At 38.9% G+C, this 144,179-nt stretch overlaps 3 protein-coding genes across 6 annotated transcripts; all 3 read right to left on the bottom strand.

Annotated features, from left to right (window-relative positions):
* Window positions 1-23,180: 23,180 nt before the first annotated feature.
* Window positions 23,181-27,017, bottom strand: FBXO5 (F-box protein 5). Its single transcript, XM_058021166.1, has 4 exons — window positions 26,302-27,017; window positions 25,910-26,000; window positions 24,595-24,756; window positions 23,181-23,432 (listed from the first exon to the last, which is right to left on the bottom strand). Exons 1-4 carry the CDS (start codon window positions 27,015-27,017, stop codon window positions 23,181-23,183), a joined length of 1,221 nt encoding a protein of 406 aa, XP_057877149.1.
* Window positions 27,018-30,604: 3,587 nt separating this feature from the next.
* On the bottom strand, window positions 30,605-41,889 carry MTRF1L (mitochondrial translation release factor 1 like). Its single transcript, XM_058020485.1, has 7 exons — window positions 41,457-41,889; window positions 40,002-40,081; window positions 38,647-38,830; window positions 35,023-35,186; window positions 33,987-34,104; window positions 32,064-32,200; window positions 30,605-31,481 (listed from the first exon to the last, which is right to left on the bottom strand). Exons 1-7 carry the CDS (start codon window positions 41,737-41,739, stop codon window positions 31,266-31,268), a joined length of 1,182 nt encoding a protein of 393 aa, XP_057876468.1. The 5' UTR covers window positions 41,740-41,889; the 3' UTR covers window positions 30,605-31,265.
* A 4,078-nt stretch (window positions 41,890-45,967) lies between these two features.
* Window positions 45,968-115,748, bottom strand: RGS17 (regulator of G protein signaling 17). 4 transcript variants are annotated; one of them, XM_058019840.1, is made up of 5 exons: window positions 115,609-115,748; window positions 75,057-75,200; window positions 53,534-53,623; window positions 51,508-51,742; window positions 45,968-48,458 (listed from the first exon to the last, which is right to left on the bottom strand). In XM_058019840.1, exons 2-5 carry the CDS (start codon window positions 75,173-75,175, stop codon window positions 48,270-48,272), a joined length of 633 nt encoding a protein of 210 aa, XP_057875823.1. In that variant the 5' UTR covers window positions 75,176-75,200; window positions 115,609-115,748; the 3' UTR covers window positions 45,968-48,269. The 4 variants fall into 4 exon arrangements, with proteins under 4 accessions (XP_057875823.1, XP_057875824.1, XP_057875822.1 ...); XM_058019841.1 differs by having other exon boundaries at window positions 115,605-115,675; XM_058019839.1 differs by lacking the exon at window positions 115,609-115,748 and adding an exon at window positions 114,879-114,983 and having other exon boundaries at window positions 53,534-53,611.
* Between the last annotated feature and the right edge of the window lie 28,431 nt (window positions 115,749-144,179).

Genomic DNA, 144,179 nt, shown 5'->3' with positions numbered 1-144,179 from the left:
ATGGCATTTCTGCCATTTGAAGTTTTAGAACAAATGTCCATCAGGAGGAATTTACGTGCAGGTGTGTCTGCTTAGGGGACATGGAAATAAACCGGGTGAATTTCTGTCGCTGTTAATTTTTAATTCCACGCTGCGTAAAGTCATTGTCAAAAATCCTCTAGATTCTCAGAAACAAAATTAGTTAATGGCAATCCTAAGTTAAGGCAGAGGTATAATCAATGTGAATAGGCACTTTTTCCTCCATTAAAGAACAGTTTGCGTTAACGAGTAGGTTTTATTTGTCTGCACGTGCCATGAGGCAGGATCCAGCTGTTCAGACTTGGTAATTGAGTGTCTTTTCAGCTACTCAGCAATACTTCACTTGCTTCCTGACCGCTGCTGCAGAATGATATGTTGTCCTGGGGCGACGATTTCCCATGGATCCGTCAGCTCCATGCACACCTGGCATATCGATGATGTCTTAGAGAGAGCAGCCTGCAGGGAATAGGCTGAGAGCCAGCTCAGCACACGCAGTGACCCCAGAGAGGCAGGTCGTACCACTGGGCATGGCCTTGTACATCCTCACAGCCCTCCAGCTGCTGCAAGAGAAGCACTTGGGTCTCCTCAAGGCCCTGGGTGAGATATCCTACAATCTCATGAGTGGAAATAACACTCGGGTCCATGCAAATGAATGGAGCTCCTAGTGTTTATAGAGCTATAAAATGCTGCCTGATTCCTCTTGCCATATGTATAACATATGTTGAAATCATGCTATTGCAACCTCCTCTGAAACCATGTAACATGTTATGCTTCAAACAGTGACCAGCTCTGTTTAACAACAATTTGGATATGATTTTCCCAACTTCTATGGCACTTCCAGCATAGGTTTTAGTGCTTATAATTTCCTTTCTGACATATTTTTGTGGCACAATAGACCATTAGAAAATACATGGTCGTTGAACATATTTTAAAATTATAAAATCAATGCTAATTTGTAAGGTTTAATAGGAATATGCTAAAGAAACCATATAATATGTACAGAAAATAAGAAAAAAAAGTTGAAAAAATTTTGTAGGCAAGCATTTACCTTATGAACTGCTATACCTATCAGTATTCAGAATCCTATTCTGTCTCCTAGTTGGGGGAGAGATGAGGTAAAATGAAAGAGAGAAGACAAATAACAAAAAGATTTCTTTACTTTTTGTTATAATAACATTTGAACTTATAGGTCACTCCCTACTAAGGTTAGCACAAATTTAACCCACTAACATTAAATATTAATGTTTTATCTTTCTCTTGCATTTTAAATCAAAAATTAAAAATCTGGTTTTTCCCAGAAGCTAGCCACAGAGACTACAAACCATTTTTCTTTTCATAAAGCCATTTTTATTAACAGGAATATCTTGATCACAATAGCTTTTGGATTTCTGTAACTTCCAGAATAAGAGCAGAAGCAGTTCTTACTTAGCTCCTTAGCTTTTGGAAGTGTTAATAATTATACTTCTGATTAACAACAGGACTATGACTATGACTAAAAAAACTGTCTGGGTGTTGGGTTTTATCCATAATCACCTCATCCTGCTTGGAAAAACCCACATGAAACAAATGAAAAGTTAAATATTCCACAAACAAACAAGTGTGAAGGTTTGTATCCCTAGATACTCATGTTTTTTATCAGTCAGAAGAATAAATTTCTAAATCTGAAGTTATAGTTTTGAAAACATTAAGTCAAAAAAGAAATTGCAACTCCTAGGATCAATTTTTTGTATCTCCCCTTTCAAATGTTTTCCAATATTTTCTGCAAGTTTTGAAAGACTCTTGAGGACTTCAGGAATTTAAAATTTAACAATGAGCTGATCTAGAGATTTCATAATCCAAATTATTCCTGTACTATAGAAAAGATTTATTATATCTCTTGAAGCTGAAAATACAATTATATATCCTACAACAAGGATGTGCAGACTAGTCACATAATTGTTTAGATTAGAAGAGAGCTCAAATTCTCCAATTTCTTACTTAAAGAAGGCCAGTGAAAGCATGTTTAATCCAACACATCTGTGTAAAAGGCAGCTGTTTGAAAACTTTCAAGCCTTGCAGTCATTCTACAAAAACATACCTCATTAAAATAAGATGTTTATGAATAGAAAAGCAAGAACATATTTTAAATAGAAAGTAAAAAGTCATTTATCTTCTTCAAGAGATTAATTTCATACTGGAACGATCCAATGTACTCTGCAGAAGAAACGTGAAGGCAACAAGCACAGGAAGTAATAACTGGAGATCAAAGCTTTTGTTGTCTTGGACAAGTTAGAATGCATTTGTGTGGGTTCCAGTAATATAATTATAATTGCACAGCACAAAGGTGTGAGATCTGAAGTGTCATTATATAGTACTCATGGCTTGAGATGATGGGCAACAGGCAGATAGCTTGTTTTAGCATCCTGTTTGAAGATTAAAGCTTGGATGATAGGAAATAACTTGTTTTCTCCCTATCAAACACTGGTGAGACACAATAAAACTTTAGCAATCAAACAAATGTTCAAATCATGGTGATGAGCATGGTACAAAGAGATTAAGAAACTAGACAATTCAGTAAATTTCAACTTCCAAATCTCAGCAGAGCTGTAGACACAAAGGGACAAAGAGGGATTTTCTGGCAGAAGTTCATGTTATCACAACATATCTGTTAGTCTGAGAATAATTCCAAGGTGCTATTAAGTAAACCATGCATCCATCCCAGAACTGAATTTACACATCAATAGAGCATTGTAGGCCTGCCTAGCAATTTGGAGTCATAGAGTAGTAGAAACATGGAATCATAGAATGGTTTGGTCTGAAGGGATCTTAAAGACCATCAAGTTCCAACAGCCCTGCCATGGTCTGGGACACCCTCCATTAGACCAGGGCTCTCAAAACCCCATCCAGCTTGGCCTTGACACATCCAGAGCTGGGGCACCCACAACTCATCTGAGCAACCTGTTCCAGTGTCTTCCAGTGCCTTACCACCTTCAGAGTAAAGAATTCCTTCCTAACATCTAATCTAAGCCTACTGCTTTTCAGTTTAAGCCATTCCCCATTGTCCTATCGCTACAGTTCCTGATGAAGTGTCCTTCTCCACCTTCCTTGAAGGCCCCCTTCAGATAATGGGTGGCTGCTGTGGGGTCTTCAGGTAACATTCTCTTCTCCTACAGAGTCCATGATGACTCCTACAACAGAAGGAAAGATGCTCGTGTGGGTTTGTCCAGGGTTTTTTTGTAAGATCTGATTTCTTGGATGTGATTGCAGACAATCCTCAGATTTGGAGTGAGCATAATCCAGCGTAGTAGTCTGTTACCCAGGAAGTATTAGCATAATGTTTTTAAATAAATCACAGAACAAAAAACTTATCTCACTTGAGAACTGTACTGTGCAAGTCCCTTCCCACTCAGCATATTATATGATTCTATGTTTCTAAGATTAATTTTTGTCTTTGAATATATTGACTGGCCCATAGATATTGTTCTGAGAAAGATAACAGAAAGAGAAAGATTTGCTCTACTAATTGGGAGATACATGCCCAGCTCCCTGAAGGTGCTCTTCTTTTTCTCTAAACACTGTGATAGGCTTTTGCTCCTTATAGAATATTTCTACCCAGACTCTGCATTTACAGTGAGGATATCTTTCTAAATTGTGCAGGTGTGTTTTATAAACACCCTGGAATTAAGCACAAGCTAAAGATAGAGACAACAGGACAAATGCAAGGTCCTTCACCTGGGAAGGAAGAACTCCTTGCAGTTACGCCAGTTGGGCTTGACTGAGGAGAGCAGCACTGCTGGCAAGATGTAAGGTGTGTTGGCAGACACAGAGTGAGCAGGAGCCAGCAGTGTGCCTTGGCAGCAAAGAGGAACAACAATATTCTCCGCTGTGTGGCTAGAAGAGATGGAGCAAAGTAATCATCTCCCTTTACACAGCATTCCTTGTACTGTTTCTACAGTACTGCATTCAATTTTGTGCTCCCCAGCACAGGAAAGACATAAATAAACTAGGGTGGATTTAGTGAAGGGCCACCAAGATGGTCAGGGATTAGAGCACTCACCCTGTGAGGACGAACTGAGAAAGCAAGGCTGGTTCAGCCTGCAGCAGAGGTGGTTCCTTTCCTTTTTGGGGTTCTTTCCTGTAGCTCCCCTGCACCTCTGGGAAAATAAGTGAGAAGATGGAGTAAGGCTCTTTGCATCAGGAGGGTGAGACATAATGGGCAGAGATAAGACTGAGCAACCTGGTGAGCACAAACAGCTGACCCTGCCTTGAGCAGGAGGTTGGGCTGAACACCCATTTCTCAATGTCCCTTCCTGATGAACTTATCTTGTGATTCTATCCATTCTCAGAAAAGAAGCTGAAGAGTAGAAAAGATAACAGCTAACATGAGTTACCAATATTTTGCTGTTACCAAAGCAGAGAAATCATCCTGGCATCGATAAAGTGGAGCAGACTTGTGAAACCCTTGCAAAAAGGTAGGGAATATTCTGCCCTTTGCTTCAATCATGAGAAGGAAGAACATTAAATTGAAGCAACAGACTCCATTGCCATGTGTTCTTCCTTTCAAATGATATTTCTTAACCATTCACTCTTCTGAAATATATATGAAGCCTCATTTATAGATTTCTGTCTCTATTTGCATTATTTTTCTAGTATTTTCTGTCCTGCTTGCTCCTCTATGTACTTGAGATAAATAATAATCATAATAATCAGAACAATAATAAAGCACCTGCTTCTTATTTTACTCTAAAACATTGGGGATGTGATAAAGGGTAGTAAAGAAAAAAAGGGAGTCTGAAAGACAGAATTCAAGCTTTGGTTTTAATTGGTAAGAAAAATTGTACCTTGGTACTGAGAGAATATGCTTTAAATAATTCAAAATTGCCTATAAAATTAGTTACATCAAGATAGACATTTTGGTTATATTTAACATAATAACAAAAAAATGAGGAGGAAGAAAATTAGCTGTGGATCATCAGAAGAACTGTTCTTTCTTGCAAAATCAAGCATTGCATGTCCTAGGTTCAGGATCACTCACTGAATAAAGTCATGCACTTCAAGAGGTTTAATCTCAAAAATGTAGATTTTAACACTTATGTCTGATATGAAGTCAATCTACACTGGATTCTGCCAGACCAGAGACATTTAATAGGTGCAATTACTATTCTAGTCAACTTTTAAGATCATTCTTAGGACATATTTGGATTTCTAGAAAACAGAAGAACTAGACTATAGAGCTGGTAGGGAAAAAACTACTCTGGCTAAATGAGCATTTTATGGAAATCATGAAGATTTGTACTTATTAACTAATCTTATTATCCTTTACTTCACATAAAAATTTGATGAAAACCACTGTTAGACATACTTTTGCTTGACAAAGCTCTTAAAGGATTTATCAAATTCTTTGCAGCATTTGGTTACAATTGGAAGGTGCATAAATCTCAAAATTGTAATTGGTCAATATCTTTTTTCAGTCATCTAAAAGAAAAAAAGTGAAGAGTTAAGTGTTCTTCCAGTAAAATAATTTTCTTGAAGACATACCAGGAAGTATCTCCATGGAGATCTCCACAAACCAAGGAGCAATATTTCTTATAACCTCCCTCAACATCAATGGGGTGCAACATAGATCATCTGATGAATTTCTGATTTTTTAAGCTTAGACTCCAGAAAGGTTCAGGTCTACATTCAGCAAAAATAGACATTGAACCTCAAGGCATCTAACACAGTGTGCAGAACTAATGCAATCTGAAGTATATACAGCTTTGCAGAAATAAAGAAAACAAAAACCAAAACCAAAACCAAACTAACAAAAAACCAAACCCAACACCTCCACCCCCCAAAGAAACAAACAAACAAGAAAATCAAATTAAAACCAACAAAAAACCCCTCTGGGAATATTTATACAGTTGCATATGAAACCATTCTTTGGAGATTTTTCTTTCTCCATTCCCACCACACTGCCTGCACCAGGAAGGAGATATGGCTGCTCAGGATTGAAGAAAACTGGTCCCAGTCCCTTCCTGACTCCTTCAAATTTCCCGAGGTTTACCAGTCAATACCACATCCCACTACAACCATTTTCCTGAAAGCCATCTGCTCTCCTAATGAAAATGTGAAGGCACATCTGGTGGGCAGAAGAAAAATGTCTCTGAGGTCCCAGGTAGATGTACGACAGGTAAGTCAGAACTAGAAAAAGAAACAATTGTTCCACCTTGTTTCTCCTTTTCTGGAGAAAAGGAGCTTTCTCCTGCAGAGAGGCAGATGCCATGTTGCAGTGGAAGTTCTCCCTCTTCATTGTTCTGTATTTTCTAGCACATATTCAAGCAACAGGCAATCATCATCTGGCAAATGCTCACACAGGCAGTCTAAACAGTTAATTTCTCTGCATTTCTGACTTTTAGAACTTGCTTTGCAATCACCTCTGCATGAAAAATTACATTGTTTGTATATTTGCTGCTGGCAGCACGAAGAAAGCAAAGATGATTGCAGCTTTATGCATAGTACCACAGATTAGTCTGAAACTATAATAAAGGCTGGTTTTTGCTCCTTGACACTGGCCTTTTGTTGAGTTTCTGTCTAATATTCCACCAGATAAACAAATCATGCATAATTTAAAAGGGCTAAAGAAGAATGTCACCTTATATACCACAAATTTTTATTTAAAAAAAAAAAGTTATTATGAAAACAAAAAAAAACCCCACCATGACCATGTTTTATCATACAAGTCCTGAATTCCCATTCACTCCTTCATAAGGAACGAGAGAAAAACAGGATTTCTGATTTTTTTCCTAATTGCCTTAAGTTGTGGTATATAAAAATTGCACAACAGCATCTCAATGTCTTCTTTAATTGTAATTTGTAATGAAACCCTTTATGCTTCCTACATTGTCCTCTGTCTCAACAACATTAAATTCCAATTTGTTGACATCTGGTCCAGTCCAAATCAAATCAAAGACATTTGACATTGCAGAGCTGTATTCAGCAAGCTTTCAGACAAACAGCAGAGGTTGCAGAGAATTTGTTACACACTACAACAGATCTCCTTCATCCTCAATATACACTGAAAAACAGTGTGAGAATCAAGTGCTAGAAAAGAAAGAATGAAGAATTAAAAAGGGATGTCTTTTTCTTTCCAATTTTAGGTAACCATAAACTAGAGTAATTCCACTGAAGTCTGCAGAATACTACTGTGAAAAAAAAAAATAGAGAAATTACATTTTCTCACCTTGAACAAAAGCTGTTTGATTTTAAATAACTGGATGACTTTTCTGTCTTCACAAATGCAGCATTCTAGTTCCCTTGTAATAAAGATATAAACAAGCTTTCTCTAACCTTCATCTCCCTCCACAAAAACTGTTTACTTGAACTTTTGGTGTATGTAATGAATAAAACTTTTCTTAGGAAACCTGAAGCAGAGGTCAGTAAAGCAAGTGAAAGAAATGTAAGAAAGATAATTGTAATGCAAGGCCTGGGAAGTGAAGTATCTGGGTAGCATTAATGATTTCATTCCTTCCAGTGCAGAGCTCATCAGGTAAAATATCTGTTGTGATTTCAGTAATGTAATGTGTCCTCTTGACCCTACCGCTTTTAGGCTATCCATGTCCACATCAACCAGAGTACCATTTGGAGCCATGCTGATCCATCCTGGTCCCTTGCTGCACCCCTTGGATTAGGCCTTGAAAAGGAACCAAGCACCCTAAGCTTTCCCAAGACAATTAGAGAAGTTTAATAGGTAGCATCCAAGGGTAAAAGTGAGAGGTGTTTTCTCTGAAAATCACTATACAGTTCACATGTATTTTAAGTCTATAATTTGTCATGATGCCCTAGCTAGTGACTGCAACACTTCCCTCTGAAAGATCGTTTTTGGTCTATGAGGTTACATTAGACCACAATACAGAAAAAGTTTGCTTTGGGATTGTTTTGGACTTTATTCATTGAAGATCCTTATGTTAAATTATTAGCTTAGTAAATGTAAAAACTTCCCTGAGATGATGATAATGAAAACTTCAGCCTAGAGCTAAGTATTGTCAACAGAAAAACTTCCTTCCTAAGTGTGTCCTTCCAAAGGCCAAAAACTACTTATCAAAATGTTGTAACAAAATATGAGCGCAACACCCTCAATCAATGTGGCTTGGCGATTGACCTCAGCCATCTCTCCTTTCAACAATGCATCAGTTTTACCATCAAAAATGACTTACAGCAGGGTGTTAATGTTCTCCCCAGCTCCTGCAGCAGCAACTGCAGCAAAGCGTGGGATCAGGTTGGGGTGGGATGATGAAGACAGAAATGAGCTGGTATGTACCTCCAACAGCCACTTAGCAAAGTTATGTTTAATGTTGTGTTGGTTTGTAATTATTTCTACAAAAATTAAATATGAAAGATAGAAAATTTCCAAATCAAATGACCCAAACAGAAAAGAGACTCTGCAACACTGAGGTTCCATGTGCCAAAGTTGTGAAACAGCCCTGCATACCTCAGGCCTATTAAAGTGCAATTTCTCTTCTCTCGCCTCAATTCCTAAACCTGAAATAAGCAAAAAAACATAAGACAGACATACCTAGCAAGAAGCGCTTCATGAGAGGCTCCTAATGGCAGTAAGTCACCCTAGATGGTTTCATGGGCTCTGAACATCCATAGGCACCTGCTGGCTGAAGGCCTGTGTCAGTAGCAGAGCCTCTCCTCAGTCTATTTTTCAATACAAAAGAGCATGGATATGATTCAGTGTCATGCACCTCCCTCTCTCTAGTTGAAGAAAGAAGCTCATCCTGTACTCCTCCACCTTCCTCTCCACCTCCAGCTGTTTTGAAAGAGCTGCCTGTCATGTTTAAAGCAGACCCCACCTTACAGTGAATAACAGCATCTAATAAAATTCTGGGGCACCAAATCTTTCTGCTTTCCCTGAATCCCTGAGGCTACTTAGAGCTCCTCAGCATGCCTGTGGTAGAAGGTTGAGTGACCCAGCCAAATCACCAGCTGTTGAGTCACAAGTAAAGGAAAGGATAGCAACTTCTTGCAGGTGCTCCAGGTGAGACCCATATGCCAGAGCAGACCTCCTGTAGAAATGTCTCAGCTGTGTTTGTTCCTCCAGTCACTGGAGGGAGTTACTGCCATGAGAGTAAAAGGGGAATACAAAAAGAAGGCAGCCATGACAACCTACCAGGTTTTTCTCCCCAGCCTCCAGGCTTCTATCTTGGGCAGAATGGGCAAAGCCACTGCTTCTCCACCAGCACAGTTCCCCATAGCAGCAGGGAAGAAGGTGGCTGGAAGCAGGGCAGCTGCTGCAGCCTTCTGGAGTCAGCTCTGAGTCACCACACAATCACAGCGCATCATTATCGCCACTTAGCATGCATGATGACCAACACTTTCCACAAATGGCTAATAAATGTCTATCACTTCTATTTTAGCCTTCTCCTCTTATTTTATTGGGTCCATTTTCTCATGCCAGCACTTCACAAGCATCTTGGAAAGCAGCATTCAAAGTGTCTTCTTCCAGACTTTCAGTTATACATATCAGAGATAATTACATTTCAGGCAGTAGCCTGGAATCTGTCAGCACTGGGGCTGTATTCCAGATGAGGGATGTGTCTCTGGGCTGGCTTGCTCCAGAAGCAAATCTAAATGTAGGGCACATGCAGGTGCAGGACAATACCTGCTCCCCTTTCCACCTGCTCTCCCACAGCGACAGAGTGTTGCCCTCTTGCCTTGCTGTGCTTGGAGATTTTTGGATGTGTCTCTAGGACTACCCGCATTACTTGAAGAGCCATCCCTTTGAGGAGAGGTTGAAGAGCCAGGCAGAAGTATCCTGGAGTCTAAATCAATTTTAGATGAATTTAGCTGTAAATATTCAGCTGGACTGTGCCACTCTAGAAATTTTTTCTCCTTGTACAGAGAGAAAGAGTAGCTGTTAGCAGTACAATGGCTCCAAAAGATACTCCACAGGGGACCAACTCTTACACTGTTATTAAGGAAACATCTCACAAAAATCTTTCACAGATCTGACAACTCCTTGCTGAATTGTTCAAAACTATAACCTCTCAGCACATTTTCAAGAGTATTGCATAGTTTTCTTGCTTTGCTTTTCTGCTTGGAAAAAGCTTGTTTGTCTCAATATTCTCGGTATTTTAGCAGCATCAATTGAATTGAATAATCAGTGACTTTTTCTCTGGAAGAGTACTAAAAAGAAAGAATTGACTAAATTTATTGTGATTTAGCCACAAATTTATAGTGTATTTAACATGATGATGTGCTCAATTTAACACATTTATCAATGGAGTTAAATATACGCCTGCTGGGGTTTAAACTTGACAATGACAACACAACATGATCTGTCATTTATATATTTGCAACACACATTTTGGAGCTAATTCACTTCTCATTCAATGAAGAAATACTTTTACATTCACTGCAGTTATTCCAAAATTATGCTCACAGTATTTGCAAGAAAAACCAGCCCCATAATCCTTACATTATAACAGAAATTATCTATACACAATTTGGACTAGAGCCTCATATGCTGTGAATCATGTAGGTGTTTTGATTTAGAACAGCTGAAAGATCTGTCTCACCAAACATAAATTACAGGCTTCATCTGAGAGGTAAATCCCTGGGAATCTTTGGCTGACATGGAATCTATGTGCTGTTTTCACATGCAGAGTCTGGGTATTACCAGCTAAAATCTTAACTTGCAGTTGAATACTGCAAGTGATACTCAGGCATAGCTAGGGCAAGAAGATCAGGAAGTTAAGTCATACTTTCAGCTCTTAGCCACCTCTTCTTCCTAACTTGCAGCAGGAATTTCAGAAAAAATATACTTTCTTTCCATTTGCTTGACATTGCTCAGATTGGAAGTCTTTTCTCCCTGCCCTTCTGTCATCATACACAACCCTCTTTATCTCTGTTTAGACCTTCCAGGACAGGACAAAACACATCCTTTCTATGTGCCCAGGGTGAAACAGAACAGAATCCCTTCAATTCAGCTCAGTTGTCTGAGGATGTGTATCATTCTTGCCCTTTTCTTCCATGGCACTGTCAGACATCGGCATCTTTTCTAAGAGGGGATCAGATCTATACAAGCATGGTCATTTATTCACTAAAATTAGTTTTTAAGTTCCTACAGTCCATCTATATCTGTCTATCTATCTATCTATCTATCTATCTATCTATCTATCTATCTATCTATCTATCTATCTATCTCTATCTATCTATCTGTCTATCTATCTATCTATCTATCTATCTATCTATCTGGTGTGCTATCCTTTGGGAAACAACAGAAACTGCACATATTTCTTACAGCATCAGTGCATTTTTACTTGTCTCTTAAAACAGGATTCAGTCACTGGAAACAGGAATAAGATGAGGCAGTGTGACACAGACTGCCAGGAGATGTCTGAACACTCCAACCTGGTATTTTCTCCATTGACCAGCTTAGGTTCCAGAGATTTCCCTAAACTTTACCCCTTTGGTTTGAAATGTGGATGTGAACTGATTGTTACCCAACAAATTATCTCACTGCCAGAAATATAATTAAGAATTTGAGGCAAATTCCAATCACTTTTAAAATTACATAGTTTCAGCAAAGATCATTCTGCATTCTAAAACCTCAGCTGATTATGTTACAGCAGCTTAGCTGGTCCACCGGGGCTGTCTTGATGCAAGAAAATTACAAGTTACCTGAGGAGCTACCTGGGCATAGGAATACTGTCTTCTCATGCTAGAGTTGTGCTATTAGCATGCACCAACTAACTTTTTCCCAAATAATTCCTGGGTACTTTTCAAAAGTTAACACTGAATGGACATTGCCACAAAGAGATCACATGCACATAGTCAACCTCTTTTGGAGGCACTGGGGATTCACTAGCACAGGCATGGGCTGTTCTGTACTAGTTAGCCTCAGTTACTCTAAACATTTCTGAACACTTTTATTTTGCCAGCTTGTAGCTGTAGGTATGCTCTAAAGTCACTCATATTGCAAAGCAGAAAAAATTATCCTGAGCACCACTAGATAGCCTTTAAACTAAAATGCATCTTGAAAACCAGGACTGAGTCCTGGAACTGTTATTACACTCAGCACTGGTTCTTAAACTTCTGTAACATACTCATCATCCATTTGATGCCTGGAAATCAGCTATGTTATGAATGCCTTGTGCTGTAGTATATATTGCTCTTATGGTGACTGGCATTCCACAGCAAATTAAGAACATACTCTAGTTAGAAAACCTAAACTGGGATAATTAGATGCCGAGCATGGCTCTGTTACATAAAGATTGCAAAGTATCTCTTCTTGAAGTGAGGGATAAGTATGCCCATGAAGTCTGTGACTGCAATTAATAATATAGCAGTGCTGTCATGGACAACAGGATCAATAGATTAAACCACCCCCAACCTCATTATAATTCAACAGTGTAGGAGGAGAAGGTCATGGCCGTACTCAGGGGTTAAAATTAAGTGGAAGATTCATTAACTTTGAATCCACCTCATCATGCCTGCAAGTCTGTATACAGAGAGATGGCTTTACATTCTTAATAAGATAGGAAGCACTAGGAGCTGAAAGAATTAGAAATAACTTCAGTGAGGTAGAATTTAAAACCAAACAGGATTGACTATAAAACAAGGTAGTAATTTGAGAAATATGTGTGCTCTAAACAACACTCATAAATGCATCAATAAACAGATAAATTCAATTATATTATTTTATGTTGAACTCTGATATTTTTCTGACATTACTTTTGGAAATTAATGATAATCAAAAATGTAGGAATGCTGTGCTTTAATTCATGGCAAAATAGGACTCAAAAATATTATGAATGACAAATATCTAATGAAAGAAAGAAATCTTCGGTACACATTTTATTTTGCCTTTTGCACTTTTCTTTGCCTTCCTCCTTTTTTGCAGAGGACTTACTTTGGAGGAATGTGTGGGTACTGGTATGGTTGTTGGCATCAGAGAAAGATTAACATGATAGCAAACTTGAAATCATGGCCAAGTTTAGTACCAAGGATGTAGAGTGGCACTGATGGCATGAGCTCCTACACTTTTTATAGCCAACCTTGCAACAGGAAAGAAAAGTATCGCTGCATTAATTAATGATTTCTGTAAGTTTGTATCTTTGCCCTGGCAAAGATCAAAAATTACATGTGTGTGTGCTTTCACCTGCTGGTTTTACATCCACTCCGAAAGCAGGTAAGAAGATGTTTCTGTCTTCTCTGTTCTGATGTTAAAGCACAGACTGTTTTGGGTTTTTTGGACCAAGTATTTTCAAACTAAAAAGTGTAGTCTCCAGCTGCTTCAGAAGATGGGGTGGACACCATGACACCAATGGTGTGAAGGTGGGTGGTTGCACTTCCTATGCTGCTAAGGAGGAAGTGGTCCAAGCAGTGAAACACTGCTGTGGGAATGTTTATACAGTGCTGGAAAACAGCACCACTCCCTGCCAGCCTGCTCCCACCTGCCTCTGGCTAACCAGAAATGGGGGAGTACAAAAGTACTTAAAATTTTCTTTAAAAACTCATCCTTTGCTTGCTCAGAACATGATTCTGTCCAAGAGAAGAACCAAGACTTCTACAACCCTGTCTTTGGTTAAAATAACATTACATGATTTTCAGTGTTCCTGCTGTGAGCCTTGAATGGTAGAGTGCTGGAAGCTGAGAGCGGGAGTTGGGTGTGCAGCGTGTGCAGCACCTGCATGCGTGAATGATGGACACAAGAGAAATGGAGCGCATGTGATGCCCATGTCCATGTCACACCAGTGTAAAGAGCAAAGCTGGGGGGCAATCCTGGACTCCCTAGGCTGCATTCAGGATGGTGCTAACTCAGCTGCATGTCCAGTTTTGAATAGAACTTGTCATGCTACCTTGCTTGCTAAGAGCATAGGCAGAGAATTCACAAGTCTGGAAAAATAAAAAGAGAAAGGCTTTGCAGGCACACCCTCATTACATACTCATACTGAAGGCATAACAGATATCTGAGGACAAGTTTTATATGCAAAAAGAATCTCTTGGATGATCACTTACTAACTAAGGGCAGACCCAGCTTCAACTCAGGCTCCCTTCAAGTCATATCATGTTCTATGCTCACAATGTGGACATTACACTGGTGGACTCCAACTAACAAATACCAAACTTCAAGATGGCAACTTTTGCTCCATTTCTGAATTCTCTGGGATTCAGAAAGTTTTACTGAATTTTTTTTCATGCTATTGGAAATAAGTGTTTTTCTTTTGGAGTTTTTCCCCAGTGGTCATTGTGTAAGATGATCTTGTGAAAGTTTGAGTCTGTTGACTCAGAAAGTCTTAGCTTGAAAGGTAGCAAAATATTCTGAAAAGTATTGAAATTTGTCATCAGCATTGCAAGAATAAGCTGATGAAAATCAAGAAATATTAAGCAGACAACTATTTTAAAATTGCACAACCTTTTAAATCAATAAATTTTAAATTACACAACACATATAAAGAAGACAATAAAGTTTTTTTATAGAGATGTCCTGTACTCTCTGGACTAAATTCTATGATCTCTCAGGTCTCCTTAATTATATATTCTTGATGCTTTTCATGGTATTTAAATTTTAATATAAATAAAGAAAACCTACATGCTACTAATTACTCTGAATTTAAGTCATGCTAACTGAGGTTTAATACAAAAATTATCATGATGTTTTTTCAACCTCCTCAGAGTTAACATTTATTACCTACAAAACACTCCAAGGCTAGAATGGCATTGAAAATACATACAGTAGGGGTTTTTGTCGCAATTTTGTAGCAGCTTCTAATATAATATAGCAGCGTCTCTAAACTGAGCTTTTACAGAGAATATATCGTGCCTATGAATGTTCTGAGTTCACCAGCAGAAGAAATCCATTTTTCAGTAACACAAATACTGGCTTAATTTACAAAGATTTATGGATCAATTTCTTGCCCATAGGCTGTGTATCACAATCCTGTATTGAGCTCCTTTCATGCCCTTAAGGGCAAGCTTAAGGAAAAACCTTTTGGATCATGTTTCCCTCCATGTTAATTTTTAAAATGATGTGCCTTCTTGCTGGCTTTAAACAAGCCTTGGAGATGGTAGCCAAAATATTTGCTGACTTCTTTTAATTTCTAATCCTTCAAACTTTTTCTACCAGGTGTACAGCCCACTACCAGCAAACTGTGATACTTGTGGTGGGCTGAAAGGGAACATTCTCACCTATACATCAGTTTAATATCTGAATTCTTTAAGCCAATACCTCTTATCACGCTGCATTAAATATTTCCCCAACAATTCTAAGCTGTGTAGTAAATAAAAAACATGTATTTTCCCTGTAACCCTAGGAAGCTGGATTACAAACTGAAAGCCAAATCACATTATTTCTAGTTTGCTATTCAGTAGAAACAAAGACATGGCATACATATTTTATTTTTCATACTTTCATGATTTCCTGTTCACAAGTTTATACAACTGATGTCTTTTTAGCACAGTTACCACGGAAATTTCTGCTAAATACTAATAAAAGTGAAAGACAGATTGAACAGAGCTGGCATAATGTTTTTCTTTCCCTTTCTTTGAAAGAATCTGAGGTAATGAAGAAGCAAAAAAAGGGGCTAAAACCCCATTCAAAAATTCAGCTTATCAGATAAAAATATATACCTGCAGTTATACTTCATGTTCTTTTTATATTTTAATAAGCTTATAAATTTAAAAAAAAAACTTTAATAAAACACACTTTACATCATGAAAATGAGTCAAAAATATAAGTTTAAAATTCTGCAAATTAAAACTAAACTCAGCACTTAAAAAATACATAGTATAATGTCCCTACTTGCAACTAAGCCCTAGCACAATAGTTTACAGACTTTCTAATTTCTATGTGTAACGTATTTTGTTTTGAAATTGAGTAGATTTTCTGTGAACTGGCATTAAGTATACAGATAACTCTGGAATAGGAGAACCATATTCCCTGAATAAAAATTTAGTTGGTTCATAAGAAATAATTTCTGTTCATATGCAATGAAAACATTCAGAAATATTTTTGAACTTTACAATTATATTTAATGATTTATCTGAATGAGAACCTACTAATTTAAGATCAAAGGAACAGAAATAAATAGTAATTTAGCTCATGGCTTTTCTTTTTTAGCTTATAGTCCTTGTAAGCCTATATTAAATCATATACTTAATTTATTCAGGAAAGATAGCAAAGGAAAAGCAATATTTACCCTCTACCATCCTCTCCATAATTAACATCTGTTAAATTTTGGAAGCCTAATCCACTGGTCAAGTTACATGTGTTTTCACTTGGAATGGCAACTATTTCATCAGTGATAAATATTTATCCTGGTTCTATACAGGAGAATAAATTTCTGATTTTATCAGCTGCATAAGTAGTAGATTTAAGTGCTGTAGATTTAGGAGGGCTGTGCAAGTGAACATCACTTTTCTGCATTAAGAAGTTGCTTCAAAAGGTGAATTTCATAAGAGAAAGAAAAATAAAGATATTTGCTACCTCTGGTCTTCACTTGGCCTTAAATGAGCTGAGCCTGATTTTTTATCATTTCATTCACTCTCTTTTGCATATCTATAGCTGTATATATATATATATTATTTCATCAATAAAGTAACCAAATTTCAAAACTTAATTAATTAAGCCAGTAATCTTTCTTTTGTAGACAACCCCTCATATTCCCCGAAGTTTCATTACTTGTTTGAGCACCAGGTAACACAAAAATAAATTTTACTAAGACATGCACAACCAGTACCTTTGGTTTTGGTGACCAGAATTTAAGAAATTCATATGCAGTAAAGTAAGTAAAAAGAAGGAATTTAATTTACTTCAGTGTCAGTGTGTATAGACAGGAAATCTGAGAGAATTTTAATCATATTTGAGACTGGCATGTAAACATAATGCAATATACTGAATTACCATCTACATGAGAAACTTTGTGAAAACATTGGTACAGTGAGGATAAAGGGTTCTGTATGAACAGAGAAAATCTTTCTCTTGATTGTAACTACAAGTAAAGAATATGTCTTCTGTTCTGATATGTTAAGCAGTAAAAGAGTTGTCTTAATCTTTTTAAGAAAGTCAGCCTTCAGGATATAAGCTATTTACAAGAGTGTTGAGAAGAGTGAAGATTATCAGTACAGATAAGAGAATAATTCCATGAGTTGAGTTGAGGTTACAAATAGAAATACTAAAAAGCGTACTTGTTATCTACTGCATGGTTAATTCATGGCAGAGTGGTGGGGCTGTGGTAGTGGTGTAAGGCATTGAGATGTCTTATTCTATATATTTTCCATTTGCATATCAAGCACAAATACTAAGACTATAACTGCTATTTAACAGAGATGAGGAGATCAGAAGAAATGTGAACTGCTTATTTTGCCAAAAAACATTGCTAAAGTGTATACAGATTGGAAATCTTGTGGTATTCCTACTGATTTACTTAAACATATGACAGCTAACATGATTTTCAACCTGCTTCAGAGGGTTCTTACTACTACAGTCTAGCATCACAATTTTTTACACAACGATGATGTGCCACAAAGAAAGAAAGGGACATGAAACAATTCAAACTTTCTGGATTTCTTACTGGCACACAGAATTTTTATTGTTGTTACATAAGTAAATTTGTTGCAGAGAGTAAATGCTATGCTCCCTGTTGCAAGTATTTTTAAGGCAACACAGAGCTTTTTAATTTAAAAACATCATATGCATTTTTACAAGCAGCTGGTGTTTAAAGTATGTTTGTAAGCAAATTGCAGTTGATGTTTTCTCTGCTAATTTGGTACCGAGGGACAATCTTGAAAATTAGATCTACATATGACTAACAAAAATCTGTGGTACAATGTGATTAACTGAGCCAAGGTAGACCCTCAGAAAATGACACTAAACACAAGAGGTAAGTCTCAGGGCTCTTGTGTCATCATGTTTGCACAATGATTCATGCATCAGCCGGCTCCGGGGGAGCCTCTGGAAGCACTTCCATCCCTGCTGAGCAGGGGCACTGCGCTCTCTGCTGGGCACAGAGCAGGCACGGGCAGGAGGCAGAGGGCAGTTTTGGGAGCTGGTGGCCACCGCAGCTGTGCCCACCCCAAGTCCCTCGTGTGGAGCTGCAGCTGCCATGCGTCAGCCCTGGAGGAGCTGGACCTCCTCCTGAATCACACGGGAGTGTCTCCCGAGCCCAGTCCCTCTGCACAGCAGCCGAGGGCTGCCCGACCTTTGGGTGCCCACAGCAAGTACTTCAGGTTACAGACACCCTGAGCCTTTCAGTGTGAGTCTGACTTGAGGGCCTGATGAGGGCAGAGAGGCTTTTAAACCCCAAACCAGCACAAATCATTACTGCCTTGGTCTGGCTACCAGGAAACATCAAATGCCCAGAGGCCTTGGCTTTCCAGCCCTGGCCTGGCACATTTACACCAACCAAAGGCAACAGCACTACTGGCACATCCCAAAAGCTATCCCAGCACTTGTGAGGTGGGAAATAGGGCAGTGGAGGGGCAGGGTTCCCTCCCTCTTCCCAGTCATGCATTGCATGGCCAGTGACATGCTCAGGGCTGTTCTCAGGCCATGGCCCCAATGCTGCAGCTGCCTGAGGGCTGCAGAGGGCTGGTTTGAGTGCTGGACTGAGGTACTGTGAGGGCAGCTCTGAATGCAAACAGCAGAACAATATGAAACCTTAAGAGACAAAACCTCAGCTGCTGCTGAACCATCTCAATGGCCACTGCAACAATGTCTGTTCCATCATTTAAGTCCTGCAACTATTTCTGCCTGTGCCAGCAGGCTCACAGAGCCTAGCTGCGTTTATTTTATGCTGGGAACATCAGCACTATGTTTTGACCTTTATCCTTAAGTTCCCATGGACTACTTCAGAGGAGAAAACCATTCTGACAAGGTTATACTAAAAGTGAGCGGCCCTGACAATTTGTACATCCTTTGGTGAAGACTCAAAATCCAGGAGTTGTCCATCTCTCTAACTCCTCATCTCCTACTCCATATTTCAAATTTATTAGAATGGGGGTCTTTTTATCATGGCAAGTGTCTTCAAAAATCAAGTACCTATCACAGTAATGGCCTGGTCCATCCTTGTGTTCAGGTAACGGCATGTCAGCTCCAGATGCCAGTCCCTCCTAAGCACAGTGGAGGCACCCTACAAGAAGTGACATAAGCATGCTGTGACTGTCAGATAATTTGCAAGTCGGCAGCATTAGCTCCTGCCAGAAGACAAGTCAAGGTGACGGCACAGCTGTTGGGCTGTTGAGGTGTTCACCAAACCTCCATAGGCAGGAACACTACATCCAATCCCAGGCAAAGCTCGGTTTGCTGTTTCCTCCACACCTGCACTGATGGCTTCATAGGACAGCTTGCACCCACTGCTTGGGAGTGGTGACTTTGCTTTCCAGTTGTCACTATGAGGGCACAAGGTGGGCAAAGGAAACGTCGTGTTTAGGGCAGTTAATCAGTCCTTGAAGAAGGCATCTGCATTTTTGCAGCACAACAAAGCTTTCATGAAAGGCTCCTGTGTATTTTTAAGTTTAGCAAATGTGTTCATGTCCTATACAAATACGTTTGAAACAAATGTTAGAATCAGTAATGGAATTCAAGGTTTGGGTTCTGTTGTTCTGGTTGCAGATTTAATTTGATTCCCCATGACTGTAGTAACTAGATCTACAGCAACAGTTACTAGAGGAGAGGGGAATACACTCTCTGTGAACACAGCAAAAGGAATTCAGTGAATCCAGCTTCAGGCAGTGAGTGAGTCAAGAGCACCATCTCGTGGTTTTCGCTTTCCAGAACAGATTTCATTTTGAAAAATCTCTATGCTACGGCATAATTTCCTCAAAAGGAAAGTCCTTGGCTTAGGGAGGTGGGAAAAGAATTCTTATTTAGAATCTTAATCTAGATTCCTTCTTTTTAAAGTTTCTAAGGCGGGGGAGACTTTATATTTTAGGGCTAAATATACAGCATTTTTTGCTTACTTGCAGTGAAAGCTTTAGCTAGGGAGAACATATCTGGCACATGTTGCAGTTTTGCCACACATTAGAAATCAGGCTCCAAGGTGACCACCTGGGCTAAGGTGCCAATAGTTGCAGAGTTGAGAGTTGTTTTTTCTCTTGTTTTGATTCTTACATGTCCCACAGTCCTCAGAGAACAAAAGCTTCTGCTGGAGGATACATTAAACTGATATGTGCATCCAAACTTGTCCCTGTTTATCCAGGTAACTCTATCATCACTATCAGGCACTTCTCTTCAGCTTTTCTCCTTGCTGTGATGTGAGCTGAAATTGCCTTTAATGACAAGCAGCTCCTTGGGTTTTCCAGGACAGCATCATAAGTGCAAGACAGAAGAGCTTAAAAATGCAGATATTAAATACTGATTTCAGAAAGTCCTAAATGTCTACCTTTGTATGTCTCCCAGCTAGCATTAGTATAAGGAATACTCTGTCTTCACAGCTGTTCAAGCTGGGGGAAACAGCTGCTAGACACAGCAATTTACACAGCAGAGGAACGTCCCACCCTTCCTCACCATGCAGAGCCATTGCCAGAGATAAGTGAGGAACTGGAAGAAATCTGTACTTGCACCAGGAGGCTCTGGCAGCCTGCAGGTATTTATCACCCTCTGTAGATCTGAAAGGCGCATGCAGCGTGGGTAAGCAGCTTATCGCATTCCTGCAAAGTCACCGGGGCTGCCAACCGCTGAGTTTGAAAGCGCTTTTGGACAGCAGCTGCAGTACCTGAGGAGCGCCGATCTCCATATGGCAATGGCCGCGCTCCGGCCCGGGGATGACTCACAGCGATTGCATATCAAAGGCAGGTCCGAGATAGCTCAGCAGGCATCCACAACAATCTGCATCTACGACTTTCACACCTTCGGCACACAAATCACTCTCCTCAGTACTCCTTGGGGCACCTACTAGTAGTGACACCCATCATCCTCACCCTCTGAGGATCTGTTTTCTCCCTCATGCAGATGCCAGCATGCCTGGGTGGGGACTGATTGTCCACCTTCTTTTTCTGCAGCTCACCATTCACTGAAACTATTTACGAGGAGACCAAACATCCTGCGACTTCCAGGAAGATGCATGGTTTTATTCAGGCTCCATGCTCAGTGTTATTGGGCAAGGTTTGAAACGCTGGGCAGGATTATGATAAAGAAATAGCTGTGCCACCCTAACAGATCCTATGCTTAAGAAAATTGTAAGTGTTGATTACAGATCAAGGTTCTGAAGATGTCACTCGCCTGTTGAAGGCTGCAATCTTGAATGTCTATTCTGATCAAAACTAAAGCTGGTAAGTAAGGATCTGAAGATCACATAAATCATAAAGTGCTGGGCAAGTGAAACAGCCACAATGGTTTGCAGCAGATGCATTACATTTTGGCCAAAGTTTCATTAAGTAAAATAATTTGACCTTTCCATCCAACAAGGTTTCAGGTATAAGGTAGTTGCTCCTTATCACTTAGAAGTTAGTGAAAAACATTCATTTCTTATCTGGAGATAACAAGGAATTTTTCTCAAAATTCTTCATGAACAGATAAATTTCTACAGCTAAAAATGAAAAAATAAAAGGAAGAAAAAGAGCAGCTCTTCTTTACTCAGTGTACAAATTGTTAGGCCTACTAGAAAGTGCATTTTTCCTTTAGAAAGCTCAAAAATATGAAAAGGTAAACTTGATTTACCACATTCAGTTTGAAAACACACAATTTTAATTCAAGATGTATCCTACAGTGCAACACCAGTCTAAGAGTGAATGCCTGTGCCATATTTCTTGAAACTACCATAGGAAAAAAATTCTGTTCACATCACATTATCTGCATTCTTCAGGACACAGGAATTTCAGTGGACACAGATGTAAATTTTAACAAATTTTGCTTGTAAGATTTCTTATATGTGTGTGTTCAGCCTAAGACTTGCTGTGGTATCAAGATTGTATCATATGTATGTATCAAGATGGTAAGGTCTAAATACCAGAATAAAGGATAATAGGATTACAGACTCATAAAATGGTGGAGGTTGGAAGGGACCTTAAAGATCATCTAGCTTCAACTCCCCTGCTGCAGACAGGGACACCTTTCATTAGACCAGGTTGTTCAGAGCTCCATAAACACTTCCAAAGTTGGGCATCCAGTTTCTCTAGGAAACCTGTTTCAGTGTCTCACCACTCTCGCAGTAAAGAATTTTTCCCTAATATCTAATCTAATCTAAACCTACTTTCTCCTAACTTTGAAGCCATTCCCACTTGTCCTGTCACTACACATAATAAAGTTCAAGAAGGAACTACAGTGCAGTGCTCCCAGTCTGTTATTTACTCACTTAAGAGGGAAAAAAACCATCCCAGATAATTCTACAAAATTATTAGTCTTATTTCTTGAAAGCTTGCCTTTCTTTACTCTAGGATCAGGAATATTTTGCTGACAGTGAGTTAGTTTGGCAACAGCAGCATAAATCCAGCCAAAAGAAAAATTTCCATTGAAATGAAAAGGAAGTGCTGGCACTATTGACACTATAAACAATTGCTGATAAGAGCCTTTAGGGAAGATGCAGGAATACAGCATGACAATGGATTCAGTACACTGCTTTACACAAATCCAGGAGGACTTGCTCCTTGTTAAATCAACAATTTAAAGAAGCACATACTAGAAAACCCGCAAAAAGAGCATGAGAACCACTTAGGATGATAAATAGGAAGGCCAGATTTACCAACCAAGTTGTTGAGAATAATCATTTATTTTTACAAGACAAATATGAATAATATTTACAAATATATACAAATATTAAAATTAGCTTGTGAATTCAAAAAAAAGTAAAAGTATTTTTTAGCAGTATAGCCAACATACAGTACTTTTTTTTTGAACTTAGACAAGGTTCAAGAAATGAAAGAAGAAATAAAGAGAAATTTCAGATTCACAGAAGAGTATGCATCAGAGAATATAGTATCATGAATGTCCACATTTTAAAATCAAAGGCAGAGCTTTGAAAAACCATAAAATCCAGTCTCCCTCATATTTTCACATTAAAAGGGGCTTCACTCACCTCACTCAACAGCACGAGAAATGCTTTTAAAACCTTTCTGAGCAGGATGATTTAATAATACAGAGGAATAACAGAATTAACCATTTTTATCCATATGGAATAGCAGAAAGCATTCCCTTATGGATGACTAAAAAAAGCTTCTATGGGACGTTTGCCAATTTGTTCTGGGGCGGGGGGGATGGATCACAATCTCTTTAGATTCTGTTTGCTTTTCCTAGTCCCAGGAAGCGGCCCTGGTGTGGAGCTGTGTTTCACTGGTTTGCTGCTGACACAGTCAATGGAGCTGTGGTAGCTGCACATGCACTTGGTGCAGAAGTCAAAGCCACAGCTCTCACGATTGCACGTTGCTCGTTGGAGGTAGGAGTCATACTTGGCAGGTGAGCCACAGCGATGGCAGGCTTTAAAGCTTTCTGTGTTCTTCAAGTTCCTGGCAGCCTGTTGGAAAAAGCACACACAGAAAATCATGAGTAGTGAGTAAATACACTAGCCAAACACTTCATGATATTGTCTTAGTGCCACAAAACGTATTATAACGCATCCTAATGTAAGGAGACAAACTAAAAACTTAGCCTAATTCTTGTTGCATCAAATTCTGATGGAGTTCAGAACAGGAATAATCAGGATGCAGGTATTTTGAACTGGAATAGAGGTAGCCAGTTTAAAATTCCTAAAATGTAAAAGTTAAAGGACAGGCTAAATCAAGAGCAGTAAGGATAGTGGCCTTCCTGAATCTTCCAAACCTCATTCAAGGATGGTGATGTAGTTGTGTATAGATGCGTATATTAGGAATTGAATTTTAAGACTGCTATTGAACAGTTGTTCTTTTACATTCCTAACGCTACAAAGTCTTGTATAGTAGCATTATAGCATCTTGATTAAACTTTCTAGTGACCTTTCATCTTTTGTTATTGCATAAATTTGCAGAATAAGACTGGAGCATAAAACCTTTTTCTAGTTAGAAAAGTATTTCGTTTAGAAAGAAGCAATAACTTTCAATAAGCATTTTAAAGTCTTATAAGATACAGGTGCAGGTCTACATTGCAAGTATGTGGGGAAAAAAAAACCCAGCATAAGAAAGGTGAAGGGGAAACAGGCTATTGGCAGTTATTGACAAATATGTGACACATTATAAGTAATTAATTAAAGTAATTTTAATTACAGGTTCACAAAATACCCCACAGAATGATTAAAAGAAATATGCAGTGCTAATTTTTCTAAAAATTAAAACTAAGAACTATTAAGTCTTTTGGTGTTTTTCTTTTTTTTTTTTCCTAATAGTCCATCAGTTTTGAAGCAAAGTTGACAGTTTTTGTGATATTGCTTATCTGGAAAATATGTGATTCATTATAAAACCATGGAAAATGACAGGAAATTACTAAATTTCTTCATATCTGAGAAGACAAACTTTAAGCAAAAAAAATCACTAAGTGAAATTCTTAAGGAAAAAAAAAAGATGTAGGGCATCCCAGGCAGCCATATTAATAAGAATTACAAAGACTTGAAACTGGAGATGCTACTTTCAAAAATACGCTTTACAAAGTGATTGTTTGCCAGACAGCATGAGAGAAATTAAAGATCAGTGGAAATCACCACTTACCTCAGAAAACTCTGTGAGCCTGCTGTGATTCCTAGATGCTTTGGATTTGGTGCTTTTTTTGTTCAAGTGTTTTGGTGGGGTTGCTTTCTGAATGGAAGCTAAGCACACTCTGTAGAGAACGTACTCTCTCGTTGCATCACGCTCTGGTGCCTTAGTGACATTCTAATGAAAAGAACAACAAAGACTTAAATTTGGGAAGAGAACTTACACAATACAGAGTTTTTTGTTTAATAGAAGTCATTAAGTAATTTTAGATTCTTCCTCCTGGTTTCCAATAATAAAGCATCACACCAAGGAATGCTACTGATTTTACCATAACTTTCAGTTACTTCTGTTATAAATGCGTAGAACAGCTCCCTAGTTCCTAGTCAATACCCAGCCATCTTCTCTTATGTAATCCTATTTTCAAAGTAACACAGTTAATTAGGCAGAGGATGTGACCTATTCATCATATTTTTTAAAGCAAAAATCAGTACTTGCAATTCTTTATGGTGAACAGGAATGCTTGAGGCTTTCTTTGTGAGAAATAAACTCCGCCCACCAGTTTTCCAAGTTTCCAGTTAAACAAAAAAGCATACAACAGCATGGAAGAAATCAAACTTTATGGGATGAATATTCAGTACAAATGTTTCACCCCGACAGCACTGTAAAATACTACATAAAATTTAAATTGTTCAACAGCCTTATCCTGTGGCAGATCCTAAACCTTTGTTTGTTCTGTCTCTCCATCTCTCAAGAAGGAAAAAAAATGTTAATTTTAAGAGTCCTGACTTGATAAAGCACTAGCCTTGTGTGGATGGATCAAGTATTTTTATTTCACAGGACAGAGGCATTAGGAATAGTGCAAAAAGATTTTCAATTTTCCGTAGCAGGCATGGTGGACTTCAGAAACTCCTGCTATAAACAGAGACCCTGATTCACAGAGCCACCTGAGAGATTTATCTCAGTATTCCTGCCTTCTGGATCAGTGGTGATGCTGAAGTAAGCAAGTCCCTGCCGGGAGACTCTAGGGCTTGCCCAGTGGGCTGTGCTGGCAATGACTCTCTCCTTCCTGCCTTTCTCTGTAACACAGGACTTGTGGAAGCTCTTAAAAACCTCTGCATCTCTCCTTGGGTCACCTTCTCAGTCAACCTTCCTTGGGTAACTAGCAATGCTTGAGGAAAGGCATCCTAACAGGACAAAAAAAACCCCAAAAAACAACAAAAAACCACTCCAGGGACAGTTTTCAATCTAAGAAACTTATCTGTGATCTCTTATGCTTAGGAGGAGACCTCAAATAGCAGAAAAACACTGATGGTTCAGTGCAGGAACTTACAGAAAGGTTTTTCACAGCTCTGCTATGGATTTGGAAAATCCCTTTTTCTTCTTGTAGAATCTTCTGCCATGTTGTGCTGACTTTGGCAAAACTGCAACAACAATACAAACACATCAGTTGCCTCCTAGGAAAGGGATTTATTAAATAGCAAGAACAACCTTTTTCTTTTACGTAAGCATAGAATATGTTCACAGTTATAGTCTTTAATTTGCCTTTTAGGGAAAAGACATTCTCCATATGTATCACAGCTTACATTGTCACTTCATATTTTAATATATTAACACACAATACTAAACATTGAGTAAATGTCACATGCCCCATATCTAAAACTTCAAGGCATGCGATTAGGTTGTTTCCTTTCTAGTGAAATGCAATGACATGAACATACTTACTTTACTAAATCCATCTTGCTGAGATGCCTTAAAATGTTTGCTAATATATGCCTCAGGTTCTTTTGGAAGAGTTCAGCAAGAATGTCTATTCTATCCAGCCCCATTTTCTTTCCAATTAAGTTACAAAGTTCAAATTTTCCCATAGAAACAATTCTATCTACAGCAGCCCAAGACTTGAGATTTCTTTTACCACTTTTTTTCAAAGTTGAGCAAACCACTTCTTCATAATGGACTACTGGCAACAGTGTCTTCTTTGAAAACTGTTCTTGTTTTTGGTTCTTCATGAGACAATGCTTTGGTGTACCACAGAGGTTCCCAGCCAAAGGTAAACTATCCTCAGGTTCTATTGCATCAGCATAGTGAGTGCTTAACATAGAGGAATAACCACTGTCCTCATTAAGTTTACTGCTTTCCATTGCCTCCATTTCACAGATACCTTCATCAAGTCTCTGGGTTACTTGGTTGTTTTCTTTGTTATGTATGGGTCTTTCTCCATCTTCAATATCTAGATTTCTGGTGGCTGCATGGTATGAGTCACTAAGGAGTATTTTCTGATGTTCTTCTGCACAGCTTTTACAAAAGCCTTCCTCATAATTCAAGGGGCAGGATTTTTCCAGTTTTGTTTTCTCCACAGCACATTTCAATGGTGCAAACCCAGCATGAAGAGAATCAAAATCACGTTTCATTTTGCAAGAGCGGTTAAGGTTCGATTTCATTTTGTTGTTTGTATTCTGCAAGATACAACAAGGGCAGAATGAAAACACAGCATAAACTAGATCACAAATTCTTTCTCTTATGAAGACTACCATGCTTCCCTTCTGACTCACCCTTTTTATGACTCACTCTTTAGTATCTAAAATACAACTAATGGAACTAAGAATTTGAACAGCCACTGATTATACCTATGCAAGATCTTCCCAAAAATCAGTTTTATGCTGCATGTAACTAAAGAAAGAAAACCAACTGAGTGATTTACTTGGCCACCATTTCACCAACATAGATGAGACACACATCAGTGCTTCCACTTCCTACCATAAGGGCAGCAACACAGTCAAGACACTTGAGGTCCCTGCAAGGGACACGAGTGGCAGAGGGTCCCTGAGTGACTGCAGGCCTGTGCAGGCAAGAGAAGCCTGAAGTTTGCATTCAAGACCAGAAGCAATGTTGCTGCTGCAGCCAGATATCTGGCATTTTTGAGAAGGGAGGAGGCTGGGGGGCACAGGAAAGGCTTGAGTGCTCACATGTGTGAGTAAAATACAAAGGAAGCAGCCATACCTAAACAATGGTCAGTGAAATAAAGGTTTGAGCATGACTTAAGGAGGATGGGAGGTCGATAAGATATCATAGGATAATTGATACGCCCTTTTCTTGCCCTGTTCCATTCCCCTCCCCCACGAAATGTGGTGCTATCTATATTAACAATTGCGGGGGGATGGGCGGGAGCTGAAGGGGAGAAGGAGGTCATCGCTCCCCAGTTAAATTTAAAGGGAAAATAAATTTTAACATGCTTTGCAATCTATAGGAAATAGAAGATCCTCTATTTGAGTAAGCATTTTAAAGGATTTAAGCACTTCCAGCAGTTTTGTAAAGAAAACGAGAAAAATGAGTTTCGTGAACGACTTAGAGAGTAAGTTCCCTCTTTGTACCTAGGTTTGGTGTGAGAAAGGTGCAAACAGACTTATAGCTTTGTATCGTGTGAGTTGGGGAAGAAATGCAAGCCCTTCCTAAGCCTCCCCCTCCTCCCCTTCCCTTCCCGCCGTCCATGCGAGAGGCCAGAGAGGCTTTTGGGCTGAAATCCTGATGATTTGGAAAATGTTCCAAAATCACATTTCGGTGCACAGGGCCTGCCCCGACCCCCGTAGGAGCGGGCTCAGCCGCGGGGCCCCGCGGCACTGTCAGGCTTCTCCCGCCAGCGCTCAAGACCGGGTCCCGGCTCCGCCGTGCCCTACGGCCCCACGAACTTCACCCCGCTCCTTCGGGGGCCTCCTGCAATGGAGGATTCCCCCCTAACACGGTGGTGGCGGGGCGGGCAGGACCGCGCCGGGGGGATGCTCTTCCGACGGCGTGGCCGGCGGGCGGGAGCCAGAGCGGCGCTTCCCCGCCCGCCGCTGCCCGCCGGCGGGAGCCGGGCTGCGATCCGCATCCCGGCCGTTCCCGGCCCCGCCAGCGCGGGGAGCAGCCGGGACCACCCCACACGCGGCTCCTTGGCGGGATCGGGGCGCTCCCTGGCCGCCAAGGCGCCACCGTCCCGTCCCATCCCGTCCCGCCGGCGCGATAGCTGCGGGGCTCGGCTAGGAGAGCAGTGAGACCGGGCGGCGGCCAGGAATCCCCATCCCCAGTCCAATCCCCGCCGCAGCGCCGCTAGCATCCGCACGGTCCCGCCAGCACGTACGCCAGCAGCTCCCGCCACCCCATCCCAAGAGCCCTGACCGCGGAGCCCCGCCGCCCCCGAGCCGCCCCGAGAGCGGCGCCCCGGCCGTGGAGCCCCGAAGCGGCTCCTGGCGGAGCTCGGATGGCGGCGGAGCTCGGCTCGCCCCCCGCGCTCACCTGCAGGGCTGCGCCGGCGCCGCCGCGGGCAGGGAGTGAGTCCCGCTCGCGCCGGCCGCTTTTTAAAAACTTTAAATTTGGTGTCCAAAACCGCGGCAGCCAATGGCGAGGCGCCGAGGCGCCGGCCGCGGCCAATGGGCGGCGGGCAGAGGGCGGGGGCCAATGGGCGACGCGGCGGGCGGGGCCGGGCCCGCCCCTCCTTTCCCTCCGCGGCCGCCTGGGAGGGACGCGAGTGGCGCGGCCGCGGCTCCCGCGCTGGCCGCTCCCGCCCTCCCCTTCCTCCCGCGCTCGGCCCCGCACCGCTCCCGGTGCCGGAGCAGCCCGCGGCTGCCGCGTCCCGCCTCCGACACGGGCCCGAGCGCAGCCTGGCGCCCAGCTACGTCTGCGTCTGCTTGTTTAAATGGACGCGCCCGGGATCTCCACGTCGCCCCGGCGCGCTCCGAACGCGCAAAGCTCCTCTGCCGGCAAAGGATTCTCTCCCGCATTGGAGCTTTTCAAGAACTGGCCGGATGCAATCCTGTGCCATGTGCTCTAGGATGACCAGGCTTAAGGAGGGATGTTGGACTGCATGACCCACTGTGGTCCCTTCCAACGTGACTCGTTCTGTGATTCAAGTCTGGCAGAGGATCTGGGCCACCCCCCAGAAAAGAATTGATTTTATACGACCAACGCTACCAGTGGTTGCAGAGTGAGCAGGAGCACTGCTGGGAGCTACGCTGACTGGACACCAGTCCAGGAATCCCCACCACTGCTGGAAAAGCAATCTGCTCACAGCTCAAGGAGATTGCATTTGCAGACACAACATCTCTTGCATTAAAATTAATACAGAGCAAGCGAGGGACTTCAAGTCTTTACATAGTACAGCTTGACATGACAGGCCAAGGACAGTGAAATCCCCCTATGTACACCAGGTTTGGAATGCCTCTGTCAGCCTCCTGCCAGAGCTATGTGATGTCTGTTTCTTCTCACACCGATCAGAGCCTTGGCACTTGCAAGGCAGCAATATAGTCAGTGTTTGTTCAAGAGCTGGATGAGAATACAGAGGCGGGATCTGGCCAGACAGGTTACAGGCCGGAAGATCAGGGAAGGTCTAGGGTGACAAAGATCTAAACTATTACCTAAGTCTCATGCAGAAGTCCAGTGTGCAGACATGGTCAATGGCCCTTATTTGTTGGGAAGAATACAAAACTGAACAGCAAACTCCATCTATCACTAGGCATAAGAAGGCCTGGCTTCAAGTCACATCCATAGGACTGCCACAAGTACTCTCCAGTGATCCATTTACACTACTGATCTGGTTAGAATGAAGACTTCAGTCCCAGTTTCTGCTCCAATAGGCAACTAATTATTTTACACAAAAACTGAGTCAGTGTTTCTTTTTATTTTTTTTATGTGCCAGTTTGGAGTTATAAAACTGCTAGTAAATACAGACTTAGTACTCATGCTTATCAGAAGAAAATATGTATGCCTCATCTTATGCACACATTCCTTCATCTGAAGTTAATGAATGCATCTTAATTTAAAAGACTTGGGACTTAATCATAGTTACCATGCAGTGTTTGCTAGAAAAAAAGAAGATAATCAAATCAAATCAAATGCATCAAATGTTGTAAAATGCTGTTAAATACAGACAAAACCAGTAAGTGCTGGTCATAGCACATAACTTTCAGAAGATCAATAACTTGGACATTCCATTAAAACCATAAAGGAGACACTGAAGTCAACTGGATACTAAAATATCAGTCAAACAATATTGTAACAATTACTTTTATTTTTGAATTCAGAACAGAAACATTTGTTCCAAAACCAATTCATATGATTCCTCACTTGGCTTCCATGGCTTTTTTTTCCTCCAACAAGGGATATTCCTAAACTTGTTTTGTATTTATAAATAAGGGCCAGAAGGACTTGAAAACATGACAGAGATACACTTTGACTCCCTTTCCCATGATACATGTAAATGATTAATAAATATGTGGATAGATAGAGTGGGATAATTTATTTATCACTTTTTTCCAATCACTCAAACAAAATAGGAATTTTTTTTGTTCTCCCAAGTAAGCTATTTCACACTGCTGTGTGATGGTTAAGCCATAGTTTAAATGAAAACAGGAACTAGAAATAATTCCTTTTTTAATGCATGCATACCTTTTGAATCAGTTCTCAGTAGAAGTTAAAAACTGCTGTTATTTTTGGTGCAGTCAAATAAACTTTTCACAAGGACTACTACACCAATAATGTCTCATATGAAGATAATAAAGTCTTCTATCCAGCAAGTAAGAAAAATGTTTAATATTCATGAGGACACAAGTTTTTCATGATCTGAAAACAAGTTCCATTTTCTGGGTGGTGCTCTGAGAAGCTTCTTTGCAGACCAAGGTCTACATCTGTTGTAATGGCCTGAGAAAGAACCACGTTCAGGAAGAATTATTTTTATCATTTTCTGAAATAATTTCCATTAGAGATTCATAATCAGCATATTCTCTCAGAGTTTGTAACATTTCATCTAGCATTTCTTCCCCTAGCATGAAAGACTCAACATGATGCACCGATCTGCTTATTCTGTGGTCTGTAATCCGGTCCTGTGGAAAGTTGTATGTTCTGATCTTCTCTGACCTTCCTTTAGTCCCAATCTGTTAAACAAGAAGAATCAGTTTATCATCATCTTAAAAAATGGTGAAATACTGACAAAGCAGAAGGTTTCTCTTCCTCACATGACTATACAAAATTTGTTATAGTTACATAGTACTCAGATCACTTCTATAGCTGCAGTAATTGTTCTCAAACATGTAAAAGAACAATTTTACTGCATCATTTTCTAATACTATTCTGGTTCCTCATGCTGCAATCCAGTTCATTTCACTGGATCTCTAGGATTTACCTACTACTGAAATTTTAAGTCTGGCTAATATATGGCCTTTACTGCTGCAGTAAAAGGCAATGCTATTGTTCAGAGAGCTTGGGGACTCCACAAATTTTTTTCTCCAGAGAGGCCAAGTGGAAGGCATCTCTTCCCATGGTAGGAAGGCTGGAGCTAGACTGCTTTTAAGGTCCCTGCCAATCCAAACCATTCTGTGATTCTTTGACTTTTTTTTGCCTCATGTAAGTCCTTCCTGGGATCCTGCTGCTCTGTATTTCCATTTACTACTTGCTGTTCAACAAAGCCCAAAGACACATGCTTGTACAGAATTAGATCACAACTAAATGAAACTTACTTGAATCTTTCGAGCATAGTTTCTCTTTTTGGTTTCTTCTTCTAGTTTGGCATTGTAGAGTTTAGCACATAGCATTTGCATAGCCTTCTCTTTGTTTCTAATTTGGGATCTTTCTTGCTGACATTCAGCCACAATCCCTGTCAAAAATATCGTGACATTTAGCATTTAAGATTAACACATACTAAAAGAGCTCTGCAATTTCTGGAAGATTTTTTATATGTTATATTGGGCTGTTACATTTGGACTGGGAATGCAGAAGTCCAGGTTTATTAATGAGTAATGATACATTTTGGGAGACACATGTAGGCTGAGTTGTACAGGTGCTTTAAGCCATAAGACAAGAAATTTAATTCAGTGGAAATCTGTTTCACTTGGACAATAGATGGATAATGAAATAAAAGATACGTGATGTGATCTGACTTATAAAAGACACCTTCATTACTTGTAAATTTTGGCCACAGTTCCAGGAAATGTAGAATTTAAGGAACATTAAAATACATAAGATAGCGCTTAGCATATGATCAGAAGATAAAAAGTGGGCACTATTTTATTAAAAAAATTAGAAGGGTGTGCTTTCTTATCTCAAGACACACAATCAAAGGTAAGAAATGAAAAGCCCAAAAAAAGAGCAGGAAGAAGAAATACAGTACAAGCTAAGTTGTTATTTGGACTTATTAAGTAGCTCTGGTAATATTAGAGGATGATTTTATAAGATCACATAGTATTACTTTCTGAAAGACTTATTTATAAACAACATTTTGGATCACAGTGGAGGTTTATAAAAAGATTTAGGAAGAGACAACTAGAAGAAGCAACAGGACAATTTTAAGGGAAGAGAGATCAGAGAAATGAAAAAGGGAAAGATGGAAGAGGAAAAACTCTGGAGCTAGTGTGAGGTATAAACCCCCCCGTTAACTGTGTGTAAGTGCAAAAAAATTGCAATACGCTTTAAGATTTCTATAACACACCCTAATAACTGCCATCAGCAAAAACAAAGATCTGGTTTTTAGTTTGCTGTGTTTTTATCCAAACAGGCACTGCAAAACATTTTTAATCTGGGGAATCTTTTTGTCACCATTATAGTGAACAGAATTTTAACCTCCCACTGCTTGCCTTCTGCTTTACTAGAGTGATGCAGTAAGTGCAGAATGGATCGATGTTTTCAACAGATACAACAAAATGGGTGGCAAAAATCTGGACACATGAAGATAAAGAGGGCTTGGGATTACCCTGAAACAGTGTAAAGCCTGATGAATGTTTGTGGTAGAGAAGAGGAAAAGTTAAAATGCAATGAAAGTCAAGAAGGCTGTTGTGAATTGCTCAAATGAAAGTAAAAGGCTTAGGAATGGCAATAAAAAGCCCCCATGCAACAGCTAAAATCAGGTAGTATTTGAGGGTGTATCTTATCCCTGCTATGTTTCCTAACCTGAGCCAGAGGGATGGGCCTCTTAATTATGTGTGTCATCTACGGGAAGGGAGCCAGCAGACAAATGGGAGCTGGCATTCTGAGTAGACTCTGCAATTAAAAGTAATGTTTTAATATGAAAATAGCACAACTCTCTTTTGGAGACTAGTCAAGAAAATTCAGATAATTAGATTTCAACCTACTCCATTTTTTGGTGTAATTTTCAATATTTGAAAGCTTAAATATAATTTTTTCATAGAAACTGATCTGACTCCTTTTAGAGTGTCATGTTTAATAGCAAAATTACAGCTTACCTACTGAAGCCAGTAGTCTTCACTGCTAAAAACTGGAGTGGGCACAAGATGATGCATTTAGACTAGTATGAACAGACATGAAAACTATGTTAAACCTCTGCTCTACTGTTGCCCAGGGTCGGAAATAAAACCATTGTTTCAGAAGAAATTCTGGCAGCAGTTTTGGAATGTAAATCTTGTACAAAGGAAAGGATGAAGCAGCACCTGTTGGAATGTGAACTATCCGCACAGCACTATCGGTGGTATTGACATGCTGGCCTCCAGCTCCACTGGCTCGCTTTGTTTCTATCCGTAGATCCTTTGGACTAATTTGCAGCCTCATCTGTCATGGGAGACAGAAGAAGAGAAAAAAAGTGTTTTAAGTTGTTTCTATCTAGACAGATATCAAATATGCACAGTCAGTCTATTTTAGAAGGCACATTCATGCAAGATCAAACTTCTGAACGCTTACGGGTACTAATTCAAATCCACTTATAAACATATTAAGAAATCTTGGTAATCAGACCGGAATGCATCATGATGGAGACCCAGAAATCAGCCAAATAGTAACTTAATACATAATCATTGCTTAACACTAATTTTCCTTTCTTCTGAGAGGTCTGCATTCTCTTCCAGCAGAGTTAACCAATATTTGAGCTTGACTGGATGGTTTTTAAATTAAATAGAAGACATTCCCTTTTTTGGCTTTGGAGTAGAGCAATAGTCTCTGTGAGGAAGGAGGAAGACAATTTGAAGGAAGTTCAGGAAGGAGTAACATCTTTGTCAATCTGCTATGTCAACATGAAACTAAGATCAAAACAAAACTTTCTTAGCCCATTGCTTTTAAGCAAGCAAATATAGCAAAACTGAATTATCATACATTTTAGAACAGGCAAGTGAGGACACTACAAAAATGGGAGAGAGGAAGTGCTAAAAGACGTAATCTATGAGCTTGGTAAAATGATTCAGTCTTTTGTTACTTTTCAGAAAATGTGGTTTTCCACAAAGCATGCAAGACCATCACAGGGAATTTTCAAGTCATAGTTAAGTAAACTCTCAGTGACTTCACTGAAATTAGGATTATGAGAAAAGACAGAAATTCTTTACTCCATCCCTGTGATAAAAATAAAATAACAAATATGACGTAATTTAAAATTAAGATTTAAAAAGTCATTATGTCAGAATATCAAGAGAGGCAGAAAACACTTGGTATCAAACACTGCTCCTGGTAAATTCTGTTATACTGAAAGATAAATATTACCTCAGTGGGTTGGGGTAATATTGCAACAGTCATTGTGCTGGTGTGAATGCGTCCTTGTTTTTCTGTCTTTGGTACCCGCTGAACACGATGCACTCCTCCTTCAAACTTCATGTACTTGTAAGCCTCAACACCTGCAATACTGGCTACTGCATGTCTTAGGCCACCTTAAATAGAGAAGAAAAACACTTGTAAACCTTTAAGAACTGCTGATACTATGCTGTTAGACTTCAAACAGTGTATTTACACACCACTGGCATTTGTCTCTCAAAATGATGATTTCACCATTTAAACACTTGGGCAAAATTACGCCAAAAATGCAGGAACAACCTTAAAGCCCTACATTTTTACTCACACACTACCTCAAAAAGGAAAGGACTGTAAATGTCTCTTTTGTAAGTGCAATTTAATTTTTTATATACATTTATATCATTTTTTCTGGAGCAAACAGAACACAGGTTCTTGCACCTCTCACCAATACCTCCAGGCAAACACTTGACAGCAACATCCTACCAGGATTGAACAGCTTGGAATTTGGAAGTCAAGCCCATAGCAATCATAGCTTTGGGACAGTTTGTGTCTCTACTACTTTATGATATTCTTGATCATTCTTGTTTGTTGGTGTGCAGTACAAGTGAAGGATCAGAGATATGATGGCACTATAAATGAACATAACTTTTCACCCATTTTTGTCTTCAATGCAACAAAATTCCCAAATCCCATTCTCAGCACAGTGGATAGTGTGCCACCTGAAGACACAGGAGGCCTTGAAAGAGCATTGCTCTTCAAGCCTTGCAATATGAAAGCATAGCTGAGGAGAAGAAGAGGCACATGCTTCTTAGAAATACTGGTTTAAGCTATCTCTCAGACTAAGGAACTCAATCATAGGAACAAGACAACAGCTTCTTAAAAAAGTAAAATGAAGACAACATGGAATCTGAAATGGCCCTGTGGAGCAGGAAAAAGTCACCTGCCAGTCACAGGCCAGGCTGTTCACCCCCATAGACATGTTCATTCACTCATAACTTTATTAAAATATATATTGTTTTACAGTCCTGTTGGTGAAAGATTGGAAGAGGCAATTTGGCTTTTAATTTCACATCATTTTTATCCTTCTGCTTTTAGTATTTGTAGTGGCATGTGTGCCTACATGCTTAGAATAAGATGACCAAGAAACTGGTTCACATGACAGGTATTTAGGTCATACTACTTCAAACTGACTACTACCAACATAGATTTATTAAGAACTGCAGAGAAATCTAATGAAATTTTGACAGACCTTTTATGCTGGCAGACAAGTTGTAGACCTGTTAAATGTAGGTAACTCTTGATAACTATGTGTTTGCCCCTTTTATACAAAATATTCCAATCTATCCTGATGTCTGATTTACTCAGAACAAGGGTATGAATTTGCACTCATTTTTTATGTGGCATCTTAGATGTGGGAAAAGTCCCACATCTGTGTCTCTGCCTGCCACTACAGGGTGAGAAGCAGTGGATAAATAATGACATGTGATTTGTGCTTCAACATGTGTGCTGAATCGTCAACATGCCATTTTTTGCATAGTGGCATCCCACAGGATAGGTCAATAGTCATTTAAGAGTGGACTGTAACCTGTATTTTATGGCAGCTTTATTTAACATGCACCTGGTTCACACAAGCTCACCTGCAGATTTCAAATTCAGGAGTTCTCTGAAATAAGGGAGACTGACATTTTACCACAGGACCTTGCTTTTACTCATGTGATCAATAGAAATGGAACGTGAGTAGGATGTAACAGCCTAGTATCACCAGCATCCTTAGCTCCATGCTTACTCAGCACAGCACAGACACTTTGAACCTGAGGGTTCAAATGTCCATTTCATTGGCCATGCCATGTATAGTGCCCCTACCTCCCAATTTATCTCCAGCATCTGTTTAGATAATATGTGGTTACACAAAATCAAAAAATAACCTGCAAGAGGCTGAGAAAAGCTAGGACTACCTTTAGTTTTCCCAAGATTTACATCCTAAATGTTAATTAAGGTGCATAAACAAATCCTTAGGGAAACAGACTTTAAAATAACATATAATAATTTAAAAACTAGCCCTTTATAAGAGAAAATATGGATAGATTTATACTAGGTTCACATATTAGTTCCATTTCCCATTTAAGGCATTAACGAGAATATCTCTGAGGGTGTGGGCTCCTTGTCCAAGGATTGAGCTTTCACCAAAAGGGTAGCCAAGCCCAACTCCCTTTTTCTTCTAATCATAGGACTGTAAGCTGAGTCAGATCTGACTTACAACTACTCCATAAAAGGGAATTTTCAGCCAAATCAGTGGACTGATCCAATTAGCACAGTGGCCTCAAAACTGCTATAGATGAGAAAGAAAAAACATACAGCTGGCTGGAAGATGAGATAGACTTTGCTTAAGCTGACCGAAACTTGCTCTGAAGGTGAAGTGTGTGAGACTGCTGGGGTTTACCCAATCCAAGTCTTGCCTCAATGGAAAGGCAACTCTCCTCTCCCCCTAGAATGTGAAAAAAAAAAGACCTAGACCCTTCCTCTTTTCTGTTTACACCCATCTAATGTGTACAATGTTTATTCCATTTACTTAAAAAAAAAAAAGAAATAAACAGATTTCTGTTGGCTTTGAGGGCTGAACTGGTTCAGCTCCTAGCAAAACATCTGCCTGGTCATGAGTGGGGATGAACAGCATTTTGTTCCTTCAGTAAGAAGATGCACTCTAATATGAAGCTTCTCATCCCTATTACCAAGTGAACTGCATAAGTTTACTTGGCACATGAGCTCTTGACAATACAAGAAGTTTATTATTAACAAATCTAGATAGTAGAAAATAAGGAATTCAAGTGTCATAACTTTTTTTAAAGTATACTAATTGAATTATTAGCAGTCACTCTAGAGAGGAGTGAACCACTCTAGAAGGGAGCCTGAATTCATGTTCATGAACTTGAAATAATTGCTAAGAACTCTAAAGAAAGATATTAAAACAGTTGACAAATATAACACTTTTGAAAATCAAATTCTAATAAAGATTTTAACAGCTGTTACAGATGAGCTATATCCAAATATCCCATTCCCTTATATTATAGATGAGATACTATTACAAATAAATTTAAAATGTTTTAGATTAAACTACAAGAATTTTTTAATAAAACTGATTCCTCTATGCCAATAGATCCATAATAAAAACCAGTTTTTTCAATCTTCCACCAACCTAATCTATAAACAATAAAACTTTAGATATCTAAAGAGAACACTGCAGCCAAATAAAGTTTACATAATATTTATTTAAAAAAAAATCTAAACCGATATATCTGTAGCACTTTCTAAATTTCTCCTTTTGCCAAGCACTCGTCTTTCAATAGTTTTAAAATGTAGAAATGAAATTACTGAAAAACAAATTTTCTTTGTAGCACTTTAGTATTTTAATAGTTTTTCTGAAATGGAGTTTCATGCCCAAATACAGAAGCTAAGAGAACTGTAATCAGACATTTGAACAATACTACACTTCTAAAATTAAGATAGTGCAAATTAGGTTCCTTTACTTTGGAAATTAAAATATCATATGAATGAGTGTTTCAACTTGAATTAGGAAGTTACAGTTTTTTCATTACTGACCTAGTTCACTGGGAAAGTATTCTAATACTTCAAATTTCCACTTTTTATAAGCAGCATATCGTTGATACATATCAAATATCTCCGAGGTGAACAGCATGGCTTCCTGCCCTCCAACTCCAGCAGTTACTTCCATGACAAGATCACTCTCATCTGTTTCTTCTGAAGGAATCAAAAGCAACACTATCTGTGAATACAAAAGCACCCAGCTAAGACTCCTCTCTGACACTGCTGTCCACACCTGAGTGAGTGTAAAATGCCAGACCCGTCTGTAACTGATCCAGGCTGTGCTCTCCCACCCTGAGGACAGGATTCAGCCGGGCAAAGGTGTGCAAGGGTGATGCTGCATTGCAGGGAGGCTCCCTGCTTCTGTTCAGGGTCACAGGAGCTACACAGGCCTCTCCTGAGCGCCACAAAGCTTCACAGAAGTTTTTAATCCATCAGGAGCACTGTGAGGATAAACCACAGGATACATGCCCGTTCTTGCAACACAACTGAATCAGAGCCCCCCTTAATTCTATCTCAGCTGCAGAGCTAAGAAGGAAGTTCACAAGCACAGTCCTTCAACAACAACACAAATGTATCATTTTATTTTTTAAAAAAGAGCTTTATTTGCAGAAGAAAGATATACCAAAATATGATCAAAATTTTGCATGCTGAATCAAAATTCTAGATGATTTGCAAATGCTTTTAAATCCTCATCCTTTACTAGCATTGGGTGATGTTTCTTTCCACAGATGATGACTTCTTTTGGCAGAATCATAAATATTTACAAAAAATATTTATTAAGTGACTGTTGTATTGTTGTTGGAGGAATAAAGAATACAACCATAGCAGCTTCTACAGTTAAGCTGAAACAGTCTGTTTACCTAAGGATTTTTTGTTAAATAATATAGATACTCTGTAAAATTTATGTAAAGTAGCAGCCAAACATAGTTACACAGTACTACATTTTTTCCAACCCCTCCAGTGAGTGACACTATGTAAGTTTAACGTTTCCAAGGGCTAAAGAGTTGAATATCCATAAAGATACACCCAGACAAGACAAACTACAGCACCTATTTAAAAAGATACTTTGATTGAAACATTTCCAGGTACAAACAGACACTTGCTTACAGGATGTCTTTATAGAACCTGATTTTTAAATTTTCCTTGGCTACAAGACACTGCCTGGGGACTATAACTAGCACAGTGGGGAGGAAGAAGAATTTATCCCATATATCTTGATGACAATCATAGAATGGTTTGGGTTGGAAGAGGCCTTAAATATCACCTAGTTCCAACACCCCCAAGAAGACAATTTGAATGTGTTAATTTAAGAATGGCAAGGAAACAAGGGCTTTATAAGGGGATCTAACCTGTTGTTTCAGTTCAGCTATCTCTTCTTCACAGGAAGCAATTTCTGTTTCTGCAAGCTTCCGGAAATCTTCATTCTCATCTGAAATATTTGAGTATGGTTAATCCTCAGACATATATCAGTGCCATTCTAAGAAAACCTTTTAAATAAATAACCACCTGAATAACTTACTTTACAAAACAAAAAAATCACCCAAACCAAAACCATATTACCACACTACCCCTCCCTCCCTCCCTCCCTCCCTCCTCCAAAACACTAAACCCGTTAGAAAATCAAATTACTAATATGGTCTGTAAAGAAGATTCTAAGTACCTATTAAGTGTTGTCTAATCCTGTGCAGGTATAAGAAATGAGAACAATCTGAAATAAGGAATTTCTGCTAAAACATCCAAAACTAAAATCTGAACCAACCATAAAAAACAACAATTACTGCACCGGTGGTCAAACAATAGCACACACAGGTTGCACAGATTGGTTGAGAATTTTCATCCTTGTGAAACTTGGAGATACTCAAAACCTAACAGGTGAAATCCTGAGCAACTTGTGGGTGACCTTGCCTGAGCAGGAGGGTGGACTGGTGACATCCAGGTCCTTCCCACACCAGCCATTCTGTGGCTCTAAAAAAGTATTTTCTGTATTTCAGTGTGGCAAGAACATATAGGTACAGAGGCTCCAAAACTGGCACTCCTTGTTAAAAGGACTAATACCCCTATCACTGTATGCAAAAACTGAATACTACAGTTCTAGGGAATACTTAATCATCTAACGAATGTTTATTGATGCTAAATAGTCCATTTCTACATTTTAGTTTTCTAACTGCTATCAAAACGAAGTTTGATTCTCAGTAAAAAAAAGCAGCCCATTATTTGGCAGAAGTAAACGTGCGCAGCTTCTGACACACAACAAAGTCAAATCACGGTGTGGGGACGGCAGATTCAGGCGCTGACTTCTATGACTGCCAAAACGGAGACAGGTAGGCGGCCTGGGCTGTCTTGGCAGGAAGGGTAAGATTGATAAAAACAAACAAAAAAGAAAAAACTGCAGCAAAACTTAGGAAGTTTTCTATCCCCGATTAGTTATCTTTGTTTCATATGAAACAGGTTCCAGCATCAGCACTTCCCACGCCGGCGGAGGTACTTCCCCCGCCCACTGGCACTGCCGATCTCTGCCCGGGCTGTTTCCTCTGCCCTCGGGGGGCGCCCACCGCTCCCTGGGGGGGTGACACGCGCGGTGTCACCGGCCCGCCCCGCCCCGCCCGGGGACAGGCGCGCCGCGCTCCCGCCACCCCGGCCACGCACCGGACTCCGCCCCCCCGCCCCACCCAAGGCCCGCTGGCCCAATGGCGTCAGCGCATGCAAATGAACCCCCGCCCTCTGCCCGCCGCTCGGGGCCGCTCCCCGGTAACGTGGTGACGTCACGCTCGCGGAACAAGCCGGCCGCGCGCCGCGTCCCGCACCTCGCGCCAGCTCCCGCGTGTCGCGCAGCTCCCGCTCCTTGTCGCGCAGCCGCTGCACGCGCGCCGCCAGCTGCGGCGCCGCCCCGCCCTCGCCTCGCGCGCGCGCCTCCAGCAGGCGGCGCAGGGAGGGCGCGGCGAACAGCTCCTCCAGGCCGGGCCGTGCGCTCAGCCCGCGCCGCGCCGGCAGCCGCCATCCCACCGGCGCCGCCCGGAGGCTCCGAGAGGGCAGCGCGGCTGCTCGGTAGCCCTGCGCCGCGCGGAGAGCCCGCGAGAGCAGCCGCATGTCTGGCTGGGGCCGGAGCGTGGCCGCCCTCCCGTCGCCCGGGCGTCACTGCCGTTCCGGACACGCCCGAACGCGCTTGGCGGCCTCCCTTCCGGATTTCCGGAAGTTGCCGAAGAGACTCGGCGCTGGCTTTGGGCGCAGTCGGAAATCATCGGGTCTCCGGTGGCGGAAATGGCCGAAGGGGTTCGGCTTCCCTCGGCTCGCGCTGTCCCGCCGTGGGGCGGGCTCTGATTGGCCAGCGCTGACGGGGCGGGGCTCTCCCTCATGGTCCGGCTGGGCGCCCCGAGCGCCCTGCGCCCTCTGCAGGCCCCGGGGTGGCGTGTTAGTAATTCTAAACCAAAAAAAAAAAAAAAAAAAAAAAGAAATCAAAACACTTCAAACCCCATCAAATCCTCCGTACCCCGGCTTATAGCCGGAGTTCTGAACAAGAGCCCCGGGGGTACTGAGGTTTCTACTGGAGCGGTTTAAAGTCTGCATAGGTAAAAGTGGGGTTGGTGAGGAGTGTGAGCTGCGGCTTTAGATATCTGGGTTACTCTTACAGACCTTCTCCCTCCAGAAGAAATCTTCAGAATTAAAGTATGCTGGGGAGGACCGTGCAAAAATTGTGGAAGGATGTCCCCGTACTGAAAGCAGGTGCAAAATTAAGCATTTAGAGAAAAAGAAATGAATTGTCAGAGGAAGCAGAAAGGGTAATTCTAAGTGCCTTCACATCAGAAATTAGGGGTAAGGCTAAACGACAGCCCATTTACACAATACAGATCTGAGTACAGTGTTTTGCATGTAAGTTTCCAGTGGGAAAGCAGCGAGAATGCAGCCATTTAGGAACTATGTGTTCTGGGGTGATCTGGGCAAATCCCTCCTGAAATGCAGCCCGAGTGCATATTACCTTGTTTTAGATAACATCATTAGTGAGATTCTTGGCTAAACTCAAAACAGTTTATTATAAAAATGTGCAACTATCCATAAAATTTCATTAGGCAGTATTTTGTATTACAATCATTGGAGGAGTCAGAGTTCTGTCCTTGCCTTCCTCCTGTCCTTGTTCATGTCTTACCAGAACCAGGCTATCATATCTTACAACTAATTACAGTGTTGGAATAACAGTTACTTCCTTATGAAACATTAGTAAATTGTTATTTTCACAAATGCAGTATCAAAAGCAAGAGTAATTCTTGAAAACCTAAGTAGTTCTGGTAGTCAGAAAAGAAAACATGGGACTTTTTGTTCTATGATGGAAATCCAAAGGCCAGTGTGCGAATTTGTTATTCAAAATATTAGACATTAAAATGAATGGTTAGATAAAAATGTTTTCCTATGATTTTAAGCACACAGCTTTGGACAGGTGTATTGGCAAAATCAGTAAAATCATTTAAAGCAATCATTTAAAGTAAAAGTCACACTGAAAGATCTTTGTGGAGAATGTACAGTCTGTGTGAGTTGTCTGGCACTGTTAAAAGCCCCAGGCCATCACTTATGAAATCTCACCCACCAAAAGCTTCCTTTGCACCCTTTCCTACTGCCTGCCCATGAAGCTCCTTGAAGTCTTCTTCCAGAAGCATAAAGGAAAAATTATCCAATTTATGCTTTAGCAGACAAAATGTTTTGATGTTCTGTAACAATGAATAAGCCTCTGGCTGCTGTGTGAGCCCAGCTTGTGAAGAGACCTATGGAAAACTTAGAAAACTTAGAGTAAGGGGTAATTTAAGATAAAGCTTTTGAGGAAAAAAAAGAAAAAAGTAATCTGAGTCAATGACTGATGGTCAGCCTTTGAATCACCTGAATCATATCTCTGTTTTAAATGAGAAGGATGGATTTCCACTGGGTGAGTTCTTGGATAAAGGAAGGGGCAAAATCAGACTTTTGGTGTAAAGTTAAAATAATATGCAGCCACTGCTTCTGTCAAGTCTTTGTCCAACTGATTTTGGCACTATTATTGCTTTATTCTTTTGTCCCACCAACATCACTTGTACTATTGGCAGAAATATGCAGGACATGTTCAAACAGGGCTGATGCTTTGTCACTGCAAATGTACTCAGAATATTGGTGAACAGGATGGGACTTTTGTTGCTGTGTCCGAGTCCCAGGATGTGCTACAGTGCTACTCTTGGGTCCCTTAAAAAGTAACAGCATTATAGGCTGAGAAAATCCCTATTTGGAAGTTGACAGACATGACTCAGATCAACTTGGAGGAGACATTGCAGCTGCCTATGTGCAACCTTAATTTATTGCTTTCTTGGATTTAAGGGCTCAGGCTCTACTGACTGGGTCAACAATGCCAGGAGCGGGCTTCGATATTGTGGAAATACAGACTTTGCTCCTTGTGGTGTAGAGAGTTGCTGAAATTAGAGACTTTCTTATATCAGCTTTGACTGCTTTTGAATTGGTGTTATGGAACTTCTGCTAAATGGCTTTTGCAACCACTTCCTGCATATGGAAGTTGTGGGCTCCTAACCAGGCTCACAGCACGGTCAGTCCAGCAAGCTGCTCTTGCTGAAAAATCCCCATCTGATTTTAGATATTGGCTCCTTGCCATTGAGTTTGCTGCCCAGGGAATCAAGTTTAGCGTGAGGTGACATGTTAAACCCTGGCTGTTGAAGCTAGACTGTAGTTCTCCTTCATTTGCTTGGTTTAGACCATAGCCTAGCAGCACTTCAGCATGCTTTAATTTAAAAAGTAGCTGTTGCTAGCTGAAGTGTGGTTTGTATCCACTTTCTGTTGTCCTGCAAATGATCTAGAGGGCTCCACAGGTACTCAACTGAGTTATGGGCTGGCTGTGGACCTGGAGGTGCTATGACCACATTCCCATAGTACCGTGCCATAGCTGTTTAACCTGCAGCCCAGCCACCTGTGTCACCAACCTGTCACCAACCTGTCTTTTCTCCATCAAACCTTGAGTCTCCTCCACACCACATGTGCCTTCAGGCTAATCTGAATGCTCATGATACTGTCTGTGAGTTTTGCTTCATTCTGGGTGTCCCAAACTACTTTAAGCTCATTTATGTGAAAGCTGGCTAAATTGAACACATGTGTAACACAGTATAGATTGAGTTTCTTTTCAACCTAAAGGACAGGAGGGTTCAGAAGTACTCTGCTTATTTTTGGCTCTTTGGCATTAGGTTCTATCTGACAGGAATTTAAAACACCAGGCAAAAGTGACAAAAAACATAGCTCACTTTCTGTAGTGCACTTGCTATATACATTCTCATGAAAAACTGAAATACAAGTTAAATCCATACTTATTTTATTCCAAGCTATAGAATAAGTGTATTTAGGCAGTTTTTCAAAGTGTATTGTACACTGCATGCACAATAAATCAGTTTAATAGCTTGACTTTTTTACAGTTTGTGTTCAAAGAACTGTATGATAGGCAATGAGATCATGTTACTTATTGTCCATTTGGACCACATCCATTTTTGTCAAAAAAAATTTGGGAAATCCAAACCAATAAATGAAATTATATTAAATGTTTTAATGCGAGCACTTGCTCCAAGAAAGAAACTTTACATGCTATGTTCAATTTTTAAATCCTTCTCAACAGAGGATTTTAGACAATAAACTTTTAAACGTGATTTCATTGCAGTATTACACTGAAGATTGGTGTAATATTTTTCAAAATTATGTCACAGTTTCCAAATACAGATTTTGGAACCTTATGCTAGAAATCAAGGTAATATTTTAGGGCCTGCACATCTAGCTTTAAACCTGTCTTGAAAGGATGACTTGTCTGTGTTGACAAGAAGTTCTACCTGTGTGAAATATCTTATAAAGATAGCTTATGACTAGCAGGTCACCATCAAATAGTAACATTAAGAATATTCAAGTCTACATTTGTCAAGACTTATGCATGCAGTTTTGTCTCTTACACATTGCTTAGATGTGTGCACTAAATGTGTTGTGCCTCAAACACCAACAACTTGAAATTACACTATGTAAATATATACATATATGATGCTGTATATGTTTAGTACCAAGTAAATATAACTAGTCAAATGATACTAGACATATGTAGGACCATAGTTAAATTCCAATTAAGAAAAAAGCAAGAAAAAATATTTTTTTCCTAACAGCATTTCACAGTAGAAGGAGGCAGTCCTTTCTCACTGAATTTTCCCCCCTCAGGATTTGTAAACATCATAGCTTGTATTCGATCAGTATCATAATTGAATATTTTATTCATAATGGTAAGTAGCTAACCAACATGAATAAAGTTGTCATAACACGGTAGCACTTTCAGACAAAACAGGTATTTATTAAAAGAAACATTTATAAATATTTTGTCTTGCATTTTAAACTACATTTTCATAAATAACAATATTTAAAAGTGCTGAATATGGTAGGATAGTCAGCAATGCCACTGTAAACAGATTTGTTTTTCCACTTTGCGGATTTTTGTTTTAGATCCCATTTTGTCAAACACTACAACAGTTAAAATATTTGCATAGGGAATAGAGAATAGCCCTTTTAATCATCTCCTGAATTCTATATAAATTACAAAACCAAATCAGTTTAAGAAACAGTTTGTTAAATTGTTCATATATATATATCCAAAAAAAGCACAGAGGTTTCAAGTAAAAAGAATGACTAAAAAAATTCCCCAAACCTGCTATCTGAAGCATGTTCAATAAATTAAGAAAATGAGAGGTAGTAAAACAAAGGGAAAAAAATAAGCCCCAGAAGATAAACTAAGACCTGCATGCTCCCAGTTACGGTGCCACAGCAGGCGTGCCGCGGCGGCAGCAGCTCCCGCCAAAGCCGGCACCGGAGGCTGCCCGCGGGGAGTAACTGAGGGCCGGGAGCCAACTGCGCTCAGGCCAGATTCCACTCGAGGACACGACTGCAGACCCTGCAGGCCAATCGGAAGCGATGGGCTCGTGCCGTGTTCAGTCCTACGCAAGTGAGAAGAACCTTGCCTCTGAAGTCTTAGCGTGGTTGTCAGTATTAAATATATATATATATGCACACAAACATTATATATATATATATATATATTTATTTAACAAGTATTCAGAGCAATTTCTTGCTGTATCTTTAGCAGTTTATGAGGGATGCTAACACTCATTTTGCTTGTGTATGGTGGGTATGAAGATGGGGTTTTTTTAAGTTCCAAGTCACTGTCTCTTTAAACATCAAAATGTGTCCTGAAACTGGACATTCTTTGATAAAAAGGCCAAGCAAACACCTATTAAAAACACCATGGCAGCCTAGTGATGGGAGTACTGTGCTGCCTTAGCTATGATTAAGGGCTCAGTACAGGAATCTTTACCCAGGAAAGATACCCATTCTGTTTCTCTAGGCATTTTGCTTGGGTAAGATCTGTGGGTTTAGAAGCCCTTGAAGTTTGGTTTATATTACTCTCCAAACCCCTTGTTTTCAAGGAGTTGTTCAAAATCAATGAGGCTAGAAGCTAAGATAAGTCTTCTTTAACCCGCCACCTCGTAAAACGTTACTTCATTTAAAAACATTTTTTACCGGATTTAGCTTTCAAAAAAAAATATCTTACAGAACAGATGCAGTTCATCAAAATGTTCTAAAATGCTCTAAAATGCTACATGTAGGCAATCTTTTATTAAATTTCTTTATTCAAAAAACTAAATTATCAAGCTTTTTGTGTTGTTTCTTGTTTCTTTTTTTTTTTCTGAAGTACATAACATTATACAACAGTGTTAGAACTGGATAGCCAGTCTTTAATAAATCAATTACAGTATCTGACATCTGAAATGTACATTGAAAATCTTTGTTCTTTTAACAATTAAACAATATCAGCGCATAGATTGTGTCACCCAGAAATGGATCCCTTTAAGTGATTTGTGCTTTTTTTTTCTCCTTTTATTTTTCTTTTTCTTTGACATTGCAAACTCTGTAATGAAAATGCCACAGTTTTGGCAGTGAACAACCAGAGGAATCCTCCGCTTGATTTATTTTAAATAAACAGTGATAAATAGCTCTTTTTCTCTGTACAGAAATATTGGCTTCAAAAAGTCAGTGTATTGTACTCAGTAGAGCATGTAGAGTAATGCTACACCTTAAAAATTGGCTTTTTAGTTAGTGATGTTAAAAAATGCAAGCCTCTTTCTGGTTTGCTGTAATTGTTTCTATGTACCATAGGACTGTATTGCACAAAAAAAAAGTTTTTAAATACAGCTATAATTTATATTATTGGATTAAATATTGCAACAACTAAGTGGTAAGTGAAGCAGTTTTACCTTGCACATGCAGTGTGAGGATACACAAGGAGATTGTTCATAAAACTACAAATACATCATTGCAATCTTGACTGCAGTAGGGTGAAAGGAGTGTGAAACAAATGTATTTTGGCAAATCCATTGATCCCCTCCCACACCATCTTGAGCAAGGAGGACCTTGGTAAAAATGTAGACAGAGACCATAATATGTATTTTTTTTCTTCACAGTAGCCTGAGTAGTGCTAAACTGTAGTTCTCCAGGAACCCAGCTCCAGATGTTATTAAACTAATTTTCTTCCATCCCACCCACCCAAAAAAAAATCAAGTTATTTTGTTTGAAAATTAAAACTAAGTTTCAGAAGTAGAGCCTGTAATACTTTCAACAAGAGACTTATAAATCTGAGAGTTCAAAAACCTTGGAAAAGAGTCTCTGTGCATCAAGGTGTATATCTGGAGCTGGGCATCTTCATACATGTGAGGGCTGGGATCCAACAAGTTTCTGTTGATCACTTCTCTCACACGGGAATCAAGACTAACCTGAAGAAGATGAGCACAGAATAATGAAACAATAACATTGGAAAAGCTGCAATATGTCTCTTTATTTCTCAGGGCTCCATTGAACATGCTGAGTTTACCAGTTACTCAATAATGCTCTGTGCTTCTTTCAGAACCATCACACAATTACTGGGTAATGCACTGAGACCATCACCTCTATTTCAGTTTTGACTTGGTCTTTGCATCCCTCTTAAGATCTGTGCTATGAAATGCAGCTGTACAGCAGATTAAATGCAGTGCAACTGCAGTTTTCCGAAACATATTGTTTTACCTTAAAAAATAATTTGTATGCATTTAAAAATGTTTCTCTGAAATGAATGTTGAATTACCCTCATTCAGATAGCTGCAGTTTTTTTTCTGAGCATTTATGGTTAAACTTTTTGAAGATTTCTACTCATCATTCTTATCTGGCTGCCCTAGAGATTTTTTTTCTGTTTCTTTTTCAGGCACTACATTTGTTCCTTACAAATTACCCAGGGACTTTTATAATTTTTATTGTGTTAGTCTCCCCATTATTATTAACTATTTCCATCAGATTTTTTTCTTCTTGTCAGAACTCTTTAACATCTGGTAATTCGTACTTCCAGGAGATCATATATCCATATTGAAGTTCTTAGCAAGTTTCAGTTTTAGCTTCTCATTTACTTACCATTTGTGATGAACTCCTGTGCTTAGGTAGGCAGAAAAGGCCATATTATGCTTGGGATGAATGCCCAGATGATTTTAGAATATCCTTTAGAAATTTGAGTGAATGTACAGTTTATCCACAAAATGCTATAAAACCTAGTAAATTAATGCGTTCTGGATTAAATTAAATGGCAGTAGCAGCAAGGCCCACTGGGACAGCAAAGGTTTACTCAGCTAAGAAGAAAAGGGCTAAAATCCTGAGTAGATAAATGTCAAGAAGAGATCAGTTAAGAAACTGTGATTTACACCAAGGTGCAATCTGACCCTACTGCTCTGCAACTGTACAAAGATATTCATACTGTCTGTATCAACCTTGATACACAAAGGATGGTAACCAAGATGAAAACTCAGAATATGTTTGGATGTGTGAGCCTGTGCTTTCATACATGGTGAAACAAAGTCTTTGAAAAATGCTGATGTGTTGTCATATAGTATGGTACAGCACTGAGAAGTAAATATACATTTTCATTCAGTCTTCAGATTCTACCAGCTGTAGAATCTGGCACTGTTGTTTTGTTAGCGTACTGGAGTATGCTACTGACAGAGCAGACAAGCTTTCCCCTCTAATATTTGCTCTCACTTGGTTGTCAGTCACAAGGCACAAATATGAGAGACCAGTGGTGCTGCTCAGCCAGTGAGTGTAGGCAGGAGTACAGTACTAAGGCAGTTTTGAGTGGCAGTGTTGCAACCATGTGCCTTCAGAATGTGTTTGAACAGATTTCAAGCCCAAACCATTGCATCTCTACAGCACAGAAAGGACACTAAGATTTAAGCAATTCGCCCCCTGACACCCAGGCACACACATTTATATCAACAAAAACAGTTTGTGCAGCTAATTGGTTCTTCAATATCAAACATAATAGCTGGGATAAAAAAACCCTCAAATTTGGCAGGATAGTGGGGTTTTGAGCCACTGAGCATAATAAAAGTTAATTGCACTCAGAGAATGCAAAAACCAAAATTAATTATAGAACTGTTAATTTGCATTGTATTTTTTCAGTGACTCACTAAAGCCAGATGGCAAAACTAGTTGTAATTACTAAAGGTATTTTTTTGCTAAGCAGATGAATACCAAGTATCTGTTAGAACACTAAGACCTTCTGCCTCAACAACTTCTTTACTGTACCAGTCATGCTAAATATATCAGCTCTTCTGCCAAAAGGTAACATCTGGAAAGGGATGCTTGGATGAACAAGAATTTTTCAGTTCCCATGCTGTTCTAATGCATTGCAAACAGTTCTTTTTTGCCTCCTAAGATTTCCAGTATGGGCAGGAGCAACCGGATTGATAAGATTTGTATGCATCCAGTGCACCAAGTTTGTGAGTAGCTCTGTTAAACAATGCTTGGTTAGTGTTTGAATTTTAAATGCTGATTGGCCTTAGCTTAAAAAGACAAATGAGCATTCATCACATACCTATCTGGTAAAAATATAGAAGAATATTAGAGTAAAAACTTATTATTAGCTTGCTATATTGGCAATTGTATTTCACTCCAAAGTAAAAGTAGATACTATGGCACAAGAGAAGATAATGGAGCTATAATTCACTTTTGGCTTCATTCATATGAATGAAGTTGCAAATTATTACTGAATGTAGTGAAAAAGTAAAATGTAGAAAGGAAGTTCCACAGTGAGCATAAATTAGCATAATGCCATTGAGCAGAAATTCAAATGCAATGCACAAAGACAAGGCAAAGAAAAGTACATGATGTGGCCTAAGAAAAACTCTATAGTGCTTATGTATTTATGTATTTCTTTGTACTATAAAACATGGTTTGATAGGGATGCTTTTTCTTTACTACAGGTGAAGATAATTTTAAAAGTTTTCTATTTCAGCTAAAGGGTTGAATAAAATTTTATAAAATTCCCTAGATATTATACATTTCATTAGATAAAATATGTCATCTTCATTCTTGGACTCTCACATAGGAATAACCAGTGGAAATTCAGATTTTCTCCTAGACAATTGTAGCAGCAGATAAATCTATAAAGATTCTGATTTAAATTCTTTCAGTTTGGTGCTTTTTCTCCAGAAATCAATTTGCATTTGCATTACTTATTTCCTCTCTCTGTCCAACATGTAGCATTACTAAAGAGGCAAACCTATTTCTCAGCTTTCTCTTACTGGAGTTTCTTGAGCCTTATAGAGAACTTGGGTGTGTTGTGGCTGGTAATGCTAAATGGCCCAGTGCCTGCATCTCTATGTCTCTGTCCCTTCCTTTCCTGATTTAATGCTCATACTAAGACTTTCATCTGACAGACTTTCAGACCCTCACCAGGCAGATCAGTGTATAACATTCCTGCTGGGATAACAGAAAATGCAAATGCAGCATTTACAGCTTTACCTCTTTTGGTGATAGTATAGAAATGTAATCTTCATATATAAGTCTTGCTTTTTCTTCAATAACTTTCTTGTTCTGTTCCTTCTTTAGATCTTCACATGCAAGCCAGAAAAGCAGGTTCTCTTCACTATACTCCGTTCTAAGAAACTCTCTGAAAAGGTTCCTCCCAGCTGGTGTTTTCATCATCTTGTCAAAATTCTGAGCCCAAGACAAAATTTCATCTGCAGTAGGGTTTTGGCTGCAAAAGAAAATATCATTACAAATATGCTTCTATTTTTGTAACGGTGTTTTCATATATTCATCCAAAAATTCTCCTTTTGACTGCACTTTAGTCCAAGGTTTTCACCTTGGACTGAAAAAACTGGAGAGCAAAAAAAAACCTGGAAGCAAAAAAAACTTCAGCAATAACAGGGGAAATTTATTTGCTCTTCACTTGTGCATTCATTATCCCAAAAGCCCACTAAATGTATTTAATGTTATGAGACATGTACTTGACTTTTTATGAGTTTTCTGCTGGTGTTCTTAGCCAAGTAGCTCAAAGACAAAATCCTACAACAGCACTGAATTCCTGCCTCTGGAGGTAAAGGAGATTCCAGGAAACTGGAAACAGACTCTCTTTCGTGAAGGGTTTAGATGACACCTGATGTCCCTGCCTGCCTCTGATGGTGACTGTACACGATTTGGTTTAGGAGGAACAAGAAAAACAAAAAGCTCTTGGCAGCCAAAAGCATACTAATGAGGCCAAACAAAGTAGTAATTCAGAGAGATTTTAAATTAGCATATTTCTGTGCTTGTACGTAAGGGTTGCTAAGCTTCCCTCTGTTTCATGCTATTGACCTGAATGATGATCTTTTGGCATGAGATGTGATGGATTTTGCTGGGAAAACAGGAAAGAGAAGAAACGGGCAAAAGTCCTTATTTCCATTTCCTGAAGGGAACTATTTCCTTGCTTTTACCAGTGGATGCACTGGGTAAGTGATCAGAAGACTTACTGGCATCAATTAATGTACCAATGAACAGCTTAAGAACTTAATTCTCCAGATTACTTAGCAACAATTTTAATATAGTTTCAAACTTAATTTTGAGCACTTGCCCTCTCCTTCCCGATCCAACACAAGAGCTTTACTAGCTGTTGTCATTACTGTTTGTGTTATCATGATGCACAGTAAGTGACATTTGTCTATATAATTCCTGTTCAAGTCAATTTATCAACTCCTCCACTATAGGCAAGGTAGACTGGATGATGGGAAGCTATTAGTGACAAATCACAAATTGTTTAACTGTAAAGTAATTGTAAACTGAATGAAAAAGTTTAAACACAGATTTTAAGGTGAACAGTCCTCTCAGGACTTGGCGCTCTCCGCTGAGGAGAGTTCAAAGAACCTGCTGAGCTGAATGGGGCTGACAAACAACCTGGGCTCCCTTATTGTCTGTTGGGAAGCTCTTCACTATTGTATTTTGTAGAAATTTACAATATTGTCTTCTCATAAAAGAAGATGATTAGCAATAAAGGCAATGAGTTGTTTGTTTTTTGTTTTTTTCATCACATATGTCCTTCTTATGTGATTAGAGATTACCATTTTTCCCCACATAATAAACATGGGCCCAAGCTTTAGACAGAAGTAGAAGCTCAGACTTTGTGTGTTTAACCTAGTTTGCAAGGTGTGTGGCTTTTTTTTAAATTCCAGTGAAACCATAGTTCAAGATGCATTTTTTCTTCTTGTCTGGAGAGACAGGAAAAAGTGCTCTCACAGGCAGCAGAGGATTCTTACAGAGACCTACATATGGAACTGTCTATGCATCTTCCATTTCTCCCCATGGTTCTTCCCCACAAATAAGAAACTGTAAAGAAACCTGACTTGTGAATGTCTCTGCTGTCATTTCATTGTCAGGACAGATTTTGCTTCCTTTTGTATAGAATTTTTTGGAGGAAAAGCAATAAAAAGGACATTCCCAAAGAATTAAACCCAAGACAATTCTTGATATTAGTTAAGGACAAAACAGTTAGATAACAGTTTGACCAACTTACCATTCTTCTATGACCTGGATACTCTCCAATTTGGTCGTATGTGTTGGCCTTCCTGCATTGTCTCCTCTATCTTCATTCCTAACAGTGAGGCTGCAATGTAGTACAACACTTTATTTTGTCTAGAGAAAGTTAATTTAAAACAATGACTACAGTAATGCAAACTTTTAAAAGATATAGACCTATATAGAGTATAATTTTTTACCCCCGTGTCTAAAATTTTGGAGAAAAGTTTTTATAATGACTTTTCCCCTGAACTATGATGAATATTAATTTACAGTTGCTATTAGCACATGCAGTGTTTTAGAAGCTCACAGTTTATCCACTGAAAGATGGGCAAATACTTAGAGGTCACTTTTGGAGTGATTTCACTTAGTTAACTGATAATACTAGGAACAGTATGAATAGGGGGGATATGAATATCTGAACTGGATTTTGATGGGGCTTTGATGCCCCACCAGTTCTGGATAGTTTTTCAGGCTTTATGAATGTTCCCTTTTCTCTCTCCAAGATACAGTGGCAGTAGATGGCTCAGATTCAGAACTTAGCATGTGGCAGCTCCTTATGATTTCCTCTTCTGACCTAAATTTGTTTTCCATTCCAACAAGTAAAACATACTGGCCTCTGAGCAGAAAGGCATCCATTACCCTCATATTACCACAAGCAAGGAAAAGAAAGGCTTCCTTTATGCAAGGATGTTTTTAATGGTTTTTTGCTTCTTTAACAAGAATCACCTTTTTTTTTTTTTGCAAATATCTTTTAAATCAGATTTGATGTAGTGGTAAAGACTTCCTCTGTGTGTGTTCTCTGTGAATCTTCTGGAATAGGGTATTGCCAGCAAACCCAAAATTCCTGATAACTACTGAAATAAAGTATGTTTTGAGTGACATAGATATTCATGTGGAAAACCTGGTTCTGATAATTAAGCTTAAGAAGTGGAATGTAGTAAGGAGATGGAAATTTCCTTTCATCAGGTGTTCCCTATGTGTCCGGTTGAGAGAAAACAAGCAACCAAGCCAAAAATCCCCCTTCTAATCTCAAGAGCTCATATTTTGAATATTAAGTATTCACCATACAATGATGGTCTCAGTCGCTGTAAGTGTTGCTACAAAAATATGTTTGTAGCATAAAGCTTCTCCCTCCCCCACTAATCTAAATAACTCCTGCTCAGCTCTAAGAAGAAATCCCAGCTCTGAGACATCTTTAGCGCAAATAATCTTCCTTTATAGGTTCTCTGCATTTATGAGTGTCTTCAACATTTTTGGCAGAGCTAATAGGTATTCTCAAATACTCTTCTGAAAACTGGAAGTTTAAGCTCCCAGGTAAAGCAGAGCACATATTAAGACTTAAACATTACAGAGACGTACACTTGCAAACGAAGCTCTTTGATACTGGTTGCTCCTTCACTTACCTGCCAAGACCTTAGTTCAGGCCCTTGGTCCTGCTTCCCCTGTTACAGCGTAGGAATGCAGCTCCAGTGCTGCTAAGGTTGTTAGGGTGTCATCAACTGCTGCAGGAGAAACAACACATCCTGAACTCTGGGGTTGGCAGGTAAAAAGCCTTTCTGTCTCCTCTGACCTGTTGATCGTCAGTCAGAGGGAGCACCCAGGAAAGACAGAAAGGAGTTCCATATACAGGAGGAGGAAAAAAAGGGGACCATCCACTTTCTTTCTGTCTTGTAATCTTTAAGTCCACACATGTAACTGCTTCGAGTCACCTTGCATCTGGCCAGAGCACAAAGTTGGAGTGAGGGAGAAGCACAGAACGCACGAAGCTCTCTCTCCCTCCCTCCCTCCTTTGCAGTCCATAGGTAGAGCAGTATTTGTCTTCTCTGTGGGTGCAGAAAGCAGAGTGTCCTTTGGTTCCATGGAAGAATAACAAGATGGAGGGAGGAAACAGCTTGTGTAGGTTGTGAATGCATTAAGGTGTTGAGTCTGCCTAAAAGTGAATGAAGCTGCCTGTTTTCCTTCCTCCATTACATCAACAGCAACTAAGCTGTGCTCAGATAATTTACTTGTCAGGCACTAAACATTCAAGGTTTGGATGCAGAGTCTTACTGGAAGTAGAAAGTGACTCATGTGAGAGCAGTTAGTATACACTACTAATTTAATTTGTTGTCTGGGGTCAAATACTGTTTGCTTTGCTCATGCAAAATCTCTGCTAGACTTGGGAAAACCGTCACGGGTTGATGAAGGGGAAACAATGATAGTGAAATAGTGAGTGGTGAAAAAGAGAAATAGGAATAGGAGCAAGAAGGCCATGTTAACTTCATTGCAATGTTTGTTTATCAAAGGAATAACTAATAGACAGTATGCACAGTATACATTTTATTTTCTTAGAAAAACCCCCAAACAACAACAACAACAAACCAATAGAAAGTTCAGATTGTGGGCCTGGAACATAGTGTGCAGTTTTATGGTATGTATACCATAGCAACAATGCAAGGTACACACTTGGCCCTGATTCCGTCATCTCACCATTCATAACGGGAGTTTAATGGCTGAAGTTAGTCAGGGCTGCAAAACAGAGAACACTCCAAAGACAGAAGCCTCACACTGGGTTGGAACATGTTTGGGTATTGCATTTAAAACTGTGATACTTTTGCAATGCATCTTGGCCTATATTCTGCATTATGTTACCTGTGACAAAACTAGCACTAAATTTCAACTTTTATTTATCTACATCTGTCAAGACTAGAGTTCCATCAGATATGTTACTTTTAATATGTTTTTCCTGTAAAGGAAACCATCATTTTTATACTCAAGTACACTTAATTCAGGTATGCTTGTTTTCACTCAAGGAACTGGTTCATGATCTCTTAGAAAAAGAATTAAATATTTAAGCATTTTTGACTGCAAAGCTGGCTTGAAAGCAGCCTTTAAGTAACTGATCACAATAAGAGATTGTTACCTTTTAACTTGAAATGAAAACACTGCACTGCTCTTTCCTATGTTGCTATATTCAGCTGGAAACACCCTATCTGTTCACATTTCTCCATGGAATTCAAGCAGTCTGCAGCAGCAAGGGTGTTCTGCACACCTGAGCTGATGTCCTTGATATATTAATCCATCATTGAAGCTAGCTGTTTGTGTCAGAAGGATTTTGCTGTACAGCATAATACTAAACAGCCTAAAAGTAACAGGCTAAAGATTAAGAAAATTATCTTAGTTAAGGATTTAAGAAAAGGAAATTGCTGATGTGCCTAACCAAAAAGTAGTTAAATGAAAGGGAGGGGCACTAGAAAGACATCTGATGCAAATGAACATCTTTGGTGTTATTAACATCTTCGATATTATTTATTAATTGGAATACACCCATCATATATCTTTAAAATTTAGAGATGCAGATTACCCATGATAAAAGTGCACCAAAACTACTAATGCCTTAAAAAGGGAGTTTGGGATGTCTAAAGGCAGAGTTTAAATGTAAAACACTAGTATGAGTTTGTTCTCTCTTTGTATGGAAGGTTTGTTCTGCCCACTTCTATGTTGACTTTATTGCTCTGGAGAGTACAGTAAAAAATATTTCAGTGGTACAGTAAAAAATACTTCAGTGGCTGGAACTTGATGTACCTTTCTAATATATCTTGGGTTCCTGACTGCTACAATAAGTTTCTTGAACTACTGCAACAGTATTATTGTGAGTAATTTCTGCTTGGAGTGAAGGTATTTCTATTTTACAACCTCACATGCTTTATAAATAAAAAAGTTAATGATCAGGGACTACTTGAAGAAGAATACATATTGAACAAATGACCACAAATAAGGGTAAGTCTGTCCAGGTTTCTAGCTAATGTGTTTTTGGGGGTACCGCTGGGATTTAGAAAACTGACATTTATTTATTTATTTATTTATTTATTTAGCTATTAATATTGGCTGTTAATATTCAAGTTAAGCAATTAAGTAATTATTCTGTTGAGTAATTACATAGCTAAATCTGTATTGAAGCACTCAATTGCATGAGAAGATAAAAAAGCCAAGTTAATTGCATAGACTCATCAAGAGTAGAACTAATTTAAGAGCAAATATCTCACTGACTCTTCCTCCAGATGTTTCCAGCTGATGGTTTTAGCCTTTTTGCAAGTTGCATCCCCGTTGCTGCACTTACCTTCTACTGCCTTTAAGAAACTGAAGGTAATTTAGAGTTTGCACCTGATCTTTCATCCCTGCATTCCCAGTAAATAAATGGTATTTAATTGGTTCCCAAGAGTCACTTTCTCATGTATCAGTAGCCTAAATCTGGTAAATCAGTGAAATTAATGTTTTCATTATGGCAAGAAAACCATGCCATTGTGAGACGTGCCAAGATTAATATTCTGTCTCTGCATGGCTGACCAGGTACTATTTGCTCAGGTATCTTCTGTTACGTGCCTCATATGCAATATATCCTCACAGTATTTTGTGATTATGTCTGGTACTGAAGATAATTAAAACTATTAAAACCTTTGCCTTAATGGTGTTTTTTTGTACTGCCATGCAGATAAGGAGTAGAAATAAAACAGGGACACTGTGAATGGCTATTGGGTTGGCTGTTTAGGAGATCTGTGCTCAGTTTCTATTTTTTGGCTGAAATTTGTAGTCTGCTGGGCAGTGACTGCGCTTTAGGCTGGACGTGCTTATGTCACGCAGTAGGGCCATGAGCCCTCAAGCCACAAATGTAACAGAAAAATCTTCTTTATTCTAGGCCAAAGGTCACATTAAGTCAATTGTCCATACATAATCTGAAGGCCCAATTTTGTTTTCACATGAAAATCAATATACAGATAAGATTCTGGGGATAACAGATGTGCTGACAGGTTTCCTTCACTGATTGACCCTTTGAAAGACGATATCTCACTGGCATTGCACTTCACCCTATGCTACTCCTAGAATTTTTTATTATCATCAGATCAAGAGACATAATATTTTTAGCTTTCTAAAAAATCCCCAAAAAATCTCTCCCCACAAAAGATCTCATTATATCAAGATTTAATTATGATTTTAAAATTACAGTGGTAGATGATGTAAAATGACTATTCCCCAAAAGTTTTGAAAAACACAATTTACCAAATTTACCAAATAGATTCAGATAGGAAATATCTTTTCTGATTGGAAAAGGAAAGGCCTTTAAACAAACAAATTACTGCACATGAAAACAAGAACACATGTTTAGTGCATTTTCCTGAAATGAGGGGAAGGTGATTTTGAAAACTCTTAGTGTTGGTGCCCATCTTTGTCTCAATCTTTTGCCAGCTGGGTAAATACCTTCACTCTTCAATTCAAAATGGGTGTGCTCCTGCTGATCTCCCTGCTCTCTGATTCCTTTCCTTTTATTACAAGTGTTTAGCTTAAATCATGCCATATGAACAAATATATTTTTTCTGGTTTTATTTCTGATGCAAAAAACCTGCATGCTAGTATCTTTTTAATTTCTGATTGCAGTTCAACCTGATCAAACTGTCTTCAATACTGCAGTTCAACAATCAGTCACCGAAAAATCAATTGTTCACACAATTGTATTCAGAAGTTCACTCCTAAATGCTGAGGTATGCTCTGTTAGATGTCAGAGATAGATGTAGTCCCAATATCTCATATACTGTGTGATAATGCAAAAGACAACTATACTGAGATTCTTCAATTTCTTTTATGAAACTTGATTTAACTTATGACTCAAAATCATTTTGTCACCTCATTTTTTTCTGACACCTGGAATATTTAAGCTTGATGTCACTGAATACTAGTCAAGACTGTGTTTGTTTATGTACAGAGGAGAATGATGATTTTGCTACACTTTGCAAAGCAATAATAATGAAAAATAATTGCAATATTATTGTGACCCATTCATAAAGGACAATACAGCTATGTTAATCTCAAATCACTGTCTTCTATGTCTCTTTTAATGTCACAAAATTAGGATGAGAATGAAATGTTACATGAACAATATTATCCAATGATAGCTCAGCTTTTAAAGCTGAGGTAAAGGGTAAAAAACTTGTTTCTATTAAAGTTAATGAAAGAATTCACTTTTTTGTTACAGTAAGTGAATAATATCCAGAGTCATTATTCTGAGAAAAACTAGATCTAGAATCATTATTTTTATGATAATGTACTAGACATTTTTATAGGCTCAGATAAACTTGCATTATATCCTTCAAGTCCCTGGCTTTATTAGAGAGAAAGGGGACCCATCTCTTATCTGACCTTGAGTTTATAGGAATGTTTATAAGTTTGTAAGAATAGCAAGAAAGACTAAAGATCTACAACTCTTCCAATAACACCAGTATGTTCAAAATGTCAGCTAAATTTGTGGCAATGAATGAATTTGAGAGTGGAGGCTTACATGGATGCCTGGAGGTCTGCAAGGCAAACATAAGTGATGTGTAGTAATTTTGTTATTCCCATATGTCTGCCTTGGTATTTTGTGAGAGACTTTGAAGGGAAATGGTAGTCAAAATCCTATGGAATCATTTGCTTAGACTGATCAGAATATGGTCTTAACTCTGTCAGCAGAACATAATAATTTTTTTTACAAATAAGAAACAGATAAAAAAAAAGTGAAGGGTTTTTTTGTCATTAGTGTCAATCTCAGTTCTTTAACAAGACAATGATTTACAGGTCCTCACTGAATTCAATAAAGAAATGTAGGATGTAAAATTTTATATTGAAAACAAGTTAGAAATTTAATGAAAAATAGCTACATTTTTTTCCTGAGTATAAAATTACTTGTCCTGTGCTTAAAACTAAATAATGAGATTGTGTTTAGCAGACTGACATAGGAAAGCAGTCTGTTGGGGAAAAGCCAACAATTACCATAAGGCTATAATCAGTCCACTTGGCATTGTCCACTGAAACTATAAACTCCTTTCAAAAAGTCCAGGTACCTGTGGTGCTGAGTCTTTTCAGTGCCAGAGTTACATTTGCCTTAGGTGATAAGATGGTGCAAGAGGCAAGTATGATCCAAATTGTTTTTAAAAGAAAAAAAGCAATCCAGCATAGACTCCAGCTTGAATTTATAAACTTGACATCTGCTTCTGTGAGTCTTACCTCATGTAACTAAAACCCCAAACATTTTTTCTGTTTCTTAATAACACAAGTATTTGCAAGTTAACCATCCTAGAGATTTTGTATTACAGCTAAAATGCCTCCAGTATTTCAAAGCATCAGGTGAGGAATGTGGAGTCACAAACCTCCCAGCTCTTTGTTCAGCTTACAGTGTAGTCTCATTGGTTTAGCCTTTAACTACAAGGCCTGCACTAATAACTGGCCTGGCTTTTTTTCTCATAGGTCACAAAAGTAAGATTAAATGAACTAAGTTGTTTGTCTCTTCCAATGCTTTGTCTTTTCCAATGGCTAGAAAGCCTACAACTTTTCTTTTCCAATTTTTCTTTGTTGTATTTTCCCCCTTGATTCCGTTTATGATGCAGTGTGTGTAGTATTGTAGGTCATATTTTTTCCCCTTTTTTCATCTCTGTTTGAAAAGCACACAGATGAGAAATAGTCTGTAACAGAGGGTTGGGCACTTCTATGTGCCATGAATATCCTTTCCTTGAAAAAGCTTAGGATCCCCTGCTCAGGATCCAGTAACATTAAATGCAGGCAGACTTCTGGCTCCCACATGCACATTTCTGCATACCATAAATCTTGTGGGCCAAGCAGGAACACAAGGTGTAAACTTTCTGGTCTGATTTTTCCTACCTAGGATGGATACAGAAGCTGTTTCACAGGCCCTTTCACCAGGGTTTTATGGAGAATGCAGCTGAATGGAACTGAGTTTATGTTTTGCACAGATTTGACAGTTAAAATTAATTTACTTCTGAATTGAGTTTCCAACAAAATAGTGTTTGTGGAAATGTTTACTGACATTTCATAACTCCTTTTGATATTTCTAAAAATAATTATCATTACATTTTAAAATTAAATAATCAGTTGTCTTGGTTTTATTCATTGTTAGCACTATTCTTACTACTCCTTTGTGAGTAATTCTAGTTAATGTAGTAAAATAATAGATTTAAATGAAATATTGTGCTTAAATTTAAGAGGCTCTTCAGAAAAATTACATTCTGTCAGAGCAGATTTCTTTTCCAGTAGGCTTTCTGATTACAAGACAAGTGATTTTCTATTAAGAAAACAGCTCATCAGGAAATCCAGCAGCTATAACTCTTAACTTCATGATAACTTCATACTTCATGAGGTTTTTTAAACTCATCTCCCAGAGTGCTGCAAACAGTATCTCCATTTTTCACTCAGAATCATGTTTATACTAAGAGCTATGGAGAGAAGTGTGAAGAACAATGCCTTACAGCGTTAAAATACCAAAGCACAGCAAAAAATTGCATTTGTCTGTTGTGTTTGAAGTATCCTTGTTTCCCTAAAATAGTCTTGAGATTTCTAGAAGAGTAGCATTGACAGTAGGGCTGTGGAGGGTGTGGACACAGGAACAGAGATGTAGTGAAAACCCCTTGTGCCTGCAGATGGGTATCTTGGCCCATTAACTGTCATATTTCTGACACCAATGCTGTAGCAGCAATCCAGGGTGACTGAAAGAATCATTGCCCATTCTCCTGTGTTTGTTCTTTAGTGCTGCTATTGCTGTGCTATTTCAACTTTTCTGCGTGAAGGAATAGCTTGTATCCCTGTGAGATGTTGAAGAGTTCAGAAGGAAATACACTTAAATAGTACAGATGGATAGAGTCCTACCTACCTTTCTTCCTTGTGCAAACCTGGACTAAGTTCTGTGAGTTCTTTTGTTCAAAGATATATGATAAGGCCAGATCATCTTTGTTGAGAGCTGTAACTTTTCCATGAAAAATAAGAAACTTCTCAGTTCATTTGAGATTGTATCTCTCTGTCATACTTGGAATTTGGGGGAGAATGATTTTTGATTTCTTACTGGTTTTCTATTTCTGTGCTTTCTTAATACTGTGCAGCATTCAGCCTAATTGGTCAAAAGTCAATATAGATTTAACTATAAACCATAAAAGAAAAAGGAGATTGGTGGAAATCACAGTTTAAGATATCTGGAGCACCTCAGGCTATCAAGTTCTAGTCTGTTAGGACGTTTAGATCTGTTCCTGATAGTATTATGTTGTGCTATTTCTCAGCTTGAGTAGAAGCAGAATTGAACCCAAATGATCTACTGCTTAAGAGGATAATCATCTCTTTGTAAATGGTAAATCTTGGCCAAGATGGAGTTTATGTAAGATTATTATATAAGGTTATTAAATTGCATCCCACATGGCACAGTGAAGGTAGATCATCCTTACTGAAATATGAGTGCTAAAGTAAAGTAAGTCATAGAGAGATGTGCTCTGTAAAGCAAGTACTTAAAAGGTTTTAGCAAATTTGCAGTATTTCACTGTCTTCCCTTTCCTGTATATTTAATATTTTTAAATGGAATAGATATAAAATCTGGTAACCTTTTCTCTTCTTAAGGGACAGTCAAATTAACAGTCTCTTTATAGAGACAGAAGTTATATTTTCCTTCTGTATTTTCCATCAAAGTTGAAATTAGTGTATGTTTGGCAGAAAATTGTCAGATTTGTCCAAACTACCTTCTCCTTTTGGACCCCATGATAAATTTGAAAGAAAAGCCTTGTAAAATTAAAAATCCACATGTCAATACTTCTTCCATCATAGATTCATATTTGCAATGTGATATTTGATGTAGTTTTCATATTGATTCTTTTGTCTTTTAGAAAATGTTCTGAAATGTATTGGTAATGGAAAAACTAACCTGCTGGAAAACCCTTGATAAAAGGGATATTTTCCTAAAATACTCAGAAAGACCCTCAGAATTGTTTTGCAAAAATTTAAGATCTGAGTTTTAGTCTTAAAACTGAGTTCAGTGCACTGAGTTCAGTGTTTTCTGATGTTGAGATGGAACCTCCTCTGTTACAGCTTGTTTTCCTTGCCTCTGGTGTCTTGTCAGTGGGCACCACTGAAAACACCCTGGCCCCTCCTTTTTTGTTCACTCACTTAAAGCCTTTATACATAATGAGCTTTCTCTTCTCTGGGTGGAACCATGTCAGGTCTCTCAGCCTTTCCTCACAGGAGAGGAGCTCCAGTCCTTTAATCATTTTAGAGGCCCTTTGCTGGAATCTCCAGTATACCCAGGGCTCTTGCACTGAAGAGCCCAGAACTGGATATAGTGCTCTAGGCATGGCCAGTAGTGCCACAAAAAACCATATTTTAAAAGATTTTCTAATTGAGGAATATTCTGGGGGGCTACTTAAAAAAAAAAAAAGCAATTATATTTACACTTCAGGATGACTTCAGAATGAAGAACTGTTCTCAATGTCGAAGCAGGTTAAATGTTATGTGAAAGAAGACTGGCCTTTTTAATGGACAGCCTTGCTGAACGTATTGTTTTCTTCCTCTGCTCTTGTCGACTTATTTAATCTTCCTACCTGCAGATATTGCAGCTCAGCAGGAGCTCAAAGGCAGATGGAAACTACCAATGTGCACTGCACTTGAACTCCTGAAATAAAGGACAATATCTCCCTCAAACTTAGACTAACACAGAGCAAAATATGTAACTGCGCAAGAGAGGAAAGGACTAGTGATTTAAAGCAATCTGATTTCCTAAACTCTTTTTTACTTAAAATGTTTTGTTCTCCTGAAAATCTGTAAGAAAATATACTTTCTGCTGGATTTTACCTTAAAGAGATTATATTACTTTTACATAATGATAGCCACAACAGAAGTAATTACAACTTTTGTTAAACTACTAGTCCTTTCTAGGATATTTTTTGAGATTTTTATTCTCATATGTGGAATGTAATTTTTGTACAGGTAAGAAACCCAAGGCTTGCCAAAGTTTTCTTAGCAAAATTGATTTCTAGTGTAGTTACTCTAGCTTTCTTCCATTAGTTTAGAGATGGTTTCTGCTTTAGGCAATATCCAACTCAAAGATGTATTTCTCTTGTCAGGTCACCCAAGAGATTGCTAGTTTGGCTTCATTCCTTCCTTCAGAATATTACCATTCATATTCCATCTTGTATGATGGATACATTTAATTACTAGACAATCTGCAGCATCCTTACTCCTGGCTACAGCTATTTTGCAAGCAATTCCTTCATATATGTGAGACAATTAAAAGTGACAGTTCTGTACTGTTCAAATAAATGGAGATTGTATCCCTTCAAAGGGTAGCTAGATGAATAAAAGCCCTCCAAATCACTAGCAAGCAAACCTAATGGTCTCAACTAATTCTGATAAATGAGCCTAGTCTCACTTTCTGCAATGACTTTTTCTTTATTATTCTTGGTTTTCAGGCATTAAAGTAGGAGCAACACCATATTTTGTGAAATTAGCCTTGACTAAACTAGTTGATGCTTATCCAGATCAGTCAAGTAAAATGGGGGATTTACTTTATATTCTTCCAGATAACAAACAGGATTGAGACCCTCTGTGCCAGTCTGTGTATCTTACAGACATCTGTTTTGTTGGTGCTGGTTTCCAAATTTTTAAGACAAGGCCCTCAGCTGAGAAGCACTTTCAGCATGGATGTCAAGAAGAACTGAAATTACCCATTCCTTCATAATGGGTGCTCAGCATCTGCCAGTAACCTGGCCTTCAACCAGGTATTTCAGAAGAACCAGAGCTGCCATCTAGACAAAATGCATGTGCTATGGAATTATTAAAGGTGACTAGACAAGACTCAGATCTCTTTTGCCTTTCTGACACACATAATGAATGTCTGACCCACTTTTCCAGTGAGAGGATCTCCATCTAATAAGTGCTTCCTAACAGAGGTCCAGACTCATTTCCATTAAATATTCTCATTTTTTCTCTTTAAAGTGCTAGACATTTATTCCTGTTTTAACTGGCATCTTAAACCAATTTGGAATTATGCACAGTTAAAAAATAAATGTATGCAAGATAGAAATTCTGCTGCTGACAGATTTTAGCAACCTAATTTTTTTTTCCTTTTGGTTTGGAACTACAGGCTGCATTTATTCTTTCAGATAAAATGCTCTGGGAGGGTCCTGAGGTTGACTGGCACCACATAGCCCCAGTCCACTAAAGCCCATGCCCAAAACAGGGTTTCTGCCACAGGCCATTGGTTGGGAATGCACTTTGACACTGGTCAAATCTCTGCCAGGGATTTAACACTTGCTAATAATTTACTGTACAGGCTGACTGTAGCCCATTAGACCCTGGCCCTGCTTAGTTTACTTAGTGGTATAGGCACTGTCAGTGTGTTTAACTTGGATAACGCTGTTTTGTTATTGTTTTTGCATGTTGAATATTCAAGTTTTTATTACTCTACAATGAATAAAGTTCAGATGGTCTGCAAGGGGACTTTGGCACCTTTAAAATGTCACCATCTATCAACATGCCTTACTTCAGGTAATATTTTGATCTCAGACCCATTGTGACCTTTCATGTACTTCTCTGCTTATGTGGTTTTCCATGGACTTCTGAGTTAATGCATCTTTGAGTAAATATCTAATTGCAAATTTGTCATAAGAAAACCAAAAGCAGCCCAAACCCTGTCAGGGGAGATTTCAAAGGCTCCAAACTCTTAATATCTGTAATTCACAGCATAAGCTGGACTCAGGCATTCTCAGCACTCTTTATGCTTTTTTTATTTTCTTCACAGCAACAGTCAAGCTGTGCTCTGGTGACAGAAAATCTGTCATGACATTACGAATCTTCCTCCAGCCAGTGTTCCACAGACACCAAGCTGGACAGCATTTTGGCACAGGCAGGTGGGAAATGGGTATGAGGGGTGAGGCAGAGCAAAGACACTGATGCTCTGAAGCAATCCATCTCTTAAACAGCCTCAGAGGAGGCATCAAGCTGCTTTTCACCAGTGGAAGTGATTCTGCCACTGCTTTCTCTCCCTCCAGTCTCCTCAAGAGCAGCTGTCCCTGAATACACTCTTGAGTGCTGTGCCAGGACAGAATCAAGATCATGTTCTAAAGTTAACTAGATTTAGTATGCTCTCTCCTTCTGAGGAGCTGCTGTTGGTATCTTTTGCACCACTGAATTAGAATGAGCCTTGTGTAATCCCAAATCCCTTCTCAGCATGTATTTATTATTCAATTTAGAAGAACTGCAGTTCTGGGAGTTTTTTTCACTGATTTTCTTTACAGAAATGTTTGCTTGAAATAGGACTATTTTCTGCAGTTAGACTGATCAGGGGTTTGTATTCTAGTAGTACTATACACAAAGGAATCTGCATTTTATTTGTGAATCTTCAGAAACATTTATTTAAAGTTTCCTAGTCTATTATGTTTACAGTCTACTCATTTTCTAACCTGCTTGTGTTATCACAGATGGGGAAAAATATCAGCAAACACATGAGTCTCCATCTGTTCCTCAAAATGAAATGAACTTTCAAAGTTTAAATTATTAAGACTAAAATCCTGATACTAGGAAAGCTTGGCACAGAAAGCCCAGGGCTGATTTTGATGTTAGTGAGGATTCTACCATTGTGATGAAAAATAACAGACCAGCTGCAAAAGAAGCTGTTGCTCCACTCTTTGCATTAGCCTTCTATTTTTATTATTTTATTATGGGGAGAAACATGTTTTCCTCATACCTTTGAAAACAGAAACATTTATCAGTTTGCATGGACTTAGTTTACAGTGTTAAAATATTTTTCAAACCACGGTTCTTGGTTGGAAACTAATTCAGAATTATTTATATATGCTGAACATCTGTGTAATGTCCTGTGTATCTTTGTGCTTCCACCATGATTTCATGGTAGACTGGCAGCATCTTAGTGAATACCCCTTTGCACCACTTGCCAAAATAAAAACAGTGTGTAGCTTACAGCTTTCTCCCAGAGAAGGACATGATTTTAATTTACTTTACATGTCCCAGAAAGCAATGGCCTGCATCAAATCTACTTTTTGGCAAATTTCCTGTGGAAATGCCTTTCTGCTGTGGGAGCTGGTGGCTCACTGTCCTCACCCCTACTGCAAGGCTGTGCAAGAGCTGGTGCTCCAACAGGAATTTGGAGGTATGTGGCAAGATGCTGAGAAGAAGAAAGGAAGAAGACAAAAGGTGGTGCATTAGCTTGGATTAAGGGATTTCTTAGATGCTTTTTTATGAGAGGAGATGAGATATACTTGATTGATTCAGAAGAGGGATCCATAGTGACCAAGGCAGCTTCTCATGATGTTGAATAGGTTAACTTTAAGCTTTCTTTAGTCGTTTTTACATGAAGTTTTTGTTTTCTGTAAATCTTATTTCTAAAGTCCTTTTGGTTTACCAGTAAATCTTGTTTTCCTGCATTCACATCTTACTCTCTAGAAGCAGGAAAAAGTGATAGGCTACTAGTTAGAAGCAGTTAGCAAATCTGTGAGCCTACCTACCTTTACACCTTGTGGCAAAGAAACGTGCCCCCCTCTTTTGAAAAGGCAGCAATTCACATCTGCTTCACAGGGAGGTGCAAGAAGTGGTCAAACCTGCCTTTACTTGCCAGCTCTAGAGCTTTGAGATAAGCTGTGTATTGAATCCCATATGAGATAAATTTGTGGTCTGGCTCAAGGAGAGAGCAGGCTTCCAGGAATTAGGCTAACACTGACAATCTGGACCAGTGTCACACAAGGGTGCAAGCCCAGAGTGCAAGTCAGGCTGTGTTGCCCTAGGACAGTTGTGTAAGCAAGCATGTACACAGCCACCTGTCTCCAGCCTGCCCTGAGGACCTAAACATCCATAAATTTCCAGCAAAATCACTTCCCCTGTCTTAATCATAAAGGAAAAAGAGCTTATTAAATTTCATACTTATTAGGAAGACATGCTTCCCTGCTCTGATTTTTTTTTTCTTCAGTTTATAGATCATCCTTTTCTTTTGCTTTAAAGGGAAGAGAAATGCTTTTCTTGGGCAGTATTTAATAAGCACTGTTAACTTACAGAAGTATGAAAAAAACCAACATGACAAGCTATTTATTTTCAGTGTGTATCCTGATTATTTTTACAAATGCTGAGAATTTAATTCTTTTATTTTAAGTATCTCAGGGAACTTTGAGAGGCCCATTTCTGAAGACCAGATATTTAAATCCTCAGTCCACACTCACCCCATGGTGCATTCCATCACCAACAGGAATGTCTGCCAGCTTTCTCTCATGGGTTCAGCACTGAGGATATGTAGATTTAAAGACAATGTGATTTTAGACTGATTTTCATAAATTTAATGTTCAGTATCTTCTGTGACAAGACAGATAACGGATTTTATCCAGCTTTAAATACTACCCATCAAAGAACTGGTGCTACTTTCCTAAGAAAGCACCAGTACTGCCCATTGCACTCTGATAATCAGTTGATACTGTACCATAGTTGCACAAAGCACAAATCCCTAAACCTTCTCACCCTCAGAATAAAGTATTCTCTGGGAAAGAGATGGAATGTTTTCATCTTTGACCTCTGCAATAGCAAGTGGTAAAAATGTAACGGTGTTCTGTGATATTTTAAAGTATAAAAGGACTCAGATTGGAACATCTTTTCCCATTAAATATTTTTAAAAATATCACCTTCTATTTCAGTAAAATACAGTACAGTAGCCTGCACTTCTGTCTTCTGCACTAGAGCAAAAAAAATTCCTGATGCACTTTTCCATATTCGCTCTTTTACAGATGTGATGTTTTGAAAAGGTAAAGCACAGAGAATTGAGTTTCAGATGTGTTGTCCTATGTGTTCAGGGAGGAAAAGAAGAATTAAAAACAAAATTAGAAGTGAAAATACATTTTTTTAAATGAGTGCTTTTGTTTCAAAGATAAAGATTTTCTTTTCTTGCCAGAAGCTTTAACAAAATCCTGGAACCTGTGTGACTTTTTTGTACCAGTCCAACTCTAGTCTGCTCCTGGTCTAAAAGTTCTGCTGCAGACAGGCATGGGAAAAAGGATATGGGTTTTGTTTTCCACATACTTATGAACATGTGGCTATAATGTATTGCATTATTTTTTTTTTTGTTTCCATCCTTTCTTTGCTTCTTTGTCCTTCAAACTTGCTGCCACAGTTAAATGAAATAAAGCAGCCATGACTGTAGCCCCCAGAAATAATCTTGTATAGACTCATGCAAAGCCTTGACACAATTTTTTGATAACAAACTAAGATTGAACATGCCAGGAAAATGTTATTCTTCTCAAACTACTAGAGAGGTGGGAAATACAAAAGGAAAAAAAAAAAAAGAAAAAAAAGTAGGGTTTTTTTTTTGATTGTTTTTTATTACATTTAGAGCACACTGTTTATTAAGAGGATAACACTGAACCCCATAGAGAATGGGTATTAATGCAATTTCAAATTGTTCTTAGAACTGTGTCTGCCATTTCATATTCATTGCACAAGTGGCAGAAATATTTTCTTGCAGGCCCAAGTAAACTGTGAAACTCTTGCAAGGAAAATGTTCCCTTTAATAAAGAAAAATATTTGTGCAGCAACATCACCAGGAAGAAATTTCAGAGTAGCTCACAGCAGTCATAGACAAGTTATAAGAACTGAGGAGAAAGGCTTCTTGCCAAGAGCAACTCTTGTTTACTGCCAAGATGGCAAATACCCTATCTTCCCTGGGATCTCTTGTGTGTGGGAAACTCTCTTCCACAAGTCTTCAGCAGTTTTAATGGTTACATTTTTGGGTAAAGCCCCTTCAGCTCACTCACTTCAATCGAGCCACAGGTGAAGCTGAGTGATCATCTTCACTTATCCCCTGGAAGCCTTTCCATGTCCCCCAGACTGCCATACTGCTAAAGTCTCTGCAGGGCAGATGTCAGACCACTTCTGAGCCTTCTGTGTGCAGTAAAAGGAGACAGATTATTGGGCATCAGTGTCCCACAGTTTTCGAATTCACAGAGCACCTTATGAAAGGGGGAACAAAAAGATATGACTCCTGCTCTGGGTAGGAGACAAAGGAGAAAGCAAAATAAAACTGGCAGAAAAGCCAACCTCCCTGTGCTAGTGCCTGAAGAGTTTTTTTGAAGAATGTAATTTACAAGTGTTTGCAAGAAAACAACTAGTTTCATGTCTGCTCAGAAAGCTGGAGTAATGGATTCTAAATAAGGTTGAGGAGGTGAAATAGCAGGCTTACTCCTCTAACCTTGTCAAACTGAGCTCAAAACTATAAAGTCACAGCTCTAAGTACTAAATAGGCAAGTCTCTGAAGAAAGTGTAATTGAGGAAATTATGGAATGTCATGTCAGAAGACTTTTTGCAAATTTTGCAAGTCTCAGGCTGCCCAAGTCATTGAAATGATGCTTCATAAAGAAGCACATTCTTCTGTCCTCTATTGAAATGGAGCTTTGCAGAAGCTTAAGACAGGGGGTGATTCAGTCCAGGGCCATAGGTACATGACTGGTACTTGTCTGTTAGCTACTTTAATTAGGAAGTCTTCCTGAAATGAGTGCCTAAGGTCTATGTCTGGTCAGTGAAGAGAAGAAGGTCTATAGAAGATCTTCACAGGGATGTATCTTCTTTTTCTGCTGAAAGGGGACAAGCATTTCCTGTTGGGAGCTTCAGAAGTGCTTTATTTTTTTCCACTGAGGAGGAACACTGAGTGTTCCCTTCACTACTTGTACTCAGAAACAAGTTCAGAGCTTAAACTAGTTGGACAACCTCATGAGCATACCTATTAAAATAAAATAGCCATCTTAATAGTCCTGTTAATCTCCACTATTTTTCAATCTGAGCAAAACTTGGTAATAAGTCTTGCTTTGTCCCTGTAAACCGAGCAATTTACTGTCCTGATAATTATCAGTGCCAATAGCTATACTGAGTCCGGCTGGGATGGAGTTAATTTTCTTCATAGCGATCCTTGTGGTGCTATGTTTTGGATTTTTGACCGAAACAGTGTTGATAACACATTAATGTTATAGCTGCTGCTGAGCAGTCACTGAACAGTATCAAGGATTTCTCTGTTTCTCACACTGTCTGGTCAGTGGGCTGGCTGGGGGTGCATAAGAAGTTGTGAGGAGACACATCTGGGACCACAACTCACCAAAGGGATATTCCCTACATTATGACATTGGGATCAGCAATAAAAGCTGCAGAAGAAAAAGGAAGGATTGAGGTTGAGATTTGTAGCATCTGTTTCCTCAAGTCACTGTAAGATGTGATGGACCATGGCTTTCCAGGACATGGCTGAACTGATGGGAAGCTGTGAATGAATTTTTTGTTTTGTTTTACTTGTGCACACAACTTTGCTTTATCAATTAAACTCCTTATCTCAATGGAAGAGTTTTGTCACTTTCACTTTTCTGATTCTCTTCTCCATCCTGCTGCTGAGTAAACATCTGCCTGGGGCTAAGCTACCTACAAGGATTAGCCCATAACAGTAGAGAAGTCCTTCAAATAGTTGTTATCTTTAAGAAAGATATATTAGAGAAAAATAATTTTTAAAAGGGTTTTAATAAGATGTACCAAATAATTTCTCAAATTTTTTGCTCTTGACAAGTGTCTGTTAAGCAAAATTATATTTCCCCAAACAAAGGTATGAATATTTGCCTATGCTGTTGTGTAAACAGAAGACTTAATGGCTATTCTGATTTTAACATGGGGTAGAACAGAAAAAAACAAGTCTCACAGGAGTCACAAAAGATATTTTCAGAATTCTAATGATTTATTTGAATATAGGAACTACTGAACTAGCTCTTTGAACAGAAGGAAGGGAACATTTTTTAATAAAATCTGCACATACTTCTACCACTTCTGTCAATGGTGAACAAGTTGAGGCAATAAATGGTTAGAGATGTAAGAGCTATCAGCAGTCACATACAGATGGAAAAACTGAAGAAAATTCTAACATTGCCTTCCCAATTAATGAATCCAGCAACATTTCCAGACAGGTATCTCTTGAGAAATTAATGTTACTCAAATACAAAGACCTGTGGAACTAGGGAAAGAATGTAATTACATTAGGTCCAGAGAACCTGTTACAATTGTTGATTAGGCTTTTCCATTACAGAGAACTACCCTAGAGAATTAATTAGCTAGAATCCCCTATATATGAGAGAATAATGAAGTTAGTTACTTTTTAAAAGTTATTATTAAATTTGGCATCACAATCAATGACTTAATTTTAACTGAGGTTCTCAAACATTTCATACTGCATTTTTCAAAGTTTTGTCCCATCTTTCCTCTAATGGAGTTTCTACCACAGAAACTTAGAAGTTAAAGCTGTAAAATACTTATTGCATCACATTTTCTCTCTTTTTGATTTTAGCAACATGAGTGATGTAACTGTTCCTTTGATCACTTATTTTACTTAGTCTTGAAAACTAGCTAACAAGATTTCTCCATACTCTATCTAATTTACTTTGCAAAGAAAAATCCCAACCTCAAGCCCTGAAAAACCCTGAAAGACAGTAAAAACAATTACTAGAGCAGCTGAAGGTACATCCTATGTTTTTAATCAATAATTACTCTAATGTAAGTTTAATGTGCATAAGCTGTTTACATATATAATGGTATTGCCTTCTAAGGACTGGAGGCACTCCAAGGGTCACAAGGCTTCAAACTAGAGTATTATTGTCAAATTTAAGATTTCTTGAGTTGCAGCATGCTTTAAAAATGAAATCAGTTGTCATTAAGTTTTAGAAATTAGAGGGATATTTTATTGAATACTATTGACATTATATGAATATTATTAATATTCTAGCATGCAAGGCAAAAGCCAACCCTAGCTGTACATGCACAATGATGGGCTTTATTTTCATTCAGGAAAGAGATGTTGTATTCAGGATGGATAATTCCATGAAAACATCATCTCTGGGGCTGTTAAAAAATAAGCAGAGTGCTAGGAATTAGTAACAAAACTGAAGAGCAAACACATAACATGGTGCATCCATGTCTCAACAACACAGATTTAGTCACACATCTCAGACAGGAAATATATAGAATAAGAAGGTATATAGTGAGCACAAGGTAGATGAGCAAATAGGACAGACGAGGATAAATCATGGTCTGGGTCAGTTTCTGTATCACAGAGATTAAAATAGAGAAGACTGTGGAAGACAAAACAGGTGAAGGAAGGTATGAGAGAGCTCTGTAAAATCTTGACCATCCTGGGAATGATTAGTCACTGTTCTTCACATAAGAAAAAGGAAGCATCAAATGAAATTAATTTCTAGTAGGTTAACACAAATAAAAGGGAGTACACAGGCCCTCTTTAGAATTTATTGCTAGAGGAAACCCTGGGTGCCAAAATTTTAGATGAGTTTAGGAAGTCGCTTCAGAAAATGTTTTGCCAAATTACGGAAAGAAAATTCCACCAAGGTCTATAAACCACACAAAAAGGAACTCTGGGCCAGGAAATTCCTAAATTTCAGATTGACAGTAGCTGTGAGGTGTTTTACTGTGGGTAGCTTGAGGAGGTGCATATCTACTTGTTTTATCCTTATCTTGTGGTATCTGATAAAGATCACTTCCTGAAATAGGACACAGGTAAATGAATCTCTGGACTGTAAGAGCATAGCTGACATTGTGCCCTTGTCCCAGAGCAGAAAGAAAAGTGACAAAACACCCTCTCTTTGCTTCCTGTTTAATACACTTCCACCTATTTCTCAATATGGATTGAACATATTGCAAAGTTTCTTGGTAAAACATGAGCTCTGGCTCATCCTTGCTCCCAATACACTCTGCCTTCAGGTGAAACTGGAAATAACAGCCAAGGCAGGTCCCCCCTGCCGCTGCCTCCAGGATGTGGCAGTATCTTGGAAAAAAACCTATCCCTAGTGCATATATACTGGTAAGTATTTTTAAACATATTGAAGCAAATAGCCTCAGGTTTTAGACTGGGGCCAGATGGGTAATTGAAGTGAAAATAACACAGATACACAGAGGAATGGTGACTTCAAAACACTGAATTGTCTGGTTAATAGGATGCACAGGCTCTGAACAGTACTGAATGTCATTTACCTTATATTTCAATACTGTGTTCATAAAAATAAGAAATAAAGATCTGATGCATCTCAAGACACTGAGAATTTAAAGCTATTTTTGGAACTGACTTTAAATATTTGACTTTACAAGTGAACACTTTGTTGAGGAAGGGACAAGCGGCCACTAAAATTATGCCACTTCATTTAAAAGTGGAATTTAAGGCTCATGTTTTCAGATTTACAGAATTTATATTATTATTTATATTATTATAAATTATTTCTAATTTATAATGATATTAAATTATAAATTTATATTATTTATATTATTAATATAACAGGATACCACATATTCACATTTATGACCATCTCCCTTTTATTCTCCTGAATGCAGAGAACTGCACTATCAGAAGTACAAGCAGAAAAAACTGTTTTGAATGCAAGCTATAAAATATTCATTATTGAGTCTCTCACTCACAAATACATGTTTTACAACCAAAATTTTCTCATTTAGTTATGGCTTAAGTAGGATAAATATAGCTTGAATTTACTATCCTTTCCTCTTCCCCATCACAAGATGTCCAACCAAATCAGGGAATATTTAAATCAAATTTTTAAGTGAAAAGTTAAACTGTGTCTCCTCTCCCAGAAGTTAACAGGTTCCCAGTGCTTTCCATTCTCATTGTTTACCTGTGGCGGATATGGAAGCAAATATACTACAGGACATACCATGAACAGCTGCAGCAACAGCACCAACAAAAGCAACATGTGTTGTTGGGCCTTTGGTTTCCAGGTGCTTGAGACACAGCTGACGTTCCTTCATTTTGTGACTGCTGCCTCTTTCTCATGTCAGCTACTTCAGTGCCCAAGTGGCTATAAGAACACAGACATAAGAGATGTACAGAATTACTACAGACCGTCATAAATTACATTCACATTTCTACAGCAATGCCTGATGCAACTGCTTCTCACAGCACATGGCAACAAAAGCATGTGACCATCACCTGAGCCAGCCAAGGAATAGCTCCAGTGTGTTGAAAGCAGTTTCCAGAAGAGCACATCTCAGTGGCACTCTTATGCTCCTGGGCTGCTGAATAGAGCCCATCCTTACTGCTTAGGCTGCACGCAAAGAGCTCTTTATTATCAGTGTTTCTAACAGCAAGCCATACAGCTTTTGTAGCACTTGGGAGAGACTGCCTTGTTCCTCACCATAGGACTATCACAGCTGTTTCCATTGTGCTAAATATACAGCTAAAAATACAGCAGGATGGTTATTCATCTTCAACATGAGTTGGAAACTGATTTTTTTTTTACTTTTGACTTTAGTCTATGCTGGACCAATGACATTGATGTACGTGATCTTATATTGAGGGCAGCTGTCTGGTAAGGGCCAAGATTTTCATATGACATAACAGAGAGGTTTGTTACTTAAGAGTTATTCTTGGTAAATAAAATGAATAGTAAATATGTATTTATAAAATACTTTTCCAACTTTGAGACTATTTTCTCAAAGATCTTTTCTCAAAAGATCTTTTCTCAAAGTCACAGATCTTTGCTCATTGCCAGTTTCTCCTAGATTTTACTAGGCCAAGATTTTTTTCCTTCCAGTGACTTAAAATATGCAGCTGGAAGTAGTATATCATGCATTATCTAGTCTTCCAAAGAAGTTAAACATTTACTGATAAATTACATTAATTAGGAAGGTTTAGATATCAGGATCCTTCTAATAACTCACATCTTTCTACAACAACTTTAAGTTTCCCAGAGTAATAGCAAATACAAACATATAAATTGGAGTAAAATTTGGTACCTTTGCCTTTGCAAAAGTGCTAACAGGTTACTGTGGGGAGGAGCTTGGTTTAAAACAGAAGCAGGTAGAGATGGCCTGGTGTGAGCAGCATGCACTGTGCTCCATACTCCCAGGGCATCCTGCTACAACCAGGGGTGCTGGGGAAAGGCAAAATCTGATTGATTTGTCACCTGGGTACACCATGCACAGACAAATAAGAGACATGCCACTTCTACATGCACTCAAGCAGCAGCTGTGAGAGTTATCATTTACACGCTTGCTAAAACGCCCGAGGCTTTTATTCTGCAATAGTGTCCTTCTAGACAGCTTACACACAACCACACACAGCAAGGATACTAAGCTTCAGAACTCAAACCCATGCTCTAAAACTCAAGAAACTCAAGGTTGGTGGTTATTTTGGCTTCTTACATAGCTACCTTTTCCATGTATACTGTCACTGAGGAGAATCAAGTAATTTCTGTAGTGTTTGGTCAAATCAAACAATGAAAAGCCGTGCAACTATCACTGGTAGTTGCACCTGCTTATGCCATTGATATGACTTATGGTTTATAGCTGCTCTTGAAAATTAAAATGACATGCAAACAAACACCACACCTTTTTTTTTTTTTTTTTTTCATGTCAAATGCAAACTACCGGGGTTAAAAAGGGATGGTCTGGTGTAACTCGATAACTGCCCATGTTTTTTCAATAGATAGGAAGGAAGGGAAATTGTTGAAGCATAATATGTAGCTCAGAGAGTAAGTGACAGTATGAAGTGCTTTTCTCCAAATTACAATGCAGAACTTCTGCTGACTGTGCATGATGCATTTAAATTATTTCATAGATAGCTGTGTCATGCTGTGAAATGGTATTTTTTTCAGCAAGTGCAATGACTGTGGTTAAAGGAATTAAAGCCAGATATTTGCAAATGGAATGTTTGTTTCTTTTAAGTAAGATAGTGGTTCTAGAAATATTTGTACAACAACAACAACAAAAAAAACCCAAACAAAATGTATTAGTTTCAGAAGCCAGTAAATTATCCATATTTAAGGATTGTTTGCCTATAATCCCATTCATTCCACCTGTGTACCTGAAGTCAAGCATTTTTTTCACCATTTTAGCTACATATATATATAACATGTACTATGGATAGAATATGTGGCACTATAAATACAGGGGACAGGATGAAGGTTATCCATTCAGACATGATGATGACCACTGGTGACTTTGATGTAGTTTCACAAAAACTTTACCACACCACAAGATGCTGCTGCCACTAAAATAAATAACCCTCTCCCTTTTCTCCTGCACAGCTCACAGTCACTCATTCCCTTCTCTGCGTTGGAAGCAGCATTTGTACAGCGACCAGGTGAATTTGATAAAAGAATAGCCATGACCGAAATTTAATCTAGAGGGAGAAGAAAAAAAATAGATTTAACTTGCTTCAAGTGACTTTCTCATTTACCTTGGGAAGATGTGAGAACTTGGACAGGGCAGGGGAGAAAACTGAACATCAGGCAGCAAAAAGAATGTGGGGACCGCTTTCTTCCATTCCTGCTCACACTGTCAGCAAGTGATGGTGAAATGGGTGGGAATTATGCAGCTGCAGAAAGGTAAAATCTGCAACTGCAGTTCCCAACACACAGAATATGGCAGAGAGGGACAGTCAGAAGTGGGGTTTTACAGGAATGTTTTACACCTTTGATCCTGACCAGCAACCTCAACTACTGAAAAGGCTCCAGCATTCATCTTTTGGTATTAACTACCATGGCAAACTGTTTCCGAGGTTTGCAAGTTTGGTAGGACACAGAATTGTGAGGAAATATGGCCCTCCATTGTAGAGCATTTCAGGAGAAATTACTTCCTCCAAGGTTGCTCAGAGCCTGTCTAGCCAGTCTTTAGAATAGAACTGCTTGTTTGCTATGTTATAACAACTCTGGAGTATGGGGAGGCATATAATCCATCCCCTTTCTGGCCATGCATTATTTGGTGAAGGAAGAGGGCAGTCCTTGATTGCAGGTAAAGTTACATTTATCTATTTAGGTTGTATTTGAAAAATAACAAGAAACAGATAAAAGAAAGAAAGAAAAGAACCACAGAGTCAGAATCATAGAATGGGTTGGAAGGGACCTGAAAGATCATCTGGTTCCAATCTCCCTGCCATGGGCAGGGACACCTTCCACTAGGCCAGGTTTCTCAATGCCCCATCCAACCTGACCTTGAACGCTGCCAGGGATGGATGGGGCAGCCACAATTTCTCTTGGCAACTTTTTCCAGTGCCTCACTGCCCTCACAGTAAAGAATTCTTTTCCTGAGGAAGGAAGGAAAAAAGGAAGAAAGAGCAAGCAACATCCCCCAGTCCTGTATGTATATCCAAGGAGATTCTGGCTCCAGCAGAATAAAGCATTAATTGCAATGCCAGTGAAGTGCTATGATGGGATACATTCTGAAATGGGTTGTAAACATAGATATTATAGAGTGGGACTATCCTTAGCTGCCAAATATAATGGGGAAAAATCTTACTGCCACAGTGGGAAAAAGTTGTATTTAATCCAATTCAGATTCTCTCCTTTCCACAGCTGACATTGGTGTTCACTCTGAACCTTGCTGTGTCTCATGGTACAAAAAAAGTGATTTTGCTTGGCATGACTGGTGTTCTGCCCAATAAAAGCAGGAGGCTGAAACTCCAAGCAATGGGACAGTGTTCTCAGTAAACAACTGAAATCTTCACTGGCTCAACCAGTGGCTGAAGTCAAAGTCTTCAGCCCTGTTCTTCTGCTTGTGTTGCTTTCTCTCAGAGAGATTTAAGCTGAAATTTATAATATGAAAAACCCACTCTGTGAAGCAAACCTATTACATTTACTGAGGATGTAGTTGGATGGCTGTAAACTTTAGTTTCATGCTTATTTTGGTTGGATTTCATGTTTCATGTTTTATTTGCAAATACCAGATGTCATCTACGCAAAACAGTAATTGATTCCATTAGATTATTTAGGAAGCAGAAGCAGGAATATCTTAATTCTTGGCTATATTTAGAGACTGAGCAGACAGAGGGTTTATTTTTGGTGCCTTGGTCCAAGGCATAAAAAGAAATTTAGAATCTTTGATTCAGCAAGTGACTCCGATGAAATGAACAATTTTTCTGGAGTGTGAAAGTTAGTACATAATTATGAAGGACTAGAATGTTGTGCAGTGATTCTGAGTAGACCTTCTAGAATAACAGTACAAATAATACACACTGTCTCCAAGATCTCAGTTTACCTTTTAGCTTTTTCACCACTTTCACTCTTCCTGAGACCCTCTAGCTTGGCAAAAGTACTGAGTAGTTGGTTAAGGTGAGCCTTTTGTCCAATGAACAGTTTTTCTCCTTGGTATACTACATATGATCTCTCAGACTATCACAGATATCAATTTCTTCTGCTGGTTTTGCATCTAGCTCTTTGCCTCCATTTGGTGGCATGGTTTACTAACTGTGTTATGATTTCTGTTTGTACTGATAGGAAATAGGAACAGTATTTGAGCTGGTTGGACTGACTCATTCTCTTGGGGGTAGGTTGGTATTATGGACCTCTGAACAATCCCACAATCATGGAGGACTTCATTTTGCATAACATCTGCTGGCCCTACTCTGTAGATGAGGAAAGGAGCCCAAGGGTACAGCAACTGTTTTTTATACAATTTATGAGACAGATAGCTATTATAAGCTGCAGAGTAAGGAAGTCTGTGCAAGCCTTCAAGCTTCCAGTGCTGGAAGATTATGAATATTAAAAAACCCTTAGAAATTTGGAGTAAGCTTTCCTATTAGTTCTGAAACCAATAGCACAAGGATCTATTTCTGTGTTTAGATAGTGTAATTACCACTTATTTCACTGGGTTCCCAGGAGTAATTATTACAGAAAACCCCTTGTGTGCAGAGCACTGTCTTGGGAAGGCTGCTCAAAAGAAATAACTGATGGAAGAAATATTTGGTTTATTACATTACTACCTGGGAAGCCATATTGAATACAGACTACAGTCCCTTCAAATTCCACAGAGTAACTCTAGAAAATGAAAAAAAAAGGCAATTTCACAATTGTTACACTTCCCTGACTCTCTACCTCCTGTAGGATTTGTGCTAACTTTTAGATAGGTTTTAAAGTGTTTTTCCCAGCAATTCCCAAGGTATTGGATTGGACATGGCAAAAAACACAAGTTGTACCAATTCAATCATTTAATTTGATGTCTCTCTTCTGATGAAAAGTTTTTTTTTTCTTTTTTTCCCCCCTTTCCTCAAAAGACTGTCATTACAGTACTGAATTTTCTGAACTTTTGGCACTGTCCCATCTGGCCCTCTTTGCTTGTTTTGGAGCCTTCCCTTGCACATGACCCCCCTGCAATATTTTCTGTCCCCCTCTTAGCATTGTGAAGGCATTCCCCGGAGAAGCTCCTGAGCTATGAAATCAGAGAAAAATCTGTAACTCCACAGGGGGTTGAGAAGAGTTTCTATCCTTTCCTGTCTTCTGGAACCATTGTCTAACAGCTGTTTTGGAAGAGAGAGATCATATAAGGATGAGGATAAACACGTACCATTTTATACAGCAAAGAAGTGGCATTTTGTCTTTTGTTGCAGGTAGGACACATAATGGCTGAAATTTCAGGGCAGAATTGGTGCAGAATCAGCTAGAGCAATCTGTCCTTTTTCAAACTTTGCAATAGGCAAGCAAGATCACCTTGCAAAAGAGAGGTGCAGTAGATGACTTAAGGATACAGAGGGTGATTTACTCTGCAGGCAAGAAACTTAGCCCTTAAAATATCTCTTTTTTTGTGATCTGTCACATCAGTACTCCCGCATTGCTTTTCTTCTTTTGACTTTGAAAATAAAGGGCCAAAACCTCAACTGTGTAGTTTAAATTCGTACTTTATACTAGTTTATTTCAAACTCAGATATGATTCTATCGATCTCTTAACCATACTTGTTTTCACTGTCTTTACTGGCATTCACTCGATTCCTAACAAGGATTGTTTTTAAGTTTAGGGGTTTTGAAAGCCTTTAAAACCTAAGATTAAGGTAGATAATATCCGTTTAAGACCCCATCCAGGCTTCACCATAAGAACTAAAATGTACACTGAGGAAGACTTTGTATCCTGTGGATTCAAGACTTCAAACTACCACTTTAGAATATATTCCATATATTTGGAAAATCTCTATGTTTATTAGAATAGTTACATTAACACCTTATTAAATATTTTTAATGCGTTGTTTGGGGATAATTGGATGACCTTTATAAGATTTTGATTGGTTTGATTGGTTGCTTGGGTTTTAGTAAAAGAGTCAGCAAGAGAGTGACAAAGATAACCCTGAAATACTGTTGCTTTTATTTTTTTTCTCAAATAGTCAGGTTTTTTTTTTCAGTAGTCAGTCAATTTTCAATGTACAGACCACTTTTTAACTTGAAACACTAAGCAAAAACCTTCAGAGAATGCTACAATGTGGCACATCTAATGATCTGTGATGTGCTATTTATTTTAAAGGCAGTATGATATACTATCTGTTTGAAATCCATAGTGCTTTTTAAGAACAGATATCCTAGAGTAACAGAACTATGCAACACAGTCTGAATACAGCTGCCAGTTAAATAATATCACTGATTGCAATGCAAAGACAGCCCTAACACAACATTGATTTTTTATTTGTGCTGTCTTCATTCATCTGGAGGAATGTTTTAAAGGTACCTCAAGCTAAATGAAGACAGACCACAAGATTTTAACAGATGTCTCCGAGCTACAAAAAGATTTCCATACTCCCTTTGCAATGCTGAGTGAGCACAAAATCAAGACAGCAGTACTATAGGCATCCTTTTGGGTGCTGCTGACCACTTAACAGCCATCATACAGCAATGGCATTCATGCTATTCACTCTGCACAAGAGAAACCTCAACATGGATTCTTTAATAAATCCTGAAAGTCATTCACTACTTCACAAATAAATTCATACAAAGTAATGGATGGAAAAGAAGAAATCTACCAGAAGAAGTGCAACTGTGAGTTATCTTGAACTTTTGACATCATAGGTTTTGAATACCTGTAGGCTCAGAGAACAAGTTATTGCACCTACTGACTTTTGCTTTTGGAGAACTGAGGACTCGAATGTCTACAGCAAAATACTTTGGTCTTCTATTAGTTACTGAAGCTCAACAAAAAAAATTTCTAGGCACATGATTTATTACTGCCATACAGACACCTTTCTCCTGTCAGGTCTTCTGACTTGGAGATGTAGGACTCTTTCTAAAGTCTTCTGCAGCAAGCCCTGAGAAGGTCATAAGGTGGACATTCTATCCATTATAGGATAGGATAGAAAGAAAATAAAATCTAGTGGAAAACTGGCAAAAAGTGTTCAGACATTAAATGCTTTATTTAGGGTAGAACACTCCTATACAAATATTCATTTTAATTGAAACTGTGCAATTTGGCTGAACACTTTGAAATCCTTGTCTTTTTTACAGTAATATTCTTTTTATGACTTTCCCAGACACCTTCGGTACTCATAAAGGATGTCTGAGATTTCTTTTTATTATGTTATGGGAACTTGGTATCCTGAAGAAGCCTTGCTTAAATCTTCGCGTCATCAAGTAAATATGCATTTGTGCTTCTGAATCAGACATTACTGTTCAGCAACAACACATTAAACTTGACAGTAATGCATTATTGAAAAGTTTGAGATGGCTGCATGTGGTTTTTAAGAAGCTGCATTAAAATTATGATTAAAAGCACTTTACAGTCTTCGGGAACATTTTATAAAAAGCAAAATATAAAACTCATCAGGAAGCCTTTTATTTATTTTTAAGTGCATTGTTTTTATTCATATTTGTGTTTGAAAAACATCTAAGAATCCTGTTTACATGACATCTATATTCCTATTCATTATAGCTAGCATGGCTTCCACTGACTTACACACATAACACTTTAGAAAGCTCAGAAGATAACTTCCTTACAGTGGGGAAATAGAAACCTTGACATATTGCTGAAAATAAGTGCTTTGTTAAAGTCTCTGACATTTCTCATAAAGAGGACACTAAGAAGACACTTGAGAACCCAGAGAGCTTTATTTTATCCATTAGCATTGTAATTTCTAAATAAGTTTTCTTGTGCTCAAAGCCTTTTCTCTGTATAAAAAGCCAGCTGTCATCTGGGGGTTTTGTGAACTACAAAGACTCTGCACAAATTTCTGCAGAAATTTAAGAAAAAATTCATAGACACAGCACAAGAATTTGTAGCCTACATAGGCTAAATAGATTTGCAGATGTGATCCAAGTGTCAAACAAGCTTTATTTTTGGTGAACTACTTTTTCTGCAGGTAAGGTCATTCTGGAAAATTTTCATCTGCAGAAATGGCAACTTTTAATCAGATAAGTGTACATAAATTTTGTTTATGGTGCACATGCTACTAAGGGTTGAAAGACAAAGGAAAGGATTAGGAAAATTGTTTTAATGTGAGAAGAGCTTTTCTGAAAGCACACTGGACATGGTTCTAGTCTCTGAAATGACAGAATCCATATTTTCACTGTAAGATGAAGACTTGCATCCTCTACTTCAAAGGCCCTTTATTTTTTCGATTTCATTTTCAAAATGAAAGACTCAAATTTAAACAAAAGGAGCTTCAAAAAGGCTTCCTGACTATAGGCTTTTTGAAATAACTCAATAATTGGTAGTCATGCTGATTTTAGTTACACCGACTGACTTCTGAGATATCTTCTGACATTATCTCTGTGTGTTCCAGTTCTCCTTTCCTCAGCCACCCTCAATAGGAAAAAAATATAAAATACAATAATAAGTATAAACAAAATTAAGAGAATAGTATGGTGTAGAGAAGGTATTTGGTTAATATGGTATGACAGAGGGAGAGGAGAAGGTGGAAGGAAGCAGCAACAGCCTAAAGTTTTTCTGATGGCTTGGAACAGTGGGAGAAGGTGAATGCAAGGACTACACTCAGATAGGCTGGTCAAGGTGCCATGTTCTGCTCACGTTACAGTTTTTATGAACTTCATGGCCATAGAACTAAAGAAATACTTGTCCTTGGCAAAGAGTGGCCAGGCTGGTGCACACCCCCCTGTAATGAATCTCCAATTCTCTCCCACAAGCTGTGCTACTTCTGTTAAACTCCTGGCAAGCTCCTGGTACTTTTGTAGACAGTGCTGATGCTTGCTGGTCTGAGGAAGTGAGAAAAGACCAGTTCTACTCTGTGCAAGGGACGTGCTCTTTTCCACCATGCTGGCACATGGTATTAGAACCAGATACTGTCACCATGCTTGGAGAAGGGTTTTTTGTCTGAAGTCCTGTATTTCTACGGTCTGAATCTTTCACTGTACTTGCTTGTTCTGTGTTTAATGCTACTTTGTTTACCTGCATGTTGCACATAGCAACTCATTTGTCCATCTGCTGATACTAAGCATCACATCCTTCATGGTCAGTCACATGTGAGTGTTTCCCACTTATAAAAATAATGTGGCTCTTTTCTTTAGTAGCAGAATGGTTCATGGATGTATGGATGTGCTGGAGTGGGCACTGCGGACACAGAGGTCCTCAAGGCTTTGTTACATACTCTAATTGGTGCTCTCCCTTCCCCAGGCTCTGTGTCCCTTACAGCTGGTTTTGAGACATGGCTGGGGCTTCACCACTGCAGAGGGAACTGGGAGACTGATCCAGCCACCAGCACAGGACAGTCAGGAGGAGTTATCAGGGGCTCTTTTATAACTTTCTTCCATTCTGCAAGTTAACAAGAAAAACTGGCATGAAATAAAACCAACAGCTGACTAGAGTAGGAAAATGGGAAGACAATGAAAAAATAAGGATGGAAGACAAAACCCATGAATTTACCTGACTAAATATTGGGTTAGAACCATTTTGGAGCTAGAAATTAGAGTGGATGTCTGAGACAACACAAACTATATGGCCTGAAAAACCGAACTTATAATGGGAGGCTTTTTTAATATATAGAAGAACAGGCACACAGCTTTCAGCTACTTTGTGTTCTGAACTATGTTTATATGTTAATAGAGTGAACATTTCAGCAACAACATTTATGTGGTCAAATATATAAAACCTCTGCCTAGATCTCATTGAAAAGACAAGCCATGCCCCATGCCCAACACATCTCTGTGTGGTGGAAGCCACCAGTCAAGGCCCTGAAGCTGTTTGCAATCTAAGGTTCTCTGACAGCAGAAAAAAAAACCACCACAGGTTTTTTTAAAATTACCACACTGTGCTCTTCAAGCTTTGATTTGTACTCACCTGCAACAACCCAGGGCAGTGGTCCAGGCTGCACTCAGCCAATAGTGCAATATGCAATATGGTACTATAATATACAATATGCAATAGTACAATAGCACTATATGGCACAATATGCACTCAAGCCTGCTCTTTTCCATGGCCTCCATCCCTCTTCTGAGGTCACGTTCTTTACCTGGTTAAGGTGTCTGCCAGCTCTGCTGTGAAACTGATAACCTGCAGAGCAATATAGCAGGCCTGTCTAATGCTGCTGCAGCAAGACTCACTACAACTCACTAGGCAGCACAGAAAATGAAAACAGATTTGTGGAGAAAAAACCAAATTCAGACTTCCAGATTAAATCCCCTTGCCATTACAAGAGCATTTGAGAACTTACTGTCTTTTCAGTGAGAGAAAGCAAGTTTCCTTTCTCTTGTCCTCATTTTATCCCTTCTCTGGCTGGAAGGATTCCCTTGCAGAAAGCTGCAGCCTCCTTTGTGCACCTCACCACCTGAGCATCTGCCTCAGCTGCCTGAATCCTCACTAGTGTCTTGTTTGTTAGCTTGCCTGGAAGAATGGGTTTCTCCAGAGTCACTCACTGGTGAACAATAGGAGCACAGCCTCCCTCCCCTAAACACAGAGGTATGGTGCAAGTGTGAAGTAAAAAGACATGAAGTCTAAATAATACACAAAGTACCTAGCAGGTTATGTGGTATCTCAGTTGACAGAAATTTCCAAAGTAATACACTGAGGCAGAGAGCTTAAGATGTTCTGAAACTACTGCTGTGGAAAACTATTTAGCATGTTGTGTGTTGGAGGGGATGTATGGAGGTTCACAGAAAGAAAACAAAACTAATTATTTCTTCTCCTCTCTTTTCTCTTTCCATGGTCATTATTTAATGTGTCAGTTTGAAAATACAAAATGCCAACCATCCTAGTAAACAAATTTTTTTATAGCAAGCTGTGCATGTATTTTCATATGCACCAACAGTAATGAAAAATTATGTCTTCCTGCAGAATCTGACAGTTATTGCTGCATGGAAAACTTAATATTAAAAAACAATGTAGGAGGCTTTATTTCCTTTTTTTTTCTTTCTCATATTTTTTACCCTACCAAGCATGTGAGTTATTTTTTTTATAATTCCTACAAATGCTAAATAAAAATTTTGATAGAAAGAATACATTATTTTTTCTTTTCAGAAAGGATATTTTAACTTGGAGGAAAAACAACGACAGTAAGTGATATTCCAGAATTTAATTTTTTCCCCTCCATTTCTTTCTATTATATTTACTTGAAGCAATATCTGCCTAGGGAAGGTTGTGGTGCTACTGCATTTTTTCAAAGCTTAAGAAGAGAAAAAGAAGTGCAAATCATTTGATGACCAGAAAAGAGAAAAATACATCCAAACACAGAAAACCTTCTGAATACCACTTATAAGTGAATTACGAAAGAGTCTTACATGAAAGATCTTTAACACTTTAACACTTTGTTTTTGTAAAGTTTAAAGGCTGTAATTTAAAACTATTCTTCCATAATATGAAGTTCATGATTTTTCATTATCTTTATATTATACCAATGTTAAAAAAAGAAAAATCTGCTAAACCACAAGGTACTGAGAACATGCTGTGAAAACCTAAAAGCTTCAAAATCTCTGGGAACATGTAAATTTTGTATGAAAGTTTCACTTTTATAGTCACATTCATACATTTACAGTCTCTCTGCTCTTATGCTGAGCATTAGCACAGACTGCAATCACTACCTGTGTTACTGCACAGCAAGGCGTTAAAGGAGCTCTTCCACCAGAGTATGCAATGAGATAAAGTGAATTGACTTAACTTAAAAAAATAGATTTTTGAAGATCAGCAGATGAGTCCTCTTGAAACACGGCTGTCATGTGACTGAGTGGAGCTTGATGTGAATGTCTGGTCTAGCACCCCTCCTCCCATAAAAGCTCTGCTCACTGGCAGTATGGCCTGATGTCCTTGTTTCAGATTCCGTGAGGGAAGTCCAGAGGCATCCTTCTATCCAATATTTCATAATGTAAAGAACACAAAAAAATTACAGAGCTTTGTAGAAAGAGAAATATATCCTCTAGGCAGTGAAATATGTTTAGGTAAGGGGGTTTTGCTGAATTTGAGAAAACTTATGACTATAATGATAAGAGGAGAAGGTAATGTTTTAATTTAAAAGAACAGTGCAAAAGGAGCTTGGGGAAGCCTGCTGACTGCAGGTTTAAGCACAGCATTAAGTAGATTAAAAAGTACAATGGGCATGGCAGATCTGGCCCATCCAGGTATCTGCAACTCCTCCTTCCTCACAATTTGCCCTCTCCCAGATACTCAGCTGTGATTCTCTCCACAAAACCCTTAGTGGACCTCTCTCCTTTACTTGATAGGATAATTTGTTTGATTTTTTCCAGGTTTCACTTGGCTTAATCTTTTGCCTTTGAGATTGTCTTTGAAAGTGTGACCTGTTATTTGGTTGAAACTGAATGACATACAAGAAATCAGTGGAGAGAGAAAGCCAGACAGAACAAGGATCATCTGTTGGGAAACCAACACGAAAAGTCAGAAATGAGATGAATGGTGAAGACTTTTGAGCTCTGGCTAGCCCCCCACCGAATAATCAAATTCTGGTTTTTCCAGCCTCAACCCTGGTCCGGGAGCTACCTCCAATCATTGAAGCAAAGAAGGAATGCTGTTGCTGGAAAAGGGTGTGGAAGGAGAATAGTGCTTGCTTTCTAGCCCAGCTAGGAAGTTTAGCAGAGCTAGACCCCTCTGTCGTTTTATTTCCCTATGTCAGGAGTATTTAGGCTGGATTCAATCCTGCCAATTGTGCAGTTTCATCATTTTGTGCTTTGGGAAGGAGAAAAAAGCTATGAAATAAAACTAGAAAAGATGGCTGAAGTTACCAAGCTTTGCAGCAGGCTAAGGAGGAAGCTTAATATTAGAAACTACCTAAGTCTCTTTTTTAAAAAGGCAAAAATCAGAAAAAATGTTTCTTTAGGCTTATTTTCTTAAGTCATATAAGATATAAAATTTTTTCCATCTGAAAGGGCCTGATCTAGCCCTCACTTCAGGTCAAAATTCTTATGTTCCGTTTTAATTTGCCTCAGCTTATTCTTTTGAGTCAAAAGGTAGAGAATGTTCTATATTTATATGCAATATGGAATCAGTTGCCTTAAAATCTACTATAGCAATTTCTAGTATATTTTCCTCTAAACCCCTTTACAATAAAAGAATAATGAAGCTTTTGTTGAGTGAGCAAGCTGGAAATTAGGGCACTGTAGCAAGCAGATCTTGTTATGGACCAAGACATATCTTTCCTCTTATGAAAAATACAATATGTTCTGTATTATAGGACTTTCAAAACCATCCATATTATTCTAGCACTGTCTGAATTGAATCAGTTCTTAAAAATTCCCTAATTTGAAGCAAAGTGAAGACAAGGCTGTCATTATGAAGAAGGTGACATTTCTGAAGATACTCTAAAAACTTTAGGTATAAAAGATTTTAGAAAAATAACCTAAAAAACCCCATAAATCACAGAAAACTGCAATAAAATATTTTATTTACTGCAAAGCTATCTGTGTTTTAAGTGTTAGACATAAATTTGTTTCATAGTAGTGCTTTCTAAGGTTTCATGATTTGGAGCAGAGATTCCTCTGACATTGTAGTTTTTCATGAAGCGAAAAAACATTACATTTGCTACAGCTAAATAAATCCTTGTCCTTTGAGACAAAAGATGAATATTTAACACAGCTGTGCAGCCTCAGAGTTCTACTTTATGTCTTTCCTTGGTGCTATCTGAATGGTGTGCAACTGCAATGACAAGTATGAGCAGAGGCTTCAGAGAGGGATATTAAACACAATATTTCTCAGTAAAGAGACCACTGCTTTGTTTCAAGAGCTCTCAAACAAAATTGTTCTTCCCTGTTATGTTTTATATTTGACTCATGCCTCTTGCAAAGTTTTAGTACATTCAGTGAATGCACAACTGAAACAGCAAAACTCAGCATTTCTTCCCAGCACACTTGACACAGGTCAGAATGCCTAATGCCCCTCTGCCAGTCCTTGCTAGTTCTAATACACATCTCTTGGAGTGGCTTCATTCCACATTACAGACAAGGAGAACAAAAAAAATCCCAGTGGAACTACTTGGTTATGCTTGGAGACAACTGATGGAGACAACTGCCCTGTTCTTTGGAGAGGAGCTCACAGATGTGGAAGAAATGAGGCTGATATGAGAGGCACACGTGACACCCACAGAACATGTGGGGCAGAGGTCTCTGGACCACCATTCCACTGGAGGCCACCTGAAGCCTCTTTTGAAGAGGAACAGCTCACAGACCAAAAGAAAAAAATGTAACAGATATAAAAGCTATAAACCCTAACAGGAATACTTGCCCCAGCAGGACTGCAGGTTTTAGTTACCTCTTCTGTTTGTTGTCTAGCTGTCCTCTTGTGGGGGAAAAGTCACCTGGACAACTCTGATTCTGCTTACTTGTTCCAATCTACTGATTTTCTCTCTGAAATAGTCAGTACTAACTGTGCAGCAGCATTCAACACTGGATAACTGAGTGCTCCATATAGCTGCAGTTAATAATCCATTCATCTTTTATTTCAGGGCTCTCTTGGACTGTAACAAAGCAGTCTTCTGCTCATCAAATTTCCTAAAATTTGCAGAGTCATCCTAAGGGGAAAATCCAACACAGTTCCTTCGGTGTTTCCACACTGGCCAAGTGTACTTATGTTATTTGTGGGGTGCTGCCCATGGTGGACTTTGACATTGTGGAAAATGAGGACATCAATTTAGAAATAGAACTGAAGTAGCATAGCATTCAGAATTCAAAGTCCTGTTTATTATTCAAAACTTCAGGCAGATTCCCCTCCTTTGCCTATCAAATTTATTGATGAGAGGCAATTTATGGATCTTTCAGTAAGCCAAGGGATTAGTCTCCAATTGCAGTCCTCGTGGGGTTTTGTATCTAAATTCACCTTCCCCAAATTACCTTTGAAATCTAGACCAGTCCTTAACTCCATTTTTAGTTGCACGCAAATCTTGTTATAAAATTTGTTGTTTCTGGGGCTCCTTTTTGTGCATTGCTCCTGGTCTGAACATACCATAGGTCATTAGCCACCTTTACTTGAGTTGTTAAAAATAACAAAAGCAACAGATTCTTTGGTACAATCTACTTTTGGAAACATAATTCTCCTGCCCACCTTCCTTTTCAAATAGCACTGTCTCCTGTCAAAATAAAAGAATTTCTAAAACGACTCTATTAGCCTTTCCTATCCCCAGACTTCCAGCTCTCAGTGGAGGATGACCTGCTCCTTTCTTCCCCTAAGGCTGGGGTGACAGTTTCCATTACTGTTTTGTCATCTCTGGACCGGTGCCTGGCTGAGGTCACCATCCCTTGCAGGTCCCTCTGTGTCCTCCCTCCTCCAAACCCAACCTGTGGCTCCATCCCTGCTTCCAGCCCACAGAAGGATGCTGTTCCACAGAGGGAACTGCAGGAATAAGGTCCCCTAGAATAGGCTGAGACAACTCCATGAGCAATTCTTACTGCAGGAGGCAGGAACCTGAAAACATGAGGGAGATTTTTTTCCCTATTTTTATGTAGATTTATCTGCCACCCTCCCCTTCTGTGTCAAGACCACTGCTGGTTAAAGGCAGGTTGCTGGCCGTTCTTTTCAAGTTGACTAATCACAAGAGATAATCTGAATCTAGTTAATGAAAATGATGAGAACCTGGAAGTTGTGTACTCCAGTAGCAACATGCACTCTGACAGGAAAGCAAAATCAGCTGAACCAAAAAATGGCTTATGAAAAAATATTCAGATGCTGTTGCTGGACACTCTTGCTCAGGTTCTTGTGAACTCACGAAGTGTCTTACTTGTGATTTATTTATCCATAAACAAAACTACAAATTAGCCTTCTCTATCCTGAAACACTTGTGAATTACTCAATAATGATATTCACAACTATGATGGCACTTCTTTCCCAGAAAAAAGTACTCAAATTAAGTGTTGCTGCTCATACCAGATATTAGGCAAAATTTTTGAGAGATGCTTGAGTTATATAGTTCAAAAAACACAAAAGATTCTGCAGAAGCCAAGAGTTGTGTCTTACTGCAAACTACTGAACAACATCTAATATTGTTCTGCCAAGGACAAATAAAAGTTTCCCTATGGCTGCTGGAAAACAGAATTTTTGCAACACTAAAGTTTTACAGCAGTGTGGTAGTGTTGGAAAGATTTTGCTAGTAATGTTCTAAGTTTCTGGATGGGGGAATTCTCCCCCACTGTTCAGTTCAACATTAGACTGCTTCTGCCACTGATGCCATGATTCATCAATTTCCCAAATGCTGGAAGCATTTGCCAGACTTATCTTCTCTGATGTACTGCTTTTCCCTCACTGACTAAACCCACAATGTATCGCTGAAGTCCCATTACTGGAAGTGCCTCGTAGGAAACAGCAGGTAGAGAAGATCTTGGTGCAATGGAAAGGTGCTACTCTGCAAGTAATGCCTAAAATACTTTGACTGGAGTTGTTATAATTAAAGGTCAGAAACTTTGCAGAGTTATTTCAGTCATTTGAAATGAACACAAATATTTAAGTAAGGCAGATTACCATTGGATTGAAATTCTAATTTTTGTGCAAGTTAATTTATGTTATAGAGCCAGAAAACATGCTCAAAAAGTCCATTGTCGCTTCTATCAGCTTTGTGGTCTTTTCAAATTCAAATGAATCCAGAAGAATAATTTTTATTGAGTGATGAGAATTTGCCTGTTCTTATTACTCATTATTTTAATAGCCTGTATTGAAACTATTATTTGTATTAATGAATTGACATTTTAGTGACAAAAGGCCACATTCTGATGTTCTTGTTTTGTGGTAAATGCAACTACTCTGTTGAGTTTATTGTAGGTGTTTTTCCTTTGCAGAGGTGTGGTGAGCCTGGGTGTTCTTGCACTAATCAGGAATGCCAGCCACTTTGGCACTTCTAATGATTCCATCTCTGTCTCCACCTACTTCTCATTCAGCAGTTCAAGACTACAGACTTTGTTTCATTTCTGAGGCTGAGAAAGTGATCTGTTACACTCTTGGTACATCCAGGGCTGTAAAGTCAGCAAGGCCTATGCAAATGAGACTACTTTTGCTGTTATGGTTGAAAGAACAACCTCAGCCATTACACTAAAACCCTGAATATCTTCTATCTTTTTGATTTATTGTTGCCTAAAATTTGCACTGAGGAGTAGCTGCTGTAGTGAACCAGGTATCCAGGTATATCTGGTCAATTTTTTTCAGTTCTCCTCTGGAATTACACATGATGCACACCTTCTCAAGGAGAGTTTGTTTTCTTTTAGATGAAGAATTATTCACCAGAGATCCCCAGCATAATTTATTCAAATTCTCTTGAAACATATCGATTAGGATGTTCAAAGTGAGTGATTCGTGGCAGAGAATAAATTCCCCCTGAGGAACAAAGGTGTCAGCTAAAGATGAGACTTGGAGAATATCCCAAGGCATTCTCAAGTGCACAAGAAAAAGATTAATTATATCTGCCCCCCAAATGTCTGTGGCTAGAAAGATGGAATTGCACGGGGAAACTGTAATCACTATTCTCCTCCTGTACTCTAGAAGAACAAAGAAGAAAAAAAAAAAAAAAAAGAGGATTTGATGTGGAGGAATAAAAAGGTTTGAAATCTCTCCAGCATCTCATTTCCTCTTCCTAGGAATGCAGGAATTCCAACTCATCCTACATGTACTCAACTCTTTGATACTGTTCTTATGACTGCACTTTTTCCACCTCCACTGGTGCAACTGCTGCTGCCAGTGCCACTGCTGTCTGCGGCAGGGCCCCTCACCACCACCTCTGCTCAGGCACCTGGTGGGAGGTGCAACAGCACACAAGAACAACCCCGTTTTTTCCCTTGAAAATTCAGCCTAAAAATGGGGGGATGCTTTATAAGCAGGGCTATTTTGTAATTGCCAAGGTGATTATTATATTAAGGTACATCAAGAGGAGCAGGAAGCTTTGCAACTCTGTTCATGTACAGAGTTTTCTGTAGCCCTGCAATTAGCAGAGCATAAACTGTTTGTTTGGCATCACTGTCACAAAGGCTATGTTACGGAGTAAAGGAAAATCTAGATTTTAATCTTTTTTTCATCAAAAATATATGCTGATTATGCCAGTCTTCTGTGAGATTTCAACTTTTAACTCCTGGCACTGTGCATGTTGATATACTATGTTCTGCAGAGATGTGCAGATGCTTTCCAGGGCAGGGAAATAGCCAGGGCATTAAGCAATCCCAGTCTGACCATGCTACTTCCCCTTGCAGTCACAGCAAATTAAATCTGCAATGCTTTCTGTTCACTATGAGATTTTTCTGGGAAAGAATTTGCCTGAGATAACATCACTTTAATTTTTATGCCCTCACTCCCCAGCTTCCTTTTCTTCCTTGAGTTACACAACTATCATGTTTCTCTTGCACAGTGCCAATTTCTAGTCAACTCCCATATCAATCTAGCAGAGGTATGGTCAGGAATTTTTCAAATAATATTTATTAGAAAAAACCCACAATTGTCAAAATCAAAACTGACTGCTGAAGGAATTGTTTTTTACAATTAAAATTAAGATGTTGTCTTAAAAAAAATCTTTTATAGCAAGTTTGGAAGTTCCCAAAATGTCTCACTGTAATGGTTTAGTTAGTTTTGTTTTGTATTCAATAAAAAAACAGTTTTTAATTTAAAGAAATTTTTGGTTCAAAATTAGTCCATTTACATTGTGAATTGAAGTAAAGAAATAACAAAACCTTGTTTTAGTAAGTCCAATCAAATATACACATTTTCCCATGTACGAAGAGTTTTTATGTTTAAGACTTTTTTTCACTATTTGGGGCAGAAACAATTTTGAAAATATTAATATGCTCATGGGACACACCAAATCTTTCTGGCTCTAGACTGAAATTGTTCAGGACTCTGTGTCAACACGTTCCTAGGGAAGCCGGCAAGTGAAAAGTAGAATACAAAATGTTTATGATAATATCCATTTCCTACTTGCCTATAAACCACTAATTTTCTAGATTCAAAAGTTTCATTCCCCCGTGGAATCCAATTTCTTGTGTTTTCAAGCAGTTGTGCTGAAAACACCCTGAGTGCTTCCACGTGAATAGTGAAAATGGCTGCAGTGTAGCTAAAAATGGGTGAACAATGCAGAGGAGAAAGCACAGCTCAAGCTATAGAACTCATAAATTCTTGGTTAAGAAAAAAAGCCAAACCAATACTTAGTAAACACATTGAGAATTCTTATTGTACCCAAACCATATTTGCTCGCTTTCTATGATGTAAATATATGCCTTTAATTTTGTCTCTAATCAACTGATTGCTACTGATTCAGTTGGGTATACCTGGTTATTTTAGAGGAGAAAAGTGTTTCCCCATAGCAAGCTTAGTATTTAGCTTAGAATGAATACTAATGAAAGGTTTTTAGATTACCAAAGCTTTTCCACTTAATAAAACAATTATACTTGAATGGCAGTAGTATGTTCAAAGTCAAATAATGGCAGCTAGAAGCCAATTGGTTATTCTGAGTATCACACAATAAGAACAAAAAAGACAGTATTTATAACTTTTTGACAATGTAATCTCTTCTGTTACAGACATCTAGGTTCACCTCTGCTAATTAGCTCAATTCCTTTTGAGAGCACCAGTAGACAAGTAGATGATTGAGCTGAAGGCATGGGACACTTGGGGCATAATGGAGAGGAAAAGCTAGAGCTTCACACAGTCAGGTAGCATCAAATAGCTAAGAAGTATGTGGAGAAATATAATATTATAATAATATAATACCTGATATAATAACTATAATATCTGATGTTTATGGTAAACCTGTGCAGAAAGAAATCTTACATGTGATAACAAAAATCACTCCTCTTCATGAATAAAGCAATAGAATGACTACAATCACATTTACAGCATGTTATGACAAGATATTTTGTCCTAACTGCACCTCAGCACTTGAACTGGGTGAAAGGTTTTTTCTCTGGGCAAATGAATGGATCATGGATGCAAAACTGAGTGATACAAAGTGACTGGTGTCTAAAAAGTTCTGTTTCAAAGATTATGAAATCACCCTGGTATTTCTTTCACAAGGCAGGTATCTGTTATTTGCATAGCTGTTTTCTAGTGTTGCTGAATCATAAATACATCTAGAAATTATTAGGCACAATTTACCATCCCTTTACTTATAAACTGGAAAAGCTACATAAACTGGTATTTTAAAATAAGAAAGTGAACAGTGAGCAAAAGCTTTACATGAGTGGTTGGAGAAGAAGCATAATTTAAAGAGCAGCTGTAGGGTAGATCAAAGAATAATCATTTCAGCCAGTGACCCAATAAAGCTGCCCAGATGTATTTCTGGTTTAACTCCATCTTAGCCATTGCAAAGACACACTTTGGTAAGAAAGCAGCTTTACGCATTTGCATAGAATTTCCATCAGATTCCAAACACATGGGATATACACCAGGTTCCCAAATAACCCTAGAAGGAAGGGGTGTTTTAGTTTCCTGTAGCTGTTCATCTAAACATAAAAGCAAGTGCATAAGGCTCTGGCAGGATATTTTGCAGAGTTATACAGTAAATCACCAACTACGAATTACAGAACACAAGGTTTTCTTGAATGACCCAATGTTTCCCAGATAGAATTGAATATATTTCATATTGGATACAATTAAAATTTTGGGGTTTTTTCTCCTCTTTTCTTCTCTTTTTATGGCCAGGACAATGAGGGAGAAAGTTCTTAAACCAGAATGGATTTTTTACTTGCATTTTTACTCCTACAGAGAATAAGGGAATGGTACAGGACTCAGACTTCTAACTTACTGCAGTGAAGTGCAGAGGACAGTTTACTCCCTGCTCTTGCTCAAGGGAATGACATGTGCCATGATGCAGGGGTTTGCAGTGCTCCCCTTGTTTTCCTTTACAAAAGCAGTTCTGCCAGCTGTGTCAGCTTTTCCAGGTCCCTTTCTCTGTTCTCTGCCCTCCCTTGTTATCCAGTGAGTGCTTATGCTTCAGTCACAGAGAGATCTACAGCGAGGCTCTGGTGAGCAGCTCACAGCCATTTGGCAAAAAGAAAGATGGTTTATGCTTCACCATGCCAGGAAACTGATCTGAGTCAGTGAGGTTCAGCAGCCATGTGGTTACAACAGACTGACCTCAGATTCCAGGAACAATCTCAGTCTGGAGTCCTGCTGAAGCTATGCCTGTCTGGTAGTTTGGCTATCAAAGTCCACTAGTTCAAGTGGGTTTATGAAGGATGAGCTGCAGAGGGCAATACTCAATTCAAGAGAACAATACTTTGTTTTTCAGCATCACGTCATATTTGGTCCCCAAAATGATATGAATGAAATACAGAGTTTTCTATCCCATGCTAAATGGTCTACACCATTGCACACTTGGAACATTTTCTTCAGTGACAGCTGATATTGGTTACCCTGTGGGCACAATTGCAGTTTACACGGGTTACTTCAGTATGCTTCCTTTGGGAAAGGCTGAAGGATGATGTTTAAAATAAACCCTAACACCAAAATCCCAACCCCATGTCCAGCAACATACTTCACATACCACAGTTTCTTGAAAAGACGGATTTCTTTAAATTTGGAGTTGCTAATCCATAATCTCCCCCAAGTATCTTACACTAACCTTGATGCAAGATGAACACTGGTTTCCTTCAGATACAAAGGGTATTTTTTATCAAATGGGGGCTAAAAATTATTTTTTAGATGTGATGTTCAAGACATAAATGAAAGGAAACCAGAAACTGTAATAGATGGAGAAATTGAAGTGATATATAAACAGTTAATCATTCTTTAGACATGCTTAGCAAATTTTCCTGGCAAGAATGCTATCACTTTGGAAGATAATTTAATAGACAGAGGAGACAAGACAACCAGTTTGCTTCTAATGGCATTGCTATGGTGTAATGGGGCTGAGATGGCTATATTCAAGACAGATGCTATTATTTCTTCTAGTTTTACCATAAGTGACACTATGACAATTCCAAAATCAAGCCTGAAAGCCCATTAAAAACATTTTGCTGGCTTGACTCATAACAAAATGTAAGAACTGCTTTTTTGAGTCCTGATGAATGGAGAAGCTTTCAGAACACTCAGACTGATGATCCCCAGACTGAGCTTTTACAACAAAGTGCAAGGCAAACTTAGTGGTCTAGTGATATGCTTTTATAACGCTTTCTCTTTTAATGGTGTGGCCTTTTCCATCTAAGTTATTGTAGCAATGGAGAGAAATACTGCTTCCCCATTTATTTATTTATTCCCATTTCTGTCCATTTGTGTCACTTCCATGTGAACCTTCAAAAAATTGGTCAGTCTGCTTCTTAGAATCACACAAAGACGCTTGCATGCTTTTTAACTGAAGAAGTAAGTTCTGAGGTCTTGGTGCAATCCTTATAATTAAAGTTTAATTTAGCATAAAAAACCCTCTCACTTATTGCACTTTGGTTTTATCAGTGTTCTCTGCTGTTGCATTCCGCTAACAGACCACACAGCTCTTTATTTGATTTGTCTTACAGTGTTCATCTTCACTGCTCTCTCATACCCTAAAATTTGTCAGTGTAGAAGCAGGACATTACTTCAAGGAAGAAAAGTATCCAACAGCATTGAGTTAATGTTTATATTAACTAACTAGAAAATCTGTTTATGGAGATGTAAACGCTTTCCCAGTTTTTGCAACCCTTCACATGTGACAGTGTCTCAGTAGATAAGCCAGAGGCACTCTAAGAGCAAGTGTTCAGATTCCCCTAAAGAACAGAAGTGTCAAACTTTCTAGAACAGCTGGCCATTCACAACTTTAATAGATAGCTAACAAAGGAAGTAACACTTGTGCCCACATCACATTAAGCAGAGATAGTCAACAAACTGGAGAGGAAAGATGATCCAGTAGCTGAGGACTATTTTAGAATTTAAAAAACCTGACTAAATTGTTGATTATTGTCTTTTGGTAAGCTACTTCTTTCAATTGGATTTGGTCACTAGAGTTTGTTAGATCATGTATTTCAGGTATTTTCACAAAATTTAATTTTTTCCTTTTAATGAAACATATACATGATTTAAAAATCTTTCCAGGTTTGAAGTGAGTGTCTCCAGACATCTCCCTTGTGTGTAGGTTGCATCAAATGGGATGTAGCTGTTAGCAGATTCAAAAGCTAACAGGGGATGCAAGATATGCAAGTGTAAGTACCTTTTCTGCTCACCATGAACCTTGCTTTCTAAAACCAGGTGGAAGAATCAGTGACTGAGAGTGAGGAGAAAGGAGATTTTCTTTTTGATTAGATAGTCAAAAAGTTGAGCTTGGACTTGAGCAGAAGATCTTTCAGATTCTGAAGCACTTGGACAAGATAATAATGACAGATACAAAAGAAATGTAAATGGTAAGATAACAACTTTAACTTATATAAATTTACTGTTAGCATTTTTCTAAGCTGCTGTGTGGGAGGTACTTGCCTGTATTAAGGGAGCCCAGTCTGGAATTACCAAAACTGATGTACATTATTTGTGTCAGTCCTACAATAATTTTTAAACAACAGCTTTTATCTCCCACATATGACACCCGTCATACTGATAATTTCATGGACTAGGGGAACATTCTCTTTTCTCTTCCATGGGTCTCTGGAACCAGGGACTGACAGATAATTCAGTAATGCTAAATGGAGTTTTCTCAATCCATCCACACTCTACTTGCATCAGCATGGGTCTCGACCCCAGGAAGTGATTTCCTTACAGTTTTGTTTGATGTTCTCATGGCACTTGAAAGATTAAAAAGGTACTTTTTTTACAGAAAGAAACTATTTCAAAATTGTCTGACACAACTCCCAGAAGAGTTCTTCTTTGCCCTGACCAAAAGCTGTGTTAGATGAAATGCTTACAAAAAGTCTGCCTTCAGTTCCCCCAGCATCCAGGTTTGGTGAGTATTTTCACCCAGGTGAAGTTTAAGGAGACTTGATTATAGCATAACTAGTAAACAGAAAAGAGAAAGAAGCTATGGGATAACAGGTGTAGGATAATCACACAGCTGCCAAACTTCTATGCAAGGATAAAAACCTTTTAGGATGTCTAATTCTTTGAAGAAAACTTGGCAGGCAATCTGTTCTAAGCAAATTTACTGTAGGTTTAGTCTTTGTCCCATGTAGGCACCTGTGCTGGTTTTAATGTGTGCCCTAATTACATTTTTCTATTTATTTGGTAAGTTGAACACCTTTCTTAGCTTTTGATTCAGATGTTTATTATAAGTTAGTCCTATTGCATATGATCATATTTTTTGTAAGATATGACCCTGAGTCATTCCTCAAAAAAAAAAAACCACATTATGGACTAGAACATGCTTTGTAAAATGACACAGTGGATGTGCTTTCTTGCTTTTATTCAATATTGCAGAGATTAAATAATGTGGCATCCACACTCTTTAGCATTCAGAAAAAGGCAGAAATCGAGGTGATCCTGCTCCCCAGTGAACATTGGTGGATGCACTGCTTTCTCCCTGGCTAATTTCTCTTCAATTTTTTGATGGGGTTTTGGGTAGGTTTCTTTGCAGAACAGCACAGTGTCAATGGTAACAATGGAAACTGTTTCTGCCTTTGAATATCTTCAAAACTGGTGATTAGAGCAGAATTTTTGTGGTGGGAAGGGGAAGGTCTGAATTCCCTCAGCTCCACACTGGATGAACCCAGGTGTATCACATCCTGGCTGAACCTGTCCCTCCTCCTTTATTTTGTGAAAGAAAAATTGAGAGAATGGCAAGAGTTTTGGTGAGGGCAGGAGGGGTGAAGTAACCCCAGACCGGATCAGCCTCCTTTTCTGGCTGTTTTGGACTGACAGTTCATTTGTGTCCAGTGTTTTGTGATGAGTTCAGCTCTTTCAGAAAATGAGAGGCACACTCTCAGTGTGCCTTCTGGACCAAGCTCCTCTCAGATCTCTGGCAGACAACACGTCCTGCTGAGAGCTGGTTGTGACCTAGTTAGCAGGTTGTAGTTTCAAGCATGAGTAATAGGCACTCAATGCACTTAACTGGGGAAATTTGGGTACCTAAGGGTGGGAGGGGAATGGGACTTTGTATGTTCTTAAAAACTCAGAGTCCTCTTAGAGGACCGAAAGCCAACTAAGTCCCAGTTTGGATGCTTAGTATATATAGCAGTTTGGGGTGGAGGTGCACACAGCAGCTACTGTCAGCCCAGTAAAGAAGATAAATTCCTCCTTGTCCATCTCTGTGCTAGGCCAGTTCCACCTGTGCACAAATCCCTCATCCTGGAAGGCTGCATGGAAGAAGGAGCTACAGAAAAATGTTTAAAGTAAGAAAAAAAATGTTAATGGCATTTTTAAATTGTCATCTAAGCCCAGTGCTTTCCTCAAGAAGATGGCTATTAGAAATGCCTGTATCTTCTGAATTATGGAGTTCTTAGATTAAGCCCTGAATGTATATTTATGGCATTTCTAAAATGGCCTCTTTCTGTTTACCAGAGTGGTTTTTGTGGTTTTTTGGGGTTTTTTTTTGGCACCAGTGGTGCCAATAAGTATGCTACTCTAATATTTATGCCTCTTCCATAAACAGAATTGCTGAAAATAATTTTAGGGAAACTTGGGATAGTAGAAAATTGCCTCTTTTTTAAAAAAGACAAAAACAATTAAACAAAAGTAGTTTTTAAATGCTAAGGGTACAGGACAGAATGAAATTTTAAGGTATCTGTAACAGCAATAAAATCTTTTGGAGACTTGCAGTTGACTCAGTACCTTCTTCATTAGGACCATAGTCTTGTACTAGAAAGTGTGCTGCAGGTAAGAAAGGCCTCCAGTAGATTTGCCACATGCAGCAAATAGTGTGACCTTTCATTGCCATCAAAAGTTGTCTGCCTTCTTTCCTCCTCTCGTGCAGATCTCCAGATCCAATGAACACACAGCATTGGGAAAGCTGATCTCCTTTCTTTTCAAGATCATTTGCTCTTGCTTAGCCAGAGGCATTTTACTTATTCTGATCCTATGGTATAGGATCAGAAAGGAGGAGGAGGAATTGAAGCATCATCTAATTGTTGGCTCCTATCTCCTGCTGTCTCTAGATCAAGGAAACTTAGTTGAACAGCACACAGTTTTGAGTGTTTCAGGAACAAATTCTAGTTGCCGATAGGAAAAGAAAACAATCTAGGTTTAGTGTGGGTTTTTTGTTTTTGTTGTTGCCCATATGCCATTATTTATTGCATATAAAGGAATGGTTTTAATTTTTAAAACTTTTTTAAAGGCAGGTTTTAATTTTCAACACTTTTTTTAAGGCAGATTCTTAATCTGGCTGAACAAAATTCTTATAAGACTGAAATCCTAAAATGCTGCAAACATCTTCTAATTATCAAAAGCTATTAGAAATCAGCTTATATTTTAAGAGGTGGCTCTAATACACTTATTTTTCACTGTCCATCTCTGCTATTCCATACTTCCAGGCTTTATCACTGTAGCCTTTTAATTCACCTGTTCATTACGAATTTCCTTCTTTCTTCATTAACTAGCATCCAGATTCATGTTACATTCAGTACCATTCACTGCTATCTACTGAGATTTCAGTCTCACTGTCTATTATACCTGTTTCTTGCCCCTTCAGATTTTAAAGGTCCTTTTCAACTACTCCGTGTTCTCTCAGTCTGTGCTGGTTATTACTTCCACTCCTGAGATTTGTCCCTTCACCTGGAACATCTGGACAGTCAATTCTGAAATTTTCTGTCCCTCTCAATAATTCAGTCTTCCTGCTCCCCAAGTTCAGCAGTTCTTGCCTCAGGATGTAAGCAAGGAAACAGCTGGAGAGCCAGGGGCAAAAATCTCACAATGAATATAAATGTGGCATAAAAAGTTCTTCAGATCTTATGGAAAGGCTGTATGGAAAGCAATGAAACAACACTTAGCATCTCAATAGAAGATTCATCCCAGTTAGTGAATAGGATAAACTTCTGTTCTCTGTGGAGCTGACTCAAGCACTTCTTCCTTCAGTGAATCTTTTTTAGCTTTGTGGAAAGAATTAGTAAGAATTAAATTGAACCACCTGCATGTCTGATCACAAAGTAAGATTTTGCAGATTTTTCTGCTAGAGTGAATGCCTGTGTTCACATTTATTGTTTCATTGGGGGGAAATGTAGGAAGGAATTTTGCCCTACAATTACTGATTTGGACTAACATGCTTTTTCACTGGGGCAGACCTGTAGGCAAGTGATACTTTAGTTTTTAAATGTTTCTCAAGGACAATCTAAATGTCTCAAAACTCCTGGAAGTTTCTTCCTCTGGCTTCAATTTAAGTTACAGCCTTATTGCCTTAATTGCGGTACGACCCATGACTTCTGGATGATGGTATGACATACCTGCTGTGACAGGTTAGATATCCTTGCCAACAGTATTCTGTTTAAATACTGAAATTTTTAAACACCTGAAATTTTCTTTTTGGGAAGTTGCAGATTAGAGTCCTAGCAAGAATAAGCATGTGCTGAGGAACCCTTTGCTCTCTGGGGAAGAAGATGACAAGATTACCTGTGCCTGTGTGGGACATCACAACAGCAGCAGGACCAGGGAGGCCCAGGCATGTGGGTGGGATGTGCAGTGCCTGATGGAGGACCATCCACTGGATGCTGAAAAGAAAAGGGCTAATTTTGGGCAGCCAGGCCATCTCAGTGTCCCAACATGCTCGTTGGGAGTCTCTGAGCTCCATACTGCCTTTAACAAACAGTATGTGGATACCTACAATCTCGCAGTTGCTGCTCCTTCTGATCAGGGAACACACACAGATAATACATGTGACACTCACTGCCTGCTGGTATTTCATCCATGCCACATCTCAGGAAGGAGATGTGGATGAAGATGTTTTCCATGTGCTAACAGCACTGACCTTTCCATTTCCATTACACATCACTCAGAAGCAGTGACCAGACATTCAAAATCTGAGTTTGAAAGCCAAATTTAGACATCTTCTGAATGGTTTTATTTTTGTTTGAACAATAAAATTATTTTTAAACAGAAAAACTGAACTGAACATTATAATTGCAGGAGACTGTGGGAGGCAGAGCTGCCTGCTGATCACATTAAATGTTTGATCCTTATTCAGCCACCAAAGGCTTGGGTGCAGCCAATTTTTTTTTTTTTCTAGTTAAGTGCCTGTCCTGAGATAGTATTATTTTTCTCAGTGCATAGTAACAGGTAGGTTGTCAACAAGTTGAATAAAGGACATGGTGTGGTCATTGTCATTTCAAATCTCTCCTTGGCTCTAAAAACAACTTTTTAGGTATGACTCTGAAACCCTTATAAAGAAGAATGATCAGTTTCCATTCAAGTCTGCAAGTGGGTCAACATAACAGAACTGAAGTCTGAGAACAATCATCAACAATCACCAATTCATCTTAATGGCCCGGATTCTTCATTTCCTTGACAAATGTTTAATTTTCTCTTGTGATCTAACTTTTCTTTAGAAGGTGAGTCATGCACAACAAATCAAAATGATGACATTTTTTTTTGTCCTGTGCAATCTCATGTAGGTGAACCAGTGCATTTGCAACACAGTTGCTATTGCTGGAACCCTTCTCTTCTAGACACGTCTGTACTAAAATGTTACATCTACATCCAGTTCCACAGGATACCAGGATTGAGAAGCACTTTTAAGTAACACAAAAGAGTTTCCTGAAGAAGTTATTTTGTCTGAAAAGAGAAATTATACTAATATTGAAGCTATTTTGTATCCAAATCAACATGGAAATGTATTTTGACAATGGACGGGGGTAAAAAAAAAGACCCTTTAGGTTGCCCCAAAGTTCAGGTATGTAGGTGAATCTTCTCTTACACACATGACCTTATGTCTTTTGCTGCCACTATTCACAGTGAGGATCCTACAGGGTCACACAGCACTGAAATTCAAGCAGCACACTTCTAAAATTGCTTCAGGTGTGAGCTGCACCTTGAATATTCCTTATCAAGGGATCCCCCTTACATGATCAGGAGAGAATGCTCATGGAGCAGTCACACAGGCTTTATTGTCTTCCTGTTCCAAGGAGCTCCACAGATGAGTTATGAAGGGAAAAGGCTGGAGGAGGGGTTTTGTGACTGGGAGGAGAGCTGTGGCCAGGACATTTGTGCCCCCTTGTTTCACAAGATACGGATTCTGCATTCTGAGTGTTCTCTTCATTTTTTCATGTCTGCTTGACATAAAGAGAGTTTCTGGGACAAATGTTTAAAGGGGGGGGCGGGATATGAATGTGTCAGGTGAACAAATGGAAGGGAGGAAGAAAAATTTAATATGGATCATTGCACAAGAGCAAATGAAGAATAAGCAGTCTTTGAGTGAATGTGGCTGGAAATGAGAAAAAGGTTTTCAACGGGAGATCTAGAACAGCCTCTGGGTAAGAATAAATGTAAAAAACCCCCAACCAACTAAACAAAAAACACCCACCAAACCAAATGAAATAAGAAAACCCAAACAACCTTCTCCCCTCTCCCTCCCAAAAACCCCCACAAACCCAAACCAACAACAAAACAAAACAAAAAACATTTCCTGCTCCTAATATCAACTTGATCAAGAGAAGGAAAGAAAAAGTAAGAACTGATTGACGGGCACAGACAGAGTTTGGGATTAAATTAGCTAGGGTTTTTCCCTCAGCATACTTTCCTATTTTCCAGTGTTCCTAAAGTTGCTACCGTGGCACCTGCTGGAATCAGCCATGCTACTGAACAGAGCCTAACCCGGAGTGCTGCTGAGCACGCACTGCCTGCCCGGTTCAATAGCAGCTCATTTCCTTGGCACCCTGCTGGACACACTCTCTGCCTCAGAGGACAGGACTGCAGCACAATTTTAAACAGTACCTCACCTAAACAGCTCAGGGTCTAATGTAGAAACAAACCAACAAAAAAAGCCAGTCTGATGTATGAATAGTACCCAACTTACTTTTAAAACATAATATACTCTCTTTAGGTTATTCTACATAGTACCTCACCAAATATTAAGCAGTCAAAATCAAGGTGTCTCTGGCATTCTCTGGGATGATCTCACTGCCCACCAGAACAATTTCTACTTAACAGAGCCTTACAATCCTATGCTTAAAATGTGAATTATGATTGGCATTACTTGTAAGAATAGTTTCTGCCATAGAAGTCCACTCAATTTAATGGAAAAATGTCTTGAACATTAATAGCAATTCAATTATTTGGAGTCTTAAAACCTCTAAGAACTATATCCCATCTGCAGCTGGACCTGCAATAAATTGTGCTTTCTGATAAATTTAGTCTTCATACATTAAAGCTCTTTCAGATCATATTTTCTTGAAATTCAAGGAGACCTCTGCCCCTCTTTCAAGGGACATACAGTGACTTACTTCTTTTCTATAAAAAAATAAACTAAATTGCATTTACTTGGGCCATCAGCCGGCTTCACAGGAAATTTACTGGAGAAGCTGATCGGTGGTAGCTTGTGCCACAGCTCATGGGTTTGTCCTCTCACAGTGATAACCAGAAGGCAATTAATTAAAAGTTTCTGAGGCTAAATTACAAATTAATATATATAAGCATATATAAAGTATATGCTGATGTGGACTGAGTAAATCATCTCCCCTAGTTCTGATTGCATCCAAGATTGAAGTGTTGCTAAAATTCAGAGTAATTTGGGCTTAGAAATCGTATGCTGCCTTCATTATTAGAATTAGGTATCCATTGACTAATTAGTCTACTCCCTTTTGTTACCTGTAAAAATATTTTATTGTGCTATAGCTGTGATATTACAGGAACTTATGTCATGAAAACAATCAAGCTAAAAGAAATGAGCATAGATTTTTTTTTTTAATGCATAATTTGGAAAAGCTATGACAGGTGTTATTCTATTATGAACAGGACTGAGTTGACTCTACTGGAGTTAAGTCCTTTTATGAGGATGACAGATCTAGAGGTAGCAGTTTAATGGATCCCCAAAATCCCATATCTTTTTAAAGAACTGATGAGCTGAAAGTTATGGGATATGTATATGCAGAAGGTATCTTGTGCTACTTGCCATATGCTTCCATTCTCTCTTTTTAATTTTTTAAATGCAGGTTTACATTGCTCAACCATCCAAAGCCTTCCTGGTTTTGTAGTGTTTTGCTTACTGAGCAATTTTTTTTCTAACATGGCCCTAATTAATATTTTTCATGTTGATATTCAGATTACATATTCAAAGGAGCAAACTGGAGAGGTTTTACCCTGATCATCTTCAAATGAGTAAGAATACTTGATCAGAAAGACTAACTTCTCATTCAGCTGCCAATGCCCAATTTTGTCCTGGAAATTGTCTGCATATGAAGATTTTCTGGATCTTAAGCTCTCTCTGATTTCCATATATGAGCATTACTTTGGTAATAAGGAAGCTGGAGTAGGAGACAAGATCCTTAATGTTAGATTTTAACCCTTTAAATCAACAAGAATTTTGCCCTGTATTTTTAATTTCTGCATCTGCCACCATTTTACTGTGTGATCCTCTAATTGCTTAATTGATATGTAGCTGCATTTCTGTTCTGTGAAAAGCAGTGCTGCTGTCTTAGCATGCAAAGGTAATTTAGTGGTTGTTTGAAAGGTGAGCTTGTAGAAAAGACAGCATGATGGAATGATTAAAAAGCACTTATTAGGTCTAAATTGCCAAAATCTGGAAGGACAGAAATAGTCTTTTCATAATGTGTTCTTTATTTATTCTTAGTGCTTGCTAAATTGCTGGATTCTCAGAATAATAATAATATGATGAGTAGTCACCTCCTCTTTTACTATTTTCATCTTTCTGGATTCTCTATTTTCTTAAAAGTTCCTGAAATATCACATTGTATGAAACCAGGACACTGTATCTGCCACAGCATTATATGCCTGACCAAGAAAAGTGCTCAGCAGAAGTAAGGTCATACAAGATATATAACCTTCTTATTACCTCATGCACATACAGATATGAGCAACTCACCTTTCCTAAACTTTAAAATTTCCTTAAAAATATGTTCAAACAATTCTCTCTCCTGTTATGTATGAAAAAAATTAATATTGAACATAAATCATGACCTCCCGTGCCACGGGTTTGATAGAATATTAATAGTAATAAACACATGAAGGACTTGAGTGAACTCAGTATAGTTAAAGCCATTCAATATGAGTTATACTAAATATAACTTTTAAAACCATATATATTTGAGATGGGTATGAGATGTTGATATTAATATTTTATATATCAGATTTCCAAATTTATGGTACCGCCAATATAAATATGTTGACTTCTGTTAGTGAATACAACATTGTGATTCTAGAATAAACATGGTAAAAGTCAACATGATAAACATTAAATGTATTAAAAGCTGATAAATTTCGATCCGAAATTAAACATGGGGAATAACTATTAAGCAGGTGTGTTGCTAACTGGATTCTTCAAGCATATGTTCATTTGTACAACTGACAACGTACCCCTCTGTTGTGAACAAAACAGAAGGAACTATAAAAATCTGCAGTGTTCTTGTTTGTAGTAGGTGAATATCAAGGGAACAACACAAACTGAAAAATCTCAGCAAACACTGTATCCTTTGGTCAATATCATATTGAGAAGGAAGAATTCAGGCCAGAGGCAGAGAGATGTGATGGGCCTGTACTGTAAAGAAACAGTTCCTGGGCTGGTTCTCTGGCTCTGAGGCTAAATGGCCAATTCAGTTTCATTTGTACAATTAGAATCACCTGCTCTGCATAACAGGACAGTCTCATATTAGCATTTTATTGGGAATGATCCCTGGAACGTGGTAACTTTCCAGTCAGGTCTGGGACCATCCTAAGAACTCAGTACATAGACAATCAAGTTCTGGTGCAAAAGCTCAGGCTTCTGTTAGTTTGCAGAGAAAAAAATCTGGGACTCTTAATAAAAACCGAGAGTCTTGGCAACTAAAAGAAGTGCTCAGTGCAATCCTGCACCCACAGGAGTTGTGCTACCCTGGCTACTACATAAAGCCAGAATCTTAGACAGCCTCATGAACACCATGTTACTGCTGTATTTTAGCACCGACTGCTATTGAAAAAACAGCTGTGATTTCCTTGGATGGTTACTGATCAATTGAAGCAGGTTAAGAAGAGCTAAGACAATGGTTGAAGGATTATGGAATGTATTTGGTGGTAAATGTGTTCAGGAGCTATTTAGGTTAAAAATAGAAAAAAATTAGGAGTGCATTTCACAGCTTCTGAGTAGTTTGTACTGCATGATGCAAGATGATAGATAATAGAGGTAAAATAAGGTAACTTTCTTGTTAGTTCTGCTTTTATTAGATTTTTCAAGTGTCTGAACTTTGTCAGCTATCTCTATCCTAGTCTGCAATTAGCAGTGTAGGCATGGGCTTTAAGACAGATGCTGGATATGGGCTGGTCCTTCTGCAGAGAGAGCTGAGAACAAATCCGATAAACAGTCAGATTTCTGTGTTCTGAATCACTGACCAATGCTCAGTCTCAGCTCAAAGCTGCTGCCTTCATAACTTGATAGGTTATGAAGTGGCTGCACTCACTGGTTATAGGTACTCCCTCTATCCTTACAAGATTCTTACCACACAAGTACTTATTTCTTTTGTGGTTAATTTTACATATCAAATAATCAAAAATTTGAAAGCAGCCTTGTCTATTCTGGTCAGCACGATGTTTACTATACAGCTGAGATTCTGTTTATTATCATCTGGGGGTTTTTAAATTTTGAGGGTCAGTAAGTGTTTATAAAAATACTTGGACAACTGTAATACATATAATAGTGAAAAAATTCTACACATGAGATTCCAGTTAGCAGGTTATCAGATATATCAAACTGTATCCATTAGATTATCAGACCATTATAAGACAACTGCATTACAACACAGTAGATATATATTTAAACCATTCTACATGAATGATAAAAAAAATAACTTTTACATCTCACTCTTCCCAAACCCATCTTGAAAGCTATGAAGCATCTGATTAATATTTTAGGACTTGTAATTTCTGAAGATAATAAGACTTGGAAATAAAAGTACCTTTTGGACACTGACTAATTAGGATGACACTTTCCACCTACATTCATTAAATCAAGGCTACTTGTGAAGCTCTTGTACAGGAAGTTATTATTCACTGTTCTCAATTTTCATATGATGCAAAATCATTGAGAGCAGAATCTACACTACCCAAAGGTCTGGTGCAATGTGAATATCAGAGAGCATGTGCTGTCTGCATTGCTGTCAAAATAAAGCAAAATGGATAAGAAATTCCTTACTTCAGAAGGTTGTTCCCATTAAGCAAACCATAAACATTAACAATGGTATTAAACATTTACTATACATTTCTTCACTATGAGGCCAGTGAGGCACTGGAACAGGTTGCCCTGAAAAGCTGGGGATGCCCCATCCTTGGAAGTGTTCAAAGCCAGGTTGGGTGGGTCTTTGAGCAACTCAGTCTAGTGGAAATTGTCCTGGTCCATGGCAAGGGGAACTGCAACTGAAATCTATGTAGGGGCCCTTCCAGCCCAGACATTCTATGACTTCCCTCTAATTTAAGTTTCTATGAGAGCAGCATATATACTGATACTAATCAGGCAGTGGTGCTGTGAGAAATGTCAGGGCTCCCTGCAGCTCCTTGCCACAGCTGCAATGTGCCTAGGACACGCGGCTGCTCTAAGGGTGCTCGCTGTTCTGAAGTCTCTCTTGAAAGCTGTCTGAACTACAGAAACAGAGAAACACAGAATCACTGAGTGGTTTGGGTTAGAACAGACCTTAAATATCACCGAGTTCCACCCCCCCTGCCAGGCTGCTCAAAGCCATGTCCAACTCGGCCTTGGAAGCAGGTATAAAAGTGCTGTGCTAAGGATACCATGAGACCCTCCATCCGTGCTTCCTGGGCTTTAATTGCTTTCTCTCACAGGATTATTTTACTTTAACTTACATGAGCTGCTGATAAATGAAGACATTGTTACAGCATACCAAAGCACAGCAAAAGAGAATACAGCAAAAACATAATACATAATAAGCAAGGTGGCATAATCAATTAATCAGGGATTTGAGACAGAGTGGCTGTGTCCTTTAAAGGCAGTGCTACTGTGACATTCTCTCTGCCAGTCTGTATGCACAGAGATGGGCTGGCTATATACAGTGGTTCAGCTTGTGATCTCTCATATTCCAGCAAGCACAGAGCTGGCATCACTGGAGAGAGCAGCCAAATGAAGCTGCTCTGGTAGCAGAGGCTACAGAGCTGTGTTAATGCCTCACTGTCTCATTTACCCCTTTCTCACTGAAGAACCTAGGCTAGATATATACTGGTTTTGTTTGGAGAAAGATTATGCAGAACAGATGTAGTGTTTAAGGTGTGTGCATGTTTTTAATGCTTGGCTGCTGGATTGAAGATTTTATTAAATTTTATTTCTGCTCTATCTCCCTACCTGTAATTTCCCACATACATTCTATTTAGATATTTACTGATTTCTAAGAACTTGCTGCTATTAACTTACCAAGTAAATAATGTATGAATATTTCTATTGTATGGAAGTTAAGATGCATTTCATTTATATTTTATAAGCAAAGAATTTAAAGGCAAAGCTATGATTCAAAATGTTTATGATGCTATGACAGAATCAACCTTAAATTGATTAAAATGCTCTTATTTAAGTCCAGATTCATTAATATACCAGAACAATAAAAGTTTTTCAAAGCACACGAGTCATTTAAATTGAGTTTACATCTATTTTGCATCACTGGAGCAGTGCAAATGAGAGAAAGCACACTGGGGAATCAAGCCCTTATTCTGGTTTGGTTGAGGCACAGGTTAGATGGTGGCTGGGCAGGAGGAGCAGAGCAGACCCCCAGTTCATCTGTTTGTGTGCTTCAAGCATTCCCCAGGGTCCCTGCCACCATCACACTGCTTGGCTGCTTCCCCTGTGCATGCTAGAGACAGCAGCCATGCCAAGGAAAACCTTTTGAGAGCAAATACCCGGCTTCAAGTAGAGACACAAAATCTCTGCAGAAAAGAGCTCCCTGAAATGGTTAACTTTCCAGAGAACCACAGTGACACACACATGCAGCTCACTTCCTCAGACCCTCTGCAGCCAAGACCTGCAGAAGTGCCAAGCTGAAGTGCTGGGATTCTTTGGAAGAGTCAGCAGCAAAACTATTCACACAACTCGACACAACTCTACTTACAGCCTGTATAGCCACAGGCATTAGCTATAACCACCAACAGACAAACTTAACTACAACTTAATCTATTCACTTGTTTTTATACTCTATGCACAAGCTTTTAATTAATTAATGGTATGGAAAGTTTGATTGCATTATTTCATTATAAAAACTACTTAGAGGAAAAAGCTATGTCAACACAAATGCTAGGTTTTGTGAAAGATTTATTTTTAATGAATTTTAGCTCAAGCCAATTAGTACATGAATTTTATGTTCTTAGAAAAGTCATCCTGTATTCATAGAATAAGCACTACTAGTATGGTAGGGATATATTTTTCACTGTAAAAGCTGAAATCTTGGTACGAGTGCAAAATAAATCCCTGGCATCGTGAAGCCATGATCAGGAGGGAGCTAAGGGAACAGTGATGAACACCTCTGTAAGAGCTAATACTGTTTCACTTAGTACACTTCTGGTGTATTTGTAAGAACCTCCATATGTTCATAATTAAAGGCATGCATGTGAAGCATACAAGTAAGAGAGTGCTACTTAAAAGTACTAGGATTGTAACATTTATTTAGGCTAATGTATTTTTAGTGAACAAAAGTGAATATACCATATATATACATCTACATATATATGTGTTTTGCTACATATACACCACTTGTAAGTAGAAAATCATGTCTGAGACTGGCTGACATTCCTCCTATCCTTTCCCATAACAATACCACTCAGCCTCTCCTCCTCTTAGTCTTTTGGGAGATGGGGATTAACACATTTGAGGCTTCAACATTTTATTTTTTGTGAAGAATTTCACAGCTCATGGGTTTCTACCCTTCTCTACTGTATCACATTCTGCTGTGATTGTGTTGCTCCAAGTTGTGTCTGCTGCCAAATTAAAACTGTGAGAACTTCTGCGTCTTTGGGTCTGGGTTGTGCTTTTGTAGTTCTCTGGTCTCCTATTCCTTTATTATTCTTATAACAAAATCAAAGAGGGGCTACCACTGAGATCAGGGAAGTATTCTGCAAGATCAATACCTCCTCAAGCAGGACTGAACTCAGGAGCACTCTTCTGAAGAAGAATTTGTGTTTTAGCTCCTTACAAATCAGCTACATTTTATGGCACATTTAAAATTTCCCTTTGAAATTGAGCATGTTGATGCACATCCTTATAATATTACACAGAACAATTAGAAAATGATGCTACTTCAAATGTACAGAATTCATATATATATACATATATAAATATATATATGTGTGTGTGTGTGCCTTGACATACAGCTTGCATTTTGTATTTAATATAGAAGTTAAAAAAAAAAAGAATTGCAGTTAAGAATAAAATATTTCATCTTCTTTTCAGGGTGGGTAGAAAACTGCATTGGGATAGGGAATTTTTCACCAAGCTGTCAGTCAGATTTCAATTCAAATCAATAGTGCAGGGAGTATTTTTCAACAGACAGCTTTTCAGTAGCCTTCTTGAAACCAAGTTCAAGGGTTCAGGGCAATTCTTTGTACATAAGTATCCATGTTGCATAACAACAAGAAGAAGAACTACTCTTATGTGTAGATTTCAAGATAGAGACCAAGGGCTGAGTACAGCTTTACATTCCTGGGCAGGCCACTCAACTTGGTGATAGGTAAAATGAAGGGACCTGACCTGCCAGTGCTGTACCTGCTCTGGTTTCAGAGGACACTCCTGGCACCTTACACAGATACAATATGTGCTCCCTGTCAGCTAGGGAGCACTGAGTGAAATTACCAGGCAGCAGGTTCATAGCAAACAAAAGGAAGTAGTTTTTCACACAAATCATAATTAAATTTTGGTGCTCATTTCCACAGAACAGGGTTGAGACCAAAGCATAAACGGATTTTTTAAAAGGGAGTAGGGAAACTCAAAGTTTATTGCATATGATGATCTGAGAGCAACCTCCAGTTTAAGAAATCCATGTTCTGTGTGTTGCTGAAACTTGAAAGGATATGCCAGGAAAAGATCCCTGTATGCCAGTCCTGTTTCTTACGTTTTTCTCCTTCAGCATCCGCTAATGACTGTAGTCAGAGCCAGGATATTGGACTAGATATTCAACTCACTATAGCAATTTATTTGATCGTATTCTTTTAATTAAATTATGTTCTTATTTTGGCTACTTAAAAGGATCTAAGGCCTTGATGGAGAAAGGCATTTAAATGCTTTAATGCTCACCTTATTTCATGGAGGCAAGTACTTGAGTGTATCATAGCATTTGCGTTTTAGGCCATAAACTTACTGGGGTGGGGCTCACTCATCTTTTAATAGGACTTTGCTTTTTCTGGGTATGAGCTAGAATAAAAATATGTATTTGATAACAGTGATAACAGAGTGCAACACTGTTTTTCTATAAAGGTTAAATAGTTTGTTTGCCTAAATGGCTAGTGCCACAGGTAAATTTCCTAGCGATTTATGTAAGGAGGATGACACTAGCATCAACTGATGTGAAAAAGAATCAACTTCCTTTATAGAGCTCCCAATATTTGTAATGCATGAACATTACATTTGTAGGAAGCTATTCTTCACCTGTTACCCATATTAGTATTGCCAGCCAATATGTAACTTACATTTACCTAGAAGGGTATTTCAGATTTCATCCATTTTGCAAAAGCATCTGGCTGCAAACCTATGACACACGTTGGTGAAAATCCAGGTACAGAAACGAAGAAACCGAATACCGAAAACCATAAATTTCACCCCTGCTGTTTCTAAGCCTGACAGCCCCATAAGGTTTCCTTCTACATCAACAAGAAGAGATAGAGATGAACGTTAGGCTGGCAGCCGAGCAAGCGAGGCAACCTCGGCATTCTTAATTGCGGGCGGCTCCATCCCGAGGAGAGGCGCAGCCCCGCAGGAGCAGCACACGGCGGGGCGGGCAGCGGCACCGCATCCCCGCAACACCGGCGGGTGTTCCCGGCAGCGCGGGGAGCCCCGCTCCGCACCGGGAGCATCCCCGCCCGCCGCCGCGCCCCGCCACCTGCTCCTGCCGCGGCCCCCGCCCGCCGCCCGCCGGCATTTCCCGGGAGGGGCGGGAAGGAGGCCGGGGCAGAGGATGGCGGTGCCGCAGGGCACGGCGGGCGGGGGAGGCTGGTGCCGCCCGGGGCTCCGCGGCCGCTGCCCCCGCGGCTTCCCCGGCCCCGGCCCGGCCCGCCCAGGGGGGCAGCGGAGAAAGGGGGCAGAGGGAGGGAGGGAGGGATGGGAAAGCAACTCCCGATCTTGAGCAACCACTCGCTCGTTCACCCTCACCTTCCGCCGGCTCCTCGGATTGAAATGACAACAACAATAATATTAATAAAAATTACACCACCTCTCCTCGCGCGGAGCAAACCCACGTTACAGGCAGGGGAAGGTCAAGAGGAAAGACGGGAGGAGCGCTGCCTCGCCTCCGATCTAGCGGCTGTCACACCGCCAGCCCGTGTCCCCGGCTTCCCCGGGGGCGGCCCAATCCCTCCCCCTGCCCGGGCTGGGCAGCAGCTCCCGGCGCGGCGAATGCCCCGCGGCATCCCCAACACAAACCGGGGGGCGGCGGAGATGGGGGGCGCGGGTAGAGCCCGGCGACACCTCTCCCCACCCCTTTGTGCATCGCGGGCTCGACACACACACACACACACACACACACACACACACACACACACACACACACATATACACACACACACATATACACACACACACATATACACACACACGCTCCACCTTGCAACCTCGGCGCCGAAGCCACCCGTTGTTACACACACACACAGAGGCACGCTTACACACACCCTGTCACCCCGAGAATACATTTTCTCTTGCACTCTACCGCCCGCCATCCATCCATCCATCCATCCATCCATCCATCCATCCATCCATCCATCCATCCATCCATCCATCCTCCCTATGGTCTCCCTCCTTCCTTTTCCTCTCCCCCCCCTACATCCCTCCCTTTGGTCGGCGTGGTTTTCCACACACACACACACCCTTTGCATCACTATAAAGCAGACATTTTGGTGCCGTTTATCACGGTTCAGGCTGAAACAAGCGCGGAGCGCCTTACCCACCCCCGCCCGGCTGCGTGCAGTTGGCGCTGAGCGATCCCGGGAAGGGCTGCTGCGGCTCGTCCCCTAGCGCAGCTGCTCCGCTGCCATCCGCCCAACTTCAGCACCCAGCCGGCGGGGAGAGGGCGGGAGGCGGCGGCAGGCGGGCGGGTAGGGAGGGAGGGAGGAAGGGAGGGAGGGGGGCAGCGAGAGAGAGCGAGAGAGAGGGAGAGGTTGGGAGGGAGGGAGGGAGGGCGGCGGAGAGGAAGGGCGGGCGGGAGGGTGCGAGGAGCGGCGCGGAGCGGGAGTCCCCGCACATGCGCTCTGCCGCCGGCGCCGGGAGTTCCCCGCTCGGCGCGGCCCGGCCCGGTGAGGGAGGCACGGCCCGGCCCGGCACGGCCCGCCCCAACCCGGCCCGGCCCGCTCGGCCTCAGGGACACTTCCCGGCAGGCAGAGCCGGGGGACTCCGCCGGCGGAGCGGCAGCATCCCCGCTGGTGGGCTGGCAGCGGGCGGCGGCGGGAGCGGCACGCCGCCGTGCTCAGCACTGAAGCGCTAGAGGTGCCAGGCTGCGGTTTTGGTTTTATTTTGGTCCCCACATCGGTACGTCCGAATAGATTTTAAAAAATTAAAAGTCCATAAGCAGCTGTCCAACACTTTATTCTCCTCTGAAGCCAAGTGAGAATCAGGGATTTAGTGGCCAAGTAACTTTTTGATGGTGAGCACCTGAAGCACAGTTTGGGAATAAAGAACCAGAGTGAATCTGCATGGATCTGTCGGTGCCAACCGCGAGAATCAAGATCAGGATGCTCTGAAAATCTGACTGTGAATCCGGAATCCTGACAGGTTGTCATGGTTTAGGCCAGTTAGTTTGTCCCGTCTTTCGAAACTCCATTTTCTAAATTTTGGCTCAATAGAGAACGTTGTTTAGCTTTCCTTCTGCACCTTAGAAATCTGAGCCTGATACGCCTCCAGGTAACAGCACTGGAAATATACATGTTTGGCATCTGGATCCTGTCAAATCATGCCATGAACCCAGAAATGTTAATAACTTAGGCGAGGACACATTACTACATTTACTGCTTCACTAAAACAGCCTGGCAAGGTGGTACTAAAGGCACAAGGCTGCATTAAGGTGGTTCTGTGGATTGCCATCAATGTGTACCAATTATCTTTGCAGAAGTGGTCAATATGCCTTTGTATTTCATCTAGAGCCCAAAGTGGAGTGCTGCAAAAACTGAAGTCAAAATCACATGCATGTTAGTAGGGCTGAAATTAAAAGGATTTAAAGCAGTCCAGAAGGGCTAGCTTCCATGAGAGCTGTAAGAGCATAGGCACATCAAAACAAGCTCGGCTCTTGGGAATCTGTACTCAAAACACAACTAATTTAAAATGTGACAGTAGCAGCCATGGTTGTCTGGTTTACTTTTTGTCTTCTGGGATAGAAGCTTCAGATTCTGAATCTCACAAGGACTAAAGTCAGTGTTAATCTCCCTGAAAGTCTCTCCCCATAAAACCACGACTTCTCTTTTCTTCTGATCTTAATGCTTGTGAAGAAAAAGTCCTTCAACTTGAGCCACAATTCAGTCTGATTCCCAAAAGTTATTGGCATGGCAATCTGGTTGTCTTTATGGAAATCTAAGTTATATTCCCTATCACTAGAAACAGTGCTCAAAAGAGTATTGTAAAGGATAAAATGTATCTCTGAAGCTTAACAGTGTTTTATTTTTAGGTAATTGCAAGGCTTACAATCTTGACTATCTTTCCCCCGCTTTAAGGCACACCAGTGCTATTCTAAGGCCTCGATTAAGAAAAACCTCCATATTTAGGAAATAATTTCAGGAGTTTTTTAAGTTTAAACTCGTATGTTGAAGCTTAATGACTTCACAGTAAGGAATGTGAGCCTTTATACCCACTTAATATTAGGAAGACAGCTCCACTCTGTAAAAAACTATTAAACCAATCAAAGCAAGCATCTTCTATAGATTTAGTATCTACACTGAAATGTTCAATTTAAAAGGGAGACAGTTTGGGAAACTGAATAATGGGTAGGATTGAAGGAAAATAATTTTATCCAGATATCAGAAAAATACCAAATACTACAAGTTTGAAAATGCTATGCTTAAGATTTTAAATGAATAAAAGACTTGTGCTTTTTATTACTCTCTTAATGTTTCCCACAGCTCTGAACAAGCCCAGCCATTCCTATTTACCATAGTTTCCTGCACTGAAACCATTCCTTGTTGCTGCTTGAACTCCTGTTTATAAACCCACTTCCTTTCAATAGCTGTTCAGCTGCTCTGTTCTGGCCACTGCCTAATCCTTGTGCCTGTTTTAGAGCCCTGCCATTACTCTCAATGACTTTTTCTTCCAGGCCTTTCAATCCTCTCTCCCTGGTTTATGGGTTTTGCTCCATGCTTCTTTGCATTTCTTAATCCAAATGGTTTCCTTATTACCATTTATTCTTTTTTCCTTTTTGTTTTTATTAATTAAAACCTATTTGCATTGTTTTTCCAAAGAATTTTCACTATCTTTTGAGAAAAAGAAAAAATGGAGAAATGGAGAAATGTATTATAAAAGAACATGTGAAAATCTATAACATGTACTTTAGAAGGTCTTCTGGAACAAAGAGTCCAAATAAATCAAATAAAATCATTTTGTTGCAACATTGTGAGGTTATATGTCTGTAAAATTCCTATTGAATTTAATGGGCATGAAGCTAGGTTCCTCATTTTCCAGTATTAAGTCTACACTACTGTTAGTTGACTTTATAATTTCAGTCAGCTTCATATTTTATCTGTAGAAATCCAGGCCTTTAAAACTTGTGATGGTCATGAACTCTTCAAGATGACAGTCAGTTAATAGTATCTGTGTATCTTCAACATAAAAGAAATCAACGGCTAACATTAAAACAACGCAATATTTGAAGACCTAATATTGATCATAAAGCCATGATCTTCTTTTATGGCCCCAGCATGACTTCAATGTGATACAAAATGAAATATTTAAAATGTGTTTGAAACACAGATCATATACATATTTTTTCTCTGTAAGCAGCAGTACTGTAGTAGCTTAAAAACACTTATATTTGTAGTATCAGCTGGGAAATGGGTCAGAAAAATGTCCTGCAGTTACAGAGATGTGTTTGTGTGAATTTATGGTTTACTTCATGAAAAAAAATGAATCTTGAATCCTTCTTAGTTATGTCTGTGCAATACCATGGTTCTTTTTCAGCTGGGGATTTTTTTTAGAGCTATCTAAAGCTACTTGACACTATTAAGATGCATTTAAAGAACTACATAGACCTTTCTGTTATGCTGCTACACATAAAACCATGAAAATGAAAAAAAAACCCGAACAACCACTAACCCCAACATCTAACTCTTCTTTGTCCCAAAGCAAGTTGTTGAAGAAATCATCATCTTCAGTTGGTTCTTTGGATGGAAAGCTCCCTTTTAATTGTGATTAAAGCAACAGCATCTCAGTAGTAGGGAGATATTTTTTTCAGTAGCAGCAAATTGAGCAAACACAGAGTCTGTCTCCGACAGTCCGCTTTCAGATTTCCCCAAGCGACGTTTATAATTTGGCTTGTTTGTATGCAGAAACAAAAGCTTCAGAAGTCCCTTATTAAAGAACTGCTCTTTACAGATGGCAGTGCTCTTGTAGCTTACTCAGAGCAGGACCCAGAGATAATGGCATCTTGTTTTGCAGCTGTTTCTGTTAACTTTGGCTGAGCAATCAATGTTTCAAAGGCTGGTATTATGTGCCAAAAGCCACCAAAAACAAAAGTCTGTTGACTCAGAAGAAAAATGTCACTGCTACTAAACCAAACTGAGCTATAGCTCTACTGCTTGAGACGCCTTCATATGGGCTTGGGCTGCCCCGGTGGTCTCTTCATCACAGCTCAGTAGCCAAGTGGTATCATTTTATCATTTCACCAAATATATTCTTTCATTGCAAGCTAGGCAAAGATGGCTAGTGCCATTCATACAGCTAAATGTATTTCATTCCTCTTCTTCAACAGCTAGAGTGAATAGATTTTAAAATGTTTCGTTGCACAGAAGCAGGAGATGGAGATTTGCTTCAGTAACCAGCTGATCTTTGCACTCTGCAGCAAAATATTTCATTAAGCAGCACTGAACAGAAAGGACCAATAGCAAGATTTGAAGACTAGGAGTCATAAACCCCACTTGTACCTCTCAAGAAATGACATTTAACATGAAGTATTTGGAACATGTCTGTATCTAGTGATGGATAATCCCAAGGTTATAAATCGTGACAAATTCACACTAAATTATCAAGATTAAGGTTAAACAATGACATGCTAGTATTCACTTAGCTTGCTGATCCACAAACTCTTTAATGTTTCTTTTTAATGTTGACATCCCCGGTATCATCCCTACCCTTATGAGTAGTGGGTTTATTGTAATGTGATATCCCTAAAACTTTGTTTTTTATCAGTAAATAATTAATTTTAAAAATTGATCCTGAGTCAAGAAAGCCTTTGAGCACATGCTTATTCTCAGTAAATGAGACTGATGTAGAGATTTAGTGGTAATTTCATACTTAAGAAGTTTTGTAAAAATAGCACATTGATTGCTTTCTCAAGTAGAAGTTTGTAATTTTCTTTGTGTTTTACCTAGTTTATAATGTCATATATTTTTCTGAAGGTAAAACGAAATTGCAAGGACTTGTGCTTTATAAATTTTTTTACTTAATTTGTCTACTTCATATTTGTATGGAAATCTTAGTTAAGCTGAAGCTATAGATCAAAATCTAAATAATGGTAGTTAAAAAGTCCCAAATCCTCTGCACCTCATAGCACAAAAGTGCCTATAGAAGCTTATACTGATGAAATTCAGTATGGTATGGTTTGACTTAAAACCTCTGAGCATTTGAAACCACAGAGCACGGGTGAATATAAGCTCACCTTTTAAAAGAGGCAAATATTTCAGGTGGAGAATTTTAACTAAGTATAGAACAAGGTAGATGTGTTGCAATAAAATTGGTTATCTTATTTGTGAGTTTGGGTGGTGTCTCTTCTCTATTATAAGCACAGGCAATGTGCTCAGTATAATGTGAAGAAATGAATTTTATGTCTGTTAATTAAGTGAGCCCATTTCTTATTTTTTAATAAGAATTTTGAAATATATTTAATTCCTTTTCCAAAGTTGGTAGCAGCAAGACATAGGATTAGTTGGTAGCAGCAAGACATTAGCACATATAGGTGACCATCTGGAGTTTCTGAGAGAACCAAGAACTTTTTTCAAGGAGAAAAACCATGATATGCCATAGCAACGATTTATGTTATGGAAATAAAAAGTCATGATATATATACCTTTAAAAGTTGTTTAATATGAAGCTTTTGAAGTTTATGTGGTTTTAATCCCGTATATTTTGGCCTATGCTATGCAGCTGGTGGTGAGGTGCTGAGGTCTGATCTGTGGCTGAGGCTTTCCTCAACACTCTGTAAGGCAGGTTTTACAGCTCTCAAGTTTTATTATACATTCAGGAGCCAGGTGAGCAGCTTCTTGTGTTATGGATGGCGTATCACTCTCTCAGTCATCCCTATTAGGTTTGACAGAAGTTTTTTAACTCAGCCCAGATCCAATGAGAGGCAATGAGAGGCATCAGAGATGCAACTTTCCCACCTGGCTCTGGTGCCAGTCACAGATGGGTGCAGGGGTTTGTGTGTTCCCACCATCTCCAGACACATGGAGTAGCCTTGGTTCCAGGCAGCTGGAACCAAGGTGATAAGCTGTGCTTATCATCTGCTGCTGCATCCCTCAGTGCTGCAACCAGGATTCAGCTTTGGTCCTGCTGCCAGCCTTGTTGCCTTCAGCAGTAAATGCCATACCCCATTGCAAGGCATTTCTCTGTTCTTGATTCCCTCTTTGTCACTGCGTATCAAAGAATCTGCCAAGTCCATATGGGTTTTAATGGCTGGGAATCAGCATCTGATAGTAAATTGAAAAGATTCCTTACCACAAACTAAGTGCCTCCTTCCTCCTTCCTCCTTGGATTGGCACCACAACCTCTGGTTGCAGTTATGGTGGGGTCCCCAGCAGTGGTGGAAGACCTTGGGAGATAAACTTACAGGAATTAACCTCTGCTTGTCCTTCCCTGTGTGTCACAGCACAGCTGTCCTCTCCCTTCAAGCATCTGTTCATCTGGCTTTGGGGTCAATGAAGAATGATGAGAAGATGAAAAAGTCTCCTCTGGCTGCCCTTCCTCTCGATCACCAAGAGATGGAGGCAGAGCTCTCCCTCTCCGGGGCCTGGGCACTGTGCTCTACCTGAGCACTTAGAGCCCCTCATGTGGGGGCAAATAATTTAATTCTATGATTCAACACAGTAGATTACTTCTAACCCCCCTCTTTAGATGATGTCAGATCTTTCTAATGGCATTTCTTTTTGCACACAAACAACCATGAGGATGCTGCTCTCTGGTTAGTGCTGGCTTTTTCCTCTTTGTGCTGTATAAGGTGAAACTTTTCTGAAGTAACATGGTACACATCCACAGAGAGTCCCCACAAGGTGACTTGGGTCAGTAATGTTAGCACATGTAGCCAAGAGAATAGGCAAATATCCTTAAATTGTCCTTGTGGAGCATGCTTCGTGTATTCTCTAACATATCCTTTTGAGGTATGCCCTCTTCAAGCCAATAATAGATGGAAATATGAACGTAATCCTCTGTCTTGTAAGCACTTTATACAAATGCTTTCAGATAATGTAGTGCATGTTAAGAGTTTGTTATAAAGAGTGACAAAAGTGATTGGAACATTTTTATAAAACCAGAACATCCTCAAAATGTACTGCAAGGGCTTATTTAATCTGACTGCCACAAGAAAATTTGAAGCTCTTCTTGTGTCATTTTCTTAACTAATTGCATTTGGCTGTCTCTGATCCCTTGTCTGAATATTTGAAAAACACTGTCAAAATTTGTATATGATGCAAGAACAATGAGCTGGCTACAGTCCTAGCCAGAAAACTTTGAGTTTGCATAACAAAAAACCTAATCCTTTCTATTTGAAAACAACCTTCTAATAAAAGTTATGAAAGCAAACTCCATCAGTCCTTAAAAATCAATGATTTCACTGACCTTAAGATACAGCCCACAGGTTTGGTAGCCAACATCAGACTTTGTAGATGGCCACGGATTGGACCTGGTGAGAGGTCACAGGTGGAACAGAAATTGGCTTTCCACCTACTTGAGCAAGAATATTTTCAGAAAGTTTAATTCCCCTCACAGAAGGGAAATACCATCTGAAAGCACTGTGACTTTCATTGCAGTTATAAGGCAAAAATTTTGACTGGTATTTTTCTGGTGTTTGTTCCTCCTCACCCATTTTTTTCTTCTTTTTACTTTGACTGAGAATAACTGGTAGTAAGGCCAGTACAAAGGAGCTTTTGTCAAATCTCCACTAAAATAACTTTTTTTTTTTTCTTACAATTTAAGTCTTCTGCAGGATAGTGTAAACTTAGTGGCAATTTCCTGACTTCTGAAATACTCTGCTGAGAATCAAGAGACAGTCTCCTTGATGCATTTTCTTCCGTAATAAATTTACTGTTTAGCCTGCAAAGACATGGCTTAATCCAAAGGCTGAGAGATCAGGACATTTTTTGTTCTGTGAGAAGGACCTCAACGTCCTTCTCACAGAACAATGGAATAGTGTTGACCTGCAAGTGACATACGCAGCTGATCAGAGAATTGTGCTTCTCAAACTTTCCTATTAAAGGCCATTTAAAATTTTTTGAAACATCCCAATGCCTGTGCAGTTTTGCTGCACTCAGCCCAAAATTAGCATAAATTCTGAATGCTTTTATATAGCTTGCTTTTCCCAATTTAGTTTCTTCTCTCGATTGCAGGTGTTAGGGTATTTAGGATGTGTTCCATTTCTTTTTTTCCCAGAGTCACTTTGTGTGGCAATCTCAAGCTGATAAGTAGTGACTTTTACCGATCTTTCCTTGCCCAGCATCACTGTTGCTAACTGCATCAGGTTTGCACTAACAGCATCCTAATGCTTTTGGAAATTTGCGGGTGAAAAATGGGGAATGGGTGTAAATTCAGTGATTTGTAAAGAATTAATTTCAAAATATGCTGGTTTGTGCAAAGTGGCATTTTTATGGCTCCATTTGGACTTGTTTAGATTTTTTTTTTCATTATTACTCTTGCAATCTTATGGACCTCTAGCTTTATGACTCTGGAAGAATGGAAACTGCACTCTCACTAACAAGAAAAGGAAGTGGACCTTTATTTCAGCTATGTATAATTTTTAATTATACAAAGCCCTGAAGAATTAATTCTTAATTTTTAAAGTAGTATTTTATGTCCTAAACTTATTGTTCATTTAGAGGGTAAAGGAGAAATGTATTTGCCTTACTTGCAGAACTGAAAGCATTTATATTTGAATATTACAATATAAATCAAATTATAAGAAGACTTGTAAATTTGTCACCCAAATTTATCATTGTGTTTCAATGAGCTGAGCACCTAACTGGAAATCAGAAGGCTTCATGAGGTTAGTCTCATATATATTTATTTCTCATATGTGGCTGTTATGTATCTGCCAAAACTCACTTCCCTAAGTAGACCCCTGGATTAGTCTTTGTTTATTTAAAGACTTTTAGACAGGTCTTTGTTTATTTAAAACGATAAAGCAATTCTGAAGTTAAAACCAGACAGCCACATCACCTCATTATTTCATTTTCAGCCTCCCTCCCTCCCTCAAAAATTTCCTGTATTTATTTTCTTCTTCTGTCACCTTTGTTTTGAATTGAAGTCACATGTCATTTCTCTTAAGCAAGACTCCATCTTTATTTTCTAACACATATGCCTACAGCACTTTATAAAAGGGTAAGAGCTTGCTATTATATCAGTTGTTTAATATTGTGCAATTTGATGAACCTAATCTATAAACATGACACAATAACATTGTACAGAGGAATGTGAATTCACACTCTTTTTTTTTTTTTTTCCAGGAAAAGTCACTGCAAGCTTCTAAAATTAAGTCAGCCAGAACCTTCTCTCCCTTTTGAAATTGTAGAATCTAATTTAGGGTATACTACTGTAAATCTTTAGAAACTGTTTAATTTAACACAATCCAGAATGATAGTGTGGTAAATTAGGTTTCATTATTTCTTCTACAATAATAGATAATTGATAAACTCAGGGAAATTTGTGTGTGGTCAAAGAAGTTTCTTCTTCCCCACAATGAAAACCAACATCTTTACAACTCTAGTTTGTCTCAAAACTAAGAAGCTAGAACTATAAACATGCTGTGGATAGCATCACTGTTTGCAAGTATAAAAATCAAGCTTTTTAAGATCAATCCGTTTTTTGGTAAGTCTCTCTGTAGTCTAACAATTAAAAAAAATTCCATGTGACTGATATTGCCCAATAAAATACTTTCGACACAAGAAATGAGAGAAAAGAAAGCCTTTTTGAGGTTTTTTCGTTTTTTTGGTAGTTTTGGTTTTTGTTTTTTTTTTTTTTTTTTGAGAGCAATTTTTGTCAGAGCCCAGAAGGCAACAGACCAGAACCTGAACAGCAAATTATGCTTGAAAAATGGATGTTTAAAACTGTTTTGACTGTTTAAAACAGTCAAAAAGGACTGTTCCCAAGATATAATCAGAGCTATAGCGGAGGGAAAGCATCTGGAAATATAGTTGACCTAAGGAATACTACAAAGAATTCCTAACCACCACTTTATGAATCATATCAAAGAACATAAAATGAAATAACATCAAAGCACTTTAAACTCTAGGGCCTGTTTTATACTAACCAACTGCTATTTATGAGATCCAGGTATTTCTCATGGCTGATGTGTTGCCAAAAGCAGGTAGATAAAGTTGCCAACATTAAAAATAATCATATTTCAGAAATTATTCATTATTTTGTCTCAAAAACCCAAGACACCCCAAAGCCTCTCATTTTTAAAGAGAGGACAGGAAAGAAGCACAGTTTGCTCTTGAGTTTCTATAATGCTGACCTTCTAGAAACATCTTAAATTGGTTCCTCTAATTCACTTACTGTTTTATAAAAGTCATGGTCATAGTCTGATCTTAATTAAAAAACAACACCACCACATTTAGTAGAATTCATTGAACAGTAGTGCTATTTTTATTTAGATCAAGATGAAGTTCACAGGACATTTTGGTCCCATAGCCAGTAATATGAAAATATTTCTTTTTCATATAAATCCCTAATGGATAAGAACATAAGGCAAGAAAGGGCCCTTTGGTATACAACCTTAAAAAACAAACCAAAACAGAACAATAAAACCAACAATGAACTATAAATCCCCCTTTTTTAGTAGAGGATTGATATTGCCAATAAGCAGCAACAAGAGTAAGAAAGGAGTATAAGCAGTGCCTGTGTATTTTTAAAATGATTTCTGCCCTGTTTGTCACAGTCTTGCATGCAGTAGCAAGCTCTGAGAGAAATACATAATCACTGTCTGTGGGAGAATATAATACAAATGGTATTGCACATGCATGCACAGGCACAATGCCTTTGGTGCTGTGGGCTTTCTGTGAAAACATTTTGATGAAAAAAATTACTCAAGCAACTATTGAGGCCATTCTTTTAATAGTCCTTTATAAATTCAGATCTTGGGTAAAGTTGTCCTTTCATTTATAAAAGCTCAGTCTGGGAGTCGATTGCCAAATTCAATTCTGCTTCACAGCCCAGTAGATGAAGATGCAGTTCAGTTACATAGGACTGAAAAAACTGCTTTTATAAGTCTGCTTTTGTGTCTGGGATTTGCTCACATGTGCTTCCCAAACCTCATCTAATTTACAAAAAGCCCCACCTCCCCAGCTCCAACCAGGCTTGGAAGTTATTTCTTCAACAGCATATTTTAGAGGTTTTTAGATCATATCCTATTATGAAACTTAATACATGGAAAGATGTCTGATTTTTCTGGTGATGCTGACAGCTGGACTAAAATTTGTAAGAATCTGGACTATAATTTGTAAGAATCTCTGCATCCTCGTGTGTCTCTTTGTGCATACAGAAAATGGCAGTGAAGTAATTTAATTAACAAAATCTCAAGCCCTGGCCCCATCTGTCAATTTTCTGTGACTCAAATCCTAGAATCACAAGCTGGAAGGGAACTTAAAGATCATCTAGCTCCAACTCCCTTGGCATGGGCAATGACACTTTTCACTAGATTGGGTTGTTAGAGCCCCATGGAACCTGGCCTTGAACAACTCCAGAGACAGAGCAAGTCTAAATGTAGGAGAATACAAAAAAAATCCTGACTGTGAAACCAAAGGCTATTGTATGTAATTTCTTTATAAAATATATATGTCTAAAGTGAATCTGGTGTTTTATTCCTACCCACTCAAAGCTCCCCTGGGTTTTTATGTAGAACTATCGTGTTGGAATTGGGAATGAAGTTTGCTTTTCAAAGTAAATAAAAAGGCAAGGGTTGAGAACATCCAATTTAAAAGAATAACAACCCGATCAACACACAAGAAATACAGTTGTAAGAGTGGGATAATTTTACTGATGAGGTAGGAGAAAGGGAGAGGAAAACAGCCAAGGACCAAACTTGGCTGATGACAGAGAGCTACACATTTCTCTATAAAGGACTGTCAAGGTTTAAGCCCAGCCAGGAGCCAAGCCCCAGGCAGCCCCTCACTCCGTCTCCCACCAGCAGTATCAGGGAGAGAATCAGGGGGGTAAAAGCTACCAAACTCATACATTGAAATAGAGACAGTTTAATAGGGAAAGCCAAAGCTATTCACACAAGCAGAGCAAAAAAAGGCATTAATTCCCTGCTTCCATGGGCAGGCAGGTGATCAGACATCTCTGGGAGAGAAGGACACATCATGCATAATGGTGACTTGGGAAGACAAACACCATCACTCCAAGGGTCCCATCCTTCCTCTTTCGTCCCTCTTTATATTCTGAGGGTGATGTAATACAGTCTGGAATATCCCTGTGGTCACTTGGGGTAACCTATCCCTGCTGTGTCTCCTTCCAACCTCACCGGCACCCCCAATTTCCTCACCAGCATGGCAGTATGAAAAGCAGAAAATGTCTTGGCTCTCTGTAAGCCCTACCCAGCCATAACTAAAACATCTCCACATTATTAACAGTCTGTGTTCAGCAAAAGTCCAAATCATGCTCTGAAGAAAATTATCCCATCTGAAACCAGCAAAGGAGCAACCAGCAGAGACCATCAGGACTGACAGCTGTGCACATCAGTGCTCCTCTTGTGGAGAAAGAGCTGTTATTGCTGAAATTAGGGCCTCCAGCACTGATCAGTTCAGTGGTAAGTGTGGCCACAGAAACCAGGCAGAGTGCAGAGTTTATACCTAGGGAAAGGGCTGTTCTAATTCTCTCTAGGAACTTTGTAACATCCCTGCTTTCTGCCTAGCTAAGACAATGCTTTTTCAGTGTGATTAGATGTTAGCCTTGATTCTATTTAAATGTTCCCGCATTTTCCATGTTTAGTGAAGCAGTAAGGTGATCTGATTGGTAATGTGGATTGGCCTGGAGTATGTCCTGGGCTCTGCACTGTCTTCTCCTTATTGTGGGATGCTGGCCCTTGAACCCACAAAATTTCTGCAAGCCTGCAAATCAAATGCCTGCAAATCTCTATACACCCATGATAACAGTCAATGGATTCACAGGGATATTGAAATCATAGGATTAATTAACACAGGGTTAATTAACAACAGCAGAAGATTTGGAACTAAGGTTGTGTAGGTCCAAATATTGGGATGGATGGCTTGAAATATAACTGACAAGATTTTTATCTGCACTGATATTTGTGGCCCCCAAAATGAACTGATGCTGCAGAGTTTCCCTGTCCTATGGATCACTGATTATCTTTTGTAATTTACTAAACAAATACAAACATTATCACTATACATTTTAGTGAATAACTCAAATTATTAGAAGATGTCCTTTAAATTTATATTTTTCTCTTCAGTGTATAGTAATGATATTTACTGTTAGGTCCACATTCACAGACTTCCCGTCTTGACCCCAGTGTTCATTACTGAAAGTTTTCAGTGAGGTCTGAAATTTGAAAATCTGTTTCAGAGAACAGTATGTCAACAAAGTAGAAGCCTTTCTAGTTCAATTATAAAGCTCATTTATGTAAGCTTTTATTTTCCCCACAGGCAGTAAATAATCATGTCTGCTGTTTTTTCCCTTTATTTTTTATAATATACATTTACCTCTTTTGTTTATGTGATCATCACAACATCCCTCCTACACAGCATTCACAGAACTTTTCTCTGTGGGGGAGGAACAGAGAGGAAATTTCCCACCACAGACATTATTCTTCTTTGTTTAGTCTTAATTTGGAAAAGTGTTCAGATGCTGTGATGATTGGCACAGTATGAATAGGAAAGGACAACAGAGTAGTTCTACTCCTTGCGCCACCCTCTTACTCCCACAGAAATCCATAGGGTCCAACTGAGGGCAAAATTTGTCTGACAGTTTCTAAAATTAACTTGGATTCTCCTCCTCCTAGACTTTATTGGAGTAGGACTGTGACCTTGATCCCATGAAGGTGGTATGTGTTGAAAGGAAATGAGTGTTGTTTCCATTTTAAAAACATTAAGGTAAGTTTCTTAACCAAGAATGAGGAGATAGCACTGCTCACATAATGAACAAGAGTGCTGAGTCCATCAAACAATATTTACATTTTATTTTAATTCCACTGTTAATTCACAGCAGATTTGTTTGTGAAATCCTGAAACTCTCGCATGTCATGTTTGTAAAAAAAGGAAATAGGTTGGTTTAAAAGAATTGTATAAAGGAAAATAAATCACTCCAGGTATAGCAGGTATGCTTGTAGTACATATTTTGCTGGAATTTAGCCACACTAACTTTAGGGGAAAAATACTAGATTCAATGCCTTCTGCTTTCAGTTTGGGTTTTATATCTTCATTTTCCTTCTGTATACAGAGAAAAAATGCCAGCTGTTCTCTAATTTCCATGTGTTGAGCTATAAGACCTTTGCCAATGTTATGACAAAAAAAATGTAAAAGCAAGCTTTGTAACTATGTAAAACACCTTGGACAGTCTAAATCAAAACATTTTCTAACCTAGTTATATTTGGTGTTAATGTCAGATTTGCCATCTGCACCTTAATCTTCTTGGGCCATGAAAGTGAATACAAGAGTCCATTCAGTTTTTCTAATAGTGATGTTCTTACACTTTTTGCTGCAAGGCAATTGACTTCTAATAGTTTCATCCTGCAAGTACCAAGTGCCTCCTCCAGAACCTTAAACTCTTTAAATCCCTGCAGTAATTTGAGGGGGTAAGGAGAGAAACTGGGAAATAAACAGGGTTCAGTTTCTTGGCTATTTGAGCTGACTTCTCCTAAGCATTATGTAGTAGATGCTGTATTTGATGTGATACTTGCAGTTCTCTGCAGTCCTTGTAGAGGTTGTTTGAGCTATTAAATAGCTCAAGCTTTAACACTATGAATTAACAAAACAGTGAGGTGGGAGAAACATGCGCTCCCTATTAAAGTTTTGTCCCTGAAAGAGCCCCAGTACCTTCAGATATCAAGCCAAAAAGCAGACTGAGAAAAATGAGTGAAAGCAGCAGGGATTTAAAAAGCAAGTGCTACATCAAAGGGACAGGAAGGAACTGCTATAACACTGCTGTGATTGCAACTGGGCACAGTCCCAGGAGGCTGGGGAACAAGCACCTCCAATAAACAGAGCTGTTTCTGTACCAAGTACTTACAAAGCCTTGGTGAAATATGGAAATATGCCTGTAAAAGGTGATGAGCATGCTGGTATCTCACCTTCACAAGCATTTACTTAATCATCAGCAGATACAAAGTTCAATAAGGACACATTTTGTTACCAGCATACAAAGTCTCTGTGAGCTTCAGTGGAAAGGATGCCCCCATGAAATCATTCTCTGACAGCTAACCAGACAAAGGCATTCAGATATGCCAAAAGGCTCCATGTAAGAGCTCAAGGCTTTGAAATGGATTAGAGAAGAAAAAAAAAAAAAAAAGCAAAAAACCCCCAAGCCTTTTTTGCCCATTATTTGCCAACTGAGTGAAATGAGAAATCCAAGGGTTGTTACATTGACAGTACAACACCAAGGCAAATTACTAATTAGCTATTCATTCTTTACTGAGTACTCCAAGAAAAGGAGTGTATTTAATTCTGAGAATCACCATCCAGTCCTGCCTTGCACCCTGATGATCACAGTGCAAATAACCACTGTGACTTGGCATAAGTTACTTGTCCCACTGTAAGTGTGCCCAAACCTCAATCTGAGAAACAGAAGCACAGGAAGAAGTGGCGGTGTTTCTCTTTTACTGAATGGGTATGTGCCCTGGGATGTGGACCACTCCTAAAAAGCAAGGAAAGAGAAGTGTCTGATGGCTCCTTATTTGCCAGCCATTTGTATAGCTGCCCAGCCAGAGCCCCAGGCAGCCCTCTCTGGGTTCATGATGTGCACACTGAAGCCATGATTCTGCAAACAGCTGTGATGTTTCCTTTTAGGCAAATAGGCTATTTCATTGGTAAATTTTACATACATCAGTGGGCAATCTGTGCAAGGAAATTTTAAAATATAAAAAAAGAGGAAGAAAGCACAAAATTTCTGAGAAATAAAACAGCAAATCTTGGAGGGTTACAATCGGTAGCGCAAGGTCCAGTTGGAGGCATGTCACTAGAAGTGTTCCCCAAAATTCAAACAGTCATGTGCACATGACTGTTTAACTTATTCATCAGTGACTTGGGCAAAGGGACAGATGCATCCTTGGGGAGTTTGCTGATGACAGAAAGATGGGAGAAGTGGCTGATAGCCCAGAGGGCTGTGCACCTTCAAAAGCACCTCAATAGGATGGAGAGAAGGCAGAGAAGAACTGTTTGAAGTCCAGCAAAGGCAAATGCAGAGCCCTGCCCCTTGGGAAGAATAACCTCAGGCACCAGGACAGAATGCAGGCTGACCTGGTGGGAAGCAGCTCTGCAGAGAAGGACCTGGAGGTCCTGGTGGAAAACAAGCTGTCCATGAGCCAGCAGTGTGTCCTGGTGGCCAAGAAGGCCAATGGCACCCTGGGTGCTTTAGGAAGAGCATTTCCAGCAGGTTGAGTGAGGTGATGCTGCCCCTCTGCTCAGCCCTGGTGAGGCCTCATCTGGAGAGCTGTGTCCACTTCTGGGCTCCTCAGCAAAAGAGAGACACGGAGGCCTTGTGGCTGGTCCAGCAGAGGGCAATGAAGATGATGAAGGGACTGGAGTGCCTGTCTTCCAAGGAAAGTCTGAGGGAACCTGTTCAGCCTGGGGAAGAGACAACTGAGAGAAGAATTCCCCAATGTGTATCAATATCTGAAAGAATGGTGTCAACAGGATGTTTCCAGTCTCTTCTTGGTGGTGGCAAGCAAAAGGATGAGAGGAAACTTCTTGGTGCACAAGATGTTCCACCTGAATAGGAGGAAGAACTTTCCTGTGTGGGTGACTGAGCGCTGGAACAGATTGTCCAGAGAGTGTGTGGAGTCTTCCCTGCTGGAGATACTCAGGAGCCATCTGGACACAGTGCTGTGCCATGTGTTCTAGAATGACCCTCCCTAGGCTGAACAAGATGACCCACTGTGGTCCCTTTCAGTCTCACCCATTCTGTGATTCTGTGTTTCCTAAGGAAAAACAAACAAAAATAATGGTTAAGTCACACCTGCCACAACAAAAGTAATAATATTAAAAATAAAACAAACTCAAAAAACCTTAGTATTTCCATAAAATAAGACTTCAAATGCCTTGGAAGGAACAGAACTGAACAATAGGGCCATGCTATTAATTTTCAGAGAGATAAAAAAGGTCTAATTGCTAACTGACAACCATCTGATAGGAACAGACTTACTGATGTGTGTGTTCAGAGTGCAGAATGGGAGCTGATATGTGGTGCTTGTAGGGCATATCTTGTAGAGAGAATTGGGCAAAAGAAGGTCAGTGTTGATCTTGAACTTTAGATACCCAAGTCTTCCATCTGTGAAGGGGATAGCAGAACTTTCATGTCTCACCAGAGAGAGCATGATAATGAAAGCCATATATAAGCACAATGAAAATAGGAGCCATATATAAGGACTCACTGGGCTGAAAAATGATGTTGTGTGACCCAAAGCACAGTAAATATTTTAAATATTGCTGGTGTGCATATATATTTTCATGCCTCTTCAGCTGTTTTGCAATCAAATTAGAAAACAGAGTCAATAATAAGTTTGGCATGATAACTCTTTGAATAGACAACAGAAAATGAGTTTTCCCCTAGAAGCTCATTGAGTCAGCCTGTTTTCAGAACCCTTGTTAACCAAAGACATAAGTAATACAGTAAAACACAACTGACAAGCCCAAACACAACATTCTCCTCTTTGATCTGTGCACCAGGTCTTTTATGTGCCATTTGAATATCAATCTACACCACACCTTTCTCCTATTTGCTCTAGAATATGCAATGTACTGTGATTTGTGATGTTGATCAAAAGAGTGACTTGATTGGGATGATTAAAGTAGGAAAGGAGACCCATGTGTTTCTCTTTTTCAAAAGTGCATGCCAGGGCCCGAAATGAATGAGAACTGTGGTATGAGGAAGCATCATACCACCTCCCCCTTCTTGGTCTGCAGGACTGAGAGCACAAAAAGGGCTCAGGAAAGAGCATGCACATCTTAAACCATTCAATTCCATTTTCAAATGCAGCAAAATCTTTGCCACATGGATCATAATGAAGGCAGGAGGACTGGACTAGTACCTCCAAGTAGAAATCTTGGTTTGGATTCCTTTGATGAGGAAATGTGACAAATCACAGCATATTCCAGGAAGCTAGAACTACTGCAGCAAGCTTTAGCTTTTCACATCTCCTAATGTGTTTTTTTTTTTCTATAGTTCTTGGAAGTACATTATTTTTTGTTTGTTTCTTTTTTTGTTTGTTCATTTCTTCATTTAGTTGATTGGCTGGTTGGTTTGCTGGGTTTGGTTTTTTTTTTTAATGTTTCTCCACATTGCTCCCTACCATTTGTTGTGTGGTATCTCTATGTGAGATTTAGTCTTCAGGACATGGGAAATGTTCAGAAAATTTTACTTGATCTCCTACATTTCAGGGAGTTCCTTGACATTTCAATCTCTGTTATTTTTCACAGTAGCTATTGAGGTTTTTAGAAGATAAAAGTGACCTTCCCCATTTCTGAAAGACAAAATCCATTGAAAGAACTCTGTGTAGGCATCTCACATACTAGCTCCTCACAGGCATTTCTCCCGATCAATTTTAGCACTTTTTTTTGTGTGCGTGTGTATTTTTGGGAGTTTTGTTTTTTGTTTGTTTTGTTTTTTGTTTGTTTGCTTGTTTGGGTTTATTTTATTTTTTAAGGAAAATGTGCAGCTAATTCAATTCAGTGGTGGATAAAACAGTCACAGTGAGAGCTATCAGTACTCAGGTTTGTCTATGAATTCAGGGAATACAGCTTAGGCATTCTGGGCTTTTTTATGGTACAATTCCCACAAGATGAAGCCAGTCTAACAGGCTCTTGCACAACTTTAAAGACAGTCCTTGAAATTCAGATGTCATATTAGGGGCAGAAAGACTGAAAGAAGTACTGCTGGTCAGAGCAACACTGAAAATGGAGCAAGCATATTGGGGAAAAAATATTCCTCTCCATGGATGGGGCTACAGGCTTGTGCTCAAATGTAATTTTCAGGGTGTTCTGCAGTGGCTCCACTCCCATAGTATTTACTTACATTTTCTTTGCATGAAAAAGAGGGCATGTGGGTATGGGTGAGGCTTAATGCAGCTCACAGTTGCAAACAGCTTATTTAGATGTAAAATAGAAAACAAAGACATAAATGAATTTTTCTATCATCTAGATTTAAATTGCTCATTTTTTTCTAATAATATACTCTATATCTCATTTCCTCCTATTAAAGCATAGATTAACAATTTTCAGGCACTTTAGGAAAAAATTCTAAAATTGTATTTTAATTGAGATTTTTCTAGCTAAGTACTATGTTATTAGTAGATTATAGACTTAGCAAACCCCAATGCCTGGATCAGACACTTTGCTAGTACATTAGACAAAAACTACCTGAGTATAAACAGGTCATAAATTGCAGGTTTTGATTAACAGCATGGCTTTGCATAACAGATAGAATTTTCAGAGTACTGCATGCAAATTTAGCTGACACAGAAAACACAGTTAATTTCTTTATTTATTGGCATGTATTAACCAAAAGGAATTTCACCTGTTTTTAGCTCTTGAGAACATGTTGGGGTTTTTCCTGAAACTTATAGATTTTTTTTTCAATTAAATGTGAATCGTTTTAATAAATGTTGAGAAAGACATGGCATTTGGAGACTGCTGAACATCTTAAATCATAAGCAAAGCAAAGCAAAGTAACTCTCTTGACTCCACAAAAGATTCTGAAAGGTGAATTCTTATAGTAACATGACCATAGTGTACCTACCTATTATATGCTTGCTATCATAATGCAAATCTCGCTTTTGGAAAGGGATGAAAAAAATCACAAGAACAGCTAGATCCTTTTTTGCCACACACTTCTTTTTCTTTTTTTTTTTTCTTCTTTCCAGTTTTTTTCTTTTCTTTTTTTTTTTTTTTTTTTTTTTTTTTTTTTTTTTTTTTTTTTTTTTTTTTTGTGAGTGGCATCCATTTTCTCTCACCAGCTAGCAGAGTTTCATTTCAGGTTAATATATTCTGCATCCAGTTTTCTTCTCCAGCCCCATTATTTAATGGAACAGTCTTTTGGAAACTCAGCACAGACAATATTCCACAGCATGAGGCACCCACTTTTAAAATCAGATGGCTTGGAAAGCTCACTCATCCAAGCACACTAATTGGTTGAACGCTCTTGAGTGCTTTATCACATTATTTTCAAGGACTGCCCTAAATACTAGGAAGCAAGCCATGGTTCCGGAGATTAGTGCCAGAAAGCTGAATGTTAATTATTGCTAGTCTACATTAGTATAGTGGCTGATTATCTGTAGCAAATTTCAGAAATAGACTATTGAAAGAACTAATTAAAATCCAATTATTTGTATTATGAATTTCCGATAAATTCAGTACAAAGGTTGATCACACATTCTTTTATATTTGTTCAGAATAGCATGGAAAATTATCAGTTTAATAGAAAGATTTTACCATTGCAGTAGAAAAGGTTGTGGTAATGAAATATAGGATGGGAGAAAGAAACAATAGACATTAATTTGATTTCTGTGAGAGCAGAAATTTCAGAGCTGGTTTTCTTCTTGCTGAGAGATCCATCTTTCCTGCAGGTTGACTTCTGACAAAAGCAACTTAAATATATTTTCAAATGTCTTCCTTTTAAATTGAATGTGACCTCTTTACCAAATTATTACTGCAAATTACTATACATATATTGTTACATATTTTCAAGAATCTGAGACTGTGTTTGCTAATTTTGAATATGTGTATGACCTAAGTTTGATTACTTGTATTATAATTACTATTATTATTTTATTTTATTTTGTTTTATTTTATTTTTATTTCAGTTCTTAAACTGCTGTTCTCTCAACCCTTGTGTTTTACTTTTTCTTTGTTCGAATTGTCCTCCCCATCCCACCTGGGGAGTGTGTGAGTAAGCAACTGCATAGTTTTCAGTTGCCATCTAGGACTAAATTATGACAGCCACAAACCCAGTTCATTTGTGCTTGTCAGTCACTTCCAACCAAAGCAGGCTACTTTAAGGAAGCAGATGAGGAAAAAGAAACACATCAAAAATCTAATTGCTCTAATCAAGTGTCTCCAATCAGAGTTGAGACATCTCATTTCAGGGTTTTACCACTGAGAACTTTGGAAATTAATTGCAAGACAATTAATTGAATGCTACGTAATCCAAAAAGAGAGATGTATTTGATATTGTTTTACCTCATTAAAAACATAATCTTGCAGCCAAATGCTACATACATTTTTATGATTTAGCTAATTAGAGTCATGTCTTATCTAGGGCTCTGTGCTATCAAAGTACCTTAGACTATTGCCTAATTCATTAAGCAAACAGGCAAGACACCTTCAAAAAATGTTATTTTTTATCATTAAACATTGTTCTGCAGAAAAAAAAAAAAGTCTTTAAAGACACTGGTTTTGGTAACATATTCAAGGGAAAACTCCTTTGCAGTTCAGCATATAGTCTCCAGTCTATTCCCAGGGGAAAGAAGAAAACTTGCATGAAAAAGAGGAGCATTTTGATCATAAATGGAGTCATCACTACGATTTTTTTTTTTTTTTGTAAATATTCTGAAGGCTTTACTATCATGCTGATCTGATATGCACAAAACTTATGAAGCTTCAAAAACTTTGTAGCAAGGGAGGTCTCACTCCCAGACCCCCATTACCATTAACCCCATCAGGCCGAAGCAGCACTGCAGGACCGAATGCCTCCCTACAGACTCTCACTCCAAAGGCCTGAATGGAAGTTCATGGAGCCAAGGGCAGGAGAGCTGCCAGGTTACCTGAGCAGGCTGGCTTCCTCCTTTCAGTGGAGCTCTGCCCAGTTTTACAGGAGCAACAATTTACTCTCTCTGTTGTGCTCTCTGGAAGATTGCTTTAGCAGAGAAAGGCTCCGGGTGACTCTCGTGCCCTCGGTGCTAACAGCGTGTACCCATAGATGGAAAATCAGCAGTGAAACTTTCTTGAGGCAGTGTTATTCTGCCTGTGAAAGTATTTCTTATTATGATGGCAATCCAATTGACAGTACCAGAACTTCTTTTATTTGTTCCTTTATTTTTTCTTGAAGTTAATCAATATATCTTTTAATGCTAGGCCTAATGAGTTTATCAATGACAATGACTCTTCTATGATCCTCAGGCACTTTCTCTGCAGTGCTATCAAGTATAGTTAAAATGCAAATCTAATGATAGGGACATCAGAGTATTGTCTTTGCTGTTTGAGAAGTGGGACTGAGAAGACCAGCAAGTTACTGAGAAGTGAGCATAATTCCTACATGGCAGCACTGAGAATATTACACTGCACATCTGTCCAGTAGGGGACGTGATAATTACAAACACTGGTTTGTTACAGATATGTAAAAAAGAACCAGATATGGTTCTTCATGACATCACACAAAAATTTGTTTGTTATGTTGACCTGAATCAAATCCTTAAGTTTTAGTGAACAAATCTCATGAACTTTATAGAATTCTAAACATTTCTACAGTTTGAAGAATAGCTTAAAGACAAGTTACTGTTACTGGGGAATCAGGCACTTCATAAGTAAACATTCACTATTATGTTGAAAACCAGAATTTAGTATCACGGTTTCTACATACTTTATGCTCTCTGAGTCATTCAGGTGGCCTGGTTGTATTTTCAACAGTGATGTATGATGCTTCATTTAGTAACTAGTGATATTTACTGCATGATATCTATGTCATATTAGACTCTTAGAGATTTGAGTTTCTTTGAGTTTAAAAATGTAAAGGACTTTTGATAATAGAATTTAACCTTCTAAATTGGTGTCTCCTGCAATGATGAGAATAACACACAAATACATTTAGAATAAAGATACATTTATTTATACATTTATTTATACATTTATAGAAGCTATAAAGTGGTGAATTGTCCTATGACTTCTGCATACTGATGGCTATTGTGCAAGTGGGTGGTTTATCAATAAAATCAATCTGTTGGGCCAAATCAGTCATTCAATAGATTAGACAGTCACCTACTACCTTCAGGGGAGGGTTTAGTGGTCTAAATGGGGCAAAAGCATCAGTGCTTTTGTGTCAAGTACTGTGCAAGCACAGTACTATTATCACAGTATTATCATACAGATGGAGAGTGTAAAACAGAAGTTAGGATAGAAGTGTGTTACATAAATGAGAAAGTGAATACCTTTTATTTAGTTCCCTCCTTCCTTATCCAAATACAGAGTTTACTTTCTGGGTAGACCCTATCCAACACCAGCTGAGATACTTTGGAACTCTTGTTGACTTAGTTGATAAAGCCACAGTATGGGGCTGCCTTTCATGATATAAAATCAATGTATATACTGTAACTAACATATTTTCAACCAGAACAGATTTCTTTTATGAAATTTCTCTTATTAATTACTATGATGAATAATAGAATACAATTGTTCAGAGGTTTTTTGATGCTTCTTTATTGCTTTTTTTGTTGCCTTAATTTTAGTGACTTTCTCTAGCTTCCTCTTCACCCAGTCACCAAGCTTTGCTGTATCTCATTCTGCTACTACAATTATTTATTCCCAGTTATTTTAAGATAGTATTATTAAATTCCTATAGGTAATTTTAATCTGGGATAATATTCTCTCTGCTAACTCCATCTTTTCTTAATCCTTGGTGAAAATGTTTGTTTCACAGTCACCCTCCATCTTTGTAGATCTTTAATAAGCTTCTCCCAATGTAGCAATATTATTTCCTTGCAGTGAAACTGTCAAAACCTGAGGAGAGCAAGTGTATTTCAACCACATCACTACTAAACACAGAGATAAGTTTTCTAGTTCTGATCCCTTTTCTTGGAAATTAACTAGTATAATAAAAACTTGCAATTTTTTTTTTAAATTAACCACATTGATGTGCTGATCTTTTTAATTAACTGAGTCCAGATTGAACAGTTCCATTTTGTTTTCATGAACAAAATCAGACTGAAAGGCCCATCACTAAGCAGATAATTTCACTTCCCAGTTATTGTAACAATGTTGTTTTTCTTACAAATCTTTGGAGTTGGCTTTTTTCTAAGACTTAATGAAAAATCAACTCCTATAATTATCAAAGTTCTGGGTCAGATCTGTAAGGAATTTTAAGCCTACTATTATACTATATTACAATTCCATGCTAAGTGAGAAAATGTCTCTCTCCAGGGTTTCAGGTCATTATTCTTAAGAGTTGTAAACTGTTTTTTTCCTCATATTGTGACTCATATTGACTTAAATGCTATCATCAGACAAGAAGATAAATTCTTGCAATAAATTTATTGCAAAATTCTAGAAAAATAATTGTTTAGTGGAAAGTCATCTCTTTCAAGCTGCTTTCTCAAATTTACTGCCTAAAGTAGTGATGTTAATGCCACAAGAATTATGAAAATGACTGCATATTTCAATACATGAAGCATTTAGTCACAGAAAGAAGTGAAAATTTATCTGTTAAAAAGCAATAAAAATCTCAAATATACATTTAAGAAAGAAAAGAAAATCAAAACAGATATTAACTCATATATTTAATAAAACTCATGCCCAACTTAACACTGAACTGTTTAACACAACATATTCACAGTCATTAACAATTGCCATCTAAAAAGAAAATATTTCAGGCTAAAGCTACAGTTTCTTAGCCAAAATTGAGGCAGATAGGATCATCTGTACATTGCATTTTTAGCAATGCTGAAAAGAGCTGTCTGGTTAGAAAATGTCTCAGAAGTTACAGCACGATCACTTCTAACTGAGTATGTTGAAGTAAAGGAATATGTTTATTAAAAATATTTTATGGAGTGTTTGTCACGCCATAAAACAACACCATGGAGTATGCATGGTATACAATACCCTGAAGATCTCAGCAAGTCCTCAGATATAAACACAATGAAGGTGCTCTTGAAATCCAGCCCTGGTAACCTTACAGTGGTGCATCAAGATTTCTAAGTGCTCTTGACATGGTCTCCCTCTGATGCTCTTAGATATTGGGAAAGTTTTTCTAATGGGTCACACAGAAGAACTCCCTAGATATTAAGACCATGAAAATTAGCTTACTTCACCAAGTATGACATGCTTGTTTGGCTCCTGAATCAGCAGTTGTCATGTCCAAAATTTAAAAGGTTTTCTTTTGGGTCACATGAGATCCTATGGTAGGGACTTAAAAATTGCCTGTGTATAACTCTCATTTATAGAAATAAGTACATGTGGAGTAGTAGAATAAAATCTTCCAAGGAACATGACTATTGTACAAGCCTGTTTTCTTCTAAATCAACAATAATTTCTTAACAATTTTTAAACATTAAATCAGAAGGCAGAAAAATAGGAGGACCTGGACAAAATAGCAAATAATAATCAGTGATTCAAGCTGAGCACTTGATACTCATAGTCTGTCCCTTTAAAAAAAGTTCCTTTGGCTTTGGAAAATTCAATTATGATGCAAGTTCACACAAGTATCTGAGTATGAAAATATGTAGATATGCACCCACTGGGGTTTTCAAGAGGAGTTAAGTGTGTAGAGGTTCTTTCAAGTAACAACAGCAGCATTTTTCCAAGGAAGGCAAGCATATTTTTATGAAATTTATCTCTAATTGTTCAAGTGTCTTACAAAGCTGAGCAAAGCTACAACTAAAGCTGAGTGAAAATTAGCTCAAAAAGCATTAAAAGCTATTTTTTTTTGAGTGGATCAGTAAGTAGGCTCAGCTGAAAACACTTTAGCTCTCATTCTGCTCATATGATAACCCCTTTCCTTATGGTGTAATGCACTGTTACATGCTGCTGTTCTCATGGTGCTTTGTTGCCTTTCATACAAAATGAGCAAAATCAAATTCCTAGAAGATTTCAAAGAACCATTTTTTTTTAGTTTCTGGTCCTCAGTGGACTTTGGTTAATTAACTAAAAATGAACAAATTATTCCTGTGGGTGTTATCCTTGAAACAGGGTGAAAGATTTCAGTCAATGTGATATTTCTTATTCACCTGAGAGAAACAGAAGTATAGTTAAAATGATTATTCTTCTTAATAAGGTTTTTGATTTTTAATTTTTAATTTTTTTAATATAATTGACCAGTTTTAGTCCAGGGACAGATCTATATTCAAATTGTGACAGAGCTTAATTTCAAATTTTTCCCTCTCTCCTTTTTCTACATCCCTCTTCCTTTTGTGATCAAGTATTCCTGTTGGATGCTGTGTTCAGAAGTGAATGGAGTAGGGGTCATCTAACATCTGTAGAATATTAGGAACTTTTCAGAAACAGTAGTTGAATGCATCTTGACAAGTGGGACTTGGCTCTTTCAAAAGGGCAGTAGGGCTGATTATTGTTGTCATGACTATTAGATAGGTGTGCTCACAGATGCAACAAAATATTGCATGATCACTTTTAGGAACTCAGAATCAGGCAGAAGCATGATCAACTTCTGAAAGTACCATGTCTATTGAATGCCTCAGCTGCCACACACATTAGGACTTAGCACAACAGACAAGTCATCCCTTTGTTTGTCATTGTCATGACATAAATTGTAGATGTCCCAATATTCCTTTCCCATATTAATTTGGTATTAATTTGAATTACCACACTGTTAGAGTAATGGTAAAAATCAAGAAACAACCATCCTCAACTAAGTATCCTTTCAAGGAAAGCAGTGAAGTCAAGGTTACCTTGGTTTCTGCATAGAACTTGAGTGGGTGTTGGTGCACAAATGCACAGCCACATGAAGTAGCTTCTTCAGCCTCAACACCTGAACCTCCCTGGTTTTTATACAGTAGATGAAAGGTCACTGGGCTAGAGTTAGACTTCTCTCTTAATGGAGCTGCTATATAGTGTGTATATATATATATATATATATATATATAGTATAGCTGCATGTATGTTATGTAAAGTATAGATATACAGCCTTATATATTATCATAAATATATCAAATTGAATGCAGTGGCTAAGGAGGATGTGATCTTAAAGGAGTGATTAATCTTCATTTAACTGGAGATCTAATTTAATTGATTTATTTTAATTGATTAATGATTTAATTTTGTCCTGGAAGAATCCTATGGGAACAGGTTCTGCAAGGAAGAAGGGTCCAAGAGAGTACGTTGATGTCCAAGAATCACTTCCTTTAAGCTCAAGAATGTTGAATCCTGATGAGCAAGAACTCAGGCAAAAGGGACAAGATGAATAAAGAACTCCTGTCATTACCCACGCATAAGCAAAGGGCACACAGGAGATGGGAGCAGGGTCAGGGCACTTGGAAGGAATACAGAAAGGCTGTCAGACTGAGCAGAAATGAGACAACAAAGGCCAAGGCCCCTCAGGATTTAAATTGGGCCAAGGACGTCAAGGAACAAGAAGAAGAGCTTTTTCAAATACATCAATAACAAGAGGAAAACAAAGGATTTCATGGACCCGCTGCTAAAGGGAGGGGGACCCTGGTGACAGAGGATGCAGGGAAGGCAGACTTATGGAGGGACTTTCTTTCCATTGTTCTTCATCGACAATACCAGCTTTCAGGAAACTGACCCAGACAACCAGGGTAAAGGAATGTCCCAAGGGAGATTGCTTTGGTCCAGGAGGACTGGATTAGGGAACACCTAGCCAAACCTGATATCCACAAGTGTGTGGGCCCTGATGAGATGCATCCACAAGTGTTGAGAGAGTTGGTAGACTGAGGCAACCTGATCATCTTTGAAAGGTTGTGGCAGTCAGGAGAGGTGCCTGAGGAATGGAAGAATGCAATTGTCACACTGGTGGTCAAAGAGAGCAAGGAGGAGGACCCAGAAAATTACTGTCAATCAGCCTCACCTCAATCCCTGGAAACATGATGGAGTGCTTCATTCTGGAGGCTGTCTCTAACCACTTGAAGAACAAGGAGGTGATCAGGAGCAGTCAGTATGTATTCACTAAATGTAAATCATGCTTAATGAACATGATTTCCTTCTACACTAAAACAACTACCTTGATGGATGAAAGGAGAGCCGTGGATATTGTCTGCCTTGACTTCAGCAATGCTGTCTCTCAAATATCCTGACTCATGAGGTGTGGACTGACTGAGTGGTCAGTGGAGTGAATTAAGAATTAACTGGAAGCACAGTTGGTTCCAGAGGGTCACAATCAGTGGCACAGGGTCCAGTTGGAGGCCTGTCAATAGTGGTGTCCCACAATGCTCCTTACTGGGTACAGCATTGAAAACGTGATTTCAATGAATATCAATGACTTGATAAAAGGGACAGATGCATCCTTGGGGAGTTTGCTGATGACACAAAGCTGGGAGGAGTGGCTGATAGCCCAGAGGGCTGTGCACCTTCAGAAGCACCTCAACAGGATGGAGAGAGGGCAGAGAAGAACTGTTTGAAGTCCAGCAAAGGCAAATGCAGAGTCCTGCCCCTTGGGAAGAATAACCTCAGGCACCAGGACAGAATGCAGGCTGACCTGGTGGGAAGCAGCTCTGCAGAGAAGGACCTGGAGATCCTGGTGGATATCAAGCTGTCCATGAGCCAGCAGTGTGTCCTGGTGGCCAAGAAGGCCAATGACATCCCGGGGTGCTTTAGGAAGAGCATTTCCAGCAGGTTGAGGGAGGTGATGCTGCCCCTCTGCTCAGCCCTGGTGAGGCCTCATCTGGAGAGCTGTGTCCAGTTCTGGGCTCCGCAGCAAAAGAGAGACACGGAGGCCTTTTGGCTGGTCCAGCAGAGGGCAATGAAGATGATGAAGGGACTGGAGTACCTGTCTTCCAAGGAAAGTCTGAGGGAACTGGACCTGTTCAGCCTGAGGAAGAGACAGCTGAGAGAAGAATGCACCAATGTGTATCAATATCTGAAAGAATGATGTCAACAGGATGTTTCTAGGCTCCTCTAGGTGGTGGCAAGCAATGGGAAAATAGGCAACGTGAGGAAGAACTTTCCTGTGTGGATGACTGAGCACTGGTACAGATTTTCCAGAGAGTGTGTGGAGT

Source organism: Melospiza georgiana, chromosome 3, assembly GCF_028018845.1.
Source record: "Melospiza georgiana isolate bMelGeo1 chromosome 3, bMelGeo1.pri, whole genome shotgun sequence".
Lineage (NCBI taxonomy): Eukaryota > Metazoa > Chordata > Aves > Passeriformes > Passerellidae > Melospiza > Melospiza georgiana.
The sequence above is the reverse complement of the archived record's forward strand: the minus strand, read 5'-3'. Positions and strand labels throughout refer to the sequence as shown.

Coding starts and splice junctions, on each gene's coding strand:
- FBXO5 (XM_058021166.1), bottom strand. CDS start 27,017: ATGAAATCGAACCTTAACCGCTCTTGCAAAATGAAACGTGATTTTGAT. Junction 26,001..26,301: donor AGCAAGATGGATTTAGTAAA/GTAAGTATGTTC, acceptor TTGTTGTTGCAG/TTTTGCCAAAGTCAGCACAA. Junction 24,757..25,909: donor GAGCTGTGAAAAACCTTTCT/GTAAGTTCCTGC, acceptor TCTTTTCATTAG/AATGTCACTAAGGCACCAGA.
- MTRF1L (XM_058020485.1), bottom strand. CDS start 41,739: ATGCGGCTGCTCTCGCGGGCTCTCCGCGCGGCGCAGGGCTACCGAGCA. Junction 38,831..40,001: donor TAGCTGAACTGAAACAACAG/GTTAGATCCCCT, acceptor TTGTATTCACAG/ATAGTGTTGCTTTTGATTCC. Junction 32,201..33,986: donor GATAGTTCACATTCCAACAG/GTGCTGCTTCAT, acceptor TATTTTTGACAG/GGATTGTGGCTGAATGTCAG.
- RGS17 (XM_058019840.1), bottom strand. CDS start 75,175: ATGAGAAAGAGGCAGCAGTCACAAAATGAAGGAACGTCAGCTGTGTCT. Junction 53,624..75,056: donor TGTTGCTGCAGCTGTTCATG/GTATGTCCTGTA, acceptor ACTACATTGCAG/CCTCACTGTTAGGAATGAAG. Junction 51,743..53,533: donor ATCCAGGTCATAGAAGAATG/GTAAGTTGGTCA, acceptor TTTCTTTTGCAG/CCAAAACCCTACTGCAGATG.